This window comes from Microcaecilia unicolor, chromosome 6 (genome assembly GCF_901765095.1).
Source record: "Microcaecilia unicolor chromosome 6, aMicUni1.1, whole genome shotgun sequence".
Classification (NCBI taxonomy): domain Eukaryota; kingdom Metazoa; phylum Chordata; class Amphibia; order Gymnophiona; family Siphonopidae; genus Microcaecilia; species Microcaecilia unicolor.
The window spans coordinates 134,030,194-134,145,665 of NC_044036.1; the positions used below are offsets into that span (position 1 = coordinate 134,030,194).

Sequence of the window (115,472 nt, forward strand, 5' to 3'; positions counted from 1 at the left end):
TACTGAATTGAATGGTACAGACAGACCTGAAAACAGTTCTTTTTACAACACTGATGAATAGCTGAAGAAAGCAACCTGAGGGGCTAACAGGAGAGACTTAGGGACCCTTCTACTAAGCCACCTAAGCGTCTACACGCACCCAACGCACGCCAAAATGGAGGTACTGCGTGGCTTTTGCGCTAATTTCATTTTTGGCGCACATCCGATAAATTTTATGTTCAGACGTGCGCCAAGTGGCATCTGATGCGTGTAGGTCATTATCACCTGGTTACCGTGTGAGACTTTACCGCTAGGTCATTGGCTGGCGGTAAGGTCTCGGACCCAAATTGGATGCGCACTAATTTTTGGGGAAAAATTTTTTAAAGCCTTTTTTTTTTTTTTACAGGCACAATGAAAAATGGATTGGCGCATGCCGAAAACCTGCGCCTACACTACCACCAGCCATTTTTCAGCACACCTTAGTAAAAGGGCCCCTTAGCCATCTGACTACTGAAGAGCTGGAATTTCAATTAGTAGCCTGATCATGCGTTATTAAATCCATCCATCCAATTCCAGACACTTGCGGCAGCTCACCTCATATATAAGCACCAGAAATTTATGGCCAATGAGATTCAACCATGATGGGCCGACAGTTCTTCATATCTTCTAACTGTAGTAAATCTGAGTCATTTGTGTATAGAGGCCATATCAGCATGTAAAATTTCTGTTTCTATCAGTCCACGTACCTGATCTCTCACTTTTGGTCCCATTGTGATCCATTTCATGTTTACAAAAGGTACCATCCAAGGTAATATAATGAGAGAGACCCTGATCTTATATTAACCCACTTTAGTGACTGTCTTGCATTTCTGACCTTTAGCAGCAGTCACGTGCCGTGTCCGTGTTACCACTGAAGTGTTTTATACTCTGTTATCTTTCAGCATCAACACTATCGCGCAGACACAGTCTACAATTGCTCTGTATATGGAGTGCAAGAAGGTGGGCAATGAAATAAATGATTAATACTTCTATTTGTCCCCAGATCCCTTTTTTTCCAATTGCTGCTATCACTGGGCCTATCCCGTACACAGCTTCTTTCACTCAGGACCTTCACACTTTAAACAAACTACTTGAACAGTAGGTGAACTATGATTGGGCTCATTCCTTCCAGTCCCTGGACACAAAGATCTGGCTTTCAGTGTCCAGAATGAAACGTGTCTATACATGGACAGTCCTGTTAGCAGGAAACCTGGCCTGTCTGTCTGTGACCCTTGAATTCTACCTTATATTTAAAAAAGGCAGAATACAGCCCCAGGAGATGTGAAGGGCATCCTGGTCTTTTTGAAATGGTCTGCTCAACTTCTTTCAAACTAATCCAGTGCCTCTTATTTAAACATATACAAAGCCCAGCATCTAAGGAAAATAAAAAGAGAGGTAAAGAAGCAACTAGGACAAAATGTGAAGGAGGAGTGTTTGTCACACACTCAGAGGCTGGAAATAACATAATGAGAAAAGCAAATGTGCCGCATCACATTCTAAAAAAGCAGGTTAGGCCTCACACAGCGTATGTACCAAAGGAAACAAAATTAAGCCAGGGGGTCTTATTCTTACCCTCCCCCAATCTTGTGCCTTTGAGAAGCATGAAGGCCCCCCCCCCCCCTCCCAATGTGTCTGAAATAAAAGAGACACTGTGCGTTCACACCACTGACCTTTCGCCCTGCACGCCGATGGGAAGATTGACGTGCTGAAGGGCCCCGTGTGTATTCCTGCTGCTAAATCTTATGATTTCAGTAACATTCTGTTATACACAAGTACAAAAGAGTTGAAATTGAGGCTGATTTGGGTCCCAGCTGACTCAGCATAATCTTTGTTATTTTTATGGTACAGTCAAGGGGTTCTGGCTGCAGCAGACAAAACGCAGAGTGGACAGATTATAAAATGATATAGGTTTCATTCCAAAAATATATATAATTCTGTGAGTCCAAGTTTCCTGATGGGACATGGCACTTACGGCAGAATTTCTGGAGCCAGATGTCCTTGGAGGTAAACCTGACTCCTCTAATAAAAATCAGTTCTCACTGCTGCTTCTTTGCTGGCACCCGGGACTTGGCAAGAATAATTGGAACCACAGCAAGGGCCAGAAGCAGCAGGGCCCAGAGGGGACGGTAGAAGAACCAGCCGATTGATATGGTGAGAAGAGACAGGGAGGTGGCCACACACAGGGCAAATAGTTTTAACCCGAGGTTGACCAGGTCACGAACAATAGGAAACCAGTCCACTGAAAAAGAGAGAAAAAAAAAAGCTTTTGGAGAAAGTGTTTGGGTGAATTTAAGATTAATTTCAACATTGTTTTAACTTTGGAAGCCATCGGGCAATTCAAGCAGTAGATGTTCCCTTTAAGGCAAGAGTGGGCAACCACGGTCTTTGAGGGCCACAACCCAGTTGAATTTTCAAGATTTCCACAATGAATATGTATGAAATCGATATGCAAACAATGCAAATCAATCTCATGCATAGTAACTGTGGAAATCTTGAAAACCTGACTGGCGTGTGGACCCTTAAGGGCTGTGGGTACCCACCCCCGGTCTAAAGTAATAAGAAGATCACCACCACACCACCTTCCTCTTTCCCAGCACACAGCCTCTAAATTAAGACCACGTGGCACCTCGTAATCTGCAGGAGCTTAAGCCACAAGACAACTGGAGCAAGGGGTGGGAGGATTGTGCTGATGGTCTCCCACACACCTTACAGGAGACATTGTTAGGCACCTCAGAAATTAATTTTCTATATTGTTCATCTAGCTCATAAGTAATATGCTGGACTTTTATCTGTTGACATTGCACAGAATAGAACATGTACATCTTATATTAAACACCAATACATACATAGCATGGGGGTTGCTTTATTGGGGGGGGGGGAGGGGGAGGAGGTTGTTGGTTCCAGGTCAATAGTTCTTGATGTTGTGTAGACTTTGTAGTGATGTTTCAACCTTTTGTAGCAAAAAATTGTATTTATTTATTTTAAATATTTCTAAACTAGGTGGTTTCCATAAAAACATATATACCAATAAACAACAACCTTCTTCAATTAACAAAAATATAACAAAAAAAATGCTGCTGTCGTCATTTCCAAAACTCAAAAAAGGTTTGAACAAAAAACTGTGTTTTTAATAGTTTCTTAAATTGCTGGATTGCAGTAGTTAAGCGAAGCTGACCTGGCAAATAAAACCAAACACAAGGCCTTTGGCTGCATTGTGCCAAGACCTCTCTAGAAACATTTCTTGATTTCATTCTATAACAGTTAAAGAAACATCTTTTGATCAGTGACTGAAGTACAAGGTGGACACATAGGGTGAGGTAAAGACTTCATGATCCCATCAACAACTACCGGAGTGGTCAAACCACTGCTACCTAAGACAACTGGTCTTGCAGTACCAGCTCATGATTAAATGGTACCAGCACGGCACTCAGAAACTGCAGCCATGGATCATTTTGGAACATGAATGTCTCTACGTCTACTGGTAATGGAATACAATATTTTCAGACAAATGCATTTGCAATGTCTACTTGGCTGGTAAGGAACTTACCTAGCGTGTAAAAGATTCTGATCATCAGACTGATGCCAACGAACATCATTAGCCAGCCTCCAGCTCGGAGAGCCCAGGTCTTCATGCTGTTACTCTGGTGTTCCTTCTGAAACAGTTCCTGAAATGCAGGGCACAGGGATCACTGGTTACAACACGGCTCCTCTCCTAGGATAAGTACTGCCGTCCCCACACAACTACTTTCACAAAGTTTTTTTAAAAACCCAATTTGAAATCAGCAATATAATAATTCATATAAAGGGCCGAGTGCTGGGCAATGCAGCTGTGAAACAAAGGGGGGAAGCTCTGTTCTGGTCCACTTCCAAAATGTGCCCCGAGATCTGTCACTTGCTTCTCTGGGCTACCCTTCTTTCTCAGGCTTCTCAAACCAGTCCTGGAGAACCGCCTACTCAGTGGGATGTTTAAGATGTTCAGGGAATACGAATGAAATTGGACTGCCTATATTCTATGCAAATGTATTTAATGCATATTTATTTATTTATTTATTGCATTTGTATCCCACATTTTCCCACCTATTTGCAGGCTCAATGTGGCTTACAATATTCCACCCTGGTTATTGCCATAGCAGAGTAAAGATACAATTAATAATTACAGAAGAATATATGTAACAAATGAGATAAAGCATTAGTTATAACGAGATCAATAATAAAATGACAAAGTTGTAATGCACTAAAGTTCATGTGATGGGTCATTGTGGTATGTTCTATTGCAGAGATAAGTCTTCAGTGATTTCTGAAAGTTGATTAGGTCGCTTATTATTTTCACATCAAGTGGTAATGCATTCCAAAGCTGCGTTCCTATGTAGGAAAAACTGGATGCATGTATCAATTTATATTTTAGTCCTTTGCAGCTAGGGAAGTGAAGATTTAGGCATGTGCGCAAAGATCTTTTAGTGTTCCTGGGTGGTACGTCAATAAGATCTAACATGTAGACTGGAGCATCTCTATAAATAACTTTATGAATCAGGGTGCAAACCTTGAACGTGATATGTTCCCTAAGTGGAAGCCAATGCAATTTTTCTCTTAAGGGTGTGGCACTTTCGAATTTTGTTTTTCCAAATATGAGTCTGGCTGCAGTGTTTTAATTTGTTCTTTACAGCCAGCGTAAATTGCATTGCAGTAGTCTAGGTGACTTAGCACCAGATATTGTACCAGACTGCGGAATATGTCCCTTGGGAAGAAAGGTCTTATTCTTTTGAGTTTCCACATTGAGTGGAACATTTTCTTTGTTACGTTCTTCGCATGGCTTTCCATTGTGAGGTTACAATATTCATTGTGGACATCCTGAAAACCAGGATGAGCAGGGAGTAATCCAGGACTAGCTTGTCAAAGCTTTTTGTTTGTGTGTTAAAACATTTCATACACATCTTTCCCCTGGTAGCTCAAGTTGACATACCTCCCTGTAAAAGGGTAAAGAGAGCCCCCCATACACACTTTTGCATATAAAAGCACACAGATATGGAACGCATTACCCATGGCCCTGAAACCATGGATAATCTAACCAACTTTCACAAATCTTTGAAGACACATCTCTTCAACAAAGCCTACAAAAGTAATCCTCAATGAAACTAATCATTCCTTAAACCACTCATGTGCATCAAAAAACACCTCTCACACTACCTTACCTAACACCTTTCCATCCTTATCCCCATTCACCTTTAGCCTATTATCGATTATATTTAAGACTAGCCGTTGAGCCCGTAAAAACGGGCTGGTATAGAGGTTTTCCTCCCCCCGCGGTCACCACCGCTCCCCTCCCCCCCCGCGAAGTCGCCACCGCTCCCCCCCCCCTCGAAGTCGTCGCCGCCACCCCTCCACCTGGTCCGGGCCCTCTCTTCACTTCTGAACTTACAGATCCATTCGCCGAACGCAGCAACGCACATCAGCTGAGCTGCCCCTTCCTTCTCTGCCTGTGTGTGTCCCGCCCTCGCTGACGTTACGTCACAGGAGGGCGGGGCCACAGGCAAAGAAGGAAGGGCTCACTGCAGCTCAGCTGATGTGCGTTGCTGCGTTCAGCGAATGGATCTGTAAGTTCAGAAGGGAAGAGAGGGCCCGGGCCGGGTGGAGGGGTGGCGGCGGCGACTCTGAGTGGGGGGGGGAGCGGTAGCAACGTCGGCGGCGCAGTTTCCCTCTCTGTCCCGCCCCCCCCCCCCCCCCCCCCGTCATCACGTATTGACGCGGGGGCGGGACAGAGAGGGAAGTCTCTACTGCGCATTTGCAGTGAGTACGGTCACTCGCCGTTTATATGTTTGATCTTGTAATGACTACTTCATAACAACACTCTGCAAGCCACATTGAGCCTGCAAAAAGGTGGGATAATGTGGGGTACAAATGCAATAAATAATAATAATAAGTACCAAATTGTGAAGGACTTATGGGGGCCTCCACTTGTGTGATGGTTTCTTGGCAGACTATCAGCTGAATGGTTTGCCATTGCCTTCATCGTTTACTAAGCAAAGTTTAATACATTAAAGAAACATCATTGCACTTTAACAAATTATGTTATTAGTAAATGTTAGTGGCGCCCATGTTAAACAATGTACATTAAACAGCGATAATGCAAGTTAGAAAACCTAACCCTAAGTTTCCCCCAGAGGCAATGCAGGGGGAAATGACTTGCCCTGGGGTAATGAGAAGTGTTGGTGGGATTTGAACCCTGGTTTGTCCGTTTCTTATTTACTGCCACAAGAACTGGGCTCCTCTGATAGCTACTGGACTGAAGAAGCTGGAGCTGAATTAAAACTCCCTTCTGGTGCTGCCACAACGCCCAGTCTCAAGAAGGAGATATTCTGAAAACCCCACCCTGATGCATTATGGGATTGCAACCACCAAAGTGCTGCAGGTCCCATAAACTAACAGGGTGGAGTTGTCAGAAATTTAGGGCTGACCTAAAACTCTCCTGCCTGGGACTGGGTGACGTGACAGCTCTGCACCTGCCTGACCTTCTCTGTGAGATCCAAAGTTCTGGTCACTGTACTCTGCAGGTCCAGCCTCCTTTAATTGGGGTAACACAGAGGTCTGCCAGAGACATGGCTGAACGTGAGCTTTCAAGACCTCACAGGCCAAGTGTGACCTGAAGAAGGGACTGGTGCAATTTCTAAGGCTCATCTTTGACAGAAATGCATGCATAAAACTTTTCTTTAAAGTGAGTTCTGAGTATCATGGCAGCTTGTGGGCCTGCTTACCTTAGCAGAGAAGGCCCCAAAATACAGGAGCTCCAGAGCATCCCCAGAGTTGGTCTGGTAGGAGACCAGCTGATCATTTCTCAGACGAGCAATCACACTAACCTTGCAGAGAAAGAGAGAGAGAGAAGGTTTGAGAATCTCTCATCACTGCACTGAGCTGAGCAGCATCTGCTGTTTCCCCTACTTACAAAAACCTTGAACCTTAACAAGCATGGACTGTGCAGATACTGAAGCTTCTCACTCAGTCTGCACAGCTCCTGTTCACGCTTTAAGAAGGCACTTTTCAAGGGTTTCATACAGGTAAATCCACGGCTCCTGTGTAAAAAAGACAGGCTTCTGAAACCTGCCTCATCCTCTAGGGGGAAGAGGGGTATTCCAGGGACGATTACTATGTAAAGTATACACAGGGAATTGATCATTTCGGTGTTTTTCCCCCATGGCTTGGGCCTTAACACATATGCCTAGAGGAAAGTGCCCCTTACGCATGTCAGAGGCGTCATTTGCCTATGTGTACTAGGCCCAGTTCTACAGGTTAGCACCTAACTGCAAGGGGGAGGGAGGCATGGGTGGGTAGCTTACAGAATGCTAGAACTTAGGCGTATCACTTGGTGAACCTAAGCGTGCTGTAAAGGGTGCACCAGTGCCGATATACTCCTTTGGGTAACGCTGTGTGTTTAGATTTTCCCCTGATCGTTTGGGCAGTTTTATTTGTTCAGGACCTCCTTGAACATTAATGTGACCCCTCGGGCAGGCGTTTGATTGTGCTGAAACATGGACCGTGTTGGGGCTTTTATCCAAGCAGCAAATAAAGCGTCCTTTAAGCACCATCTCCTGGGTTGGAATGTCCGTTGGCCAGCCTCTACTTTTATTTGGTTGTACTCTCTAAGTGGAGGTTTTTCCTGCTTGCTATGCCTGATCAATGCCAAAAGAAAACATCTAAGAAAGCCAGTGTTACCACATCTGGAGAGCCCAGGGGCGATGCATCTCCACTAAGACCCGCATAGAAGAAGGAAACCCGCAGATCGCCCACCTGCAGAGGAAAAAAATGCATCGTAAGTTACTGTGTAACAAATGAGGAATCTAAGAAAATACTCGTTCATGGAAAGGGTGGTGGATGTGTGGAATGGCCTCCCGGTGGAGGTCGTGGAGATGAAGGCTGTCAGAATTTAAGAAAGCGTGGGTCAGGCATGTGGGATCTCTTAGGGAAAGGAGGAGTTGGTGGTTACCAAGGGTGGACAGACTGGATGAGTCATTCGGCCCTGATCTGCCATCATGTTTCTATGAGATCTATCTGCATACAATGGAGGCTGTGCATATTCATTGGAGAAATCCTGAAAACCGGACTGGGTTGCGACCCTTGAGGACCGACAATGAACACCCCTGCCTTGCAGAATAGCACTTCGGGCTACGTTCTATATATGGCGCCAAAAAAAAGATACTAAAAATCGACCCGACACGGCCGTGTCAATAAAGACTTCTTTGTTATCCTCCTTGGATTTTCCTCACTGTTTTTTCTTTTTTACGTGTCATGGTTCTGTGAGGTTTTTTCCTCCTTTTTGTTTGTTTTGTCAAAAAAACAACACTTAAGTGGTATTCTATACACCGTGCCTAAAGTTCAGTGCGGTTTATAGAATAAACACTTAAGCAGACAAGTCACGTGTAAATTCAGGTGCTATTTGCACCAATTTACACACGAGCATCACTATTCTATAATTTTATTCATTTGGATTTTGCTCACACCTTTTCAATAGTAGCTCAAGGTGAGTTACATTCAGATACAATGGATATTTCTCTGTCCCAGGAGGGCTCACAATCTAAGTTTGTACCTGAGGCAATGGAGGGTTAAGTGATTTGCCCAAGAACACAAGGAGCAGCAGTGGGATTTGAACCAGCCACCTCTGGATATCAAGACCAGTGCTTTAACCACTAGGCCACTCCTCCACTAGCAACATTCCATGTAGAATTTCAAATATTATTATTTTATTTATTTAGATTTTGCTCACACCTTTTTTCAGTAGTAGCTCAAGGTGAGTTACATTCAGGTACTCTGGATATTTCTGTATCCCAGGAGGGCTCACATTCTAAGTTTGTACCTGAGGCAATGGGAGGGTTAAGTGATTTGCCCAAGATCACAAGGAGCAGCAGTGGGATTTGAACCAGCCACCTCTGGATGTTCCGCTAGGCCACTCCTCCATGCGTAACTCAAAACCACGTCCCCGATGCGCTCGTGACCTTCCCATTTCCACAGGCTGCGCGTAAGTTTTAGGCACGTAATCCCCAATTAAATCTAATTAGTGCCAATAATTGCTTGTTAAAAAGCCAGTTAATTGGCACTAATTTGCTCATTATTCTATTAAACTGTGCATGCAACTCGGGGCCACACCTAAATTTGTGCATGTAATTTTTGGCAACCTTTATAGAATTGGGCGGGATTTGCGTGTACATTCATGCACTCAGTTCTGTAATTTTGCTCGCACAAGGTTACAGAACTGCCCTTTAGTGTCGGAGAGTTTTCTGCCCCTTGAATAGGTGGTGCCAGAACTAAAGTATCGGCACAGGGTCCTTAGCTTTTGCCATTGCTGCTGGGAGCTGGAGTTTCAAGGCTAAGGGTCTTACTTCAGGTCTTTTGGGGTCCAGGCTGTGGTAGAAATAATCTTCATAGCTGGTTACATCTGAATGAGGACCCTGCACTTGAGACAAGCTCACCCGCTTAAAATTGTCAATTTTTTCAACAAGACCTAAACAAATAAAGAGAGAGTGTCAGAGTGATACTGGATGAGCAGAATATTCATGCACTCTTCCCCGCTATAATTCCCAGAAACAGATTTTTCCCTGAAGTTCTACAAATCTATGAAGCTATTAGGTTTAGCAGGGCTTCCGTCCCACTGCCAGGAAGAACAGCTGATCAAGAGTGATATAAACCTTAACCTAATGCACTGAACAAGAGATTTCAGAGTTACATCTGGTTCCAGTTCACTTAGGTTACCTCTAATTCATAAAAAGACCTCCAAAAGGAAACCAGAGAGAGACTGCCAGCACACACACGATTCCAGCCCAGCTCATCTGTCCTTCCTGCAACCATTCCTGATCTCCACATTCCCTCTTACGTCCCCACTGCCAAGGAAGTCTGGTGGCTGCTTCCAGCTCTCTTAAGTCCAATCTCAGTTTTGCCCTCACCACCTATTCTGGGAGGCTGCTCCATACATCCACCATCCTTTCTCTCAAAAGCGTAAATGATTGATTTACAAAATAATCTAATGTAAATTAAATGTGTGCTCCCCTCTGTTTATCTCTACAGTCCATGAGCATGTGCTGTGGGAGGGGCTCCTCTGATGCCACATCCTTTACTCAACACACCGGGGAATCTCCTTCTAGGACAGATTTAACACTTAGGTTACCCCTAATTCATAAATAGACCTCCAAAAAGGAAACCAGAGAGACTGCCAGTACACACACAATTCCAGCCCAGCTCATCTGTCCTTCCTGCAAGGATAAGCAAGACCAGACAGAAGATTCCACAGAGAGGAGGAGCTGGAGGGTACCAGGGGAAGGTCATGGTACATCAGTGGTGCTCTTTTGAAACAGCACATGCGCATACCCTGAAGCAAGTAGGGGCAGACGGGCCTACGAGTTGACTATGTTAACTTTGCCTAAATCCGAGCCTCATGCCCCTATTGAGAGCTTCTCTCTTTGGCACCTGTATTATATCTTCAGTTATCTGCACCTCCCTGAATGTCCTGGCAGGGTGACAACATCTGACATGCTGTCACATCTCATGAGTTATGATCATGGTTTTCTGCTATGAGGGTGGCTGCTTCTGAACGATGGAAGTGATGAAAATAAGACTGGTACATAAAGTTAAGAAATACTGAGCACAACTCAACCAAGAGGGAGCCCCCTATTGAATAAATCTCAGAAGCCGGACTGATGCACCAGCCTTGACTCAGCCTCAACTCAATTTAAGACTGGTACAATCAACCAAACAAAATGCAGTTATGGTATTTTCAGGAGCTTCCTCGTTTTGCAGTAGTGCCTTACCTTTAGAAAGGGAAAACCTGCCCATCTGCACGTCAGAAGCAACAGCGGTGAAAGACTCTACAGCCATGGCACTTGGAAACACAAGAAACCAGAGGCATTACACACTGCTCACAAAACAGCTTATCTCTAGCATGTTTCATGTTTTCAGGCCTTTCTGTTTGGAGATATATCTTAGTCTCAACTATTGTAACACTGTCTCTTCTACATCACTTTGCGTGATCAAAGATGAAAAGAACCACCATCCTTCAGAAGATCATAGACACTATAGGGGACAGAGGTCTAGATATACTAAATATGTTCCCCAAAGACACAGTAGTCTGCTATGAGGGTTTCTCTTCCGATATCCAAGATTTACCTGGGGTTTTGATGAGCAATCTCTCGATCAAAGTGTCTGCTGCTTACAACTTCCGATTTCCACTCGGTGTCTGAGGAAAATGGAGGCATTGTTTAAAAATAATACACCTGGACATTCCCAGTTAGCACAAGTCCGAACCTCACTCTGCTCTACTAGAAATAACTTACTGTATGAATATCTGGTTTCCTTCTTTGTTTCTCCGTTCTCCTCATAGTCTCTGCAATCAAAGGACAGACAGAATACACTGAGCATCAAACCTTAAGAACCTTCCAGACAAAGAGGTGGCGTTACCAGAAACATGTATCAAAGTTTATACACAGTGAATCAAGGTTAAGAGGAGAACACTACTACTACTTATCATTTCTATAGCGCTACCGGACGTACGCAGCGCTTCACTCTTGAACATGGAGAGACAGTCCCTGCTCAATAGAGCTTACAATCTAATTATGACAGACAGACAGGACAAGTAAGGGATAAGGGTTAGGACAGACAGGACATATCAGGGATAGGGGACAGTTGAAGGTTTAGATTTAGGAGTTAAAAGCAACATCGAAGAGGTGGGTTTTTAGCCTAGATTTGAAGATGGCCAGAGATGAAGCCCTAACCAGGAGAGAATGATGTGCTGTGACCCTGCAGACCATGTAGAGGTAGAAGGGAGGGAAACTGGCAGGAATGCCAACACTTAGCAAAACTCAGGCTACTGTCTGCACTGCCCTGCTGGTTCCAAAGAGTCCTTAGCAAGTCATTTGTACCAAAAGCAAATGAAGATTCACACCATTCACTTTATTATGATAAAAAAAACTCTGACTATTTAAATCACTTCAGCAGTCAGGGTGTTACTAATATTATTATTGAACGTTTGGTAATATGTCACCTTTATTTATGGTATAACAAATGCTTTACATTTTCACCTGTAGCTCCACAGGGAAGAAAAGTAGGTGAACCCAAGCTTTCTGAACACTAACCATGGTCTCTGCGTCGTCTGTTTCTCTTTTCAAATTAAAAATCACCTTTTAAGCTTCCTTTGGATGCTGTGCAATTCCGCTACATTGCCAGGAGTGGACATCAAAAGCAATGGATCTGATTGTTTCATACTGACCACAATGTCACAAGTGACCGTGCGTACAACCCGCCCTGAAGGAACCAGCTAACAGTAATGTCTGTTCCAGCTTTGCCAAATTTCAATCGCCCATCTCTTGAGCTGTGAAGTAGCAATGGTGCAATTGAATTTCAAAATTAAGGGCCTCTTTTACCAAACCGCGCTGGTGATTCCCATGGGGCAATGCAGACGAAGCCGTCAGCATTGCTGTGCGGCAATTGCTAGCGAGGTTTGGTAAAAGAGACTCTAAGTTACAAATAGTACTAATCTGACAAATGTGTTCTTCTGTATTCACAATTTAATTCAATATGTTTCAATCTTTTTATTAAACAGTTCAAGTTGTACAACAACACCTAACAAGGTATCATTATTGAATTACAACTTCTCTTTCCTCCCCGTTCATAACATATTTAAAAAAAAAAAATTTTTTGCCAAGCTTTAGAAATTTAGAATATTACTCCGGGCTTTTGAAGTCATAGTGTTCAAGAAGGGGGGCCCAACACCGCTGGAATCGGCTGAATTAAAGTGTCTAATGTTCATGCGTTCCATATGTAAAAGGTAAATCATGCGAGTCCGCCACTGCAGAGTTGCGGGATACTTATAAGATAGCCAGTCTGCCAGAATTACCTGCTTAGCTACCATAACAACTTTAGACGTAAATGCTGTATATCCTCGGGGGGGGGGGGGCCCTGTGAGCCCAGCTTCAAATGTCCGAATAATAGGGCAGGATCATAACGCCATCTTATCCGCCACGTGCGATACTTGGACAATTATATTTTTCCAAAAAGTTACAATACTGCTACATGTCCAAAACATATGGCCCAATGTTACGCCTGCAGCTTTACACTTTAAACATGATCCCCACGGGGAAAGACCCATGTGAAATGCTCTGCGAGAAGAAATGTACAGACGTAGAGCAAATTTATATTGGAGTTCCCAGTATATTGCCGATATGGAAGTACGCCGTATCAATTTAATATAACATGAGCATTTATATTCTGCTTTAACCTTCCAGCTAAAGGTAGATTACCATAACAAAACATGATAATTTCAAATAAAAAAACTCAAAACATCAATAAAGTACCTCTAAAATCATCATATAAAATAATCATGCACTTAACAGATATTTACGAAAAAGCCAAGTTTTCATTTTTTTTGTCTAAAATTTTTATAAGAAATCGTCGTCGGTGCACTCGGCAATGAGTTCTATAATGTAGGTCCGTGGCTTACATAGAATATCAGGTTTACAAAGAGGCATATTTTCAAAGCACTTTGGGAGGCTAAGTTCCATAGGTTTCTATGGAACTTTGGGAGGCTAAGTGCTTTGAAAATGAGCCTGAAAGTAACATAGAAAGGATATGGCTGTAATATATAGTAGATAAAGAGGTGATCATTTAGATGAGGGTAGGTAAGGTGGGTAAGGGAGGGGCCCCTATGGTTTTTTCCACTGCATTTAATTAACACAAAAATATTCACTTCACGGTAATACTGCTTCCAAACTGTAATTTTGACTTGGTGGCTTGAATGCTTATTCTTAAAAGCTATTAAAAAAATAAAAGAAAACAAATATTTTATGAATTGGCAAATCATCTCCTAAATATTGGCTCTGGAACAGATCTTGGCATTGTGTTTGTTACCAAGAACATGTACTAATTTTGCTTGGATGACTAATGAACTATAGGTTAATCGAGATTTATATTACTTTCCACTTACAAAGCATAAAATTGCATATCTGTATTTGACATGAAGTAAAAGATTGAGAATCTTATCTTCGACCAGTATGCCAGCTTTCTATTTTATTTTTGGGGGGGGGGGGGGGGGGGAACGCATCTTTATATAGAATTCCTACAGACAACATGTTACAACAAGTAACATAAACCAAAAACACAGCACAACAGTAAATCATTGAGCCGCAAATCAATTTCCATCAGTTACCTGGAGTCCTCATACTCTACCCATTGGTACATTTCCACATGGCGTTTCAGCTTCGCTGCCTGAACTGAAATCCCGTAGTTTGGATCGTACAATGGCTATATAAAACACAGAAAGAATAATCTGATTATAAGAGAACCAGAAACACAGAAAGAATCATTAGATTAACAGGAGAACCACACAGGACTTCTGTCCAATTATGCCATCAGCACCTACAAATGACCTTGAGAGTCAAAAAAGCCAGAAGCAAATACCCTCTTGAAAGATGTGATAAAAGCAGATGTGCAGGGCCCAGAAAGAGACATGTGGAGAATCAAAAAAAAAAATCATAATTACATGACTGTGTTTTGTTACTTGACCCAGAGCTCAACATGGATGTCAATGTTCCTTCCTGACAGGGCCGTGCCAAGGGTCTCTGGCGCCCCCCTGCAGACTACCAGTTGGCGCCGCCGCCGCCCCCCCCCCCCACACCTGCCTGGCTCCAAGGCAGCAATTCCCCTCTCTCCCTGAGCCCTACCCTCCCACCCATCCATGCCCATCTGTCCCCTGCCCCTGCCATTCATCCCGATCAAGCAATTCCCCTCTCTCCCTTCCATGAACCCTGCCCTCCCATCTATGCTCCTCTCTCCCCTGCCCTCCCGCTCCCATGTAGGAACTGCCCGCCCTCTTCTCCCTCCCAAGATCCCTTTCCTTTTTTTTCCTTTTAAATTTACCTTCCTCCGGCAGCGCAGCGTCAGTGAAGGAGGCGGCGCTCCCAGTCCCGACGTCTCTAGCCTTCCATTGGTTCGCTCAGTGTTCCGCCTTCTTCTGACGTCAAGGATGATGTCAGAAGAAGATGGGACACTGAGAGGCTTATTTTCAAAGTACTTAGCCTCCCAAAGTTCCATAGAAACCTATGGAACTTAGCCTCCCAAAGTGCTTTGAAAATATGCCTCTCTGCGAACCAATGGAAGGCTAGAGACGTCGGGACTGGGAGCACTGCCTCCTTCACTGACGCTGCGCTGCCGGAGGAAGGTAAATTTAAAAAAAAAAAAAAGGAAAGGGATCTTGGGGGGGGAGAAGAGGGCGGGCAGTTCCTACATGGGAGCGGGAGGGGCAAGATAAGCACGCAGCGGCAGCGCCCCCCAGAAGATGGCGCCCTCCTGCGGCGCTTACCCCGCTTACCGCATCGGCACGGCCCTACTTCCAGAATCGTAATTACCTTTGACGTCTTCAGGGGGCCAGACAAATGCACCAAGTTCCCCTCATTCTGTGCAGATGCACCATTGATGTCCTTCAAGGAGACCACAATCGAAAGGCCCTCATCCAAAGAGGCAGCTGTCCTGACAGCTCTACCCTACAAATAGTTAAGTACAATCCTTTAACAAAAGCCAGTTAAGATTAATATTGCACACTTCATCCAAAAAAGGACCAAGATGTGCTCTACAAGCTTCATACTTCCAACCGATGAACCTAACCCCCGGCTTAAGGAGATAAAGCAACGCATCCAAGGTCACACAGACTCAGCCAGTGAAGTTCTCTAGACAGCTTCAAGGACTGCAGCAATTTGCATTATTGCAAGACAACATCTACGACATCTTAGGGATGTGATAGGGCAAAAGTTTCAATTTGCTTGGTCTTTTTTCCTGATTTTCAGACATTTTTTAAGTTCATTTCGCACATTCATTTTAATTAAAAAAAAAATTAAAGTGTGTTAAATGTTTTCAAGTGCACAAAACAGCTTAACATGTTAAATCTATTTTGTACACATTACATTTTTTAAGACACGTTAACAAATGCACATCGCTAACACTGATGTGTTGTTGACAGAACTTGAAGGGTGCACCGAGCAGATAAAGGAACATGAGCCAAGTCCCACCAAGTCAGAGGCTTGCAATACTAGATAATACCAGCCAGATCACTGAATCGGTGGAGATCTTCCAGTTTCTCTTCTGAAAGAAACGCTGAATATGAGAGCAGTGCATACCTCGTTGGTAAAGAGAAGGTAGAAGGACAGAGCGAAGGCTACAAGCCCAATAAGCATTCCCCCCGAAGTCTCACTGAGACGCTCCAAGAATCCCGGCTTCCGTTCACTTGTGATCTTAACATGTTCTGTTGCGTTCCCCGACTCAGGAAGCTAAAATGGAGAAGAACATCCCGGAGGAACTGTTAACCGGTCGTTTCCATTCTGAAGCTGCAAGAGGTGTTCAGTTTGTTACAAACATCCTAATACACTTAATCTCTATCTTCCACGGAGCTACCGCCACCCAAATTCTAAGAACTATGAAACAATCTTTTTTAAAGTGGAGGGTTAAGAAGGCATTTTAAGATAATTGAATTGTGAATGTATATGACAGGAAGTAGAGGCTGGCCAAAGGACAAACCACCACAGCAGGTGGTGAAAACTGCCTGCTCGGGGGTCGCAGTCAAACTATAATATCAAAAATATAATCATGTTAAAACAGAAATACTAGTAGGTAAATAACTATAAATATACAATGTGCAACAATAAACCATAAAAACATAAAAGATAAAACCAAATGATGGCAATTATTACAAAATGAAATTTTAAAAAAACTGTTTAATAAAATGTCAGAAAAGTGTAAATGACCAAAAAAAAATACTTCCAAAAGAACTCATGAACATAAAAGCGTTAAGACTGAAACATACCTCTGTGGGCATAAGAAATGTGTAGTAACTGGTGCAGAGATATTTGTACTCACAAGAAAAGCTAAGAAAAGGAAATTATATATGCAAATATTAATAGCAGATTGTATAAAAAGATATAAAAACATTCAAATAAATGGTTTATTGTCACACATTGAATATTATGGTTTTCATTTACCTACTAGTATTTCTGTTTTAACATGATTATATTTTTGATATTACAGTTTGACTGCAACCCCTAAAGTTTTCACTACCGAAACATGATCAGCATCGGGTCCTTTGACTGAACAGACCTTTGAATAAAGTGTGATTAAACATCTCCTGCGATGGTTCATCCTTTGGCCAGCCTGTACTCCCTCCACCATTTAGTGAATGTACCCCACAATGAATGACCTTGTTCAGCACTGGATTTGCTTAGGCACTGGCTGCACACACCCACAGAGTTGGCATCTGTTCTGGAAATTAAACCTTGTGGAGCCTGAGCAATCCGTGAGGATTAAAGCTCCCATTAAAATAAAATCTTAAACCCAAGCCAGTTAATGTATACAAAATATTAGTGTCCCCTGTACATCAACCGTGCCCATTGTGAATATTCCTGTAATAAAGGCAAACAAATTCTATAAACTTTGCAACATTAAACTGTAGAAGTCAGTTCAATTAACACTGCATAAATCTGAGTTCTTCACATTTCCAATACATTACTGGGAACGCCAACATTTTTGGCTCGATTCGAAGTGAATTTGAATGAAGTCGAAAGGCAGGAGTTACTCCAGCAGACTTCCAGAGACTCCTGCACAGCTGAGGGGTGTGGCTAAAGTTTTTGGATAAAAGAAGCCCTAAGCACGGGATATGCGTGCAAACTACCCTATATCCGCACAAGATTATAGTGCAAACTGGAGCGTACAGTTTCGTACCGATCATACACGTTCGCTGAAGAAAAGGGAAGCGGATAAAATTATAAAACTCAAGTTTGAACCTGGCCAGTAGGAAGGAACTAAAGTAGATCACTTACATTCCTCATCATCCTCCAGATCGTCAGCCTAGTCCAAATTCTCCAAAAAAAAAAAAAAAACAAAACACAACCCCCACTGTCTTGCAACAAGCACTGGAAAGACCGAGCGCTAATCACCGAGAAACAGCGGAGCCTCCTAGTGCAACAAAGTTACCTCCCTTCTCCCCTTGTCAAAGAGCCACTGCAATGCGCCTGCGCAGAGCAACACCGCAGTGCATCCCGGAACGTGTAGTTTATGCGCCTGAAGCGCACATGTACTTACTGCAGGCCCGGAAAAGGGATCATTCAGCCAAAGCGGTGCTCTTTAAAGGACAGCAGATGTGTGAAATCATTTTACAGTGGGTCGCTTTGATTAAATCCTTGACGGGAAAAGTTAGAGGAGGTAGAGGGCAAAAGGTAAAAAAAAAACGGTCCGACTCAGGATCCCGCTGTATCCGTTTTTTACCTTTTGCCAGATGTAGAGGAGGACAGGGCCGAGTATTTCTACAGGAAAACACGTCCACAGTCCCAGTGCATGCAGGGACTCGTAGTCTTGCTCCTCTTAGGGAATGACAATTTAAACTATATATGAGGTACTTGCTAATAACCTGCAGTTTTACTTCAAAATGTGCAAGTATATCTCTCTGATTCATCTATTGGTTAGTATATAGGAGGAAAAAGACTTCAGATGCTCAATATTCTCTGTTGCCTCCGTTTGAACAGTGAATGATTGAATGCCTCTATTCTCTGATAAAAGTGGAATAGAGGCATTCAATCGTTCACTGTTCAAAGCGGAGGCAACAGAATATTGAGCATCTGAAGTCTTTTTCCTCCTCTTAGGGAATGCAATGGAGTAAACCCAGGACTGGATCGATCCTGTCTGGCGAATGTGCACGCACAGTTGGCAACCCAACCTAGCCTCTCAATCAAGGGGTTTCTGTGCGTCCGTCAGGCGCGGCTGCGGACAGCCTAGAACGGGGCCCTCTCCCTCCTCAGGCGGTGCCCGAGGCAGCTCGGGGGCCTGGCGCAGCGGGTGACGTCAGTGCGCGCGCCGAGCGCTGTTTGGTGCTGCTGTTGCTGCTGCTGCTGTGAATGGAGGAGGCCGGAGGCGGCGTGGAGGGCGCGGGGACGGGAAAAGCCGCGTGTGAGCAGCGCCGAGGCCGGGCCCAGCCATGTCCTACTGCCGGCAGGAAGGTGCGGGTTTGAAGGGCGCGAGAGGAGGGAGTCTCTGTCGGGGAACACAAAAGAGCAGAGACCCAGTCCCGGGGCAGGGGGGGTCGGGGGGCTCCAGAGGGATGAGCCCAGAATGGCACAGGAAAGTACGTTCAGGGAAGCAGGACGTTGGTGTGAGCTGCAAGAATTATTTTATAGAATATTCAGTGCAGGTTTAGAAACATGTTGCTATTGTTATTCTATTCAATGACCTCTGCACGGTTCTGCACTTTAAATACAACGTGGGTATCACAACAGTCACCGTAAAGGCAAAAACAGGCCACCTGAATAAAGGTATATGTAAGGAGTCGCTTATAGCTTTTTATATTGACAGCGCTGTAGTTTTGTATAATGTGAACATACATTTATTTTATTCTTTTCCATATTTAGGTAAGGACAAAATCATCTTTGTGACCAAAGAGGACCATGAAACACCAAGCAGTGCTGAACTAATAGCAGATGACCCCAATGACCCTTATGAAGACCAAGGTCAGTGACTTTTTAAAAATATAGGAAAATGCCACAACGCCTTTTATTCTCTTTACCAGTAATTTTTTTTCAACTTTGAAACTTAGGTGCCTCTAGAAAGAATAAATAAATTAACCTATTAATATTCAATTCTGTTTGTAACATCAATGTCACTAATGGTGAAGGGGAAATAATCACTTTTTAGAATATTAATGGTTTTGCCAGGGAGGTACTCTGAAATCTGCTAAATGAGTAATCTTTTTAAAAAATAATTGTTCATGTATCTTTTCTTCAATGTTCTAGTGCTTCACATTCTCTTTTGGTAAATGCTAGTAGGAGCTTATTACATGAGAAACAGTCACAGAAGGTTGATCACTCCTGGTATTAATGGCGTGTGAGGATATTCCTCTGTCACACCACTCGCTTTGTAATGCTGGTTCACGTGAGAGATGTGATATACTTGTCATTTTTTTATTATTTGCATGTGGTGTGAATTTTTGAAGACATTTTTTAAAATAGCAATTTTCAATATACATCCAAGAATTACATGTACAGAAAAAGAAAAGTGATCAGGAAATAAACACGTATCCACGTGTAAGAGAGAGAAAAAAAATATTTTTGCTTTTCACTCAACTCCTCTATATTGGTAGGATCAGAGTTTAAGCAATTTACTAAAAACAAATATATATACTCCATAAGGCAAACACTATCTAGTCTGAACAAATAGTCTACTAACATACATAAGGCTAACCTTCAACTTGACCAGTTACAGAAGGAAGAGAAAGAACACCAAGAGGCTGCTTTGAAGATATAAAACTTGTCAGATGAGTAGGTTCAAAGAACACATAACGCACCGACTGGTACTTAATCACACATTTACATGGAAACTTTAAAAAGAATAATTTAAAATATTCCCCATGCCCACTTTTTTTTTTGTACCTTATAATTGGAGAAGATTAATCTGATTGGGGGAAGGTACTTTAAGCAACCCCCTTTATGGCCCATCTGGTGGCTTTCGTAGGAAGATAGATATGTCTGGATTAAATGAAAAAGAGCTGCTGGTCTGCTCACCTGCAGCATGGAATCTATAGGTAATTTATCATTCCCCTAGTCTGGGCAGAAGACTAACACACGTGCTGGGACATGATATAGCCAAGTAGGAGTGGCCTAGTGGTTAGGGCGGTGGACTTTGGTCCTGAGGAACTGAGTTCGATTCCCACTTCAGGCACAGGCAGCTCCTTGTGACTCTGGGCAAGTCACTTAACCCTCCATTGCCCCATGTAAGCAGCATTGAGCCTGCCATGAGTGGGAAAATGTGGGGTACAAATGTAACAAAAAAAAAAGTATATTTGCTGTTCTCAACCTCTACAAAGAAATCAGGCGTGAGCTTGTAGCTGAAGGTCTCACCTCTAGAGGGCAGTATTTGAATGTATTTCAGCATGATCTAAAGAGCAGGTTGGCACTTCAGTTAGAAGTAGCCTGCATAGCAGTTGGCCTGTGTTTTTATTTCAGTTCAGAGAATATTTTATATCTTGGCTGTAACAGCTAATTGCACTAGCAAGTTAAAGCAAGATGAAAATTGAGCAGGTTTTGGATCTGCATAGTGCTTGATGCTTAAAAGTAAATATGGACGACAGAGGTCATCAGCGCCATAGTAGCGCCCGCATTTATTTCCGTAGCATATTCGGAGAGTCCTGGAGCGTGGGAGCAAACGAGCGTGCAGATGAACAGCACATGTAAGATGCTAATGTAGTCAAGCGCATGTTAATGAAGTCATTTTGCATTCCTTCAGAAAAGAGCACCTGAAACAAAACCTCCCTACCGCTGCAAAAAAAAAAAAAAGGCTGGTCCAAGCAGGTGTTAGGCCATGATTCTCATGCTTTGCTCATGAATCTTTCTGCAAAATCTGTTGGTTTTGATTACTTTTGGAAGCAGAAGGATGCCCCCGTTCAAGCCCTTAAGCGCTGGTTGTGAGAAACAGCAGACCCAAGCAAAAACACACATTGGCGTCTGTTTCCTGCGTCTAAATTTAAAGCATCCAAGCTACAAATAAAAACACTTTTATTTAGGCTGCAGAAAACACGGCAATGTATGCTTCATGTTTGGGTTTTACCAGGAGCATTCGCATAGGAGCTGAGCTTACCGTGGAACTCTTCGCATGTACAATCCTTCTGCCAAACTCCCTAATGCTCAATGCTATGAGCATGCCTATATTTGCATCTCATTAACGTTGAGCTTTAGGGTGGTGTTCTTCTGTGCTGTTCGGAACAGTGCCAGAGATTTGAGCATCCAGGCCTTGTGGTGTCAGTGAATGTGGCTACATCCAGCCCCCTCTGTTCATTGTTATGTTAATCCCAAAATGAAAGTGGTGGGATTTGTGAAGCGTTTTAACATCAAAGTTAAACTGAGTAGTAGTTTATGCCTTAGGTAAAATTTGGGAAACTTTGGAGTTCTTTGTTTAGCCATAAAATAGTTGCAGGACAGACAGCAGCAGAAGCTTTTCTCAGAAACTGTAATCTACTGTAGACCAAATACAACAGAAACAGTAGTGGAGGTGTTCCACACCCTGCCCCTGCTAGAGAGAGACACTTTCCTGCCACTGAAGAGGTACAACACAGGTGGCAGCAGAACAAATTGTTTCCTGATGCTTTACTGTTCAGTTCATTATCATCTCAGTCAGTGGCGTATAATGGGATTTGGTAGGAATGGGGTCTTCAAATCCAGTCCTTGAGATCCACAACCCAGCCTGGCTTTCAGGATTTCTACAATAAATATGTATGAGATCTATTTGCATTCACTGCTTCATTACATGCAAATAGATCTTTATACATATTGTGGAAATCCTGAAAACCAGTCTTGAGTTGTGGATTTGATGACTCCTGTGGTAGGAGGTACATATGAGAGACAGTGATGTGCTGACAGTACTTTGAAGATAAAATTTCTGTTAGAGTGAAAGTTGAAATAGTACTTAACAGGTACACAGTTATTTGGCCAACTGGTTATGCTTGTTCATAAAGCAGGTTTTATGAGAGTTCAGTCTTAGGGGTTGAGCTGTCACATTACTTGCATTATTTTCTATTACTGAATTTAAGAGACTGTTAAAACCACACTTATTTATGGAAGCCTGTGTCATATCAGTAAAAAGAGTGTTTAGTATACTGCTGTCTGTTTTTGCAGATCAGCCAGCTTTGTATATATAACTTATTCCCTTATTTATAATCTAGTAGGGCAATTAGCTAGCTTGTGTCTTCTTGGTTTTCTCACATACCATAGACGATCTTGCTTAGCCCTAGTAATGGGCCATAAATTTTGACAAGTGTCTGTTTGTTTCATACAGACTCTGAATTCAAACACAAACATTTTCAGTGAAGGACAAGTATGAGTGATAAGTATTCGAGGGAGGGAGATTACAAAGAGCAAATGATGGATAATTGGGAAAAATACAAAAAAAAAGCAGAATTATGTGAAGGTGACCTTAGAGGTCAGAGTTGAAGAATACCAGATAATAGAGAAACTATAAGGCATTAAGTGATTGGACAAAATTAGGCTTCAGTAATCTGACAAGCACATCTTGTGGCAGTCAGATTTTGTTAAGCTTCCAAAGGAAACACAAAGAGAGAGAGAGAGAGATTTATTTTCTTTATACTGAAATTTGGACTGATATAAATAAGAATTCAATTTTCTGTAATACTGGGATAAAGGAATTTTTATTGTAACCAATTAGTTACTACTTCCATTAAAGGCCTGGTTGAAGAGCCAAGCTTTCACATGCTTCCTGAAGTAGAGATAGTCTTGTGTTAAGCGGAGCCTTTCAGGCAGTGCATTCCAGAATGTGGCAGCTACTCCAGGGAAGGCATGCTTGCGAGTATTGCATTGTAGTGTGGTGGAATTCATTACCTGAGATATTCATTATTGGTAAAAGAAAACCGGATAAATAACTGAGGCTGGTGTATGACTGAATTTTCTCATCTCTTCCTGTGTAGGACTGATTTTACCAAATGGAGATATCAATTGGAACTGTCCCTGCCTTGGTGGAATGGCCAGTGGTCCTTGTGGGGAACAATTTAAGTCGGCCTTCTCCTGTTTCCACTACAGCAGTGAGGAGATAAAAGGCTCAGACTGTGTGGAACAATTCCGAGCCATGCAGGAGTGCATGCAGAAATACCCAGACCTTTACCCCCAGGATGATGAAGAAGACAAAGAGAGCAACAATTCAGAGATACCGTCACCACCAAGAGAGGACACCCCAGGTGAAGAAAAGGCATTTAGCTAATGAACCGGAGGGGGACGGCAGCCATCCCCAAACCTTATACTCCCAGTACGCCACAAACAATGTTTGAGCCTTCAAAAAATGCCTGGTTTCCCTCTTCAATTGTGCCCTACGAAGTAATAGATTGAGTGGGCATGTATATTGACCCTGCATTATCTCATAGTAAAGCTGCACTAGAGCTAAAAAAAATTGCAAACAGGTCTCTACAGTAGAGAGAGAGAATTTTAGAGGCCCCACAGAGCCCTTTAGCCATTTTTCTCTTTTGATCACCTGTATATGCTTATGGTACTTTGCGAATACCTACAGCAAATCTAATGTTGCAATGAATGCTGAGCAGATGCTTTTTTTTTTTTTTGCTTTTTTTCACTCTGACAGATTAGGATTCTCGTTTTCAAAGCACATAGACTTAGGGGCATTTTTACTAAGCAGCGGTCAGCTAGCAGAAATATTCAAAAAATATTTCCACAGGTGGTAACCTGCAGTAATCGGGCAGCGTTACGCAGTACCGGGTTAGCATGGGAGCTTTTTCTGCCATCTCAGTGGGTGGCGATAAGTGATTCCCCACCCCCAAACACGGGTCACACAGTAAGAGCAATCTTACGCATGGCCATGTTTATTTTTTGTCCTTTTTACCTGCTGTGGATAAAGGGCCTCAGCCTGCAGCAAGAACAGCCCCCACTTCTAGCCCAGGGCCTTTTTTATCGCAGCTTAGTAAAAGGGTCCCTTAGATAGTAAGCTATGTAGCTTTGTAAGTCTAAATACTTTGAAAATGAGCCTCTAGATGTAGTATTTTCTTAAATGTGTAACATACAGGGAAATATCAAAAGTTCAGATCTACATAAGACAGGCTTTTTAGAAATAAACTTGTACTGTTTAATTGGAAACGGGAAGCTTCAGTGGATTGTTTCAGGGATGTCTGGTCTCTTAACTGTAGATATCTGAGATCAGTGATGATCAAAATCTGTTGTTGCTATTGAGTGGCTCAGAGGAGACGAGTTAGTCTTCTTTAAGTCCAGTGTCCAATGGGCAGCTTTCCACACTGCTGAAAACCACATTTAGACTGGCTCCATAGCCAGTGTGCGTGGTATAAAGGCTGAGGGCTGAGTAGGACCTTGAGCACTGACTCCATCTCTCCCCAGAAACGGTCTGCTGGAGAAGGGCAGTCTGTGGAGGACGAATGCACTGAACCACATCTGCTGTAACTGCTCTGCTACATCTGTGTACATCTTTTAGCTCTTGTTGGTAAAGGTTTAAAAATAAATGAATTTATTACTAATCTTGCACCTTTTTGTTTTCTTGATGAAATGGAAAATATACTAATGTAATTGTGAACCTAAATCTGATTTAAGAGTATCTAACTTTTATGAGCCTCTTCATCAGAAAGGATGATTCTGGGAATTTGCAGTAGTGAGTGTGGGGGACCTTTAACCCCACTTTCATTGACTCTTTGTTACGGCATGTTTGAACCATGTACTGTAGCTTCCCTTTGAGACTTGAAATAATGCTGTAATATGGAGTGTCATTGAAAGAAGGAAGAGAGGGCCGGATGTATCTAGCAATTTTCCATTAGCTGCAAAGAAGAGAATTCCACCCTTCTCCTGTGCTTTTGGTGCACGTTATTAAAAACAGTTTTACTTAACATCTCATATTTTTTGTTGTGAGGATTATTTTCTATCATGTTCTGAACGTAAGGGTAGCCATAATGGGTCAGATTCTGTATATGGCACCTTAAAAATCCGTGCAGTAAACATTTCCGCCTAAGCATATTCTATAAGCAATGTTTAGGCACGGTGTATAGATTATGCTAGTCGATATCCCAGCACTTAAAACTATATGTGCCCATTTACACCAGCGAAAATATGCGTAAATCTCCGCACATAGATTTACGCTCACTGGGCCATATTCTATAACTATACACGTAATTTTGAAATGCCCATAGCCACGCCCCTTTTGAACTGCGCACATTAGAATTTAGGTACAGTTCATTACGGAATCCGCTTAGCGAGTTATACGTGTAAATTCTAATTTATTGCCAATTAGTGCTCATTTCTTAAGTGTTAAATACACTGATTGGCTTGTTAAGCGCATTGTTATAGAATACATCTGGATTTCTAGGCATGCTATATAGAATCTGGCAGACTGTGTCAGACCAATGGTCCATCCAGCCCAATATCCTGCTACGAATCCCAGGGCAAGCAGTAGTTCCCCTCATGTCTATCTCGATAGCAGACTATGGACTTTTCTCTAGGAGCTTATCCAAACCTTTTTTTTTTTTTTTTTTTTTTTAATGTGTAGAAGTAACATAGTAGATGACAGCAGAAAAAGACCTGCACGGTCCATCCAGTCTGCCCAACAAGATAAACTCACATGTGCTACTTTTTGTGTATACCTTACCTTGATTTGTACCTGTCCTTTTCAGGGCACAGACCGTATAAGTCTGCCCAGCACTATCCCCGCCTCCAAACCACCAGTCCCGCCTCCCACCACCGGCTCTGGCACAGACCGTACAAGTCTGCCCAGCACCATCTCCGTCTCCTGCCACCGGCTTTGCCACCCAATCTCGTCTAAGCTTTTTAGGATCCATTCCTTCTGAGCAGGATTCCTTTATGTTTATCCCACGCATGTTTGAATTCCGTTACCGTTTTCGTTTCCACCACCTCCCGCGGGAGGGCATTCCAAGCATCCACTACTCTCTCCATGAAAAAATACTTCCTGACATTTTTCTTGAGTCTGCCCCCCTTCAATCTCATTTCATGTCCTCTTGTTCTACTGCCTTCGCATCTCCAGAAAAGGTTAGTTTGCAGATTAATACCTTTCAAATATTTGAACGTCTGCATCATATCACCCCTGTTTCTCCTTTCCTCCAGAGTATACGTGTTCAGGTCCGCAGTCTCTTCTCATACATCTTGTAACACAAATCCCATACCATTCTCATAGCTTTTCTTTGCACCGCTTCAATTCTTTTTACATCCTTAGCAAGATACGGCCTCCAGAACTGAACACAATACTCCAGGTGGGGCCTCACCAACGACTTATACAGGAGCATCAACACCCCCTTCTGCTGGTCACACCTCTCTCTATATAGCCTAACAACCTTCTAGCTAGGGCCACCGCCTTGTCATACTTTCGTCGCCTTCAAATCCTCAGATACTATCACCCCAAGATCCCTCTCCCCATCCGTACCTATCAGACTCTCCCCGCCTAACACATACGTCTCCCGTGGATTTCTACTCCCTAAGTGCATCACTTTGCATTTCTTCGCATTGAATTTTAATTGCCAAACCTTAGACCATTCTTCTAGCTTCCGTAGGTCCTTTTTCATGTTTTCCACTCCCTCCGGGGTGTCCACTCTGTTACAGATCTTAGTATCATCTGCAAATAGGCAAACTTTACCTTCTAACTCTTCGGCAATGTCACTCACAAATATATTCAACAGAATCGCCCCAGCACCGATCTTTGAGGCACTCCACTACTCACCTTTCGCTCCTCCGAGCGAATTCCATTCACCACCACCCTCTGGAGTCTGTCCGTCAACCAGTTCCTAATCCAGTTCACCACTTCGGGTCCTATCTTCAGCCCATCCAGTTTATTTAAGAGCCTCCTGTGGGGAACAGTGTCAAAAGCTTTGCTGAAATCTAAGTAGATTGTGTCCATAGCTCGTCCCTGATTCAATTCTCCTGTCACCCAATCAAAGAATTCAATGAGATTCGTTTGGCACGATTTCCCTTTGGTAAAACCATGTTGTCTCGGATCTTGCAACTTATTGGCTTCCAGGAAATTCACTATCCTTTCCTTCAGCATCGCTTCCATTACTTTTCCAATAACCGAAGTGAGGCTTACCAGCCTGTAGTTTCCAGCTTCTTCCCTATCACCACTTTTGTGAAGAGGGACCACATCCGCCGTTCTCCAATCCCTCGGAACCTCTCCCGTCTGCAAGGATATATTAAACAAATCTTTAAGAGGACCCGCCCCCGCCAGAACCTCTCTGAGCTCCCTCAATATCCTAGGGTGGATCCCATCCGGTCCCATGGCTTTGTCCACCTTTAGCTTTTCAAGTTGTTCATACACACTCTCTTCCGTGAACGGTGCTCTATCCACTTCAATCTCATTTGTACGTTTTCCAGTCCATCGCGGTCCTTCTCCAGGATTTTCTTCTGTGAAAACAGAACAGAAGTATCTATTTAGCAAATGTGCTTTTTCTTCATCATTATCCACATAGCGGTTCGCAGTATCTTTTAGTCTCACAATTCCCTTTTTAGTCATTCTCCTTTCACTAATATACCTGAAGAAAATTTTGCCACCCCTCCTTACATTTCTAGTCTTTATTAACGTTCATTAAAGACATTACAAATTCAAAGCACACATGGCCACCATACTTTGAAAATACAACGCAAGAATGAACCAGATGAATACAAGCAATAGTACAAAGTAAACTCCACAAAATATATGACTCAATGCAATAGAATAAGTGTTAGGAGTACCTCTAATATTTATAATAAGGTTTTCAAGTAAGAACGACCAACCCAAAGAAAGAAGAGAAAAGAACCCCCCCCCCCCCCAATCCCCCACCAGCATATCAGCACGAACAATGAGATACAAAGGGTTCCCAGATAGCTTCCTACTTGGGCAAAGATTTGCAGCATATGGCCCAAATATACCAGAGCTTGTTTAACCACCGTACCAAAGAAGGAACCTAGGGAGACTTCCAATAAGCAGCCAGGATGACCATAGCAGCCGACATAGCAAATAAGGACTGGGCTGTAGTAAGGCAAGGGGGCTTTTTTGGCAAAAGAAAAAATTCCGGAGACCACTTAATAGGCTTTGAGAGCCAACTCTGAAGTCTATGCTGGATAGCTTTCCAAAAAGCCTGCGCCTTAACACAGGACCACCAAAGATGGCCCATAGTCCCCTTCTGTCCACAGTCCCTCCAGCATAACAGAGATACCTTTGGGAACATATGGTAAAGGTGCGCCGGTGTCAAATACCACCTATATAACACTTTAACAGCGTTGTCCTTAAAGGGAACAGAGATAGAGATCTTAGACAAAGCGTATTCCATAAAGTCCCACTCATCACCCAATGTCATTCCCAACTCCTGGTGCCAGCGCAAACAGTGCTTGACAGGGGTCTGCAACTGCCTACGTTGATAGGTATATAAACACAGTAAACATAGTAGATGACAGTGGAATGGGGGGGGGGGGGGAAATTAAAAGAGATTTTGTTATACATTCAAGTTTTCATGTACAGTTCCCAAGGGTGGGTTCGGAGAATATTGGAGGGTTATTGTACAAAATGGTTTTGATTTGTACTGCTGTTTGAGATATATTTCAATAAACTTTACAAATATTAAAAAAAAAAAAAAAAAAAACATAGTAGATGACGGCAGAAAAAGACCTGCACGGTCCATCCAGTCTGCCCAAGAAGATAAATTCATATGTGCTACTTTTTTGTTTGTACTGTTCTCTTCAGTGCACAGACCGTATAAGTCTGGCCAGCCCTATCCCCGCCTTCCAACCACCAGCTCTGGCACAGACCCTATAAGTCTGCCCAGCACTATCCCCGCCTCCCAACTACCAGTCCCGCCTCCCACCACCAGCTCTGGCACAGACCGTATAAGTCTGCCCAGCACTATCCCCGCCTCCCAACCACCAGCCCCAGCACAGACCATATAAGTCTGCCCAGCACTAGCCCTGCCTCCCAACCACCAGCTCTGCCACCCATTCTAGGCTAAGCTCCTGAGGATCCCTTCCTTCTGCACAGGATTCCTTTATGTTTATCCCACGCATGTTTGAATTCCGTTACCGTTTTCATCACCACCTCCCGTGGGAGGGCATTCCAAGCATCCACCACCCTCTCCGTGAAAAAATACTTCCTAACATTCTTCTTGAGTCTGCCCCCCTTCAATTTCATTTCATGCCCTCTCGTTCTACCGCCTTCCCATCTCCGGAAAAGGTTTGTTTGCGGATTAATACCTTTCAAATATTTGAACGTCTGTATCATATCACCCCTGTTTCTTCTTTCCTCCAGGGTATACATGTTCAGGTCCGCAAGTCTCTCCTCATACGTCTTGTAACGCAAATCCCATACCATCCTCGTAGCTTTTCTTTGCACCGCTTCAATTCTTTTTACATCCTTAGCAAGATACGGCCTCCAAAACTGAACACAATACTCCAGGTGGGGCCTCACCAACGACTTGTACAGGGGCATCAACACCTCTTTACTTCTGCTGGTCACACCTCTACACAGCCTAGTATCCTAGCTACGGCCATCGCCTTCAGATCCTCAGATACTATCACCCCAAGATCCCTCTCCCCATCCATACCTAGCAGACTCTCACCGCCTAACACATACGCCTCTCTTGGATTTCTACTCCCTAAGTGCATCACTTTGCATTTCTTCGCACTGAATTTTAATTGCCAAATCTTAGACCATTCTTCTAGCTTTTTCAGATCCTTTTTCATGTTTTCCACTCCCTCCGGGCTGTCCACTGTGTTACAAATCTTAGTATCATCCGCAAATAGGCAAACTTTACCTTCTAACCCTTCGGCAATGTCACTCACAAATATATTGAACAGAATCGGCCTCAGGACCGATCCCTGAGGTAATAAGACCCCTCATTCCCTTAGAGTCCTCACACAAGTCTTCTAAAAAGGAATCGTCTCGAATGACCCTTGCCTTTATATCAACAGCCGAAAGAAAGTGTTTAACTTGAGTATATGCATATAAATCTTTAGGAGAAATTGCAAAGGTATCAGCCAAAGTATTTAGTGAAATGAGTCTCTTCATCAAAAAATTGACCCCATGTCTCAAGACCAGCAGAAAACCAATTTGAAAATGGCCCAGGCTCGAGACCTGGTGGGAAGAGAGGGCTATTTGTCACTGGTGTAAGTTTGGAGAGGACCCGGTCAGGCTTGGCAAACTGTCCCAATAATAAAAAGTTGTCAAAACCGACGGACAGGCATCTCCACCGAAAGAGCGGAGTCGATGAGGGAGCCACATGGATGAATGCAAAGGACATGCCCCCACCGATGCCTGCTCCAACACAATCTCAACGCTTTTGAGAGCTCGCGTGAAACCACTCAATAGCAGCCTGAACCTGAGCAGCTTTATAATACCAATACACATTCGGAACACCCAGCCCGCCCTTTTTCTGATCTCGATACAGCAACATTATAGAGAGCAGAGGTCTCTTGTTAGACCACATAAAACAAAGAAAGTGATTTTGGAGACCCGAAAGGAAATTTCGTGAAAGACGGAGAGGGAGAACCTGAAAGAGATACATCAAACATGGCACCACATTCATTTTCAGGGTCGCTATCCGTCCAAACCAGGATAACTCAATGGAGCCCCAAGCCTCCAGATCTCTATATAATTCCCTCAAGAGGGGCATTTAATTCGCCGAAAATAAATCAGACAAGTTCTTGGTAAGAAGAATCCCCAAATACTTAATACCATGGGTTACCCACCGAAAATGGAAAGCCTGCTGTAAAGATTGTAGCATCAGACATGGGATCCCAATAGCCATGGCTTCTGGTTTTGACATATTGAGCTTAAATCCCAATACAGAAGAATATTCCGCCAAAAGCTTAATTAAGTTAGGCATCAAGAGTAACAGTTTAGTTAAGGGGAGAGCAAGATATCATCAGCAAACATAGCCAACTTATATTCCTGCCCCCCTACCTCGATGAGTATGCATGAGAGAGATTTGCATGTCCTATCTCCATTGTATGCAACTTTGTCTCATGCATGTTCACAGAACCTGGTGGGCTGTCAAAGTTTCACTTCTTGTTTCTAGGGAGTCCTAGCCTCTGACATGTTAGCAATGAGATGTGTGTGAAACTAACTGTGATGAGTACTTTGTGGTAATGACCAGAAGTGAGATGTTTGCTTTTTGTTCATACTTTCCAGCATCTGTGTGATTGCTTGTGAAAGGTAAAATCATGACATGGTGCTCTGAGAACTTAGGGCTTTCATTCAGTCCGTGCATTATATATCTTGATTATGAAAGGCAAAATATTGCATTGAGTAGGTTAGACTGACCTCAGCTCTTTCACCATTAGCTCTGCTAAACATTTGGGATCAAAGCCTTCACTTAGAGGAGGGAAGCCGAGTCAAGTGTATAACATAACCGTACTCTCCCATCTGCGTCTGGGTAAACGGTGGATTTTGCTAACTGCACCATCACACTCCCCTGTTGTGCCTGGCCAGTCACCACTGACAACTGATCACTGGTCCCATCTGCTGACTTAGACTGCTTTTTCCTCAAATGTGACTCAAGCTGTCAGGACACGTTAAGAACATGCTCCATGTACAGGGACACAGGCTCCGGCTGCACTTTCACATGTGCAGAAGGACACCGCACCTGGATTTTACTGGTCCTGATGTAGCAGGGCTTGCAAGGAAAAAAAAAAAAAGCAATTCAAAGGATTCCCAAATCTCGTCTTAAATGGCGGATGAAAGTGGGATGATTTATCTATGTTTATCTGCACCACTCAGCACTGAGATGATCATAAATTGGAAGAAGAGGGACAAGGATCAGCTCCTGTTGTGCTGCATGACAAAAAGCTTCAGGAGCTGAGATCTCAGGATGGGTGAATCCTGCATCTTGAGCCTTTCACCTGCAGACATTCAGCACAGGATCGGAAGGGTTAAATGACTTCTGTCTCACAGTGCAACAATACAAATGAATGGGTGGGGGGGGGGCAACATATAAATCATTTCTTCAGTTCACTTCTTTTCATGTCTCCCAATTCTGAGGTCTGCCCTTGCTTAGCAGGCATCTTCACTTTTCTGTACATGCTTCTGTTTCACCTTCTTTTTCCCCCATCCTCTGTCACTTTCGCTCTTGGCTGTGGATTGTTTAAATTAAAAGCACAGTTTGGGTTTTTCCTCAGCGCCACCTGCTGAACGGGGTGGGTACTGGTAGCAGAGAGCCAGGGAATGGGAGAGGTAGTGCTTGTAGCTGCACCAGATCCCGCTCTGTTTGCAGGTTTTGTTCAGATGGGAGCAATTCTTCCCTCCCTGGGTCTGGAATACAGTGAGAAATGGAGGAGAGGAGTCCACTGCGACTGACAACCGAGGCACAAAATAAAGAAATAAGTTGACAAATTAAAGCTCTCAGTGCCAGAACTGGTCCAAGGTTGGTCGTGTCCTATATAAAATGTTAATCTTGCACCCCAGCCCTCCCCTCTCCTGCAATCCTACATCTCGCATCTCTTCCCCACCATAGTCCAGTATCTTCCTGTCCCCCACCAACTGTGGATCAGTAACCCCCCTATGTCACCCCACTGGCAGTCCAGCAGCTCGTTTCCCTTCCCTGTCATTTGCCATTGTTGTGCTGCTGCTGCTGCAGCCACTATAGGCCAATATTTGAACATGCATGGGGGTGCCAAATACAATACACATTACCCATCCATGAAGGAACTGCTCAATATTGGGGCGCTGAGCACCCACTGGAACCCAAAGAACTTGCTCCTATGGCTGCCACAGGGATGATGGGGAAGCAGGAACCAGCGGGGGGGGGGGGGGGGGCTCAGCACAGGTTCCCTGCAGACTGCCACATCCTCTGCCACTCAATAACAGCTAGTCTGCTGGAGTGAGGGACACACGGCAGGCCTTCAACGCACACGTGGCCCCTCTTCCTTGTGTAGCTGCAGGTTTGTCTGTTGATTCCTGAAGTTCTGTTGGCTGCTGATTGGGAGAAGAAATGTAATACTTGCACTGCTGCCCCCTGTATCACTGCCCCCCCCCCCCCCACCCTAGTTGTCTAATGGAAGCGCTGTCCCTGCTTACTTCCTTATAACAATGCACAGAAGACAGTCCTGTCCAGAGCTCAAAAAGTGGATCTGCTCCTCCAGTGCCAGGGCCAGTTGACTGGGCTTAGCTGCAGTTAATCATTGAAGAAGAAGCAAACAGTATCTTTTGTCAAAGATTAATTTGGGGACCCTGTTCAGCCAATAGGGTGTGGGGTGGTAGCACTATTTGCTGCATCCCTGTGGTTTCCCATTAGGCTGTCTCCCACCTGGATCCATTGGATGTTGTGAGTCTCCTGTGTAGCTAGACAGGGCCCATCACTGTGTTCTTTATCTCATGTTCTTTGCTGGTAACAGACATGGAAAGCCTGAAGGAGATGTGTAGGGGGCTTCCCCTGGATCCTCTGCCGGAGAACAGAGGGAGAGACAGCAGGGTTCCTCATGCGCCTGCCAGGACACCGAAGCTCAGCTCGGAGGAAAAGAAGGTAAAGCAGGACCTGCCCTCCACTACTGTATGCATCCAACTGTATGTCAGACTTCTCCAGTGCAGCCTGTCCACAATTCCAGGAATAACATGTATAGAATGTTTGTACGTTTGGGAAGCTTGCCAGGTGCCCTTGGCCTGGATTGGCCGCTATCGTGGATAGGATGCTGGGCTCGATGGACCCTTGGTCTTTTCCCAGTGTGGCATTACTTGTGTCCTAACACACTCTCACTATAGATCAAGCAATAGGGCCTGCAGAGCTGAGAGCTACACGTCTCCTTCTGCAGGCTCCTCACATCCTGGCTTTAGCTTGTATTGTGTGGCTTCCCTCAGTAAATCTGAGTGACAAACATTGTATTGCTTGCCCTGGTGCTGAGACAAACCAGGTACAGGGGAGGTGGGGGACAGACAGGGACAGCTAAGTTATATGCAGGTATTTTCTCCATCTCTAGTGGGCTCACAGTCTCTTTTGTACCTGGGGCAATGAAGGGTTGGGTGATTTGCCCAGGGTCACAAGGAGCTGCAGTGGGATTCAAACCCCAGGTTCTCAGCCCCTCCACTAGCCATTAGGCTACTCCTCCACACCACAATGTTATGGGTGTCTAACGTGGAAGCAAGTTTTGGACATACACTAACTGTGGAAAGCCTCGAGTAGACATCAGTGCACAGTACATGTAAATCCCATGCTAATGAAGGTATTATCTATTCAGTGCCAATGCAGAGAGACCAGAAGGCTGAGGGCAATGCTGAATTTTAATGGAAGGTCTGAGGAGGAGTAACAGGTTCACTCATTCTGCGGGTCAGTGCTAGTGCGAATTTTATGCCTGTTTCTTCTCTTTAACTTTTTCTGGCTGTGTGGAAGAGTCTACTGGGACAAAGAAATGCTGGACTATTGACAAGTTGTTTATGTGCAGAATAGCATTCCAGGTATTGTAAAAATATTTTGTTTATTTCTTAGGATTTATTTACTGCCTTTTTGAAGGCATTCACTCAAGGCTGTGTACAGCAAGAATAAGTCAAACATAAGCAATAGCCAATTACAGCAGTAAAAATATTCAAATAACAAAACAAAATATGGCAATAGTAAACTATTTACAAGGTCATAGGGTGTAAGCAAAGATGGAGCATTTAGAAAAGGTAGAGTGGCAGGAATTAAGGGGACTGATTTAAAGAAAGTTGCACATGAGGTCAGAAAGGTGCTTGAATATTCTCAGCTAGGGTATGAGTAGGTAAGCCTGTCCTGCTATCGTATGTGCAGCCAGTTTCACTCCTTGTGAATGTGTGACTTTATTTCTTCCATTTAAGGCCTGGATGAAGAACTGAGCTGTCACCTGCACAGAATAGCATTCCAGCATGTGCATGCATGTATCTGCCTGCACATAGTAACATAGTAGATGACGGCAGAGAAAGACCTGCACGGCCCATCCAGTCTGCCCAACAAGATAAACTCATATGTACTACTTTATGTGTATACCCAACCTTGATTTGCATCTGCCATTTTCAGGGCACAGACCATAGAAGTCTGCCCAGCACTAGCCCCGCCTCCCACCACCGGTGCTGCCACCCAATCTCCGCTAAGCTTCTGAGGATCCATTCCTTCTGAACAGGATTCCTTATAGAATCCAGCCCCATATGTGCTCACTTTCAAACTTGTTCCTGCTGCAAAACCAAGGATCCTAATTGACCTGTGGTTCTCTCCACTCTTCCGCACCACTAAGCCTGTTTTGTGCTTATCTCAAGCTTTTTTTTCAATTACTTTGGCATTTGTCTGTTGTCCCAGAGTGGATTAATCATTAGTGCTAGATTGTGAAACTCAGCCTTATTTAATGGAATTCTGGAAATCAGAAATCTAAGAAATTATGCCATGTTTTGATATGTCACATTTCACAGTTTACTTTTACTTAATATACTGCAAATATTAACAAATCTAAGTGGTTTACAATAAAAACAGTCCCTGGAGAGGAATAGGAAGATCAAATATAAGGCAGCCTAAGGTTGTAATCATTTTTATTTAAAATAAGTGAGAAAAAGCCAAAGGATTAATTAATTATATCTAAGATACGATAGAAGAAATGTAAAGAATAATTACAAGGTGTGAGATTGCTGTAAGGGAGCAGCACTTAGTATGAAGTATAAATGAATCTAATTTTGTGTCTGAAAATGGGCCCTTTCTCTGGAATTATAACCTTTCTCCTTTTTCCCTTCTCATTCTCTTGTATCTTGAGCTTGACTTTTTCAACATAATGTGTATCGGCTTAATGTTCAATGTTTAGTGAACTGCTGTGTTTCAAACAGTCTAAGCAGCCCATTTTCAAAGCACTTAGACTTACAATGTTCCATAGCAGGGGCATAGCCAGTTTGGGTTCAGGCCTACCCAGCAGTGGAGCACCTTCGTCAAAACGGCAGCGGAGGGAGCAGGCTGAGCTCCGATCCTGCATCTGCTTCCCAGACGCTGCCTACCGCCGCCACGATCCTGCATCTACCTCCCTCTGTCTCAGCAGCAGCGGACCAGCGGTAGCGATTCATGCTGCCTCCTGCTTCTAACCCGGAAGCATCTCCTCTGCCGCGTCCTGCCCCCATTATTACAACTTCCTGTTTCTGCTGGGGCAGGACGCGGGTGCACGGCAGAGGAGACGCTTCCGGGTTAGAACGAAGCAGGAGGCAGCATGAATTGCTACCGCTGGACCGCTGCTGCTGAGACATAGGGAGATAGATGCAGGATCGTGGCGGCGGTGCAGACAATGAAGGCGTGTTGTTGCCATGCCAGAGAAAATGCTGAGGTACACCTGCAGGGCTACCAGGCTATGGGCAGGGGGATAATACTGGATCCGGGGTTGGAGAAAAGGGAGAGAGACGCAGGACAAAGGGGGGGGGGTAGTTTTAGGAGGCCCACCCATCCTAACTGTGAGCCCACCCAAAATGATAGGTCTGGCTACGCCACTGTTCCATAGGTTACCATTAGTATCTTTGTAAGTCTAAGTGCTTTGAAAATACACCTCCATGACTGCGGGTTACCAAAGAATGTCTTCATGTGCTTGTCATTATAGCTCAGAAGAAAGGAATGCAGTGGCGTTCCTAGGGGGGCGGACACCCGTGGCGGCAAAAGAGCCCCCCCCAGGTGCATGCCGCTGGGGGGAGTGCCGCAGCGCGCGCCTGCTGCGAGTTTACTAACTTTGCTCGTTCGCTGCAGCGAACGAGAGAAGTTAGCGAACTCTCACAGCAGGCGCGCACCGCAGCACCCCCCAGCGGCATGCACCCGGGGAGGACCGCCCCCACCCCCCCCCCCACCCCCTTGGTACGCCACTGAAGGAATGCACTTGGTATTTCAGGTGATGCTTTTTAAGGGGACGTTTTCTTTAAGCACTTTGCTATTCATTACAAAATGTGGGAAGGTCCTTTATAAATACAGTAGGGACTGGAAATTTAGAAAGTTACTATCCAGGCATGTTTCTAATCTGCTCGATCTCTCCTCTTCCCTTTCTATGGCTTGGTCTCTTTCTGTTGCAAACACTGATGATGTTTTACCTTCCACCTCCCAGTATATAAGTAAACTTTGTGGGGAACAAATTAGATTTCCCACCCAACTTCTTCGATTTGGAAAATCAGGTGAGCTGGGAGCCAGTAGATTCGAGAAAAGGGTTGCAACTGACTCGTTTATCCTCATAGCCACTATATTGTTCAGGAACCCAGGTGTTCATTACCCCATTGGACTGCCTGTTTGCATTTCAATATTGTAATGCCATATATGTGGGTATTAAAATCTCACTCCTTAAAAAATTACAAACAGCACAAAATACCGCTGCCCACCTTGTATGCAGTGCTCTTCGCTTTGAGAAGGCTTCCCCACTCTTGTTAAAACTTCAGTGGCTTCGCAAAAAATTCAAGGATCACCTTTAAAATATGCGTGACTGTTTACCAAATCGTATATGGTTTATCACCCTCCTACATGCAACAACTCATTGATTTACCTTCACATAATACAGTGAAAACATGTAGAGAATACATCACACTCCATTATCCAAACTGCAAAGGTCTTTCTTATAAATCAATCCTTCCTTGCAGGCTTCACATATCAAGAGTACCAAACATTGGAATTCTCTACCCAAGCAATTAAGATACTTAGAAGATTATCTGAGATTCCATAAATAACTAAAGGCTTTTCTATTAAGTATATATCTTATCAAAAGACAATTTCTATTATTATGACGATGTCTATATATTAACCATGTCACCCTAGCTACTCCATACTATCCTAGTCTTCCCTTCCCCATCCTTCCTTCATCATACCCATCCCTATTTCCTTATCTATCTTCATTACTCCTTCCCATGTTAATTCACACATACTCAAAGCATTCTATTATTATGTTACATTATAGTTCGTAATATTCTTCTTAATGAATCTAATAATTGTAATTCTGTTTATTATGTAAGCCGCATTGTACCTGCTTCTGTGGGAAAGTGCGGGGTACAAATGTAATAATAACAAAAAAATAAACTAATGTTGCCATCAGGGACAGACTGACCATTGGGACAATAGGGCAGGGCCCATAAGAGTAAGGGGCCCACTGTGTCCTACCTAATGTAATCACTTTTGTTAGGTGGTTGGGGACCTATGACCCTATTTGCCTGAGGGCCCAGTTCACTGTCAGTTCGCCCCTGGTTGCCGCCTCTGTTGTTTGTTTCAACATAACCGATACTCTAGCCTAGCTTCATGACATAAGTACATAAGTAATGCCATACTGGGAAAAGACCAAAGGTCCATTGAGCCCAGCATCCTGTCCCCGACAGCGGCCAATCCAGGCCAAGGGCACCTGGCAAGCTACCCAAACGTACAAACATTTTATACATGTTATTTCCGAAATTGTGGATTTTTCCCAAGTCTATTTAGTAGTGGTTTATGGACTTGTCCTTTAGGAAACCGTCCAACCCCTTTTTAAACTCTGCCAAGCTAACCGCCTTCACTACGTTCTCCGGCAACGAATTCCAGAGTTTAATTATGGGTTGGGTGAAGAAAATTTTCTCCTATTTGTTTTAAATTTACTACACTGTAGTTTCATCGCATGCCCCCTAGTCCTAGTATTTTTGGAAAGCGTGAACATAGTAACATAGTAACATAGTAGATGACGGCAGAAAAAGACCTGCATGGTCCATCTAGTCTGCCCAAGACAAACTCATATGTGTATACCTTACCTTGAATTTGTACCTGTCCTTTTCAGGGCACAGACCATATAAGTCTGCCCAGCAGTATTTCCCGCCTCCCAACCACCAGGCCCGCCTCCCATCACCGGCTCTGGTACAGACCGTATAAGTCTGCCCTCCCCTATCCTCGCCTCCCAACCACCACCCCCTCTTCCCCCCAACTGCTCCGCCACCCAATTTCAGCTAAGCTTCTGAGGATCCATTCCTTCTGCACAGGATTCCTCTATGCATATCCCACGCATGTTTGAACTCCGTTACCGTTTTCATCTCCACCACCTCCCGCGGGAGGGCATTCCAAGCGTCCACCACCCTCTCCGTGAAAAAATACTTCCTGACATCTTTCCTGAGTCTGCCCCCCTTCGATCTCATTTCATGTCCTTTCGTTCTACCGCCTTCCTATCTCCGGAAAAGATTCGTTTGCAGATTAATACCTTTCAAATATTTGAACGTCTGTATCATATCACCCCTGTTCCTCCTTTCCTCCAGGGTGTACATGTTCAGGTCAGCAAGCCTCTCTTCATACGTCTTGGAACGTAAATCCCATACCATCCTCGTAGCTTTTCTTTGCACCGCTTCCATTTTTTTAACATCCTTCGCAAGATACGGCCTCCAAAACTGAACACAATACTCCAGGTGGGACCTCACCAACATCTTATACAGGGGCATTAAAACCTCTTTTCTTCTGCTGGTAACTCCTCTCTCTATACAGCCTAGCAATCTTCTAGCTACTGCCACCGCCTTGTCGCACTGTTTCGTCGCCTTCAGGTCCTCAGATACTATCACCCCAAGATCCCTCTCCCCGTCCGTGGCTATCAGACTCTCCCCGCCTAACACATACGTCTCCCTTGGATTTCTACTCCCTAAGTGCATCACTTTGCATTTCTTCGCATTGAATTTTAATTGCCAAACGTTAGACCATTCTTCTAGCTTCTTCAGATCTTTTTTCATGTTTTCCACACCCTCCGGGGTGTCCACTCTGTTGGAAATCTTGGTGTCATCCGCAAAAAGGCAAACTTTACCTTGTAACCCTTCGGCAATGTCACTCACAAATATATTGAACAGAATCGGCCCCAGCACCGATCCCTGAGGCACTCCACTACTCACCTTTCCCTCCTCCGAGCGAACTCCATTCACCACCACCCTCTGGCGTCTGTCTGTCAACCAGTTCCTAATCCAGTTCACCACTTCGGGTCCTATCTTCAGGCCGTCTAGTTTATTTAAGAGCCTCCTGTGGGGAACCGTGTCGAAAGCCTTGCTGAAATCTAAGTAGATGACGTCCATAGCACATCCTTGATTTAATTCTCCTGTCACCCAGTCAAAGAATTCAATGAGATTCGTTTGGCACGATTTCCCTTTGGTGAAACCATGTTGTCTCGGATCTTGCAACTTATTGGCTTCCAGGAAATTCACTATCCTTTCCTTCAGCATGGCTTCCATTACTTTTCCAATAACCGAAGTGAGGCTTACCGGCCTGTAGTTTCCAGCTTCTTCCCTATCCCCACTTTTGTGAAGAGGGACCACCTCCGCTGTTCTCCAATCCCTCGGAACCTCTCCCGTCTCCAAGGATTTATTAAACAAGTCTTTAAGAGGACCCGCCAGAACCTCTCTGAGCTCCCTCAGTATTCTGGGGTGGATCCCGTCCGGCCCTATGGCTTTGTCCACCTTTAGCTTTCCAAGTTGTTGATACACACTCTCTTCTGTGAATGGCGCTCTATCCACCTCATTCTCAGGTGTACTTTTGCTAGTCCCTCTCGGTCCTTCCCCAGGGTTTTCTTCAGTGAAAACAGAACAAAAGTATCTATTTAGCAAATTGGCTTTTTCTTCATCATTTTCTACATAGCGTTTTGTTGTATCTTTTAGTCTCACAATTCCCTTTATAGTCTTTCTCCTTTCACTAATATACCTGAAGAAGTTTTTGTCTCCCCTCCTTACATTTCTAGCCATTTGTTCTTCCGTTTGCGCCTTCGCCAGACGTACCTCTCTCTTGGCTTCTTTCAGTTTCATCCGGTATTCCTCCCCATGTTCCTCCTCTTGAGATTTTCTATATTTCTGGAACGCTAACTCTTTAATCTTTATTTTCTTAGCCACTTGCTTTGAGAACCATATCGGTTTCCTTTTTCTCTTGCTTTTATTTACTCTCCTTACATACAGATGATTCACATCCACCTGTTCCACTCCACTCATTATTTTATATACCTCTATCATGACAAACACACAATTATTCCTAATATGTTAAAATGTTATCAATAATTATCTGACTGTATTATATTTTTGATGTTTTTTTTCTTGAATGTAAGCCACATTGAACCTGAGTTTGTTTGGAATAATGTGGGATACAAATGTCATAATAATTTCAGTGCCAGCAAAATGACTGCACACTTCTTAATTTTACTGGTAAAAGAAATATAATTCTGTTTTTATCTGATCTCTGGATTTGCACAGTTGGTTGACACCAGCTCTCATTATTATATAAGCTGATTGATGCTGGGTTTTCATTGGTAATGTCTATTTTTGCTTGTTGTTATCTTTTGTCTTTTGTATTTTTGTGGTGTGTGAATATTGTGCATTGCTGATAACCTACAGAGATGCAGTATAAAAAGTAAGATCAAAATAAACCAAGAGAATGGTAGTTGCTGGTAATGATGGCTTTGAAGACCTGGGGAGCTGTCTACAAGGATGTTCTGACACTGCAGCTCATTCTTACTTTCTAATTTGTGTTGTATTTCTGATTTTTCTTTTATAACCAGCAATGTCCCTATTATTTTAGGGTTTCATTTTTCAACACACTGAGAGATAAAACCTAATTTTGCCTGAAAAGCTGATATTAGGGAAACATCTAACAAATATACACATAGGTTTAGTTATCATATTGGTCTTTGAGAAAACTGGCTTCAGTTTTGCAATGTGATACCTTTTATTGGTCCAGCAGAAGAACAGTGAAAGAGGCCCTTAACATCATTGGATAATGCTGATGTTTGATCCTTGAGGGGGATTATCATGGCCCCCATTAGAGTGGCTTAAGACAGAGATTTGCAGACTAATATCTGCAGCTATTCTTGGGGTCCTCTGAAGGCCAAGAACCTTGTGCATTTGGTGGAGGGAGAGGCCCACCTTTCTTGGCAGATCAATAAATTACTACTTTTGGCCGTTTTAAGAGCTTAAATTCTCTCTCCTTTTGCAGCTGGCGTTACAGAACTCCTTGCGTTACTTTCCACCTAAGTTCCATAAGCAACTAGCCCAAGAATTTGCTGCAGAGCTCAGAGATTATGGCCACATTTACATGTACCGGTTCTGTCCAGACATTGAGATGAGGTAAGATCCAGGTGCACTGTGTAAGTAGAAACCTCTTCAGTTGTGTATGTCGCTTTCATCAGGGGTTCATTTTAATCATACTGCTGAAAAAAATGTTGTTCTCACCATTGACTTTAGTGTTGCAGAGATAAGAGAAAAGTCTTCCTGACAGCTGCAAACTTCACTTTTCAGAATTCTTAAGTACCTGTCCAGTAAGAGCACCAAGTCCCCGATGCAGCCACTCACTGCATCCTATATAGGGCGATATAGAAGTACTTGCCTCAGTTCACAATGTCTGTGTTTTCCTTTTGAAAAAAGAAAGCCATCAAGGACACAGTGCTTTTAAATCCCATGCTAGTGAAGATATAGCTATTTAGAGCTGATGCAGAGAAGTTCACAGGAGTCCGATCTGCTGAGCGCAATGCTGGGTTTTAATGCAGCGTCTGAGGAGGAGTAAAGGGTTAGCTCATTCTTCAGGGATTAACATCGGCTTGAAATGAAACAGGAAATTGCAATGGCATTTTTTATTTTGTTTCTAAAATGAAATTTGAAAAAAAGAAAAACAAAAAAGTCAAAACTACTTTGTGCTTTTGTTTAAAAAAAATGGCCATGCCATGAAAAAATGTGCATTTTGGGAATTGGAAGCATCTGATTTGATTAATTGTTCCTGGTTATATTCATAATTATTGTCTGAGTAATTTTGCCTCCTTATTCCCACATGAACATTAAAACATAAGAATAGCCATACTTGGATAGAAGGAAGGTCCATCAAGCCCAGTATCCTGTTTCCAACAGGGGCCAATCCAGGTCAAAAGCACCTGGCAGGATCCCAGAAGAGTAAAACACATTTTATGCTGCTTGTCCCAAGTCCATCTTAATAATGACTTATGGACTTTTAGGAAATTGTCCAAATCTTTTTTAAACCTTGGGAGAAACCAAACATTACATTGCAGCTGAGTTGAACACTTTTGGGAATGAATTGTGCTGAATCGAGCTGAAAAGAGAGGGATTTTCTATTTCTTCATGTGTGAGAGGTTGAAAACTGATTTTGAACATAAACAAGATGGAAGTCAGTACCCAAGTGTGGGCATGAACCCAGCATGTTCCAGTGGCGTAGCTATGTGGGGCCATGGGTGCCTGGGCCCCCCCAAAATTTGCTCTGGGACCCTGGTATGGCTGGCGGGGGTCCCTAACCCCTGCCAGCTGAAGCCTTCATCCAGCGCTGATCTCCGTTCTGGACGTGAGGGGAAGAGAGAGCAGGGCAGGCAATGAGGTGGCGCTGGAGATCAGCGCTGGACGAAGGCTTCAGCTGGTGGGGGTTGGGGACCCCCGCCAGCCAAGATGTACAGTGGCAGCAGTGGGTGGGGAGTGGCAGGGTGGCGAGGCGGCGAAAAGGGGTGGCGGCGGGGCGACAGACCAAAATGTGCCCCCCCCCCCCACCTTTGGCTCTGGCCCCCTCCCACCTTCAGGTCTGGCTGCGCCCCTGGCATGTTCAGTATCTCTGATGTTGGGCCTTGGCATCTGTGTAAACCACCATGAGCTGAAAGAATGCAGTCACTTCTGTTAAAAAGGGTTGAGTCATTCTGCTGGACAGCTTTCCCCAGAGCTGCGTAATCAGATGCTTTCCAGCTTGTTTTATAGCGCATTGAGCTGGGAATCTCCACTTCCTCATTTGAGCCTCCTTTCTCTTGGAAGCAACTTCTTTGGGCAGTGGCAGTATGATACTTTATTCATGCTTACCCAGGTTTATCAATCCTGTCTCTCTTCTCTTTCTGTATAAAATGCTCTTTTCATTCTCTTTAATGGTTATAAACTTGTGTGTGTTGCAGAGCTTATCCGATTGGTGCGTACCCCTGCAAGACCAAGCAAGCTGCTGCTATAATGCACATGATCATGAACAACTTGGACCCCGCAGTAGCCCAGGTAGTAGATGCTAAAATCTTACATAAACATAAGATCATAAGAATAGCCATACGGGGTCAGACCAATGGGCCATCTAGCCCAGTGTCCTGCTTCCAGTAGTGGCCAATCCAGGTCACGAGTATGTGGCAGAATCCCAAAGAGCAGCAACATTTCATGCGGAATCCCAAAGAGTAGCAACATTCCATGCTATAAATCCCAGGACAAGCAGTAGCTTCCCCATGTCTGTCTCAATAGCAGACTATGGACTTTTCCTCCAGGAACTTGTCCTAACCTCTTTTTAAACCTAGATACGCTCAACGCTGTTACCACATCCTCTAGCACCGAGTTCCAGAGCTTAACTGTTCTTTGAGTGAAAAAAATATTTCCTTCTATTTGTTTTAAAATTATTTTAATGTAATTTCATTGAGTGTCCCCTGGTCTTTGTGCTTTTTAAAAGAGTGAAAAGGTGATTCACTTCTACCCGTTCTACACCACTCAGGATTTTATAGACCTCAGTCATACCCCTCCTCAGCTGGAACACATTCAGCTTTCATTTCCAACTACTTTCAAGGTTTCCCCTATTTTATCTGCCCGCCCCCATCGCTCCAACTATCCCAGGGACCTTCTCCCATTGCAGTTCTATTTTAAAACATGACTAACCTGTACTTCAAATCTGGCTGAGACTCCCTCACCCCCTTTACAGCATCTCCAATGCCAAACATCCTGGGGATCAGAAGTCAGATCCCCTCAAAGCAACATATAGTACAAAACTTTGTGCCTTGCAGGAAAAGTGCATTAACTTGATTTTGCACTATATTATTAAGTTCTAGCAAGGTACCACCAGTCCCTTTTTCATTTTTGCTGCTCCAGATTAACACAGTGTCCTTTGGAATAAATGACATGAGATAATGTCATTTCTTTTGGAAAAATGTCAGCCAGCTCTGATTTCTTGCCAACCTTCACCACCCTGAAGCTCATCTTGTGTCTCGATGTTGGCTTGCCATACCAGAAATTCTGATTGCATGTTTAGAAACACTCTGAACCATTTTGTTTCCCCCTTTAGTTTCCTCAAGAGCTTGTAACTTATGGCGGGAATGGACAGGTCTTCAGCAACTGGGCACAGGTAAACAGAAACACACCTGGAACCACTGTTTTGGCTGTCCAGTCCTACCCCTCAGTCACTGCAGATGGCTACATGGTGGCCAGCTTTTCCATTCTAATGACTTGGGCTGCTCCTACTATGCTGTTCACTATCAGAAAACTGACCTTCAACCTGTCAATGCATTGTGTGCATTTCGACAATGTTGCTTCTGTTTTTAGCATTAAAAGGCTGAGTTCAGTGCTACTGTGAGTTTCCATTTTACTGCACCCTTAAGGTAGAAATCTTCTCTACTCCAAGTGGCCCTATTGTGGATTTGACCTGAGCTCCCTTCTCCAGCACAGTGAATCCTTTGTATCTACTTCCTGTTCTTTGAGTTTGTACTACTAATTTTGTGGCATGGAGGAGTAGCTTAATGGCTACTGCAGGGGGCTGGGAACCTGGGGGACTGGGTTTGAGTTTGTACTACTAATTTTGTGGCATGGAGGAGTAGCTTAATGGCTACTGCAGGGGGCTGGGAACCTGGGGGACTGGGTTTGATTCCCACTGTTGCTCCTTGTGATCCTGGGCAAGTCACTTAACCTTCCAGTCCCCCAGGTACAAAACCTTAGATTGTGAACCCACTAGGGACAGAGAAGGTACCCACATATAATATATGTAAACCATTTTGGTTGTACCACAGAAAGGTGTTAGGTGGAGTGGAGGAGTGGCCTAGTGGTTAGGGTGGTGGACTTTGGTCCTGAGGAACTGAGTTCAATTCCCAGCCCAGGCAGCTCCTTGTGACTTTGGGCAAGTCACTTAACCCTCCATTGCCTGCCGCATTGAGCCTGCCATGAGTGGGAAAAAGTGCAGGGTACAAATAATAAATAAATATCAAATCCATGATCCTTTACCTCCCTGGGAGGTGGTTCCATTTGCGCATTTCTGAAGACATATTTCTAAATTTTACCCCTGTGTCTGCCTCCTTGGAACCTCACATCATAGCCTTTTGTTCTAGACTTTTCTTCTGAAATTTGTTTGATTCTTTTTAATTGTTTACATCTTTGAGGTGTTTGAATAAGTCTGTCATATCCCTCCCTTTTCTCTAGGGTACATTTACTCAGATCCTTAAGTCTTAGCTTGTAAGGCTTATGGTGCTGGTGTGTTATTTTGATAATTTTTCTCTGCACCCCCTCTATCCTTCAGTGGACTTAATCATCCTAACACCAGTGGGGGGGGGGGGGGGGTTCGTAGAGGGCGAGAGGATGAACGAATCACTGGGCAGAGTCCTTGTTGCAGTGGAATCCCCCTATATTCAAAGGCAGCAGACGGATTCGTCATTTCTGCCCTGCTCTTTTTGAATGGAACGATTAACCATAACTATTCTGAAATTAATTTTGTGCTGTAGGCGGGTTAAGGCCTCTGATTGAGATTTATAGATCTTGATTCGAATAAATGTTATAAAATGCCCCTCTACCTTTCGCAGGATACCTCTTCTGTTAGAGCAGCTCGTGTTTACTGCGCTGTGCCTAGTCACTCTTGATCTGGGAGTATTTCAGTCTGTCTCTTCTCTGCTTATTCCTCAGTTTTGGTTGGTCATGCATTATTTATCGCAGATGACAGAAGAGCAGACACTGGTGATGTACAGTGGACACCCAATGGGGCTCTTCCCCAGCCACCCCAATGCTCCCCGTGTTGCCATCACCAATGGGATGGTGAGTGTTGCCTGATATGTCTGTTTTTCTCATATTATCATTCAGAAGGTATTAAGGAGTGACCCACTGTGTGCGCTGTCATTCAGCTTCACTTTCTGGAAGATGAAGATGGGTATGCTCCGAACTAGCCAAAATTATGCCCTGCTACATATTTCTGAAGTGCTGCTAGACATCCATGTTTATGGGTTAAGTTTATAAACCTTTTCCTCTGTGTGCAACATGTTTTGTTTGCAGAAACAGGCTCTTTAGAAATGTGCAGACAGGTATTCCGGGGTAAAGGTAGCTCCACTGCAAGATCGCACTTACTTTCACAGAATCTGCAGAGAGGTATTCCCACAGGGGCAGTGTCACTATCAGACTAATTTTTGAAAAAGAAGGATGCTCATCTTTCGACACAAATCGGAAGATGGGTGTCCTTCTCACAGGGTCGCCCAAATCGGCATAATCAAAAGCCGATTTTGGGCGTCCTCAACTGCTTTCCGTCGTGGGGACGACCAAAGTTCACGGGGGCGTGTTGGAGGCATAGTGAAGGCGGGACTTGGGCGTGCCTAACACATGGGCGTCCTCGACCCATAATGGAAAAAAAAGGGTGCTCCTGACGAGCACTTGGACGACTTTACCTGGTCCTGTTTTTTCTTACGACCAAGGCACAAAAAGGTGCCCAAACTGACCAGATGACCACCGGAGAGAATCGGGGATCACTTCCCCTTACTCCCTCCAGTGGTCACTAACCCCCTCCCACCCTCAAAAAACATCTTTAAAAATATTTTGTGCCAGCCTCAAGTGTCATACTCAGGTCCATCACAGCAGTATGCAGGTCCCTGGAGCAGTTTTAGTGGGTGCAGAGCAGACCCAGGCCCATCCCCCCCACCCATTACACTTGTGGTGGTAAATGTGAACTCTCCAAAACCCACCAGAAACCCACTATACCCACATCTAGGTGCCCCCCTTCACCCTTAAGGGCTATGGTAGTGGTGTACAGTTGTGGGTAGTGGGTTTTGGGGGGCTCAGCACACAAGGTAAGGGAGCTATGTTCCTGGGAGCAATTTATGAAGTCCACTGCAGTGCCCCTAGGGTACCCGGTTGGTGTCCTGGCATGTGAGGGGGACCAGTGCACTACGAATGCTGGCTCCTCCCACGACCAAAGGGTTTGCATTTGGTCGTTTCTGAGATGGGCGTCCTTGGTTTCCATTATCGCCAAAAATCAGAAACAACCAAGTCTAGGGATGACCATCTCTGAGGACGACCTACATTTTGCAATTTGGGCATCCCTGACCGTATTATCGAAACGAAAGATGGACGTCCATCTTGTTTCGATAATACTTATTTTTTATTTTATTTTATTGCATTTGTATCCCACATTTTCACACCTATTTGCGGGCTCAGTGTGGCTTACAATACATTGTAATGATGGAAGTACAATCTGTTACAACACGATTATGGTTACATTGCGAGGAGTTAAGTTAAAACAAAGTCCAAGTATCGTTAAGGGGAATAAAACAATGGAAAGAACGACTGAACAATAGAAGAACAACGGATATTGATAGGGCAACAGAGCAATAGCAAGAGAACGTTCGGGTATAATATTTTTTCTGGTTTTTTTACCTGTAAATTAAGGTTTAAATGTGTTAAAATTGCGGGGGATAAGAGTACAGAAGAGAATGTATTGATGCATTGCTAACAGTGTGTGTGGACTTCATGTGTTTTGATCCTTTCGATAGATTTTTTCAAAGAGATGGGTCTTTAATAGTTTGCGGAAGTCGGTTAGTTCATAGATCGTTTTCAGGTTTCGTGGTAGTTTGTTCCAGAATTGCGCGCTCAAATAAGAAAAGGTTGACGCGTGCAGCACTTTGTATTTTATGCCTTTGCAATTAGGGAAGTGGAGGTTAAGGAAAGTTCGGGATGATCTTTTAGCGTTTCTGGGTGGTAGGTCTATTAAGTCAGACATGTAGGCTGGGGCTTCACCGTGAATGATTTTGTGGATTAGTGTGCATACTTTAAAAGTGATGCGTTCCTTGAGTGGGAGCCAGTGTAGCTTTCCCCGCCCCTCCATTGGGACGTTTTGCGAGGACGTCCTCAGCAAAACTTGGTCGTCCCTTTCGATTATGCCCCTCCACGTGTGCAAATGTCTTATAAAGTGGATGAGTACAAGTGGGTGAGTAATGAGTTACACCTTCCTCTGAGCAAGGGAACATGTGTGTTCTATTCCCACTACAACTCCTTGTGACTCTAGGCAAGTCACTTAATCTTCCATTGCCCCAGGTACAAAATCAGTACCTGTATATAATATGTAAACCGCTTTGATTGTAACCACAGAAAGGAAATATATGAAATCCCATCCTCTTTCCTTGTATATACTATGCAAACAGCTTTCATTATATTAAATCCCATCCCCTTTCCTGTATATAATATGTAAACTGCTTTCATTATATCAAATCCCTTTCCCTTTACCTTAAATAACATGAAAAACTGCTTTCATTATAACAAATCATATTCCCTTTCTCTGTATATATATTTATTTATTAGGATTTATTTACCGCCTTTTTGAAAGAATTCACTTAGGGCAGTGTAATAGATAAATATAGATATAGATATATAATATATACACTGCTTTCATTATATCAAGTCCATTCCCCTTTCCCTTTGAGCAAGGGTGCATTTGTGTGAGAGGGTCTGTGCACTGCTGGGGCTGGTTCTGGGTGTTTATTTTATGAAGGTACATAAGTGCTTATGTTGCCTTTGTAAAATTGGTACATTGTTATGAAATGATGAAATGAGTCCCTTACGGCATAAGAAGAAATGTCACCGGCGGGGGGGGGGGGGGGGGGGGGGTTCAGTTTCTTCAACCACTACTGCAGTTTGTGTGATTCAGGAATCTCACTGATATCAGGTCAGTGACCTGCTTAATTATCTGCAGAAATGCAATTAACTGAAGTCTTTGGAAACATTTTTTCAGAAAAGTGATGAGAGAGAAGGATTATCTCTGAGTTTAAAGATATTGTTCTTCCTTCAGGTGATTCCTAACTACTCTTCCCGAGAAGAATATGAGAAATCGTTTGCGATGGGTGTCACCATGTAAGACCTACTTCAGTGTACCTTATTTACCCTCAAAATTTCAGCTTTGCTCACCTCTTTCCATAAAAATATGAGATGTTTAGACACTCTATCATTCTACTCCTGGACCTTAAGGCAGTGGCAGGTCAAAGGGCAAGAGTCATGTGGGTGGTTTGGCTGAGAGACAGCGTGTTGTGTATGTGGTCAAACCTGTACTGTGCACCAGCTTGTGGGACCCAGGGAGCCAGCCAAACGCCCACACCAGTTAACCTTTAATAATATCGCTTATATTACAATTGGGGCCCTCAACCTTGGGAGCTTCTAGGGACATGCTTCTTGGGTTATAGTTGTAGATTTTTCTAAGTCATATTTTTTATATATATATGTGTATCTGTTTAACTCATTTTTCTGAACCAATTCACTCATCTTTCTGGAGAAGGTCAGTAAGGGCAAGAGAACTCTTGGATCAGATAGTTAATTGCTGCTCGGTGTGGTAACAACATTTATTCTTAAAAAGCAATGTCTGTATTGAAAGTAACTTGCTTTGTTTGCTACAAGCTACTTAAAAATGGTGCTGGGGGTTGCAATCCCAGGTTTCACTATGAGCAGTGCTGCAGTGTCTTCTTAAGCCTTAGAAACCCTCTGGCTGTGGCTGGGTCAGGTGTCCATTAGTCCTACCACATTCTTGTGACTAGTTCCTGAGAAATTTCCTCTGTTCCTATTGCTAGGTATGGACAGATGACTGCAGGCAGCTACTGTTACATCGGGCCACAGGGAATAGTACACGGCACAGTGGTAAGATATTGAAGGCAACAAAGCTACTGCATCATAAAAATGCTGGAAATATTTTAGAGGCGGCCCATAAAAAAGTAGTTTTAGATTCTTTGCACACGTTTCTGTTGTCTGCCAAGCTTGACACAAGGGAGTTCTGGCCGCCTTCAGAGGAAGTCTTCAACTGACAGACCGTGGGGCTCCTCATTAGCTAAAGTATTTATATTTTGAGTTGGGAGGTGCCTGGGAAGGGATGGAGAGTGGGGGGAGAATAGAGGTTGAGAGAAAATGTTATGCCCACCCACTTTAACTCAGGCCCTCCCAAAATTGACTGTGCATGCAAATCTCTCTCATGAATATTTATTGTGGCTATCCTGAAAACCTGACTGGCTGGGGAGCCTCCAGGTCCAGGTTTGGGAACCACTGCCACAGACTAAATACTTGGAGCCTCCTTCTCTCTCTAGAATTGGTCTAATATGAAAATTGTACAGAGATGTTGGACCTGAACTTTAGGGGTGAGCAAGGTCTCATATGAACACATCTGAAGAAGGGACATTATCATCTCTAAAGCTCAGGTCCAACATCTCTGTGCAATCTTACGTTGAGTTTATGAGAGAGGTTCAGAGTGTTAATTACCTGCTGTGATGACTGATGCAGGTTCTTTTGTTGTTGTTGCTGCTTCAGTTGACTGTACTAAATGCAGGACGTCGATATTTGGGGCAGGATGACCTGGCTGGAAGGGTCTTTGTCACCTCTGGCCTTGGAGGTATGAGTGGAGCTCAAGCGAAGGCAGCGGTGATTGCTGGCTGTGTTGCAGTTATTGCTGAGGTGGGACCCACTCTTTCATTTTAACTTATTTATTTTCTGTCTGTCAGTTTTGGAAGCAATTATGAAGGGTCAACACATTTTCAGGTTCCCAAGTGAAATACAGCAAAGCCTTTCTTCCCTTAGACACACTTTTGAGGAAGGACAGATAATGAATTTAAGTTTTTCTACAGAAAATAAAAAGGAATGACAGGAACAAACCATTTCATAAACAATTATACAGGTTGGCATTTCAGGACATTGAGTGCATTACAACATAACGGTGAATGGCACTGAAAGTTAGATGCCGAAAGATCTACGCTAATCCCGTATTCTTTTTTTTTCAATGTTTATTTATTTTTATTGAAAGATAACAAAACCTACAAATATAGCTTCAATCTTACATCAAAGAAATTTCCAATAGGAAGCAAATAGAACATTAACCGGTCTTCATCCAACCTCATTTCTGATCCCTTATTCTAAGAAGGGTGGTTCGTATCCCGCACCCAGCTTCGGGCGCCACCATGTACACCTGCTGAAGAAATGTTGGCACCTAATTTTGGGGCGATGACAGTATTCTATAACATTGTGTCTAACTTCTAGGAACACCCCCTGACTTGCCCATGTCCCTCCCTTATCTGAATTCAAGAGAGCTTGGGACAAGTTCATAGGATCTCTAAGAGTGTGATGGGACAGTAGATGATTGGATGGACAGACTGGATAGGCCACATGGTCTTTATCTGCCTATATTTGTCTATGTTTCTGTGTTAAATATTTACTTCTCCATTATTTTAAAAGTATTACCGTGTAACTTCATTGAGTGCCTTCCTCCCAAACCACATGAAAAGTAGGCCCAGTTTTACAGCTGACCTGCTTTTATACCTGTGTAAAGTTTATGTATGTAAAACATGCTTTTCACATAAACATACTTTATAAAGTTATCTTGTGCAGCCCCTTTCATACACAGAAACTTAAGAGTAGGCCAGTAGGGATGGCTGTTCACGTCTTGGGGGTGTGCATCCCTTATGATCTCGTGCCTATTGTTACATGGGACCAGTGGTAGACGAAGCTAAACTGGCTTCTAGGTGTAGAGGTCATCAGGTTCACTTCGCATGTGAAAGGGCTGTGTGTGTTTAGTAAAAATGATAAATAGCACGAATTAGAACCTTGTCTCTTTTTGTCTCAGGTGGATGAAGCTGCCCTGTTGAAGCGTTACAAGCAAGGCTGGTTGATGGAAATCACTGACAGCCTGGATTGCTGTATCCAACAGCTCAGGTAGGACTCTTGAAATATACCAAGGACCATTGCGCAAAATATTCCAGAAGCCATGTTAGTTCTGGAGAAAATGTGATTCTTTGTTGGTTATAGGATAGCTTTTATTGGAACAATACGAAAATGACCCAAAGGTTGCAGATAACAGCTTTCCAGATCATTCTACAGATATAACCAACTGTTGCGTAAAGGTTTTTTGCTTAGTAACAAAGAATTAGAGAAACTCTCTTTGAATAAGAGACCCAGAGTCTGAACTGCCTTTACTGGGTATCTGAGTACACTTTGATCCCATTATACTGAAAGTCAATATCGTCACACTGAAAATGTAGCAGCTTGTTCTGATTTATTGAAAACCACTCTGGATCCTTCTTTCCTGCTCTAAAATAGGAAGACAGGTCCCTTCTTGGGCTTATGCACCCTCTTTCTGAATACAGTAGGGTTGATTTATATATTGAAAAACTTTATATACCCTCCTAGGGAAAACCCGGTACAATAAACACAAAATCAAGTCATTTGCACAGGATTTAGATTTCCAGTTTCTTTGCTGGTGATGCTTTTCATCCTGAGGAAAGGCAGAAGGCTGGAGTCATGGAAGCACTTATTGACATCTCCTGCAGTCATGATGTACTTCAGGAAACCTGATTATTTAGATTCTGTCACTTGCAGTTATTTTCCTGCTGCTTCTGTTATAATGGAAAAGCTTGTGCAGAAATGCATCCTTTGGGGTATTACATTTCCCCACGGGCATAAAGTACCACATTTCTGCTAGGTTTAGCACATGTGCTTTTTTGCTTTTTGAAGCATTATGCTGTCATGTGCGTGATCTGAAAATTACAGCTAGACCAGTGGATAATTGTACCGAAACAAAGTGTCACACTGTGGGTAATTTCATTGCTTCTCCTGAACGGTCTTTCATAAACTCAAATAAGCAATGATGAGATTCAGACACTGAGGTCTCGTTTACCAAAGCAGATGTGTCTTTCACTGATTATTGTATTGCAGAAAAGCCAGAAGGAATAAAACGGTGCTGAGTTTGGGTTATCGTGGAAATGTGGTAGACCTCTGGTAAGTCTCTTCTAATTTGGTTTAAGAATTCTTCCGAGTCCCAGAATGATGAATGCAGAAAGATTATTTTAAAGCTACGTGCTGATAGGCGAACTCCACAATTCAGACTCAAGTATCTGGAATAATTGAGCTGTAACTAAGGGGGTGTGGGGGGGGGGACGTGAGAAAGGCAACCCTTCAGGTTGCAAGCAATTTTGGGGTGGGCAGGCAGCGTATGAAAAGTAAGGAACCATGTTTTTCTCCTTCTATCACTCAGGTTGAGGGGAGAGAGCGAAAAAGGACTGAGGATCAGAGCACGGAGGATATAGGGAGGAAAAAGTGGGGACAGAAACATAGCTAAATGAAGGCAGAGAAAGACCATATGGCCTATCCAGTATGCCCATTCATGCCGTCCACTATCCCTTCCTCTCCCTTAGAGATCCTATGTACCTGTCCCAAGCTTTCTTGAATTCAGATACTGTTTTGCCTAATGGTTAGTGCAGCAGCCTGAGAATCTGGGGAAATTGGTTCGATTCCCACCACAGCTCCTGGTGACTCTGGGCAAGTCACTTAAACCTACATTGCCCCAAGTATAATATGTAAACTGCTTTGATTGTAACCACAGAAAGGTGGTATATCAAATCCCATCTCCTTTCCACCATGTCCACTGGGAATCTGTTCCACGAATTCACCACTCTTTCTGTGAAGCAGAATTTCCTTTGATTACTCCTGAGCCTGTCCCCTTTCACCTTCATCCTATGCCCCCCTCATTCCAGAGCTTCCTTTCAATTGAGAATCATCTCCTATGCCATTTATGCCATGTAGGTATTTAAGAGTCTCTCCCTTCTTCCCCCCCCCCTTTTCTTACAAAGTACACATATTGAGATCTTGAAGTCTGTCCCCGTTCAATTTATGATGAAGATCACTGACCATTTTAGTAGCCAACATCTGGACCGACTCCATCCTGTTTATATCTTTTTGAAGGTGGGGTCTCCAGAATTGTACACAATAATCTAAATGAGGTCTCACCAGAGTCTTATACAGGGACATCATCACCTCCTTTTTCCTACTGGCCATTCCTCTCTCTGTGCACCCAAGCATCCTTCTAGCGTTCACCGTCACCTTTTCTACCTGTTTGGCCACCTTGAGATCATCAAATATAATCATCCCCCAAGTCCCACTCCTCTTTCATGCATACAAGTTCTTCACCCCCTAAACTGTACTGTTCCCTTGAGGGTTTGCAGCCCAAATGCATGACCCTGCATTTTTTAGCATTAAATCTTAGTTGCCAAATTCTGGACCATTCTTCAAGCTTTGCTAGGTCCTTCCTCGTATTACCCACACCATCAGGGATGTCTACCGTATTGCAGGTTTTGTTATCATCTGCAAAGAAGCAAACCTTAGCAGACAGCCCTTCAGCATTATTGCTTACAAAAATGTTTAAAAAAACTGACCCAAGAACCAAACATTGCGGCACACCATGAATAACATCCTTCTCCTCAGAGTGAGCTCCATACCAAATAAGATTAATTATAGTTCTGCTGGGTTCAGTCTCAGAGGTGACATCCCTCTGCCCCATCCTACAGTTAATCTGGGATCTGAAGTTACCTGTCCAGGCTGCCTGGGGAGGGATTAAAAGGTGAAAGAATAATGAGTGGGGAAAATGTGCTGGTTTATTTAACATCTGAACTAAAGTAAGGTGAGCTGATTTCTGCAGATATCATTAACCAGAGATGACGATTGTTTATCTAGGGAAAGGCTGGTGAGAGAATATGATACAACAGGAGACATGCTGGTGGATCTGGGCTCAGATCAGACATCCTGCCACAACCCCTTCAGCGGAGGTTATTACCCTGTGCAACTCAGCTTCCCAGAGGCAAATCTGCTGATGGCCAGAGACCAGGAGAAATTTAGTGAGCTGGTGCGGGACAGGTAACAGCTGCACTGTGGAAGTTCTAACTGCAGGGAGATATCCAGTTATGTCTTCAGAGACAGGAGTCAGGAAGTAATTGCTTCCCCCATTTTGTCCTTTTTCCTAAAGTGTACTGGTGTAGAATTAATATAGCGACGTTATGGAAGGAAATTAGAAGGTCTCTTTGGAATATTAGTTAGCCATCGACTGGTGGGATGGGAATGAGAAAACGTAGGTTCTTCAGATGCTGAAGACCAGAGACACTGGATCTGCACTATAGCTAAGAATTTATACAAACAGGGTTCTGCAAAATGTGTTAAAACATTTTGCAGTATTTTGCCGTTTAGCACACGGTAATATGTGTGTCATTTATTTTTTAAATATTTTTTGGAGGGGGCATGTCATAGGCAGAGAGTGGACACATTAAGATTACCCTGTGCTAATGCGGGAGCAACCTAGAGCTTCCTAAATTGGAGGTGGTTAACTGTATTCATGACCTGCATTAAAGTATTTAAAAATATCTCCCCTTAAGTGTCGCATGAAATCTGGATGTAGCATGCGGGAAAGTCCCACATTAAAACAGATTAATTTGAATTAAAGGGTCCCTAAATATCTATAAATACAGATCTAGATATTTTTCACCCAAGCTGTATCATAACAATATGAGAGCACATTAAATTTAGATCATGAGATATTTTAACATCTATAAAAGGAGTGAGTTACTGATCCTCTACCTGCAAGAGAGACCCCAGATGAAGCATTATTAAGGAAACAGTGTCAAGAGAACGCGAGGAAACCCCCGAACCAAACAAAGCCAAGTTAATGGAGGTAAAAGTATGGAGCCCTTAGAATGTGGTGGCCTTTATTTATTTTTATTTATTTTATGCATTTGTATCCCACATAGTACCACACAGGCGATCGCCAATACCGGTATGAGCAAATACAGAGTGATAATGTAGTAGAGTACAGTTCATGTGTTACAGATACGTTAGGGAATCGTAAGGGGAAGAGTTAAGTTATGTCCAGTACGCGCTTTGGTTTCGTTGTGTTGTAGGGTTAAGGCATTTATTTTATTATTTATTTTACTGTGCTTATATCCCACAATTTCCCACCTCTGGCAGGCTCAATGTGGCTTACAACAATTGAATAACAAACAGACAGGGTACAATTTAAGTTGGATCGTTAGGGTATGCCTTTTTGAACAGGTTGGTTTTTAGTAGTTTCCGGAATTTTAGGTGGTGGTTTGTTGTTTTCACGGTGCTTGGTGCTTGGAAGTCAAACTAGTAAATTTTGAAAAGTGTTAAATATATTTTTTTAAAGTTATGATTCTGTCCCACAGTTCTTTCAAAGGTCTTTAAATGGACACCAAAGAGAGAGATTTTTGGGAGCTACAGACCATTTCTGAATACAGTGTTACAACGTAAGGTAGTTTCTCCTTAACCCTCCACTCCTGTCTCCCCATATCCCAGTTTGAGACGACAGGTAGCAGCCATAAACAGACTGGCGGAGAAAGGCATGTTTTTCTGGGATTATGGAAACGCTTTCCTTCTAGAGGCCAAGAGAGCTGGTGAGTGGATGTGTTCATTTGCTCTAATGTAGGAAACTGCACCAGCTGCAACATGTTTAAACATTACTGTGCTAGATCTTTCTTATAGATATAATGCTTGCAACTTTTAAATAATGTTCTGGTAAATATGTCCAGACTCTGTTGCCTAAATTTGTATTTTATCCCCAAAAGCTACAAAATTAATTTATTTTATTCTAATTTAATTTTGTTTGATATAATAGTGACTGTACACCAATACCAAGTAATGAATAACTTGAAACTTGAAATCTACAGTCGGGGCTGACCTTAAGCAGGGGCAACAGGGGTGGCTGCACAGGGCCAGTGCTCCTAGGGGGGCCCTGTCCCGACATGTGGCCCTGTCTCTAAAACCCCCCCTCCCTACCTTAAAACAGTGTTTCTCTGAAGAGAGCAGAGGGCAGTGGCACTGATTCACAAAGTTGTCTGCTGCTGACCCTGGAGTCTGCTCTCCACTCCCTTCTGATGTAATTTCCTGTTTCCACAAGGGCAGGACACAGCAGAGAGCAGGCTCTGGGATTGGCAGCAGACGGCCTATGCGAATCACTGCCACTGCCCTGAGCTCTCTATGGAGAAATGCACATTTTAAGATGAGGTGGGGCCGTGGGGGGGGGGGGGGGGGGGTTGGAGACAGGGGCACATACCAGGCTGCTGCCCCCCCAACTAGTCCACACAGGATTCTGCAATTGGTAATGCTGGCCATGTCTGCTGTCCTTCCTGCAGGGCCAGTATAATGGTATCTGACACCCTGGGGCCTAGGCGAACCTTCAGAAATGCACCTCCCCCTCCCCCACTCACTCCCTAGCAACTCCCTTGCCTTATCTTCCCTCTCCCCCTGTAGTGTCCTGCATCTCCCCATCTTCCCCCCTCAGTGACTTCCATTCCCTGCCTTACCCCCTCTGCGGCGACACCAGCATGCCAAGCAGCTTGCCTATACACCACTCGCCATGCCTAGTGCAGGTCTTGAACTTCTGCACATGCTCAAGGCCTGCAGGGTCCTGCCCCTTCTGAAACAGGAAGTTCGGAGGGGGCAAGAGACAGCAGGATGAACATGCATAAAAGCACTTGCCTAAATATAGATGTTCTTCTGTTGTTATGAACTAAGTTTTCTAGTTATCCTCATTTCTTTTGCAGGTGCTGATGTGGAAAAGAAAGGTGCCAAGAACATGGAGTTTCGATATCCTTCCTATGTGCAGCATATAATGGGGTAAATACTAGACTCTGGCCACAGAGTAGCATCAGACCTGTCCTGACTTCGGAAGCACATAGAAAATGAAGGAATAAAGACCACGTGGCCTATCCAGTCTGCCCATCCGTGCCATCTACTTTCCCTTTCACTCCCTGACAGATCCTATGTGCTTCTCCCATGCTTTCTTGAAGCCAGATATGGTCCAAGATGCTTTCTGAGACAAATATTCCTGAAGACTTACCTCTTTAGCAAAGCCTACCACGAGAACCCTTAATTAACTATAACACAACACCAATCCTTATTCAGAATGTATAATTCTACAACTGCTTGACCAAATCCTCTTGTCTCCCTTGACTTCTTTGTAACACCAATTGTTTTCTTTAACCTGGTATGGCGATGCTATAACAGGTCTTTGTAAGCCACATTGAGCCTGCAAATAGGTGGGAAAATGTGGGATACAAGTGCAATAAATAAATAAATAAATATTTATTTAAAATATTTATAAGCCACACAATCCACAGTTCTTGGCAGCAAACAAAGTAAAGCATAAACAATTTTTAAAGCATACAAACAGATAAAAATACTAATCTGCTTTAATCATCCAAATCATAACTGAAACATTACGATTCAGAGGCTGAAATAAAAAGAAATGCCCTCAACTGTTTGCAAACTTGTTATCTTTCTGAGGGAGAGTATTGGTCCTGCAACATAGAAAATGGCGGGAGCGAGAAAGCTCCAAGTTTCTCTGCTTAAAAGATGGTGCATGTAATGTTGATTTTTCTGCAGAGCGAAATGCATGAGCTGCTTGATAAACCTGTAGTGTTGCAGCAACAGCAACATCCAATGTTTTAAAAATCAGTACCAACACCTTAAATTTAACTGGAAGCCAATGGAGCTCTTTCAGGATCGGTGAAATAGGAGTAAATCTGGAAGATCTTACGCATGTTGCTACATGCACCACCTGCAACAAATGCAGTTAATATGCAGGACAGTCATCAAAATGCAGCAGCAGCACGACTGCCTGGACCACTCTGACAGAACTGGGGAATGGGAGCAGTAAGAACGTCTGAAGAAGACCATGTCTGAAATGGCCTGGCTTTGGGATAGATTGTGTTACGATCTGAGCCAGACCCCCATCGCTCTGGGCAGGCTGAGCAAACAGACCCCGAATCCTATATACGGTAGTCAAAATTGTGTGCGTAGATTTGGGTGTTTAGCCAATTTGCGCATACAATTTAATTGAATAACGAGCCAATAATTGGGCGCTAAGAATGATTGGCACTAATTGGCAACAATTTTGAATTTACGCGTGCATCTTCCTAGTTGGTATTGTAGAAATATGCGAGCGTAAATTCTTACGCGTGGATCTGAAAAGGTAGTGTGGCCATAGAAGGGGCCTGGGCGGGTCAGGAGCATTCCTAGAATTTGCATGCAGTGTCATAGAATCTGGCAGATCTAAGCCTAAGGAGAAGGATTTGGGTACGGGATCCCGGCGCTACACGCTAGTCTATAAAAGATGCCCAATTCGGAGTGCCGTTTATACAATAGCATTTAGCGTTTATTATTTTGGCACCCAAATTTGGGCACCATTTACATAATCTAGTCCAGAATGTGTTTTACTAAGTATCGCCACCATGTCCCAAAAGTATTTTGGATTCTTCTTGGTTAATGAAAGAAAAGCACTGTTAAATACCACTACAAATAAAGCAGGAATCTCAAACATTCCTTAATTAAATGTACGTTTGACTTCTAGGGACATTTTTTCCCTTGGATTTGGACCATTCCGCTGGGTCTGTACCTCGGGTGACCCACAAGACTTGGCCGCCACAGATTTAATTGCCACAGCAGAACTGGAAGACATTATTAAAAAGGGAGGTAGGATTATGTCTTGATTGAAAAACTAGAAGATCTGTTGTTTTCTGCCAGCTTGGGATTAAAAAAATACATATTTAGAAGAACATCTGGATTCTTTGAGAAGGTCCATTGTCATGTTCCTTAAAGTCCTGAGAAGCTGAGGTAAATTTATGGTGGTTTCATAAACCCACTTGCTGCAATGAAGAGGTTGTAAAGTTCTGTAATGCAAGATAAATAAGGAAATTACAAGCTTCTAAATTCTTTGATTCTCTGCACTGTTTTCTTTCAGTCCTCTCATTGCTTTCTTTCATATTTTGGAAGAGGTTTATTTTGAAACCATGTGGATAGAGTGAAGTCCTGCTATAACATATATGTAGGTGTTGAATCCCCACAGAGATCCTGCAACCTTTGAACCCCAGTCCTGTCTGTGACCTTTGAAGGTCTAAATACCTTGAAAAAGAGCCCCATTGTATGATGATGCTAGTAAAGATGCTGAAGACGCATGTTTTGGCTCTGACCAGCTGGGATTAAAATTCTACAATCAGTCTTTGCATAACTGGTCGGCAATTGGACAAGGCCAAGTAATTCTAAGATTGATGAAATATAAGTAATTGAAAAAGTATTTGATTCAAACTCATAAGACTTTGAAGTCACCATTCCAACACCATTCAGTAATGTAGACCTAGCTTCAGTTCAAATTTTACAGCTGGTCTGCTAAAGTGTTTTTCCCCTATCTGGGAGCAATTTTCAACATCTGCAGCTAATTGAAAAGAACGCTGGTACTTTTTGTCACAGGCTTTGCACCGGTTCTCAAAAAGAAAGGAAATGCAATCTTTCTCTTTGAAAATTGCTTAAGAAAAATGAAGCAAGTAACAATGAATTTGCTGTAAAAATTAACAGGCAGAGAAGGACTTTAGTGGCATGGGGTCACGTCTAAAGTCAAACTTGGACTAATGACCTGCCCTGCTTTGTCATTAGTTCTAAAAAACCTTAGAAGCATGTTAGAATAGACTCCAGGACAGGGGGTAATGAGAGTGCAGCATAAACTAACACGCTCCTGACGAAGCAAGGGTGAAACAGCTGTGCTGTAGAGGGAAATAGTACTGCCTCAGATAAGTACCTGGAAGTCTTTTACTTGAGCCGACTTAATGTTTAAAAAAAATCAATGGTTTATATAGTCAAAAAGTTTAAAAAAAATTAAAAATTTAAACATTGAAAATTTCGTGCTATTAAACACTGGATGAAGCAGGGCAGGTCATTAGTCCAAGTTTGACTTTAGACGTCACCCATGCCACTGAAGTCCTTTTCTGCCTGTTAATTTTTACAGCAAATTGATTGTTACTTACTTAGTTGATTTAGTGATATTTTCAGAAGAACAAGCACAGCCATAATAGACAAGAAAATTGTAGCAATAGAGACTTTTGTCTCCTTTTTATCTATAGATACTTTTTCCTTTAAAAATTAGGTGTGTAGTTTTGAAAATGTCAAACTGCGTTCAGTTGCATATCCTGTACCTGAGAAGGCTTTCATTGACAAGAAGGATGGGCGGTTTTCAGAAAGCCCTTTATTCAGTTTAATGACTTTTCAAAATTGCTCTTCCTGTGTTTACAAGGAAAATGCTTAGTACATTTGTCTTCTATGTTTGCTTCTCTGCACTGATGATGGAACAGAGGCACTGGCTAATTTCTCCATACAGATAACTGAAGGTGAGGGATGCAGGATTAGCTCACGTGTCCTTTGTGGACAGCTTTGAAGAGCTGGCTTTCATCTTGGCCAGAATCACTGTTGCAATAGGGGAATAGCTCATCTTTCTTCTCACCTGGCTATTTCCACCTTCCCAGGATTATAATAATTCAGTCTCCTTATGCTTTATGGTGGTGGGTAAGGAAGAGAAATGGATAAGGTCATATATTCAGTTCCAGTTGCACTTCTTATGCATCTATGAGGTTTTGGGTGGGGTTTTTTTAAAAATATGTTGTTGTGATCGATGCATTTGAATAGTTGAGGCTGTTCTTCTGCATTCTGTCTTGTTGGTTTGCAGTGGCTGTTTCAGTGAAGCAACAATATCGCGACAACATCCGCTGGATCCGTGAAGCTGGAAAACACAATCTGGTAACTGCCCAGACATGAGGGGGTCATTTTTGAAGGTTAGGTGAGAAATAGGGAGAGCTGGGTGGGTGGGAGACAAGGAGAGATGGATGGCTTTCCCAACCCACCCCACCCTCTTCCTGTGAGACTATCATTGGAATGCTTTTGTGTTTCACTTATAGATTCTCATATTTGTCAACATTTGCTTATTTCCAATCTGAAGAAGAAGGGTTACCTTCAAAAGCTAATTAAAAATGTATTAAGTTAGTCCAATAAAAAAAGATATCATCTTATTTTCTTTTCTCTGTTTTGATTTAGTTCTGTTTATTACCTTTACAAGTGGACTAACACGGCTACTACACCACTTCCCTACACTTGCAAACTGTAAAGAAAAGTGTTACTTCCTGAAGCAAGCTAGTGCCCAGGGGGGTCTTTACCTTTCTGATGTTCTGTTTTTTTAGGTGGTCGGGTCCCAAGCTCGAATTTTGTATTCTGACCAGAAAGGTCGTGTGGCTATTGCTGTGGCTATTAACCAGGCAATTGCTGATGGCAGGGTAAAGGTAAGGTGGTTTTGGCTGCAACTACTTCCCAAACTGGAAAGCAGGAAGTGAAGATGAAGGCAGGGTCACAGGGGTGGCCTTGCATCTTGATACACCTTTGAAGTTGTAAGGTAATATGAGGCTCCCTGCAATTTTTAGGATTCTGGTGTTCTGCCTTTTATCTACCAAATAAAAAATTGGAATCTTGGTATCATGGGAAGAAAGAAAGTGTTGCACAGTCCCTACAATGTACCTTGCTTTTCTTAAAATGTGGACAAAGTAGTTTGGTGAAATCATAAATATTGAAAGCAAGAAAGCAGAGCTGAGATGCTAATGCTATGTGGAATATGTTCTTCATAATATTCTGATCAAGTGCTTTAAAGCTCCTCTCAAATCTCTCTGCACGGAAGCACCTTGCACGTGGACAAAGCAAGATGTTCTTGAGCCTTAAGGGACAATAACTGATACTATCTATGCAGACTGGAATTTCTTTTTGAATGTCATTGACATATGATTTTTTTAACCTGATGGCATCCATTCTTTGGCTTGGCTTTTGCAGGCACCAGTGGTCATTAGTAGAGATCACCATGATGTGAGTGGGACAGACAGCCCTTACAGAGAGACCGCCAACATTTACGATGGATCAGCTTTTTGTGCAGGTTGGCAAAACAGCCAACATTTATTGGATAAGATGAGCAAAACCTCTTTACTATGATAAGCTCTAAAACATACAGTAAAGCGTGTGGATGGCTTGAATGATTGACATTTCCTCTAAAACTAAATGAGTCAGTGGCTCTAGAAGTGGAGTGTGCATGCAACCTTTCACCTCTTGGTGCATTGATATGGATCCATTCAACTTAGGTCATGAATGGCTTGCTAGACTGGCAGATAATTTGAATTCATAACCATTTGATGGCTCATGGGTAGTTATCAAAGTATGATGGTCCAGAAGACTATGGTGTTTCTGTGAAAAATGCTTCTGTCTGTGGAAACTTCCTGAGGTTTCAGTTCCTCCCTGCTTCCAATTATAACAGCTGTACAACTCGGATGCATTAGCTTCCATTATGAAGCGCCTTTCACCCACGCAATGGAAACTGCCATTTTAATTAATTTAGAAAATACTTGAAGGGGAAAGTTTCAGCAAACTGGCCAGGTGTGAGGTATGTGGGTACAACCCCTCCCTTGTTGACTTCTTCTTGCTAAAGTAGGAGCCACTCTGAGTCCTGATAGTGCTGGTCAGGGGCGTAGCTACGGGTGGGCCTGGATGGGGCCAGGCCCACCCAGTTTTTAGTCAGGCCCACCCAGATGCCACCATGTATCTTCACCCTCTCCCACCCCTGCCGTAGCGCTTGTCTTCAACGCTATCGGTGCTGCCTCCTCTACCTCACAGTCTCCGAGTCCGTCTCCCACTCCCATGGCAGCTTGCAATTTGCTAGCGGCACTGCCTGACAGCTGACTGACACGGCGCAACGTCCTGCTACGGGGGCGGGGCCTTCCCTCTGCCGCGCTGATTCAACTTCCTGTTTACGCAGGGCAGAAGAACGCACGCGGCAGAGGGAAGGTCCTGGAACAGGTCGTCGGCTCCGCGTCTGTGGTGTCAGGTAGCGCCGGTAGCAAATTGTAAGCACTGCCACGGTGGGGGGGGGGGGGGAGAGACGGAGACTGTGAGGTGGAGGAGGCAGTGCCGATATCGTCGAATACAAGCGCTGCGGCGGGGGTGGGAGAGGGTGAGGAAGACAGTGGTCTGCTCGCCCTGCAAGGGGAGGGGGCTGAAGGGAAGGGAGAGGTTCTGGACGTGTGTGGGAGAAGGGCGAGGTTCTGGACTTGTGTGGGGGGGGGGGGTGAGGAAGACACAGGGGAGCTGGCTGAAGGGAAGGGAGAGGTTCTGGACGTGTGTGGGGGAAGGGAGAGGTTCTGGACGTGTGGGGGAGGTGAGGAAGACACAGGGAGCTGGCTGAAGGGAAGGGAGAGGTTCTGGACATGTGTGGGGGAAGGGAGAGGTTCTGGACGTGTGGGGGAGGTGAGGAAGACAAAGGGGAGCCGGCTGAAGGGAAGGGAGAGGTTCTGGACGTGTGGGGGGGGGGGAAGGGAGAGGTTCTGGACGTGTGGGGGGGAGGTGAGGAAGACAAAGTGGAGCCGGCTGAAGGGAAGGGAGAGGTTCTGGACGTGTGTGTGGACATTAGGGAAGGAGTGGGGGAAATCCTGGCCACACTGGATCACAGGAGAGGGGGGCAAGACGAAAGAAAGAAGTGACAGAGAGATGCTGGGAGGGGGTGAAGGGTGGGGAGAAGAGAGGGAGCAGATGCTGGGCTAGAAGGGTGGAGGGAGAGAGACACTGGGAAAGGTGGAACCATGTGGGAGAGGCCAAGGGGGTGGCAAGGAAATAAACGCGAGGAAGATGGTGATTACAGGGGAAAGAAATATAGTAATGAGGAATAGATTGAAGATGGAAGGGAATGGATGGCTGGGGAAGTAGAGAGATGGGGAATAGGAGAACTAGTGTGTGGAAAGGAAATGGAAATCTGACAGGTATCTGAAAAGTAAAACAAAGGAAAGGGGGTTAGGATAAAATTTGGGTGGACAGAGAAAAAAAAAGAAAAAAAAAGAGAGGAAAGAGCTAAAATGGAAAGGTCAATATGTCAGAGGCAAGTGAAGTGAGGGAATGGAACAAGAGAGGAGAAAAAGACAAATGGACAGCAGCTGCTTGAAGGAGAAATAGCAGAAAGATTGGAAAGTTCAAAAGAGAAACTGGATCAACATGATGGAAAAAGAAAATGACAGACAACAAAGGTAGAAAAGGCATTTTATTTTATTTTGAATCTTAACTGAAATATGATAGCTTGAGAAATGTGCATAGCGGATGTCACTTTCCTCATGAGCTAAAGTGTTTCTGTTTCTATTTTGAGTTGGGAGGTGCTGGGGGAGAGGTGGAGAATAGGGGGAGGAAGGGGGCGGGGCAGAGAGAAAATTTTGTGCCCACCCACTTTGGGCTGAGGCCCACCCAAAATTGGCTGTCTGGCTACGCCACTGGCGCTGGTGGCACCAGTGGTTTGGTGTAAAGGCATGGACTGGGAACAAGTCAGCATGTGCTCCTCCACTCTGAGGATGCCAGGAAGAGGAGAGACTCCCATGGTACCCAGAAATTCGAGCAACACATGGTGACTCGGACCCCAACCTGAGCTCTATTACAACATGCTTGGACTGACTCTTGCATTAGCAAGAAAAAAATCTGCAGGAGAGGTGGAAGGATGTTTGTCTCCACTGGTTGGCAGAAACTTGGCACTTCCATTAGCTGGTTAAAAAGTCCTGTCAACCACTGGTGGCTTTCCTTAATGACAACCAGCCAGGTCAGTCAAATACCAGTCACTCTGCAACCCCAGTATGTACACTTAGGAACGTTTTATTAGTGATAAGAAATAATAAGTACGTAAGTACATAAGCATTGCCATACTGGGAAAGACCAAAGGTCCATTGAGCCCAGCATCCTGTTTCCAACAGTGGCCAATCCAGGTCACAAATACCTGACAAGATCCCAAAAAAGTACAAAACATTTTATACTGCTTATCCCAGAAAGAGTAGATTTTCCCCAAGTCCATTTAATAACGGTCTATGGACTTTTCCTTTAGGAAGCTGTCCAAACCTTTTTAAAACTCCGCTAAGCTAACCGCCTTTACCACATTCTCTGGCAACGAATTCCAGAGTTTAATTACACGTTGAGTGAAGAAAAAGTTTCTCTGATTCGTTTTAAATTTACTACATTGTAGCTTCATCGCATTCCCCCTAGTCCTTGTATTTTTGGAACGCGTAAACAGACGCTTCACATCTACTCGTTCCACTCCACTCATTATTTTATAGACCTCTATCATATCTCTCCTCAGCCGCCTTTTCTCCAAGCTGAAGAGCCCTAGCCACTTTAGCCTTTTCTCATAGGGAAGTCGTCCCATCCCCTTTATCATTTTCGTTGCCCTTCTCTGCACCTTTTCTAATTCTACAATATCTTTTTTGAGATTGCAATCCAATACTGATCTGATGGGGTTTACCATATCTTTCAAGGAAACACACTGTCCCAACCAGCCCTGACTTTCCTAAACTGACCCAAATCCATAGGTTTGCCTAAAGTTTCAAAATGGATTCTGGGAGAAAGCCTTCCTTCAGCCCTTTCCCCGTCTATTCTTCCTGGTTCCATGAGTTCTGTTCATTTATTTCTAGTGTTGCCTACAAGTTAGTGTCTGCCCTCTGCTGTCCTCTCAGGACACGTCACTAAAACTGCTATCACAGATGAAACTAATATAGTAGAATCCTTTACATGGCCTTAAATTTACTAAACGTATTGCTGCTTCTTGATTAGGGTACAGTTCAGCTTTTAACCCGTAAATGATCAATCCTAACAGATATGTTGTTGTCTTCTTTTCAGACATGGCGGTGCAGAACTTTGTGGGCGATGCGTTTCGAGGAGCCACCTGGGTTTCCCTACACAATGGTGGTGGTGTAGGCTGGTGAGTGAAACGCTTTCCCCTTAGTATCAGAAGGTGAACAGTGTTCGGTTCTCGTCTACTCCATACCTCTTTCTCCATTCAGCAGTTACAAGTCTCAGTGAGGCATGAGGGTTAACCTGCAAGCAATGGCAGTTACTTTACAGTACATTATACAGGGCTTCACTCACAGATATTATAGGAGATCATATTTAATTCAGGAAATCAAGCAGCATCTATTAAATACTGTTAAACACTGTTGAAAGCCTGTGAGAAAAGTTGAGCAGTGGGCTTGAGAACTGGGGAAACTGGGTTCGATTCCCACTGTGACGGTAAGTACTCCCACATTAATTGTTGGCAAGTACCACGTGCTGATGGAAAATTAGTGTGGGACCTACAAAGAAAAAAAGAAAGAAAATCCTTAAAATGTCGGCGTCTTAAATATTGGTTTAGCTCTCCGGAACGTCCTGCATTAAAATGTGCCAAGCCCATATTTTAGGTGTTTTAGATTGTGAGCCCACTACGGACAGAGCAAATACCTACAGTACCTGTAGGGAATAAATCACAGCGTACCAAGAAAAATAAACAAAGGTGTGTCAGCCGTCATCCTTAAGTTTACTGGCAACTGGTTCCATTCATTTGACTTTGCTTCCAAAACTGATAATTCAAATATTATTATCATTTATTATTTTACTGTACTGTAACTTATTGCACAGCAAATCAGAATGGTTCACACAAATTATAAGATAACAACAATTACTAAAATAGGAAAGAGAAACTAACGTACCTTTTATACAAAAGAACCATTAAACATCATCCTAACATTCATAAATCAAACACCTCAAATTAGGCAGGTAATGCAGTTGTAATTCCAGTTTCAGGTTAAGGTTTAGAGCCAGAAATCAAGCCCTTTATTAGGGATCAAATACTACTAAAAATGTGTCTTTAGAGCAGTATGAAAAAGAGGACAAGATTTTTCCAGTCCATAGTGCCGGTGACATAAAAATAGATGAGTGAGGCACTATGAATGCTTGTGCTACATCCAGTTTCCAGAGCCATCTATAGGTTCCCCAATTCACCATATTTACAGACTGTTGAGGGATTGATTTTTAGAACAAACAGCTGAAAAAGATGTGTTTGATTTTTAAGGGGTGAAGTTATAAATGGAGGATTTGGCCTTGTCCTGGATGGATCTAAAGAAGCTCAGAATCGAGCTAAGATGATGCTTAGCTGGGATGTTTCCAACGGAGTGAGTATAAACCTGCTGTAAGATGTGGTACATAATGCAATAGATAATCTCATTAGTGCAATCTAGGACAGAACTGGATTTCAAGCAGTATTCCTTGTTGGGTGTTGGGTTGTTTGATCAGCTATCTATTTTGGAAATAAACTTTGATCGTCCTGGACATTCTGGTTGGCTCTTTCCACTTTTTGTTTTGATTGCAAGCTGTGTGAAACTCACCGATGCCTTTTGGTGTCTCTGGTTCAATTCCCACCGCATCTCCTTGTGACTCTGGGCAAGTCACAACCCTCCATTGCCCCAGCTACAAAATTTAAGTATCTGTATATAATATGTAAACTGCTTGGACTGTAACCACAGGAAGGCAGTATATCGAATCCCATCTCCTTCCCTTCCAGCTTTCGGGGGTGGGGGGGGGGGGGGGGAGCTGATAGATCTTGAAAGCCAGACAGACTGGAAGCATATCAGTATGTAGTTCTGTTCTTACAGGATTGTTATAGGAGCGGTACTATTGAGGTGACCACAATTGTTCATTTAATTATCAACATTTTTTTAAGGGGTGGGGTGGGGGAGTGGCCTACAGGCCTAAAAATTGAGGGGGGTTACAAGGCTGAACTTTTGCCTAAGTTGATGCATCAGCTCTGCTCATATAGGGCAATTTTCAAATCAACACGGGTATATGCAAAGTCCATCAGTTCTCAAAGGAGACAAATGCCTGTGTTGTCCCTTTAAATATCTTCCAGGGTAAAAGTACTACAGTGTGTCTGCTTTTTCCTGCAAAACTATGTCTGTTATTGCATCTCCTGCTCTAACCCAGTCCTGTGGAATGTCTTCACTCGATATAGAACAATTCCTATTTGTATCTGCAGGACAAGTGGGCAGTTTTAGAGTAAATGGGTTCTGAAAACCACCCTCGGGCAGTCTGAAGGACCAACACATCCTTTTGTAGTGCCTGGGAACAGGTATAACTTTGTACAATAGATTTCATGATGGGGGGAGTAATTTTATAAAGGCAACATATGTACCTGGGTACTTTTATAAAATTGACTTGACCCCCCCCCCCCCCCCCGGGAAATCTCATGTACTAAGTTATACCTACCCCCAAGCCCTTTGGAGATAATGCTATAATTTGCATACCACATACACACCTGTCTGCCACACGCACGCATACTGTCGTCCCCTACCCTTGAGAATCTGATTCAGAAGCTTTCCCACTAAGATCTCCTCAGGAATTCAACACAATCGTGTGTATAAAATGGGCATTTAAAGAGGTTTTTAATTGTTTAAGACAGCAATGTAAGCAAAAAAAAAAAAAAACATAGGTCTGTAGATAGACAACTGTAAACTAAAGTTTTCTTTTGCTGTTGCAAAAGGTGAAATTAGATCTTACCTGCTAATTTTCTTTCCTCTAGACCCTCCAGACCGGTCAAGACGCGTGGGTTATGTCCTCCTACCAGCAGAGGGAGACTGAGAAAACACTAAGCTTTTGAAGCCTGTATATATAACCTGTGCAGAACCTCCACTAGCCAGTATAACCCTGACAAAGCAGAGAAACAAAAAACACTAACAACAACTAGCAACCCTGTACGTGGTCACAGTAAACTGCAAAAACAAGAAACATCTTCCGCTTGCTCTTACGGAAACATGTTCCTTTGCCTTTGATAAAACAGTTGGGCTTCTACAGGTGGACTATCAAAGAAGAGCCCCACCTGTCCCGGACTCCTATCACAAAACAGAAATAAACAGTCTGCAATTAGAGAAACAACAATTTACAGCAGCCAAGAATTATCCAACAAATACCTCCTGGCCTCCAATACAGACAGGGCGGGCTCTTGACCGGTCTGGAGGGTCTAGAGGAAAGAAAATTAGCAGGTAAGATCTAATTTCACCTTCCTCAGCGACCCTCCAGACCGGTCAAGACGCGTGGGACGTACCAGAGCAGTAACTAACTTATGGGAGGGACCTACTAAGGCCAGAGGTCAAAACTGCTGCCCCAAAGCGCACCTCGTCCTTTGCATGCACAGGAATCCTATAATGCTTCACAAAGGAATGCAACGAAAACCAAACCGCAGCCCGACAAATATCTAACAGAGAAATCATACTATTCTCCGCCCACGAGGCTGCCATTCCCCTAGTGGAATGAGCAGACCAGCCCCTAGGAACCACAGGACCCTTCACCAAGTAAGCAGATGCAACCGCCTCCTTCAACCACCATGCTATGGTCACCTTAGGAGCCGCTGCACCCTTCTTTGGGCCACCATGAAGAACGAACAAACGGTCAGAGGCTCTGAAGTCCTGAGTTCCAGAGAGATAACAACTCAAAACTCTCCTGACATCCAGCTTGGCAATACCACGCTGCTCCGAATCTCCAGCCATATCACCCAACACTGGCAGAGAGATGACCTGATTAACATGGAACTCGGAAAGCACCGTCCGCAACGAAACCTTTCCCTCAGAAAGGACAAAAATGGTTCCCTAAAAGACAAAGCCTGAAGCTCTGAAACACTCCGTGCTGAAGTAATCGCCACCAACAAGACCGCCTTTAAAGATAAATCCTTACAAGATGCCGATACCAGAGGCACAAACGGAGGCCTGATCAAAGCATCCAAAACTAGCTTCAAATCCCACGGAGGCACCATCCGTCACTGAGGCGGACGCAGCAACTTAACACCCTTCAAAAAACGCACTACCTCAGGCACAGACGCGAAGGACTTTCACTGAAGCTTCCCACGAAAACATGACAAAGCTGCCACCTGAACCTTCAGTGTAGACAAGGCCAGACCTCTATCAACACCATCGTGCAAAAATTCCAAAACTTCCGCCACCGAAGAGTGAAACGGCCGAACTCGATGGTCTTCACACCAGTGCTCAAAGATTCTCCAAACCCGGACATACACCAAGGAAGTGGATCGTCTACGGCAACTCAACATCGTAGCAAAGCCACTGGACAAAAGCCCCTTCTTCTTCAACTTGTGCCACTCAAGAGCCAAACCATAAGCGAAAACCGAGCCGGATCCGGCATGATTATCGGGCCTTGACACAGAACTGATCCCAACAAAGGCAGGGCCGCCGCCCCTGCCAACCGCACCAGGTCTCCATACCATGGTCGACGCTGCCAATCCGAAGCTACCAGAATCACCCGACCGGAGTGATGTTCGATGCGCTATATTACTCGACCGACTAACAGCCACAGAGGAAACACATACAGTCACTCCCGAAGCCAAGGCAACAGAAGAGTGTCGATTTCCTCCGCTCAAGGGTCTCTTCAGCGACTGAAAAAAAAAAATCTCTGAACTTGCGCATAGCGAGCCGTTGCGCTAAGATCACCGAAAGTCCCCAGACCGACACAACTCACTGGAACACTGACCGAAGAAAAGACCACTCTCTGGGATCTAGAGTGTGCCTGCTGAGATAATCTGCATCTATGTGACCTACCCCGGCCACATGCGCTGCCAAGAGAGCCTGAAGATGAGTTCAACTGCGCCGCCAAGGCTCTTTGTTCCCCCCTTGACGGTTGACATATGCTACTGCCATGGCATTGTCACAGAGCACTCGGACTGCCTTGTGGCGAACCACCGACGTCAAGGCCTGGCGCGCCACCCGAATGGCCCGAGTTTCCAGCCGGTTGATGGACCACTCTGCTTCTGCCCGAGACCACCGGCCTTGAGCTACCTGACTGAGACAATGTGCCCCCCAACCTTGCAGACTGGCATCCGTGACCATTACCAGCCCCCGTGGGGACTCCAACGGCATTCCTTTCCCAAATTGCGCGGACTGAGCCACCAGCGGAGACTGAGACGAGGGGCCACCGACAGCGGACAACACATTTCCAAGTCCTGCGACAGAGGGGACCAACGACTGAGCAGAGCTGACTGTACCTGACGCATGTGCGCCCTGGCCCACGGAACTACCTCTATGGTCGCCGCCATCAGGCCCAGGACCTGACGATAAGTACGGGCCGTCGGCGCCTTCTCTGCAAGGAACCGACGAATCGGACCCTGTAACTTGGAACCAAAAGGCTGCACAAAGGAAAGTGAAGATAAGCTTCCGTCAAATCCAGGGAAGTGAGAAACTCTCCTTTCCTGACCGCACCAGTGACCGACCGCAACGTCTCCATCCGGAAAGAGGGCACCTTGAGTGCCGCATTGACCCTTTTGAGATCTAAAATGGGACGAAAAGTGTCCTCTTTCTTGTGGACCACAAAATAGATCAAATAGCACCCTGAGCGTTGCTGATCTGAAGGAACAGGAACCACGGCTCCCAACGCGAGCAGCCACCGCAGAGTGTCCCTCACTGCTGCCCTCTTGCTCCAAGACCGACAGAGGGATTCCAGAAACACTTCGGGAGAACAGCTTTCGAATTCCAGCGCACATCCGCCTCGAAACACCTTGAGAACCCACTGATCTGACCTGATTTGGGCCCAACTCTGGTAAAACAGACTCAGCCGAGCCCCAACATGCACCAGAGCCTGAGCCCGCACACCTTCATTGGGAATTGTGGCCTGAATACTAACCTCCCGCGGAAAAGCCACGCCCTCCGCGACGACTCTCACGAAAGAACTGTGTGCGCTGGAAAAACCGACCCCTAGAGGTCCTACTACTATTAAACATTTCTATAGCACTACTAGACTTATGCAGCGCTGTACAAATTAACATGAAAAGACAGTCCCTGTTCAACAGAGCTTACAATCTAAATTGGACAAACAGACAGCTAGGGGTAGGTCCCACTCGATCTGCCCGGCCTATACCGTTGAGCCTCCCTAAACCGTCCCAGAGAGGAACTAGTTCTGGCCCCTGCCTTGAACCGAAAATCTGGAAGCCATAGAACCTTGGTATCACTAAGACCTCACACTAACTTGTCCAAATCTTCTCCAAAGAGCATAGCTCCCTTAAGTGGCAGAGACCCACAACCATAGCCATATTTTTTGTCTGAAGTAGGCAACAAATCATAAAAGCCTCAGACAAAAAGGATGAACCCATGTCCAAGTCGGCTAACTCCTGACCCCCAGAAGAACCAACATCTACCGAATCATCCAGGAGCTTCTCGGCCCAACGAAAACATGCCCGAGCTACCAGACCCCCACAAACCGAGGCCTGCAGGGCTAGAGCCGACAAAACAAAACTACGCTTGAGAAAAGATCCCAACTTCCTATCCTGAGGATCACGGAGGGCCGTTCCTCCATCAACCGGGATAGCCGTAGCTATAATTACTGCCGTCACTACTGCATCTACCGTGGGAGCCTTAAAGGAATCCCTATCGTCCTGAGGGAGGGGATAAAGCCTCGCCATTGCCTTTGCCACCTTACACGGCAAATCCCATTCCTGACAAATCATCTCCCGGAGATCCTTGTTCATAGGGAAGGATCATGCCTGACGCTGAATGCCCTTCACCAACGGATCCTGGAGAGTTTCCCCCAAAGCCACCTCAGGACCAAACTGAAGGGTGGACGACACCTGATCTATGAGTTCTGACAGCTCATCTCTATGGAAAATCCGCACTACTGAAGGATCCTCTCCAGGAATCCAACAATCCTGCTCCTGAGAGCCGTCAATTCCATCTGACTCCCCCAGATCACTAAGCGCAGCTTCTGCAGCTACAGGAGAAAAACATTGCCTGTCCTCTGACCACTCTAACCGTGGTCTCTCAGCCAAGACGGAAATAGCCCCCTCTTCCAATTGGGGGGAGGGGAGGGGGGGGTCCCGTTCTCCAGGCCTGATACCGCGTCCAGACAAAATCTGGAGGAAAGCCCACCATTCCTGGACCGTCATTAGGCCCTTTTGTGCCAAAAACGGAGGCCGCAGGCCCAAAACCAGCCGGCTCCACGGGCCGCGTCAGACTCAATATGGCGGCTGTTCCCGCCGAAACTGTTCCCGCTGACAGTGGCCCTGCCTACGCTCCCGCTGACCCGGAGACTCCCGACACCATCGATCCCTCCGCGGTCAAGTCGGGGGGTGCCGCAGCCACCTTTATAGGTGCACCGCAAAGCTACACTGAGCGCCTGGCGCCTCTACCCCTCGCCACGAGCACGCGCGACATCGGAGGAGCTGGGCCGCCATAAACCACGAGGGAAGGGAAAAGCTGTTCCACAAACGCGCCAAACCAAAAACTCACTCACACTGCAAAAGCACTGGAGAAAGCGCTGCTCTCTCGTTCCAGCAAGGAATCAAAACCCCCGTTCGGTCCGCTGAAAATAAAGAAATAAATGCCCTTAAAGGCACAGTACTCCAACTCTGGCAGCTGGAAATTGTAAGGCACTCAAGGCTACAATACTGAGAAAGCAGCCGAGGCACAAAGCTGCCAAGCAAAACGAAATAGAATAACTGACCTTAAAGGCACAGTACTCTAATTCTGGCATCTGGAAATTGTAAGGCACTCAAGGCTACAATACTGAGAAAGCAGCCGAGGCACAAAGCTGGCAAGCAAAATGAAATAGAATAACTGACCTTAAAGGCATCGTACTCTAACTCTGGCATCTGGAAATTGTAAGGCACTCAAGGCTACAATACTGAGAAAGCAGCCGAGGCACAAAGCTGCCAAGCAAACAGAAATAGAGAGCAGCACAGGGGGAGGGACCCAAACATAGGTGTAACACCCCAGGGGGAAAAACTGGGCCCCACCAGACCCAGGGCCCCAAAGCACTTTTTTTTTTTTTTTTTTTTTTTTTACACACACGTACAGGGTACTGCAACAGAATAAAGTTTGGAAGGAAAAAAATCCTACGACCCAATGACAAACTACCTCACCAGATTATTGGAGACTGCACAGGCTGTCAACTGCTACCTCTGCTGAGACTGAGAAAATACTGGCTAGTGGAGGTTCTGCACAGGTTATATATACAGGCTTCAAAAGCTTAGTGTTTTCTCAGTCTCCCTCTGCTGGTAGGAGGACATAACCCACGCGTCTTGACCGGTCTGGAGGGTCGCTGAGGAATTTGTATTTTTGTTTTTAAAGTTTTTTTTTTTAAATCTCCGTTTCCACTAAAATTCCAGCACATAAGTTCATGAGTATGTGGAACCATGCAGCTTAACCTCTCTTCCGCCCTGTCAACAGGTAGCAAGGCGCTGCTGGTCCGGTAACACCCATGCTTATGAAACAATTCGCAGGACAATGGACGAGGCCGACAACTTGATAGTGACTCTGCCACATCTTGTGGAGGATTCAAACATCCTGGAGAGGGCCCTGCATGGTCACTGATGGGAGTCACCGGAGTGCCCTTCCGAGTGTGGTCCTACACTGTTGTCTTTTTCTCTGTGCCCCCTATGATGCTGCAGTGCCCCCCCCCTCCTTTTCCCTGTGACCGCTTCAGTGGATGTGGTGCCCTGGAATGACTGAAGAACAGTTTTTTTGTTTACACCATAGAGGATAACAAAACAACAGCTATTGTCCATACAGACAATGAAGATTACACATCTCCTGCAAAGAGCTTACAGTCCAAGGTCTCTATTTACTAAACTGAGTTAATGCATGTTAATACAATTTAATACAAATTAAAAAACTCAAGCCCCATTCCTCATAATGGGACCTGTTTACTGACTATGCACATAACTCGTTAATATGGCTAAATAAGTACAGAGCTAACTCTTGGTGGTTACAGTGATGGGCTGAGAATTAGGGAATCCAGGATTCTAATCCCATGTGTCCCCACTGGCAACTTAGCCAAGTCACTTTGCCTCTCTGCTGCCCCGTCTACCCGCTAGGATTGTCAGGGGCCCTTTTACTAAGCCGCTTAGGCGCCAATGCATGCCCAACTCACGTCAGTTTTGAGTTACCGCCTGGCTACTGTGTGGCCCTTGCGGTAGTTTCATTTTTGACATGCGTCCGCTAGGTGCACCAGAAAATATTTTTATTTTCTGGCGCGCGGGTGGTAATCGTCATTCTACGCACATAGAACATTATTGCCCGGTTACTGTGTGAGACCTTACTGCTAGGTCAATGACTGGCGGTAAGGTCTCAGAGCCAAAATGGACACACGGCAATTTTCATTTTGCCACACATCCATTTTTAGCAAAAATTTTAAAAAGGCATTTTTGTACAGGTGCACTGAAAAAATGATCTTGCGCCCTCACAAAACACGTCTACACTACCGCAGGCCATTTTTTAGCGCACCTTTGTAAAAAGGTCCCTTAGTTATTTTGGGAAGTGTCTTCCTGTACCTGATCTGTAACAATTCTGTAACCCTTCTTCACCGTTATCTAGAAAGGCAGACCAAACATCTGAAATAGCATCATTAGCAACAGGAAAGCTGAGCAGCACTTCGGAATATCACCACTTCTATTTCTTCACGCTGCTGGTGGTACGCTTGGGTCTCCTTTGGGTTTTTTTTCAAGTATTTGTACTGTACTGAAAGTCTCTGGGTTCTAGACTGATCTGTGATCATATTGTTATTTAGGTCATTAATCTGTAAGCATTATGTTTTCATTATACTTTAATGATATTGATGCATTATGGCTAAACAATCAGGCTTGGATAATCAAAAGCACTTATATGTTTAAACATATAAGTGCGCTAAAGTAGAGGAAAAGCCTCAAAATGTAGAGGAACACTCTATCGTTGATGACATCAACATAAAGGAGGTCCTCTAAATCATCATAGGCAAAAACCTCTTTTTACAAAAGTATGGCTGATCTGCTCAAATACTCCACAAGAAAACCGTGTGAATATTCACTAATCGGTGCACTTATCTTTTATATTCAGCAGTCAAAAAAACACCATCCACGGCCCAACTTCGGCCCAAGTTTCAAAATACTGCCTCATATTCACACGGTTTTCTTGTGAAGTATTTGAGCAGATCAGCCATACTTTTGTAAAAAGAGGTTTTTGCCTATGATGATTTAGAGGACCTCCTTTATGTTGATGTCATCAACGATGGAGTGTTCCTCTAGATTTTGAGGCTTTTCCTCTACTTAAGTGTATACATCAGATAATTATGGATATTTATTATAGCTAGATTTTCATTCTAATTTTGTATATCCTTGTTTGCTCTTTGTGGTGCCTTAGATTAAACATATAAGTGCCCTATCAGGGAATGTTCAGCAGCACAGTAGGAAACACTGGAGTCCTGAATCTTGGTGATATGTTCTCTCATAAACCTAACTACTCTTCCTGCTCACTTTTTCACTTTACTATAGTGTACCGGTGCTTGCATGTCTGCTGTACTTCAAGGCTTATCCATTGGCTATGTTTCATTTTGTGATTAAAGGGAAACTGTTCTGTAACTGGCTCTCCCTGTGCTACACTGGACTACTTACCAACTATGCTTCAGCTGCTGTGGTATGAAACAGGGTTTCAGAGAGGGAGGATTTAAATTAGTGTTTCCCAAGTCCAGTCCTGGAGTTCTCCTTGCCAGTCAGGTTTTCAGGATATCCACAATGAATATGCATGAAAGACATTTGCATATAATGGGAGGCAGTGTATGCAATTCAAGTTATATAGATTTATCTCCTTCATGTGGAGGAATTTTCCTCAGTATGACCAGTCATGTCTCTTCGGAGGCAGCCAAATTTCAGTTTGCCATAGACAACCTCCTGGTCCTCCTGTGCCTCGGGCACATGAGAGAAATTTTCAAACACCACCACCACCACCACCTGCCACCCCACCACGTCTCCATGAGGGCATGGAGATCAATTAGAGGCAGCCTGGTGAGTGAGTGTGAAGCAGTCCCCTCCTCACCCCCCCAGATTTATACTGGAAGGTTCCAATCATCTACTTCTTCCTAATCTAATCGAGTCTTTTTCCTCAATGGCAAATAATAACAATTATTTACTTGAAAAGTTTCTGAATTAGCAAATCCCAATATCTTCTTGAGATATTTCCAAAATAATACGGCAGGAGAAAAAATATAAATAGAGGGGAAAATTCAGGAATCTCAAATTACAGGCCCTCCTACCATTCTCTACCATTTCAAATTTACAATGTACCATATGAAAATATTTTAAACAGGATGCTGAGGTAGCCTGTAATGTAGACCTGTCCTTGTAAGCCAGAAACTTCTTTACCCAAGACTCCTAAATTCAAATGTGCTTTTGTAGCACCTACTCAGATAAGAAAACTGTCTGAGATATAACAGACTTCAACGTCCCCTCCATATGAGAGTTTAAAATCCATAAATCTTTAAGAGTCACTTCCTTATCTTCTGGAAAAGCCTCCACTTGAGGGACAACCACATTAATTTTATCAGGAATCTTAATAAAAGACAAAACAAAATCACCAGTGGTTCCCTCAAGAGGCTTTCCAGATAAATGGGGAACCTCTTGGGAAAGCCCTACCTCAAGAAGCAAAGGAGGTGGAGTTCTATCTGGAGGACTGAAAGAAATCTCAGTTGGAGACAGTACCTGAGTTCCAGCGACATCCCTCAATGCAGCTGACATGACGTGCTTGTCCATTGGGCCTGATGCTGCCGGCGTTGAAACCTTTGGCCTAACACCCCCTTTCTGCTTCCCCATAATGACAAGAAGAATAAGCTCCTTGGTGCTCCAAGGGGCAGGGTGTGCCCCTCTGGGCTGCAAAGGTGTCTTCCTTTTGTGGTGAAGGACCCCCTATGATGTCAGTGAGTAGGCTGCCTCAGTGCCCAAAGATCAAATACGGCACCGGAACCCTGCCAAAGGTTGCACCTCCACTCCTGCATGGATGACAAAGCAAGAGGACTCTAGTTGGTTTTGCCCAAAAGGTAGGACTCCTCCTTTACTTTTATTTTTAATATTTCAAATTATACAATCACATCTTACAGTATAACTGAGGGAAAAAATAATATTTTGGAAAAATATAGGAGAAAAATTCTAATATCAATTGTCCTCAATTCTAAGTACTAAGACTAAGATATGGAAATTATTAAAGGAAATCTTACAACAGAACAAATACAGATTTTCTGAGGTAGACCACAGCCAGCCCTACAATAATCCCAAATTAACAATGAGGGTCATGTCTGTATTTTCAGCTCTTCCTTAGAAACCACAAATTCCACATTTGCTTAGGATCACTAAAGACATAAGAATTGTTCTGAAAACAAAGGCAACAAACACAAGGAATCTGAACTTAAAAAAAGTCATTCCCAGAACTTGAGCCCAAGGGCGAAGGGACAAAAACTCTTGGTGCCTCTTCTGGGTACTCCTTGACAAATCAGAGAAAATTCTAATCTTTGATCCCTAGAATTCACAGTCCATATAACCAAAATACAATTTTAGAACAGAGTCTCTGTCAGGTTCTAAGGCAAATAGAGTGATCCGCTGTGTTAAAAGCTCCAGAAAAATCTGTTCAATTCACTTCCTGAAGATCTTCACACTGGCAATACCAAATAATTTTCTTTCACTGATGGTGGTAAAGCTTCATGGGAGAGCTTAAGCATTTCTTTAAAATATTTTCTAGCCATTTCAACTGGTGTGATTAATGGTGACCTTGGAAAATTAGAAAATGTGAATGTGGGGTTTTTTTTCTCAGTTGACTTTCCATATATTCTATCTTCCAAGTAGTTTCTTATCCTTTATTAAGAGTTCCACTGATTCCCTGTCACTTGGACACTTTTTTTCTCCAAGGCAGTCACTCTATCTGACTGTTGGTTCAATGCCTGGGACTGGACAGTCAGAGTTCCAGAAACCACATTAAATTCAGATGAGAACTTGTTTTAAGGATGAGTTGAGAGTATACATGGCTTCCCACAGCATATCCAACGTAGTCACCGGCGTCCTGGAAGTGCCTTCACCCACACTAGCCACTATACTCAGTCAGTTCTTCCAAACACTGTTGGTGTGAGTGCGTGCCACGAATTTTCCCAGGGGAGGAAGTGAGAGCTGGGAGATTCTCCATGTTCAACCCCGGTGGGCCGTCCTCAACAAAGAGCTTCCAGGCTGTGGCAGAGCTAGTCTGGGAGCAGGGCTCAAGGAAACCATGTTTAAATTGCTGCTGGAGAAACCATCGACTGTCGCAGCTGAAAAGGTCTGCACCCCTTAAAGAGCAGGGACACCAAATGAGTCCAGTGTGGACTGTCTCAAAGCCTGGGGTCTACAGAGCAACAACAGAGGCAACTGCCAACTCTTCCCTCTCCTTTTCCCCATCATTAGGTAAGGTGCCAAGATGCCTGTTCAACACTCCATCTTAGTCTGTCCCTGATCATGATGTTATTGATCTATGGTATGGGATTTGCGTTACAAGACGTATGAGGAGAGACTTGCTGAACTAAACATGTATACTCTGGAGGAAAGGAGAAACAGGGGTGATATGATACAGACGTTCAAATATTTGAAAGGTATTAATCCGCAAACAAACCTTTTCCGGAGATGGGAAGGTGGTAGAGCGAGAGGACATGAAATGAGATTGAAGGGGGGCAGACTCAAGAAAAATGTCAGGAAGTATTTTTTCACGGAGAGAGTAGTGGATGCTTGGAATGCCCTCCCGCGGGAGGTGGTGGAAATGAAAACGGTAACGGAATTCAAACATGCGTGGGATAAGCATAAAGGAATCCTGTGCCGAAGGAATGGATCCTCAGGAGCTTAGTCAAGATCGGAAGGCAGGGCTGGTGGTTGGGAGGCGGGGATAGGGCTGGGCAGACTTATACGGTCTGTACCAGAGCCGGTGGTGGGAAGTGGGACTGGTGGTTTGGAGGCGGGGATAGTGCTGGACAGACTTGTACGGTCTGTGCCAGAGCCGGTAGTTGGGAGGCAGGGCTGGTGGTGGGGAGGTGAGGATAGTGCTGGGCAGACTTATACGGTCTGTGCCTGTGCCAGAGCCGGTGATTGGGAGGTGGGGCTGGTGGTTGGGAGGCGGGGATAGTGCGGGGCAGACTTATACGGTCTGTGCCCTGAAGAGCACAGGTACAAATCAAAGTAGGGTATACACAAAAAGCAGCAAATATGAGTTTATCTTGTTGGGCAGACTGGATGGACGTGCAGGTCTTTTTCTGCCGTCATCTACTATGTTACTATGTTACTTTTATCAAGCAGCACTAATGGTTCCCGCATGGCAATGCTGACAAAACCCCTTCAAGGTGAATAGGCTTGTCAGCACGTCACGGTTTGACAAAAGAGGCCCTATAATTTTTTAAGTGTGAACTTTACCTCCCATTTTGTAACAGTGGAAGGTCATACTTAAAGCGTTTCACCAATAGTTTATTTTTGCTATGATAATTTCTTACTATAAAATTAAGGTATTATTTGAAACAATCTTAAAGATTATCTCATCTTGGGCAGATTTGTACTAGCAGTTTTTGTTAGTTGGTTACCTGTTATATTTTTTAAATCAAAATACATTTTTTTGCATAAAAATATACACACGATTGTACAATTATGCTTATAGTTACTTGTCCATTGGATATTCTGGACATTCTGATTTCATTACTGTTTTGTTTATACTTTATTACAAAACTTTAATAACATTTATTACAAATAGTTTATTACAAAAATTAAATAAAATTTATTAGAAACAAAAGGAACATCCAATCGTACGTTGATTTGGGAGTTTTTTCCCCTGCTAGTCCCATTGCTTTCCTCTCCATAACAACCTAAGAGCCGGGCGCATGCGCAGCAGATAGTCACTCCCCAGTTGTTGAATGGAAATGATGTGGTAACACAGAGCAGTGGGGAAGATTCTGTTTTATTCCTTTGCATCCAGACTCCTCTTGCTTCCCTTTTCCTCACCCCCAGCTGTTGGATGGACGTGACGTCAGACGTGATCTAACTTTCAAAGAAGGGCTTGCACTGTTCCTTCCAAGAATGTGTTCAATTCTGGTCGCCGCCTCTCAAAAAAGATATAGTGGAATTAGAAAAGGTAAAGAGATGAAAATGATAAAGGGGATGGGATGAATTCCCTATGAGGAAAGGGTAAAGCGGCTAGGGCTCTTCAGCTTGGAGAAAAGGCGGCTGAGGGGAGATATGGTAGAGGTCTATAAAATGAGTGGAGTGGAATGGGTAGATGTGAATCATTTGTTTACTCTTTCCAAAAATACTAGGATTAGGGGGCATGCGATGAAGCTATAAAGTAGTAAATTTAATATGAATCGGAGATGTTTTTACTCAACGTGTAATTAAACTCTGGAATTCGTTGCCAGAGAATGTGGTGAAGGCGATTAGCTGGATGGCTTCCTAAAGGAAAAGTCCATAGACCATTATTCAATTGACTTGGGGAAAATCCACTGCTTATTTCTGGGATACTGCCCAACAGTTTACGGCCTCACTCAGTATCCATCAAAAATAACAAAAACTAATGACAGAGTGTGTTCAACAAGTCAACTCTTTAGTGTTCTGTGAGGTAGAGTCTCATATGCCTGCCACGGCTCTTTATCTTTCACTCTAAGGTGAATCATTTGCTCGTGGTCTCTTCTTAATCATAGACTCTTCCTCCACCTCCTGATGTATTCACTATTCGATAATATATCAATTTATTCATTCAAAGATGTATCCTTTTACTTGTAAAAATTCAAAATCTTGACCATAGCCATTCTTATAAATAAGCACACAGCACTTATGTACATTGGTGTACACTTGCACCCCGACAGGTCCCAGTTTCGTAACACTTTCTCAAGGGGGGGTATCACCATATCTAGTTCTTAGCTACAGCTTCTGTGTGTGCCTCATTGCTATCCTTAGCTACAGCTTCTGTGTGTGCCTCATTGCGATGAGGCACACACAGAAGCTGTAGCTAAGGATAGCTAAGAACTAGATAGCTAAGATACTAGATAGCTAAGAACTAGATATGGTGATACTCCCCCTTGAGAAAGTGTTACGAAACGGGGACCTGTCGGGGTGCAAGAGTACACCAATGTACTTAAGTTAAGTGCTGTGTGCTTATTTATAAGAATGGCTATGGTCAAGATTTTGAATTTTTACAAGTAAAAGGATACATCTTTGAATGAATAAATTGATATACTATCAAATAGTGAATACATCAGGAGGTGGGGGAAGAGTCTATGATTAAGAAGAGACCACGAGCAAGTGATTCACCTTAGAGTGAAAGATAAAGAGCCATGGCAGGCATATGAGACTCTACCTCACAGGACACTATAGAGCTGACTTGTTGAACACACTCTGTCATTAGTTTTTGTTATTTCTGGGATAAGCAGCATACAATGTATTGAACTTTTTTGGGATCTTACCAGGTATTTGTGACCTAGATTGGCCAGTGTTGGAAACAGGATGCTGGGCTTGATGGACCTTTTGGTCTGTCCCAGTGTGGCAGTAATTATGTACTTAAAATGAACAGAAGAAGGCCTGACGTCACAAGGCTGAGTCTGTCTCTCCCACCCAAAGCAAATCAAACAATCGTCAGCTGCATCCATGTTGTCGTTGTTCATTGTTATTTTATCTCCGTTCTATTTGGAAACATGACTTATGCTGCATACGGATGTACAAAAAGGAACTATTGCAACGGAATAACCCTTCATTGGTTAGAGTAGTAATTAGTTCCATAGTGCTGTGTAGTCATTTGTAAGGGCTGGTTATAGGGCCAGCCTAGCACTTGAGCAGGCATTGTATTGGTGAAGAGATTTTTTTTTCACCTAGTAAATGTGAAGGTTCAAAAACACCATTTCAAGAAGCAGCCTGAATGGAAGTCCATTTTATAAACTGTATGGTCTTATATAACAACTTTGATGCAAGTCTATGTTAGACCTGGTTTGTAAAAGTGGATTTCAGGGGTTTATAATTTGCTGATGCTCTATGACTTCTGACCTGGTAAAGTTGAATATCAAATGAGATTCTTGTGTGCCTTTAAAGTAAGCCGCCTAGAGTTATTTTTTGGCACAATGTGGCGTCTTGGGGGGGGGGCTGTAATAACACTGCAACAGGTTGTTTGTGATAATGTGGAAACATATAGAGGTCAACTACATGATAAAACGTGTTTGCTTAGTTTTGAGTGTACTCTGAACGAAAGATAACGTAGCTTCAACTTCTTGACGTCATGCTGCCCTGCCGTCTCCTGTTCTCAATCCCAACTTTCTCGGGCCTGCTGCTGGTGGCGTCGAATTGACGCGACGCCGACGCGCCGCTGGTGACGCAGAGCTCCAGGGAAGGAGCTGCGCGGTGGTTGGCTCGCGCTCGGGGGTGCCCGCGCGCCCCTCTCTCCCTCCGCCCCCTCCTGCTACAAAGATCTCTCCCAAGATGGACCTGCAGGCGGCGCCGGCCCGGGGGGAAGGAAACCAACATGGCGGCCGCGGTGGCACCAGCGGCGCCCCGGACAACCAGCAACCGCCGCCACAGCAAGATGGCGGGGAGCCGGCGCCCGGCACCTTCTTCGTGCTCATTAACGTGGTGCGGGAGGCGGCCGAAGGCGGGTCGGAACCGCCGCCGCAGCAGCCCGAGGAGGCCCAGAGCCCGAAGCTGCTGGTTCGCCTGGAGGACGCCGCCGAGCCGCAGGCCCGGGAGCTGGACGAGGCCGCCGGCGTCCTGTTGAGCGACACCCTGGAAGGGCAGTTGGCGAACTTCCTGCTGAGCGAGCCGACGGCCCGGCGGGGCGGGGGCGAGCTGGTGCTGGTCTACCGTTGCCCCGAGCCCGCCTGCGGCAGCAGCTTTCTGCGCAAACGGCAGCTGAAGCTGCACCTGGTGTCTCACGCTCGCGCCCTGCGGCCCTACAAGTGCAACCGTGAGGGCTGCGCCTGGGCCTTCGCCACCTCCTACAAGCTGAAGCGCCACCTGCAGTCGCACGACAAGCGCCGCCCCTTCCCCTGCCAGGCCCCCGGCTGCACCAAGAGCTTCACCACCGTCTACAACCTGAAGGCGCACGCCAGGATGCACGAGGCGGGGAGCGGACGGAAGTGCGAGGCCTGCGGGCAGCGCTACCCCAGCGCCGCCCGCCTGGCTGCCCACCAGCGCAGCCACTTCGAGCCGCAGAGGCCCTACACCTGCCAGTTCCCTGGTACGGGGGGGTGGTGGGGAGAAGGGTAGGCTGGGGCAATTGCTGCAGGGGACTGCCTCCAGCCGTGCAGGTGCAGTGAGTAGCTTCCTGCCCCGAGGGATTGGGGGGAGGGGGGAAATCACTGCAGGGGACGGCTTCCTGCGTGCAGGTGCAGTGTCTAGCTTCGTGCCCCAAAGGGATTGGGGGGGGGGGGGGGGCAATTGCTGCAGGGGATGGCCTCCAGCATGCAGGTGCAGTGAATAGCTTCCTGCCCCGAGGGGGGGGGGAAGAATCACTGCAGGGGACGGCTTCCTGCATGCAGGTGCAGTGAGTAGCTTCCTGCCCCGAAGGGATGGGGGGGGGGCAATTGCTGCAGGGGATGGCCTCCAGCATGCAGGTGCAGTGAATAGCTTCCTGCCCCGGGGGTGGGGGGAAGAATCACTGCAGGGGACGGCTTCCTGCATGCAGGTGCAGTGAGTAGCTTCCTGCCCCGAAGGGATGGGGGGGGGGCAATTGCTGCAGGGGATGGCCTCCAGCATGCAGGTGCAGTGAATAGCTTCCTGCCCCGAGGGGGGGGGGGGGGGGGCAATTGCTGCAGGGGATGGCCTCCAGCATGCAGGTGCAGTGAATAGCTTCCTGCCCCGAGGGTGGGGGGAAGAATCACTGCAGGGGACGGCTTCCTGCATGCAGGTGCAGTGAGTAGCTTCCTGCCCCGAAGGGATGGGGGGGGGGGCAATTGCTGCAGGGGATGGCCTCCAGCATGCAGGTGCAGTGAATAGCTTCCTGCCCCGAGGGGGGGGGGGTGGAGAATCACTGCAGGGGCGGCTTCCTGCATGCAGGTGCAGTGAGTAGCTTCCTGCCCCGAAGGGATTTGGGGGGGGGCAATTGCTGCAGGGGACGGCCTCCAGCGTGCAGGTGCAGTGAGTAGCCTGCCCCAAAGGGATTGGGGGGGCGGCAATTGCTGTTCAGGTGCAGTGAGTAGCTTCCTGCCCCGTTGGGATTGGAGAGGGGGGAGGGGGCAGTCGCTGCAGGGGAGCTGCCGCTTCCATCTGTTATAAATGCATGTGTTTCATCTCCTGCAGCTTTTTAAGGTGGAATCAAAATATGAGGGATACTTAATTTCTTTCATCATTTTTTTTTGTAGGTTGTGAGAAAACCTTTATCACAGTGAGTGCACTATTTTCACATAATCGAGTTCATTTCAGGGAGCAAGAACCATTTTCTTGCTCTTTTCCGGGATGCACTAAACAATATGATAAAGCTTGCCGGCTGAAGATTCATTTGAGAACTCACACAGGTATGGGTCTTGAACAGCTCTTAAATAAGTGCTTATTGAGAGTTTTTGGAAAAAAATGTTTGCTGTTGAAGCCAAGTGATGATTGCCTGTTACCCCGCCCAGAACAAGATCATACCTGGTCCTTTATTTTCAGCTCTAGGAGACCAAGGGAAACACACACACACCACACCATTAAAAAATATATATGTAGTTCAAAGGCGTTTGGGAGAGAACTGTCTCAAAATCCCTCAGGTCCTCTGCTCTTTTATTAAGAATGCATTAAGTCATAAATTAACTGGTTATATATCAAATCATGGGATACAAACTTTGAAAACAAATGCACTGGCTAGATTACATTCAACTATCAGCATTCCAAAGAGCAAAGGTCAGACAGCTGCTAGCTAGTTTGGTAAAGATCATTAACATTTATAGGAATACAGAACTAACATACATTATTCCATATTACTTCTGCATGCTCAGACATCTGCATATTTCTCTCTTCCCTATTCCCTTTCAAACACGTGTGTTCTTAGTGACACTTGCCAGCATCTGAACAAAACATTCATTACTTAAGCTTTTTTAAACTGTTAATTCAGCAAGTGTCGGCAATCTTTAACTAGGTTAAATGCATCTGGCCTGCTCTTGTCTTAAAATTGTTTCATATTTTTAATGCTTAACTCTTGATATTCCCTTCTGAGCTGGGGATGCTATCATTTTCATAATACATCCCTAATATCAGTAAAATGTTTATAACACTCAATTACATGTATTCAGACTTATATCTCACATTATCCAAAGCATTTTCCAGTACAGTGTCACTTACAAATCACGTCAGTTACATTAAATAAAAAAACCATTATTTCTCGTTATCTTAAGGAAGTTGCTATAGAATACAGCACTTGGCCAGCTAAGATCTGCTTGAAAGACAGCATAACTAGTGCTCTTTGGCTTTCATCATCACTTGGCCCAATCCTTCTTTTGAAAGTTGGTGAACATGTATCTCCATTCAGGGCATTGATGTCCTTAATGTGGATGTTAATGAACTGCTTTTTTAGGTGTTATGCAGTATTAATATAAATCTTTTATTAACTTAAGGTTCAAGTACCTAGCAGTGAGAAAGCTTGTGCCACTCTCTGTGATACCCCAGGTGTGTGTCTGGGCCAGTCATTTCCAAATTACATAGAAAAATGTAAAGGACCCTATGGCCTATCCAGTCTGCCCATCCATTCCATCTAATTTATTCTGATGTTTTGTATGTTGATGGTAACTCAATTAGATTCTTCTAGGGTACTGCCCCCTTATATTGAAATTGGCTTCTGCCTGTTTTAAGATGAGTTTAATTATTTACTATAAGAAACTAAAAAATGTGGTGCTTTTAATGAGTGTTTTGGGGTTTTTTTTTTTTAAAAGCAACATTGATGTATGTGGGATCACCTTGTATGATTCTTATTTGTGTTTAGTAGAAAGAAAACAGTGAGGTGGATCCAAGGAGGTTAACAAAGAAGTCTTTATTGGAAATGCCTAAAATACGACCCGACATGGCCATGTTTCGGCCCGAAGGCCTGCCTCAGGGGTCTTGCTGAACCTCTGATGTTATAGCTTAGTACTTAACAACAGGAAAGTCTAAAGCAAGGACCTGGCTGTAAAATCCTTTGGTTATCCTCTATCATGCAAGTACACTGAAAAACAATAGCTGTGTTGCCGGCTAATGTAAGTGATGCCGGGTCGTATTTTAAGCATTCCCAATAAAGATTTCTTTATCCTCCTTGGATCCACCTCAGTTTTCTTTCGTGAGGTTTGTTCTTCCTTTGTGGTTGTTTCTTATCTGTGTTTCACAGGTGAAGAAATAGTAACTGAAGTGTGTTTTCAATTTGTTCTTGGCACATTGATAAATGCTGAATTTTTAGTTTGACATTGGTGATTTTATAGTTATATATTTTGTATTATGCGCTTTATTGTATTCCAAATTTTTTTAATCCAGCTCACTTTAAATGGAATATAAATGCAAAATTAATATCCCTGGAGTAGCAGCGGCACTTATCGAGAATATCAAAGTAATTGAAATGCATGGGAAAGGAGGCAGCATTGTAGACAATCTTGGAAGAGAAGATGGCACCTTGAATACTGTGCCCTATGCTGGACCACATGTACGAGGATGAATCAGTAAATAAGGTGCATTTGAGTGTAGCATCAAACTTAAAAATCCACTGTATGTATTTGTGCCCTTCAAATAGAAAAATGAAACCAGTGGAAATCCTGAAAAGCAATGGAAGCCTGATGCTAAGATATTTTGAATTTATATATTTTCAGATTCGGAGTTTTGGATTGTTTAATTTCTAAACTGTTCTTTTCCTTGTATGGCCATCTTAATAGATTTCTTGTAATCTGCTGACTTTACTCTCTATCCTGTTTAAAAAAAAAAACCCGAAACTTCCTTTTCTCTGACTTGGAGATCTACTGGTTTCTATGAGTTACTATGTTTCTGTCCTTCTGACAACCAGAAAATCTGAAAGTGGACAAAGCTATGGAGCTAGATGGGATACATCCCAGGATACCTAGGGAACTCGGAGAAATCTTGGCGGGACTTCTTAAGGATTTATTTAATAGATCTATATAGACGGGCAAGGTTCCGCAGGATTGGCGATGAACGGATGTGGTCCCTCTTCACAAAAGTGGGGACAGGGAAGAAATGGGACATTGCAGGCCGGTAAGCCTTACGTTGGTGTTAGCAAAAATAATGGCATTGTCAGTGGTAAGAAAAATAATGGAGTCGCTGCTGAAGGAAAAGAGTTACATTTCTAGAATCCAGTAGGTTGCATGATCCAAGCCAAGGTATTATTGATATTACGGTTAGTAATGTAATTCGGTAGAAGGCAATGTGATGTGGAGGTATCAATAGAAGGTTAGAAGTCAGCAAAAATAAGTCATTAATACAGTTCAATATAATGTCTCTATATGAGCATGACTAAGCAATATGCAAAACCAGACAGTAATATGATCCAGATCGTAAGTCATATGAATTTGAGTAAACAATAATCAAAGCTTGCTTGATTTGACTAATCAATATACAGATCCAGACAATAGTCATATCCTGATCTTAGGTCTTTTGATTTCAAATACAGGTCATCTGACACCATCTATACTCGGTCGTTGCTACAGAGATCAGTTGTTCACTATTCGTTAGAGTTATTGCAGTGGTCTGTGTTGTTGCAGTAGACTATGTTAAGGTCCCAGCAGATAACCAGCACTGTTCAATGTTCAGTTCATCTTTTCTTTTACCTTAGCAAAAGAATTGCTGCAGTTAAAGCTATTAATAGGACTCTGGTGATAAATCTAGGCAAGTTAAAAGTGAACTGGTTGAAAGGAGAAGAGACACGAAGAAGACACTAATGGCTTTCTGTATCAGGTGGGCTCATTTGAGTCTTTGCTGAGCAACGTGGGCAGAGTCAGTTCCACTCTCAAGATCTTAATAAATGCAGTAGGTATTTATCCAACAGGGTATTGCCTATTAGATTCTACAGCTCAGAGATGTCCATGGAGCCTGTGGCAAATGATTGCAGGCTAAAAGAAAGATCTTTGATCAGAGCTGCAGAGGACCAAAGCTTCCCATGAACAATGTAAGAGTGACCCTCAAAAGAGCATCAGTTGACAGACGATATTGGTGCTCCCACCTCTGATACCAGTCTGGAAGAGGCGCTGACTCTGGAGCCGGCTGTGGCTGAGGGCCAGATGGAAGTCGTCACAGATGTTCACCTGTTTTGAGAGAGTCGTCAAAGGAAGTCCACGGCCTTCTGTCTCGCAGTTGAGCCCGCTGTCCGGAGGATGTCCACGGCCTCCTGTCTACGGCTGACAGATTATCCTGTTACTCGAGGGCAGTGGAAGTCTAGTTGGCGGACAGCACCGTTACCACGAGGCAGTCGGGAGCAGTGCCACGATGTCGAAGTGACCATACAGGAGTCCGTGGGATGTCCCCAGAGTATCCGATGTCAGCGCTGTCCATGTGCACTGCTCCAGCACGACCGAGTTCCGATCGGGGTCTCCGGTAACTGATCGTCAATCACCGGAGTAGCAGTAGCTCTGTGACCTTTCCATCTGCCTTCTACACTTTCGCTTTTTTTTGTGAAATTATCGCTCATATTGGCTAAAACTGGTCACAGTGAATCTAGGGGGCTCATTTTCAAAGCACTTAGCCTTCCAAAGTTCCATATTTTCTATTTGTTTTAATTTAATCAGGTCGGCCACGATCTGCAGTTGGTTACGTACAGCGACTCAAGCACGTGAAGTTAATCCGTGTATTGGCCGGTTAGTAATTCACTTCTGTTCTCTAGTTTAAGGATGGTTAGAAGATTAGATAAACAGGATTAATATCGCTTGATATAGTTTCATGTTATCACGTATTTCATCCAATTTTTCATCCAATTTCATCCGATTGTTCAGCTAACTTTTCAATTAACTTTTCAGCTATCTGTTATTGGAGCTTGTTGTAGCGTGTGCTCTTAGACAGCGGCCATTTTTCATAATGCCAACAAGTGCAGAGTGATGCACTTGGGGGGTGCAGAAATCCAAAAGAGATGTACCAGATAGGGGAGAGATTGGTAAGCTTGACTCAGGAGAGGGACCTTGGGGTGATAGTGACTGAGGATGTCAAGATGAGGAAACAGTGTAACAAGGTGGTGGCCACAGCCAGAAGGATGCTAGGCTGCATAGAGAGGGGTATAACCAGCACAAGAAAGGAGCTGTTAAATGCCCCTGTACATGTCGTTGGTGAGGCCCCATTTGGAGTATTGTGTTCAGTTTTGGAGGTCTTACCTTGCTAAGGACGTAAAAAGACTTGAAGTGGTTCAAAGAAAAGCGATGAAAATGGTATGGGGTTTGTGTAGAAAGATGTACAAGGAGAGACTTTGATGACCTGAACATGTATACCCTAGAGGAAAGGAGAGATGGCGTGATATGATACAGACGTTCAAATATTTGAAAGGTATTAATTTACAAACAAACTTTGTCCAGAGACAGGAAGATGGTGGAACTAGAGGAAATGAAGTGAGGTTTCGGGGGGGGGGGGGGGGGGGGGGGGGGGCCACTTAGGAATAATGTCAGGAAGTACTTTTTCAGGGAGAGGGTGGTAGATACGTGGAATGCCTTCCTGCGGGAGGTGGTGGAGATGAAAACGGTAACGGAATTTAAAAATGCGTGTGATAAACGCAAAGGAATCTTGTATAGAAGGAGTGGAACGTAACAAGCTTAGTGGTGATTAGATGGGAACACCAGAAATTGGGAAGCGAAGCCACAGCTGTGCAGACTTTTACGCGTCTGTGCCCTGATCATGGCTGAACAGACTCAGCTTCCATAGCTGGAGAACAAGGCCAGTGATGGGCACACTTCTATGGTCTGTGCCCTGAAAATAGCAAGGACAAATCAAGACCAAGTATACTTAACATACCTTTTACTATGAGTTTACCTTGTTGGGCAGACTGGATGGTGCATACAGGTCTTTATCTGCTTTAATCTTCTAAGTTACTATGTAAAATTAAGGTAGATAAAGACCATGTGGCCCATCCAGTTTGTCCAAATAAAAGGATATTGAGAAGATGGAGGCAGTACAGGAAAGGGTCACCAAACTGATGATGGCCTGAACTTAATAAGCCTTATGTGCAGAGATTTGGGCTAAAGTGTACACTGTAGACAAGAAAAAGGAGATATAAAATGAATAGATTCTGTCAAGATATTGGAGGAAGCTTTTTCTTAAAATGAGTAACTCAAAATATAAGACCTCAAAATAAGGCTAGGGTAAAGAATGACCCTAATGGCATGCATTTGGGCCAATAATATTCGGTGTTGGGGTTGGCAGAATGTATGGCAAAGGTCTGTAATGCCTAAAAATTTCTAGTTGGGTCTGGCGGGTTATATAGGAGACGTAAAAAGATGGATATTCAGGGTAAAGCCACCTGGTGGTGATGGCTGTTTGTGCTGGATAGGGAGAAATGTAACAGGGAAGTCAGTCTGTGACTGGCAGTTGGGAAGTATCCTGTACAGTGTGGAAAGAATAACTGGTCAGACTGGAGGAGCCAGATGGCATTTGCATGTGTATATTTTTTAATCCACCTTGTCTAAAATTCAAGAAAGGAGTACAAAAAAATATTCATCCTGTGAATCTGGAGTGGAGGTGTCTCAGGATGCGAGAGAATACTTTTCCCAGTAAGTGTAGTGAAAATGTGGACTGTGCTTTTATGCAGAAGTAGTAGGAACCAGAAGGGTGGCGGAGTTTAAGCATGCGTGGGACAGACACAGAGCCCTTAGTAGTAGGGTGGGGAAATGAGAGCAAGTAGGATCAGTGGCTGGTATGTTCCTTTTATCTGCTGATCGCTGCAGCTCTAATTTTTTCTTTTTCAGGTGAAAGACCGTTTGTATGTGACTTCAGTGGTTGTGGCTGGTCCTTTACTAGTATGTCCAAGCTGTTGAGGCACAAAAGGTAACACTTTTCTTAACACTTTAACTCGGGGGTTTACTAAGCCGGTTGTGCACTAGTGCTGACACAGCCCGTTCACTTTATCTGGACTGTGTCGGCAATGCCACGGCTTAGTAAACAGACCCATAAATGAAAGAATATATGTACACTAGTAAAAAAGGCCCGTTTCTGACACAAATGAAACGGGCGCTAGCAAGGTTTTCCTCGGAGTGTGTATGTTTGGGAGAGTGACTGTGAGAGTCAGAGTGAAAGTGTGAGTGTGTGAGAGAGAGTGTGTGTGTGAGAATGAGAGTGTGTGCAAGTGTGTATGTGAGACACAGTGTGATAGAGAGTGTGTGTGTGTGTGCCCATCCATGCTCCTCTGTCCCCTGCCCCCTCCATTCATCCCTATCCAGCATTTTCCCTCTCTGCCTGAGGCCTGCCCTGCAATCCATATCCATCCATGCCCATCTGTCCCCTCCATTCATCCCTATCCAGCAATTCCCCTCTCCCTGAGTCCTGCCCTTCCAATCCATGCCCATCCATGCTCATCTGTCACCTGGCCCCTCCATTTTTCCCTATCCAGCATTTCCCCTCTCTGCCTGAGGCCTGCTCTGCAATCCATATCCATCCATGCCCATCTGTCCCCTCCATTCATCCCTATCCAGCAATTCCCCTCTCCCTGAGTCCTGCCCTTCCAATCCATGCCCATCCATGCTCCTCTGTCACCTGGCCCCTCCATTTTTCCCTATCCAGCATTTCCCCTCTCTGCCTGAGGCCTGCTCTGCAATCCATATCCATCCATGCCCATCTGTCCCCTCTATTCATCCCTATCCAGCAATTCCCTTCTCCCTGAGTCCTGCCCTTCCAATCCATGCCCATCCATGCTCATCTGTCACCTGGCCCCTCCATTTTTCCCTATCCAGCAATTGCCCTCTCTCCCTGAGGCCTGCCCTGCAATCCATTTCCATCCATGCCCATCTGTCCCCTCTATTCATCCCTATCCAGCAATTTCCCTCTCTCCCTGAGTCCTGCCCTCCCAATCCATGCCCATCCATGCTCCTCTGTCCCCTGCCCCCTCCATTCATCCCTTTCCAGCAATTGCCCTCTCTTCCTGAGCCCTACCATCCCAATCCATGCCCATCCATGCTCCTCTGTCCCCTGCCGCCTCCATTCATCCTTTTGCAGCAAGTCCCCTGTCTCCCTTTCATGACCCTCCCTTGCATCCATGCTCCTCTCTCTCCCATGTCCCAGCCTGGGCCGCCCTCTTCTTCCCCACCCCCCCCCCCTTCGCATCCATGCTGTCGTTTCTCCCCTGCCCTCCCGCTCCCATTGTTGTTCTTTAGTGGCCACCCTCTTCTCTCCCCCCAACATGGTTGTTTTGTTTTTTTTTTTCTTGTTTTCAAATTTACCTTCGTGCCGGTTCCGGCAGCGAAGCGTCAGGGAAGGAGGCGGCGCTCCCGACGTCTAGGTTTCCCTTCGCTGTGTTCCGCCTTCTTTTGACGTCATCCTTGACGTCAGAAGAAGGCGGAACACAGCGAAGGGAAGGCTAGACGTCGGGAGCGCCGCCTCCTTCCCTGACGCTTCGCTGCCGAGCGTTGCGATTGGTTGAGTGTCATTGCTCCGCCCTCGACGTCATCACGTTTGACGCGTGGGCGGGGCAGACACAATGCGATCTCACCCCCTTCACTTTAGAATGTTGGCTAACAGAGGCTTCATTAGAACGTTGGAGGTGCGTTTTATATAGAGAGATGCTGTTCTCAGACAGCAACAGTGCAAACATTTTCACAAGGTTGCTTAGACCTGTTTCTAGTAGTTCACTATACTCTGCATGAGCTAAATTTGTTACCTGTTGTAAATTTGTTACCTGTTGTAAATATTTGGATCACTAATAACCTGGACCAATATTTAAAAATATTCTAAAAGTAAACATCGAGCCCAACATCCTGTCTGGAGCAGTTCAAGTGGTTCGATGTTTGGTTTAGATTAGGAAGCCAAATCCTCATCTAATCTAAATTGACATTTCTAACCCGCTTAGTCCTTATTAAGGTCCAAAGCAGCTTACAAGCTAAAATTACCATGGCATCTTATCTAGATTGTAAAGCAGGGACTGTCTCCTTTTGTGTATGATGTACAGCGCTGTGTATGCCTTGTAGCGTTATAGAAATGTTAAATAGTAGTAGTAGTTAGGTTCATAAAATTTAGGCTGTTGAATTCACAATTTTCTAAAATATAAAGGCTTTTAAACCCCTCCAAAATGACACACAGGAAGATTTGATTCTTTAAGCTAATGGTAAATTATTCCAAGCCTGAACTGTACGCAAATCTTTCATGAATATTCATTGTGGATATCCTGGTTTGGGAACCACTGTACTGCAATAATCCAATTGAGATAAAATAAGACTCTGAACAAATCTAAAACGATGTTCATAAAAGTATGATTGAATAATTTAAACTTTTGCCCAAATAAGTCTGAATTTCATACAAATCACAGAAATAAAACCTTACTGAGATTTGTAGGTGGGCAGAAAGGTTGGGATTCGTAATTGATCCTGTTAGATGTATTATCTGCTGTGGGTTGTCATTTAGAGTCTAGTTCAGTACTTCTCAACCCAGATTGGTTTTAAGAATATCCTCAAGATGGAATATCAATTTGCACCATCCCTTTCACAAATACTTAAGGTCAAATCTAAGCCCATTACTCAATGCACAAATTATCGTCTACTTGTTAATATCCCTTTTCTTGTGAAAATCTTTGAAACCGTCGTTGCTCGCTATCTTCACGATTATTTGGATCAGTTTGACTTGTTGGACAGTATGTAATTGGGTTTAGAAAACAGTGAAGGACTTTGCCGTTTAGTCTCACCACAGCTGCAAGAACATTTATCTAGGTTATGGTGGTAGTGGCAGCAACCTTCCTTCAACACCAGGGAATCAACATTCACCCATACCTTCGTGAGCAGACTAAGTAGTCTATCGCAGTCACTGGAGTATCTGGGCATTCTAATCGACACAGCATGGGAGAGGATCGTCCTCATGGAGAACAGGAGAGCAAAGCTGGTCAACAGATTTGTCTTTCCCTCAGTCAAGGTAGGCCCTGGGTCTGGGACTACGTCCAAGTTCTGGGGTCAATGACTGCAGTAATGGAAGTGATGCCATGGGCAAGGGCTCATATGCGGCCATTACAGGAATCTCTTCTCAGCCGCTGGTCCTCTGGTGTCACAGAAATACAACCTTCATCTTCTTGGACGCTGGTTGCCAGATGGAGTATGCAGTGGTGGTTGTTGCCCAGGAATTTGACTGCCGAAGCTCCCTTTCTGATGGGCGGTGGTGACCACAGAAACCAGCCGGTTTGGTTGGGGAGCTCATTACATCTGGCACAGGGCATCTGGATGTAACAGGATTCTCAGTGGTCGATAAATCACTTGGAGCTCAGGGCAGTGTGGAATGCCTTTCATGACTTCACTCCCTTTCAGGCGGGGGCCCTGGTCTGTGATTTTTCTGACAATGCAATGGCAGTGGCTTATGTAAACAAGCAAGGTGGGATTGGCAGCCGTCCCAAAGGTGGTGGAGACAGCCTCTGTCGTGAGTAGGACGGAGAAAATATTCTGTGCTTGTCAGCTCACATCACTGGGTCCTTGAATGTGGAGGTGGCCTTTCTCAGCATGAACTCCTTGGACCCGGGAGAATGGGAATTATTCAGCCAGGTTTTTCAGCTGATAGTGGATCGATGGGGTTTTTCGCTTCTGGACTTGACGGTAACAAAAATTAATGCTAAAGTGCCCAAATTCTTTGGTTGTCGAAAAGAACTGGGTTTGATTGGGATCGATGCCCTACTGCAGCCCTGGCTGGAGAGACATCTACTGTATGGCATCCCTCGGCCCATGGTAGACCGTGTGTTGAAAAGTAACTAATTGCACCGGGGTCAAATAATTCTTGTAACCCTTGATTGCTGCGGAGGCCGTGGTATATGGACCTGATTCAACTGCTCAATGGGGGTTCTCTCTGCTTCACTAGGCCATGTACCTGCAGAAGACCAGGTCTGGAACTAGTGGAAGATCCCCTGTCCCTTTTGGTCTTACAGGTGGGCTCAGTTGAGACGAAAAGATTATTCTGATTCGATCATTGCTACCTTGTTTCAGGCTTGGAAACACTCTACATCCATGACGTATGGTGAGAGCGTGGAGGATGTTCGAGTGCTGGTTTTCTGATCACGGAATTCCTCCCTTCTCTGCTCAGATTATGCACATACTAGCATTTCTTCAGGCAAGCCTTCAGAAAGGATTGGCATTGGTTCTCTGAAAGGTCAGGTTGCGGCTTTGCCTTGTTTCAGGGGCCAACTACAGAAGACATCCCTTGCGGCTCACCCGGATATAATTCAATTTCTTGAGGAGAGGGTGGCTTGCATCTTCCGTTTCATTTCTAGGTCCAGAGTGGAACCATAATTTTGTTCTTCGAGGTCTTAAGTTTCTTTTGAGCCACTCCAGAAGGCCTCCCTGAAAGATCTTATGCTAAAGACGGCATTCTTGGTGGCTGTTACATCAACACTAAAGCTTCAGGCTCTCAGGATCCCTTTCTTTGCTTTTCGGAGGCAGGGTTCTCCGTGCACACAGTTCCTTCCTTTCTTCCAAAATTGGTATTGGCATTTCATCTCAACCAATCTGCAGAGTTTCCATCCTTTTGCAGAGAGGACAAAGAAGCTCAGTATTACTTGAAACTTCTCCGTGTGCATAAAGTCCTCTTTAGATATCTGAACGTCACGAATGAGTTTCGCAAATTGGACAGACTGTTGTGCACTTTGATAAACAGAGGATTGACCTTATGGCTTCAGTTGCTGGATGACTGAAGTAGAATATCGTGTCAGCTTATTTGCTCGTGTGGAAAAGCGGGCTCCTCAGGCCTTGCAGGCTCATTCTGCGAGGCGTAAAGTGACATCCTGGGCACAGACTCTGGTGGGTATTTGCTAGGTGGCGATGTGGTCATTGCGGCATACCTTTGGCAAGCACTACAGGGTGGACGTTGGGCAACAAATTCCCAGCTACTCTAGGGATTGCTTTTGATCATCCCACAGATTCTGTAATAGTGGGAAGCTATGTCGTGGAAGGAGAAATTATTTTCTTTCCACTAGTCTTTCCCACTATTCTGGAGGTCCATCTGAGGTTTCTGAGATGTTTAGTCTGTACGAAATAAAGGGTCAAATAATGACTGTCACCTTGGATGGTGCTTCCTGTATATCCGTAGATGATCGCGGTCCGTACATTTGCTCGTTTGGTTAGTGAGTTGCTTTAAGATTGTTGTGTTTGTGAGTTTCTCCTTACTGCTTGCCTAAGTAAATACTGAGGGGCTGGACTGACTGCCAAGAGACGTCTTAGCGTAGTTTTCAGTTCTTTATCGCCGCAACTCTCCCACATGTTCTGGAATATTGGGAAGGACTAATCAGGTAAGACCTAATTTCTCCTAATCTACCTTGTACACTTCGGGAGTGAAAAGGTGGAAGATGTCTTTTTTTTTTTAATTTAAATTTCCCAGGTCTAAAACATATTTCTTCAACACTAATGCCTAAAAGGAGAGGAAGACAACGCGCCAGCCCCACAACGCCAGTCTTACCTGTTGCTGGAACGATGGATCGATTCCTTATTCCGGGTGGAGTGTCGGGAGCTGCCTCGTTGTTGCAGAGTCTGGGGAGAGGGTTGCCAGCTCTGCAACTTGAGCTTGAGACATCGTTTAGCCCCGAGCAGAGAGCACCACCTCCTATGCTGGCAGGGAACCCGAGGACGGACCAGGAAACCCCAGAGGAGGAATCTACGGGGCTTCTTGGCACGGGCGCCGACTCGAGTGAAACGCCGACTTTCCCCGCAATGAAGAACGCGGGTGTAGCGGGAGGATATCCCAGTCTTGGGGAAAATCGTGAATCACATCAGAGGCAGCCAGGGGAGATTTCCATTACAGACTTGGGCCTACTGAGTAAGTCCTTTTTACCTAAAAAACCTACAGTGATATCTTTAGAAAACATATGGGAAGCTCTGGTTGGTCTCGAAGCTTCTTTCTCGCAGAAGTTTTTACTTCTCAATCAACAACATAATTCTGAATCAGAAAAAATAAAAACGATGGACAACACATTAATAAAAATGGGAAAAGAAGTAGAAAAGAACTCACAATTGATACAAAACACTCAAAAGATACAAGCTGAGCTTATTAAAGAAAATCTTTTTCTACATAATAAAATTGAAATCTTAGAAAACACTCAAAGGTCTAATACCCTCAGATTAACAAATTTTCCAAAGCAATTGTCAATCTCACCATTAATAACTTTTAGAAAGTATCTTACTGAGATACTAAAAATTCCAGAAGGATCATACCCTCCAATCTCAAAAATATATTATATTCAACCTTTTCTTAAGAAATAAGTACAAGAACATGGAGAAAGATCTGATTAACATTCAGTGAATTTAGATTTGAATTTAACACAAATTTTGCAAGACGACAAAATAGGAATGACAACTGCTACTCTTAAAGTTGTTTTTATTTTACAACCGGATCGAGACTGGGTATTAAAACAATATTTTCTTAACAAAGACCAACTTTTCCTTGATTGTAAAATAAGAGCTTACCCAGATATCTCCAGAACAACTCGGAAGAAAAGACAAGAGTTCTTAAAACTGCGTCCGAAGGCAGTTCAACTGGGTGCATTATTCTGGTTGAACTTTCCTTGCAAGTGTGTGTTAAAACTTAATGCTGTTAAATATGTTTTCTATGAATCAAACCAATTAAATTCTTTTCTGGAAGCTAAACTGGCTGCTTTGCCAGTGACACAGCCAAGTACGGTAATAACATCGACTCCGCAATAGTATGTAAAATCCGGTCACTCTCCTCAGATGTCTTTTCTTTTTTTTTCTTTAAGTGATAGATGTTGTTAATCTACCTTAAATATTTGATTTCCTGAGAATTGTGAAATGCCTCCAATTGTTGGACTAAAGATGAGTAGTAGATCATTCCTTAAGAGAAAACAAAGTTTAACTATTATTTTGATATATCTATTTTTGACTTAAAATCATCTTTTCGACTTTCAAATGATATGTTGAAATATATTTGAAAAATTCAATAAACAAATTTAAAAATAAATTTCCCAGGTCTACCTGGGTAGTAATTAGTTGACTCTCTGTTGACTGAAATTTTAAAATCACACTGTAGACTCCATATAATACAGCTTCTTATAACACAGGATCATGGCTGGACTCTTGTTTTTTTTTTTTTTTTTCCCCTTTCATAATACACTGTAGGCCTGATAATGCTAATTTTATTTATAATATAGTCAAATATCTTGGACCCCAAAAATCTATGTTAAATAGGGACTGCAGTGTATGTGAAGTTATTGCTCCCTAGTTCTGGTGTTTGGAGGGGTAAATAACTGCTAACTTGTTCTGTACCACTCATGCTTTAGTAAACTTTTATTTATACCTGGAGTATGAGTTTATAAATATATGTTTTTTATTGTATTTTGTTCTCTTCTCCAGGCTTTTTTCCATAAGGGATCTGTTCATCCCTGTTACTCAAAGGGATGCATTTATAGGGCTGGGTATTGAAATGAGAATGTGATCATAACACACTTGTGGGTTGTTTTTTTTTGGTTAGGAAACATGAAGATGACAGAAGATTTACATGTCCGGTGGAAGGCTGTGGGAAATCTTTCACCAGGGCAGATCACTTGAAAGGCCACAGCATAACTCACCTTGGCACAAAGCCATTTGAATGTCCTATAGAAGGTAACTCTCTTTGTATGTTTGTGAAAGAATGAAATGTTTTGAAATTTTCACTTGTTAGATGGAAGTCGCTCAGCTTTGTATAAAAAGTGATTATGAATGTCTTAACATGCCAAGTATTGTGAGAAATCAAATATGTGAATATGGTATTCCTAGAGAGAGAATTTCTAGATGTGCCCGGTTGAAAAATGAATAATTTTTATTAAGACACAGGAAGGGGAGCCCATACATTCCATAAGAGTGACACCATTTAATTCTTTTGCTTCAGGTTGTTGTGCAAAATTCGCTGCACGCAGTAGCCTGTACATTCATTCCAAAAAGCATCTGCAGGATGTGGAAGCAGTGAAGAGTCGCTGTCCAATTTCTAGTTGTAATAAGCTGTTCACATCCAAGCACAGTATAAAGAAGCACATGGTCAAACAGCACAACTTCAGTTTTGGTAAGCAGTCCTGAGGGAATTCAGTGCCAGACGCTAACAGAGGGGGTGGGGGGGTTGTGCTAACAGATCATTTTCACATAGTTTAGAAAGAAGAGCTGCTTCACACATACCTGCTTGTCTTCGTCCTTTAATATAGATGTCTCATGTCCTATACAAATGTCAATCTGCAAAATATTTAAACCAAGTGATAGCGACATGCTTCATTTTTAAATCCAAATTACAAAAGAGCAAATGCAACTTTGCAGGTAGTGTGAGCTGGTCACCCTTCCAGGACCCAGCCAGGGCTGACCCTGTTTAGCTTCCTTCACACACAGTCACTGCTGGGCTCTGCACTTCTTGGTAATGCACCTGGATTCTGCCTCAACCACAGGGGAGTTCTCTGCCTTTCACAAATGTTCACCAACACTGGACTTCTTATAACCAAAGGTTTTATTAGTTGCCATTAAACATAATCTTCAAGGTTCATTTCTTCTTTAACTCAAACATTTCTTCTTCAACTCAAACATCACAAAAGGTATTTACTGAGAGGCTTCTAATTAAACCCTTCTCAGACTTAAAGCAGTTCCTCAAACTTTCACAGTTCAAACAGTCAAACAAAAAGCATTTACTCTTCCTTCTCAGAGGGTAGTGCAGCTATCACCTTTTCCAGCAGAGAGCTTCCCCAGCGCTTCCCTCTCCTTCCAATACTCAGGTAGGTCTATCTTGGTTGATTAGCTTATCTCCCCTTTAGGCTCTTCCCCCTAATTCCAGGCAGGACCTAGCCCATAACAACTTCCACCTGTTTCCACCCCAGGACTCTCCCTGGTCCTAGCAACCTCCAGCTGGACATTCCCCTACTGGCTCCCTCTAGTGACTCATCCTGGGCATTTTTCCCCATTTCTACGGAAACAGCGCCCTCTAGTGGCCTACCCTGGACAGGTCAGCCCCTTACTCTTCACAGTAGACAAAGTAAGCCTCAAGGCTGATTATTAGACTTTGTGCCTTCCAAGTATCAAATTGACAGCACCTCCTCCTAGCAGGCCAGCAATTTTGGGGTTAAAAAAAGCTTAGGAAAGCAGCATTGCAAAAGAGTACATTAACCTTCCAGAATGTGTGCTCAATTTTAGTATTTTGCCTTTGACAGTTACACAGTTGGAAGTGCTGTTGACCTGTATTCAAGCCACCAATTAATTGCAATTTGTGTCTGTTCTTGTTAAGCTAATTTTTCAGTGTGCCCTTGTTGTCACGTATGTAATCAAATCACAAATGTTTTTAATTTCAGATCTATTATCACAGCTTGAAGCAACAAGTTCCCTGACACCAAGCAGCGAACTCGCCAACTCTGGGCAAAATGATCTTGGCAATTTAGACCTTGCATCTCTCTTTTCCAGTGTGCCTGGGAATAACTCTGGGATTGCAACTGACATGACGCTAGTTAACTCTGAAGTACTTACTATAGATGTTTCCTCAGTGGGCTCTACTCTTGGAGGGAACATCTCTATCAGTAATCATTCTTTAGGGCAAACTGTTGACCCTTTGGTACTGGTCACAAGTAGTGATGCTCCACACAGCCTGGACAGTTCTCTCTTACTTGGAACAGCTGCAACTGTACTGCAACAGAACACTTTAAATCTGGACGATGTGCAGACTGTAAATGCACAAGTTCTAGGATCTCTGGCGTCGTTATCAATGCGTAGTTCCACACAAGATCTCCAGGGTTTGCCATCCAGTACTAATTTAACAGTAGACACAGCCACCTTGACACCTTCCAGTAGCCTGAGTGGAAGCAGCAGTATGCCGGAAGCACAGACGCCTGTTAAAGTTGAGAGGAACCCTGGCTGTAGCACAGATGTTGCAGGTGTTCAGGAAGGAAGTAAAGTGCTGACACAGTTTGTCTTTGCCAGCCCCGCAGGGACCTATAGTGCTCAGGAGCTGGATCTTAGTACGCTGACTGGCAGCTCAATTTTGGTATGCAGTAACCATAGTCCATTCTCAGCAGATGACTGAAGCATCTTCATTGTACTTAGTTGGGAGGAAACATCAGTGCTTCCTATAGCTTGTCTCCAGACCCTTCTCTTACTGCTATACCTGATTGTATGTGTTTTTCCCGTGAAGAATGCAGAGCACTTTGTACCAATCAGATGCTTGTGCTTCTGAAATGGTGAAACGTTCTCCTAATGTTTTCCAAGAGTGGTTATGGTGTAGCATACTGGAAAGGTTGGGAGGAAATCAATTTGGTGTGCTGATAGAATATTGGGCACACATTTACATAATTTCATTTGCTTGTATGCTTTTACAACTAATAGGCTGTTAAAAAATGTATATATTATTATTATTACTAGTAAAAAAAAGGCCCGTTTCTGGAACGAATGAAACGGGCGCTAGCAAGGTTTTCCTGGGAGTGTGTATGTTTGAGAGAGAGAGCCAGAGTGAATGTGCGGGTGTGTGACAGAGTGAGACTGTCTGTGTGACAGTGTGTGTGTGAGAATGAGAGTGTGTGACAGGGCCCCCTCCCCTGTTCCTAATGCCCCTCACCCCGTTCCCTCCCCTCCTTTTCCTCCTCCTTCCCACACTTTGGGTTCCTTAAGGCTTTCAAAAGTCTATGTATCCCCGTGGCCCTAACGCCCAGTATCTGGATACCCCACTTTCCTCCTCACCCCTCCCCCAAGATGTAATACTTTCACGTCCTTCATTTTTTTTTTTAAAGTGTCCTATCTACCTTGTGTACAAATGCCTGGCATTCAGATTGTGTTCCTCTCATAAATTTTCATTTCTTTCATTCATTCAGAACTTGCCCCCCCCCCCCCCCCCCCCCCCCCCCCCGAACACTTTTGGTTCCTTCAGTCTTTTAAAACTCTCCTATGTACCCTGTGTGCTAATGGCCAGCATTGAGATTGTTTTCCTGTCCCAAATTTGCATGTCTTTATTCACAACTCCCCCCCCCCCCCTTCTCCAGTTTAACACTTTCATTTCCTTTAGTCTTTTAAAACTCTCCTATCTACCCTGTGTCCTAATGGCCAGCATTCAGATTGTTTTCCTTTGCCAAATGTTCATGTCTTTCAGTCGTTCAGAACCCCCCCCCCCACACACACACACATACACACACACATTTAACACTTTCGGTGCCTTCAGTCTTTTAGAACTCTCCTATCAACCCTGTGTCCTAATGGCCAGCACTCAGATTGTTTTGCTTTGCCAAATTGTCTGTCACTGAGGTCAGTGCCTGCCTGCCTAGCAGACCACTTCCGGCAGGCACGGTCCCAAGCACTTCCTGTTGGAGGTGAGAATTATTATATAGGATTTGTTACATTTGTATCCCACATTTTCCCACATATTTGCAGGCTCAATGTGCCTTACATAATACCGTGAAGGCATTCACCAAATCCGGTACAGGATAGGCACAAAATGTTGTATTGGGATAGGGAAGATATGTTGTATTGGGATAGGGAAGTTGAAGTCATTCCAACTGAGACTTCAACTTTACCTTCAGAAAGATTCATAATTGAGTTACTTTACAATAAGAGATTGGGGCATACCAGCGATGGGCTTTAAGAGCAATATTAGGAAATCTCAAAATGTCCAGGGCATGACTTGTCTGTGCAGTGCTCTTCTGGTTTCTAGTGTGGGTGGTTTTACCACCTTTGGGACTGTAAGAGGTCCAGTTTTCGTGCTGCAAGTTTATGGCTGCAGGATTCTGGCATGTCTGTTGGAAAGGTAAAGGTTCTGCTGTTTTTGTTGATGTTGAATAATTAGCTTGAATTATTGTGTTTGGTATGCCTATAACACTTACGTTTGCAATTTACTTTTGATGAGTAAATTTGTTTTACATCTATCTCAGGAAAGTGGTGGTTCAGCAAGAACAGACTACAGAGCCATTCAGTTAGCTAAAACTCAGAAGCAGATGGGGAATAGCAGCACAGGTGAGCATCACATGCATCTATTGACCAATACAACTCTATATTCTTTGAAAGCCAGACAAAGCCTAATAAAATCAATTACAGTACAAACTAATGAGGAGAAATTAGGTCTTACTATTAGTCCTTCTCCCTATTCCAGAACCTGTGGGATAGTTGTGTTCATCAAATCGCCAGGTTGAGATAAGAACTGAAAACGTATCTCTTGGCATCGTCCAGAACAAGAGATATGCAGGAAGCACCATGACAATTGTTTAGTCGGTGAGAAGTAATGGGTCAAATATCTCAGAAACCTCGGGTGGTCCTCTGGAATAGTGGGATGGACTTATGGAAAGAAAATTCAGGCAAGACCTAATTTCTGCTTGCTTGATATAGCTTCCCACTATTTCAGAATCTGTGGGATGTTGAAAAACAAGCCCTAGAGTGGGTGGGATATTGGCGCCGCCACCCTGAGGACTGAAGCCCTAAAACTGGCAGCATCCACAATGTAGTGCTTGGCAAAGGTATGCAGCGCCACCTACGTTGCAACCTTGCAAATATTCACCAGAAATATTTGATAGTAAGGTAGTCTCTGCCCAAGATATCTCTGTACGCCTTGTAGAATGAGCCTGCGAGGACTGAGGAGCCTGCTTCCCTACAAGCAAATAAGCTGAGGCAATAGTCTCCTTCATCCATCTAGCAATTCTGGACTTGGAAGCCATGAGACCAAGCCTCTAAAATATAAACAGTCTGATTTGGGGAACTCTTTCATGACTTCCAGATATCTAATGAGGTCTCTACACATATTGAGAAGCTTCAAGGAAGAATACCGAGCCTCTTTGTTCTCTGTAAGGATGGATGCACCACAGATTGGTTGAGATGAAATGCTGATACCACTCTTGGAAGAGAGAGAGGAACCGTGTGCAGGGAGACCCCCCCCCCCCCCCCCACCTCTGAAAAGTGAAGAAAGGGATCTCAAGAGAGAGCCTGAAACACCAAAACCCTACGTGCTGACGCAACAGCCATCAAGAACACTGTTTTTGGTGTAAGAACTTTCAAGAAGACCACCTGGAGTGGCTCAAAATGAGGCTTCTGAAGACCTCAAAGGACTAAATTTAAGGTTCCACTCTGGGACCGGTATACAAAAAGGAGGTTGCAAGTGGCCCGCTCCCTACAAGGATCGAAAGATATCTGGGTGAGCTGCAAGAGACCTCTTTATACAGTTGGCCCCTGACGGCCAAAGCTGTACAATGAAGACCGTCCTAGAGAAACTCGAGGATGTGCATGATGTGAGCAGGAAAGGGAGAAAATCCACACTCAGAAAACCAGCCCTCAAACTCAGCTCAGTTTTCAGTTCTTTATCTTCACCTGCTGGTTGATGGACACAATTATTCCACAGGTTCTGGAATAGTAGGAAGCTACGTAATGGCAACGTTGTAATAATTAAGTGTTTGGAATAGGGCAGCACTCATTTAATAGCTTTCTGAAACTTCTATTCTGTCTGAAATAAGTATGTTTTTAATTTCCATGAATCCTGGTGAGAAAAGGATACAGGACATTATTCTGTAAGAATGGGTTAGTACATAAAGGTACTCAGAATTATACAGAACCTTTCTCATCTCAGTTGACAAAATATATTTAGCCAAAAAAAGGCGGCATGGGCTGCAGTTTCACTTTGGTCAGGTGACTGAGCTCTGGCTAGATAGCCAAAGTTATCTGGTTAATTTTATGCTTGCTAACAGGCCTTATAGTTGTCTCCTATGCTTAGGCTGAATATGTAGACACGTTTGCACAGTTTACATTTTCAGATACCACAGCAACGGTAAATCTGGGTGGTGCACAACAGTAAAATGTTATAGGACAGAAAAGTAACTACAATGTAAACAGGATAGAGAAGAAGCAGAGGAATGGACCAGAAGATAGAGTACTGTGTTAGAAAAAAAAAGGTGGTGGTGGAGGGAATTGTATTGTAGATGCTCAATCCAGCAGTCCCCAAATAACCATAGTTAAAGCTTCTGTAAATAAGGAAGGCTTAAATTTTCAAATGAGGTTTGTAATGGGAGGGTATTCCAAAGTTTGGGGCCCACAACACTATAGAGGTTGCTTTGGATACTTCCCAAATGTACCTGGGTGCAAGTAAGCAGCAAAAGCAATTGCTCAGAGTCACAAGGACTTGCAATGGGGGGAAAAATAAATAACATACCTTTTAATTGTGCAATTAATCACGATTACAAATTTTAATCGAAATTAAAGAATAAAAAGTAATGAAAAGATATAAAATGAAAACTTACATGTTAAAGAATTTAAAACAGTGTGGAGAATACTTGAGGAAAGCAAGCCTATTAAAAAAAAATAGTTTGTGTCTTTGTTTTTAAAAGTAACCCTTAAAATGTAAACTATACTATCTATCCAGCTGCTTGCGTTTGGAGAGATTTATGTATTCAGGTCTGGTGCAGATGGTTCCCCTGGTTTGAATTCTCCTCTTCTCTTACTCCCTCACCCCCGAAAGAAATAACAGATTGACTTGTATCTTTTAAGGCTCATCATACTTATCCCAGAGGAAAAGCAAAAGTGAGAAAGTCAGTCCAGCAAGTGCCAGCAGCGGTTTCTGTAGCACTGTAGTAGTGCCAAGTACAGGCTCAACTATAAGGGATTCAACCGCTGGAACACAGTATGTCCAAATCCAGTTATTGCAGGTAAGAATCAAGCACACAGGGAAGAAAGGTCTTCACTAAACAGAAGCTGCATTTCATAGCTTCTGTGGTTTAGTGGGAGGGGAGGGGAGTTGGTACCATGCAGGACCACGCTTTTGCTTGTGCTGCGGCTGTACTTCGATGGGAGTTCTGCTAGAGACTCTGGCACACATGACAGGCAAAGAAAGAAAGTGGTCCAGCATTCCAATACAAGTTTAATAAACCACCACCTCCCAAGGAGAAGCATAGTAGAGGTCTTTGTTTTGGGCCATGTAGCTGAAAAGCTTGGCAGTGCCCTCCGTGTGCTGACTCCTAGCGCACATTAGCCTTCATGCTGTCTTTTTGGCTTCTTCCAGGTCCTCACTTGCACTATAGGCTGTGCAGTGCAACTGCTGCTTCTGGGTTGGCTACCTCTTCTTGACAGAATCCAGGCTGTTCAGCTCCTGTGCTTTTATGGGTTCCCCCCCCCCCCCCCCCCCCCCAAAGCTGTGTTCAGGCCATTAAATGTGTGCTGACAACAGCTGGTTGCCAGAACTGACTTTCTCTGCCATGTTGCCATTTTATTTACTGTACACCGCCTTGAATCAATTCCTTCAAAAAGATGGTAAATAAATCCTAATAAATTTATGCATGGCTGTATCAATCAACTACTCAGAGCCTCCCCTTTACCTTTGCTGTTTTTATTGGTACATCATCCGAATTTATCTGGTATCAGAATATTGCAACAGTGGAGGTTCGCAGACAGATGTACACAATTAGGATGTGAGAAAATGTGAAAACTCCCAAATACATGTGTCCCCTTGCCTATGCCTTTCTGAAGTAAAAATAATTTGTATTTAAGGAGGTTACAGTCTTAGGCTCTGGGCACAACTATGAAAATGTACTTTCTCAGTATTGACTCCTGCCTATTAGGAACTGATCAGATGAACTGAATGTAAACACCAAACCTTTGAGATCTAGGTTTGTGTATGTCCACATAAGTGCCCTTAATGAATCAGGAGTTGCATGCTTTCCTCAGAAGGCACAAGCCCGGGGACATCCCCTAAAAGTGCTCTAACTCCCTTCATGTATAATAAAAGAACAAGCTTAGCTCCTGTGAGGATGGAGAGTCTCCAGTAAAAACAGTCTCATACAGTGGGGGAAATAAGTATTTGATCCCTTGCTGATTTTGTAAGTGTGCCCACTGACAAAGACATGAGCAGCCCATAATTGAAGGGTAGGTTATTGGTAACAGTGAGAGATAGCACATCACAAATTAAATCCGGAAAATCACATTGTGGAAAGTATATGAATTTATTTGCATTCTGCAGAGGGAAATAAGTATTTGATCCCTCTGGCAAACAAGACCTAATACTTGGTGGCAAAACCCTTGTTGGCAAGCACAGCGGTCAGACGTCTTCTGTAGTTGATGATGAGGTTTGCACACATGTCAGGAGGAATTTTGGTCCACTCCTCTTTGCAGATCATCTCTAAATCATTAAGAGTTCTGGGCTGTCGCTTGGCAACTCGCAGCTTCAGCTCCCTCCATAAGTTTTCAATGGGATTAAGGTCTGGTGACTGGCTAGGCCACTCCATGACCCTAATGTGCTTCTTCCTGAGCCACTCCTTTGTTGCCTTGGCTGTATGTTTTGGGTCATTGTCGTGCTGGAAGACCCAGCCACGACCCATTTTTAAGGCCCTGGCGGAGGGAAGGAGGTTGTCACTCAGAATTGTACGGTACATGGCCCCATCCATTCTCCCATTGATGCGGTGAAGTAGTCCTGTGCCCTTAGCAGAGAAACACCCCCAAAACATAACATTTCCACCTCCATGCTTGACAGTGGGGACGGTGTTCTTTGGGTCATAGGCAGCATTTCTCTTCCTCCAAACACGGCGAGTTGAGTTCATGCCAAAGAGCTCAATTTTTGTCTCATCTGACCACAGCACCTTCTCCCAATCACTCTCGGCATCATCCAGGTGTTCACTGGCAAACTTCAGACGGGCCGTCACATGTGCCTTCCGGAGCAGGGGGACCTTGCGGGCACTGCAGGATTGCAATCCGTTATGTCGTAATGTGTTACCAATGGTTTTCGTGGTGACAGTGGTCCCAGCTGCCTTGAGATCATTGACAAGTTCCCCCCTTGTAGTTGTAGGCTGATTTCTAACCTTCCTCATGATCAAGGATACCCCACGAGGTGAGATTTTGCGTGGAGCCCCAGATCTTTGTCGATTGACAGTCATTTTGTACTTCTTCCATTTTCTTACTATGGCACCAACAGTTGTCTCCTTCTCGCCCAGCGTCTTACTGATGGTTTTGTAGCCCATTCCAGCCTTGTGCAGGTGTATGATCTTGTCCCTGACATCCTTAGACAGCTCCTTGCTCTTGGCCATTTTGTAGAGGTTAGAGTCTGACTGATTCACTGAGTCTGTGGACAGGTGTCTTTCATACAGGTGACCATTGCCGACAGCTGTCTGTCATGCAGGTAACGAGTTGATTTGGAGCATCTACCTGGTCTGTAGGGGCCAGATCTCTTACTGGTTGGTGGGGGATCAAATACTTATTTCCCTCTGCAGAATGCAAATAAATTCATATACTTTCCACAATGTGATTTTCCGGATTTAATTTGTGATGTGCTATCTCTCACTGTTACCAATAACCTACCCTTCAATTATGGGCTGCTCATGTCTTTGTCAGTGGGCACACTTACAAAATCAGCAAGGGATCAAATACTTATTTCCCCCACTGTATATGCAGTTCCTTTTGACCCTTGTTTCTGCTACACCAGTGTGTAGCCACCTGATTTTCCATTAAATATGTAAATGAAAAGAGGAGGTCAGACGTGAAAAGTCATACACGCCTTCGCTGATCAGTGTCTGGTGTGTTCTGAAACAGGGTTAATGGGCTGCTGTGGAGTGGGGTTTCAGTGTTGCTTTCTAATGCTTTATGTTAGGAGGAGTTGTCTCACTGGTTTTGTCCCTTTCTTTAGGATGATCCTCCTGGAGAAGGAGATTTACCATTTCATCTCGGGACTCAGGTGTCCACATCGCATTCGCAGCTGACAGTGGACTTGCCAGTCCATATTCTTCAGGTATAACTTTGCACAAGATAACCCTGGTTTCAGCACTCAAGTATAAACTATGCATGATTGGGGATAGAGTCTCTTATAGGGCTTTTTCTATAACAGTAATGGGGCTCTAAAACGGGAAAACAGGTACAGGATCAAAGGAGAGAATGACACTGATGATATACTGAGATTACTCTTGAGGTTTCCTCAGTGGGAAGGAAGATTTCATTGTAATAGGTTATTGTATTACGCCATATAATTTTACATGGTCTTGGTCCTGATCAGTATCTATGGTCACATCAGAATGCTTCTTACTTAAGCATGCTCTGTCCCTAACAGCTTTGATTGTACATAGGTTGTATTCTTAGATGTCTAATCCTTCAATCTTATATCATTCAGAGATTAGCATTAGAATGTTTCTCCTCTTTCCTTCACGGTCGCATTTTCTTGGTCCTGTCAGCCTCTGCTGTTTCCTCTTCTCACTCCCTTGGGGGGGTCCCTCAAGGCTCTATTTTATCCCTGCTTCTTTTTAATGTCTTTCTCAGTCCTTTGGTCACTTTTATTCAAATTTCAAAATCAGCTTTTACTTTATGCGACCGATATTGTATTGATATTTCCAAATCACCCTTGTAAATTGACCTTGGTCCACTCTAGAAATGCCTTGATAGTATTCTGACCGACTGTCCACAGATTAGCCCTTAATCCTGAAAAGCCTGCTGGGTTACTGGTTTTCTTCTCCCGTTTGGTTTATCCATTGTACTGCTGACTTCCATCCTCTATTTAGTAATCATCATTGACTCGGCTATCCTTCCGATGTCTTTATGATTTCTAGGTTGGACTAATGAAATTCAATTTACACTAGTGCCACTGGTTCTCAAATCAAAAGACTCCAGATATTACAGAATGTTGCAGCACACTTTCTCTGCCACATGAAATGATTTGATCCTATCACCCCATTATTCATTCACCTTCAGTGGCTTCCTTTCCCTTATTGCATTTAAGATCCTCTGCCTTGCTCACAGAGCTGATCCTTCCGGCTTTCCATTATTTCTAGCCTCCCTGACTATTTATTGCATTTGTATCCCACATTTTCCCACCTATTTGCAGGCTCAATGTGGCTTACAGAGTTTGGTTATGACATAATCATTCTATGATATCAGATCCAGTTAGTAATGTACAAAGATTAGGTGAGGGAAGAGAGAAGGAAGATGTTTAGGCAGGATATAAGGTGGACTGTAGTAATTGTGTGAGTTGGTGAGGTAGTTCTGTAAGGCTATGGGTTCTCTTTGTAGGCCTTGTTGAATAGATGTGTCTATCCCCAACTCTCCCACTTCATCTCTTAGATCATTAGATTTTCATTGGCTCATTCTTCCAGCTACGAAACAGGCTCGTCTGGGGTCTACTAGACACACACTGTTTTTTATTTCCTCGCCCCCAATTCATAACCTCTCCCGTCACATTCATGGAGTATTGGCATTCAAAAAAAATGTAAAACAGAACTTAAAACTTGTTTCTTCTCACAGTGGTTTGGCCTTCGAATGATTTGTGTGGCTCGTTGCAAATTTAACAATTTACTTGATACTTATATATTTACTGGTATGCTTGTCTTACTCTAGTTTGTATTTATCCTACTTCAACTGGAGTTCCTTTCTGATTTTATCAACTTTTATGTTAACTGCCTTGACCTGCTGGTATGGATTAGGCAGTATATCAAGCACTCAGTAAATATTCTGCAGAATTCATTGAGATGTTATCCGAGAGAATTGGTCAACAGTTTCTGGACTCTCTCTTTTTTGTCTATAGGACTTGTAAACCATAGTCCTCTTGGGTCTTCAGGTTCCTTGTTTTGCAGGAGGCACAGTCTGCATGTATGTTTCTGAGGTCTGATGACGAAGAGCCTAACAGGAAGTAGATGCATGAACTGGCTCATTGGGTGGGGGTATGGTGCTAACTTGCATTCCCAGAATTTACTTGCAATGTATTTTTTTTAGCAGCCAACACTTTGCTGAACATTGCTAGAATTAATTAAAATACTGATGTACGGGTGGGGGAACTTATCAGGAGCTGCCTCAAAGGCAAAATTATTATGAATCTAATATTTGAAAACTGTTACCACTATTTTGCAATAACATCATGGAACAATTGTTTTACTTGTATATAGGATGCTCATACTCCAGCGGAGGATGATGCTGGTTCTGATAACTCACAGTTTACTGGAAGCACCATAAATCTACAAGACTTGGAATAAGACAGCTTTGTCTATAACTGAACATTTTAAAGGTGGGATCAGATCATCACAATGTAAAAGTTGCCAGACAATTCTTTATTTCCCAAAGAATTGTAAGACATAACAGCTTTTTTTTTTTTTTTTTGTAAGATTATACAGAATTTTACATGTGGTTTGGATGAGAGTAATCACCCAACACCATCTTTGGAACCTTTCCCTGGGACACATTTCTCTTCTTGGCTTTGCAATGACAAGCAAGTGCCTGAGGAAATTACGGCCCAAAGTTGCCTCTTCCAGTTCTCCAGCGACAACCCAGCAATTGCCTTAGTACAGCATACAAGGAACCGTCTCGCGCTCACTGAAGATGCTGTTGCTACTCAGCTGTGTTGTACTTACCTTTTCCAGAAGTTAGAAAGTGGAAAGGGGATCTGCCCTTTTTGTTCTTTAAAATGCACTGGATTATAATGTTTGTTGCACATATCATTGTGTGATCATTAGAGCAGTGGCTTGTTTTAAATAAGGCTGAGCTTGTTGCTTTTCCCTTCATCTGATTTGGAACTAGGACTGCACCCTGAAATCATGACTCGTTCACCTGGCAGGTATGCCAGACTATTTTCTTTTTTTTTTTTTTTTTTGCTGTTCTTTTACCTCCCTGTGCCTTAAGCTTATCCAGCTGCAGCTTGGATAGTTAAAACTACAGCAATATAGTTGTAAGTTCTTTGGGGTGGTAACAGCATGTTGGTGCTTTACATATTCATGGGACCCTTACATTTACCAGCACTGGCTCTCAATGGCTATGTCTGTTGAATGTTCCTTCCGGGTATTCTGAAAACCAGGCCTGTTTAATCCTTTGAGGAGTTTCAATACTTAGCTCCGTCTTTGCTTAATGACATGCTAAATCCAGATTAAAACACGTAATTCCAAGTGAGTAGATTAGAGAACAATTTCCTAAAATCAGCCTTCGATACAGTTTTACTTTTTCACTCCCTGGAGTTGTTCATGCTGCTTCAGTAGCGAATGTGCTTGAGTGGTGGTGGTGTTGCCTTTTGGGGAAGGGAAGGATAAAAAAAACCACATTATACATTCTGGAAATTAAAAGAATGTCATAGTGTACTTGCCTGCCTAGAAAATCATGCCTAGGTATTTGACATTAGGTTCTTTTCCTTTGGCTTTTTTTTTTTTTTTTTTTTACTGTTAATTTTGGTGCACTCTAAAGCAACGGCGTCTATTTTTATAGAGTGACATGCCAAGCAAAACAATTTTGTGTTCTTTATAAATCTTGCACATATTTATTTAATATTTACAGTTCTGTGGGTATGAACGTTGTACAGGGTTACTCAGAAATATTTTTTTGTGCCTTTTTTATGTATGGAGGGGTCCACACCTCTGTCTTTTGTGTAATGTCTCTAACTTGAAAGAAAGTATATTGTTTACTTTTTTCTCTGTTGTACTGTTTTGTTGATCCCATTGTTAAGATAACTGTGAGTGAGAAATGGTAAAGGAGTGGTTTTGGTTAGGATGGGTTTCTATAAATGGACTTTGGCTTTGTAATAAATACAAATCCCTAATAAAAAGATTTTTTATGTTCCTTTTCTCAAGGCTTCTCTTGTTCTCAATGTTTAAGGATTCTTTCTGGTCTCTTCTGTTGTACCAGTGTCAAATCACTTTTGGCTTCTGCTCTGCCTCTTACTTCATTGCATTGTAACTCAGCTAGTGCGTTAGTACCTGTTTGTTTGTTTTTTTTTTTTTTTTTTGGGGGGGGGGGGGTTTGCTAAATTTATCTATAGATGCAAATGAACCTCTGACTCATTTGCACCCATAGCTAAATGTTTTACAGAAATTTTGCACATCATGGCTGAAAATAGTTACAAGCTCCCGGCT

At 43.9% G+C, this 115,472-nt stretch overlaps 4 protein-coding genes across 6 annotated transcripts; 3 read left to right on the plus strand and 1 right to left on the minus strand.

Moving 5' to 3' along the window:
- Positions 1-586: 586 nt before the first annotated feature.
- Positions 587-18,226, minus strand: TMEM43 (transmembrane protein 43). Of its 2 annotated transcripts, none has more exons than XM_030206668.1 (12): positions 18,112-18,226; positions 16,158-16,307; positions 15,393-15,527; positions 14,195-14,289; positions 11,328-11,377; positions 11,161-11,230; positions 10,806-10,876; positions 9,384-9,505; positions 7,723-7,797; positions 6,768-6,869; positions 3,566-3,683; positions 587-2,257 (listed from the first exon to the last, which is right to left on the minus strand). In XM_030206668.1, exons 2-12 carry the CDS (start codon positions 16,212-16,214, stop codon positions 2,055-2,057), a joined length of 1,098 nt encoding a protein of 365 aa, XP_030062528.1. In that variant the 5' UTR covers positions 16,215-16,307; positions 18,112-18,226; the 3' UTR covers positions 587-2,054. The 2 variants fall into 2 exon arrangements, with proteins under 2 accessions (XP_030062528.1, XP_030062527.1); XM_030206667.1 differs by lacking the exon at positions 18,112-18,226 and adding an exon at positions 17,850-18,019.
- A 635-nt stretch (positions 18,227-18,861) lies between these two features.
- On the plus strand, positions 18,862-24,203 carry CHCHD4 (coiled-coil-helix-coiled-coil-helix domain containing 4). Its single transcript, XM_030205728.1, has 3 exons — positions 18,862-19,022; positions 19,431-19,529; positions 23,492-24,203. Exons 1-3 carry the CDS (start codon positions 19,001-19,003, stop codon positions 23,779-23,781), a joined length of 411 nt encoding a protein of 136 aa, XP_030061588.1. The 5' UTR covers positions 18,862-19,000; the 3' UTR covers positions 23,782-24,203.
- Positions 24,204-33,770: 9,567 nt separating this feature from the next.
- On the plus strand, positions 33,771-90,924 carry UROC1 (urocanate hydratase 1). 2 transcript variants are annotated; one of them, XR_003942575.1, is made up of 21 exons: positions 33,771-34,015; positions 42,395-42,525; positions 44,334-44,427; positions 45,470-45,529; positions 47,071-47,199; positions 50,213-50,274; positions 50,982-51,048; positions 51,709-51,852; positions 53,015-53,103; positions 54,103-54,165; positions 55,897-56,076; positions 57,526-57,623; positions 58,773-58,845; positions 60,581-60,702; positions 62,723-62,793; positions 63,231-63,329; positions 63,868-63,967; positions 67,723-67,804; positions 68,930-69,029; positions 76,071-76,325; positions 90,914-90,924. XR_003942575.1 is itself a non-coding variant. In XM_030207387.1 (20 exons), the coding sequence occupies exons 1-20, from the start codon at positions 33,890-33,892 to the stop codon at positions 76,212-76,214; spliced, it is 2,034 nt and encodes a 677-aa protein (XP_030063247.1). In that variant the 5' UTR covers positions 33,771-33,889; the 3' UTR covers positions 76,215-76,556. The 2 variants fall into 2 exon arrangements, 1 of the variants encoding a protein (XP_030063247.1); XM_030207387.1 differs by lacking the exon at positions 90,914-90,924 and having other exon boundaries at positions 76,071-76,556.
- ZXDC (ZXD family zinc finger C) lies at positions 85,003-115,178 on the plus strand. The gene is made up of 11 exons (XM_030207386.1): positions 85,003-85,856; positions 86,980-87,132; positions 93,502-93,580; positions 101,189-101,319; positions 101,585-101,755; positions 103,017-103,702; positions 105,573-105,654; positions 108,166-108,323; positions 111,287-111,388; positions 113,526-113,644; positions 113,742-115,178. Exons 1-10 carry the CDS (start codon positions 85,103-85,105, stop codon positions 113,610-113,612), a joined length of 2,403 nt encoding a protein of 800 aa, XP_030063246.1. The 5' UTR covers positions 85,003-85,102; the 3' UTR covers positions 113,613-113,644; positions 113,742-115,178.
- The last annotated feature ends 294 nt before the right edge of the window (positions 115,179-115,472 follow it).

Coding starts and splice junctions, on each gene's coding strand:
- ZXDC (XM_030207386.1), top strand. CDS start 85,103: ATGGACCTGCAGGCGGCGCCGGCCCGGGGGGAAGGAAACCAACATGGC. Junction 93,581..101,188: donor AAGCTGTTGAGGCACAAAAG/GTAACACTTTTC, acceptor TTTTTTGGTTAG/GAAACATGAAGATGACAGAA. Junction 101,756..103,016: donor ACAGCACAACTTCAGTTTTG/GTAAGCAGTCCT, acceptor TTTTAATTTCAG/ATCTATTATCACAGCTTGAA.
- UROC1 (XM_030207387.1), top strand. CDS start 33,890: ATGGAAAGCCTGAAGGAGATGTGTAGGGGGCTTCCCCTGGATCCTCTG. Junction 44,428..45,469: donor TGGACCCCGCAGTAGCCCAG/GTAGTAGATGCT, acceptor TTCCCCCTTTAG/TTTCCTCAAGAGCTTGTAAC. Junction 51,049..51,708: donor GAATAGTACACGGCACAGTG/GTAAGATATTGA, acceptor TTGCTGCTTCAG/TTGACTGTACTAAATGCAGG.
- TMEM43 (XM_030206667.1), bottom strand. Junction 11,231..11,327: donor GGAAACCAGATATTCATACA/GTAAGTTATTTC, acceptor CATTTTCCTCAG/ACACCGAGTGGAAATCGGAA. Junction 7,798..9,383: donor TGGACCCCAAAAGACCTGAA/GTAAGACCCTTA, acceptor TTTCCTCTGCAG/GTGGGCGATCTGCGGGTTTC.
- CHCHD4 (XM_030205728.1), top strand. CDS start 19,001: ATGTCCTACTGCCGGCAGGAAG. Junction 19,023..19,430: donor GTCCTACTGCCGGCAGGAAG/GTGCGGGTTTGA, acceptor TTCCATATTTAG/GTAAGGACAAAATCATCTTT. Junction 19,530..23,491: donor TGACCCTTATGAAGACCAAG/GTCAGTGACTTT, acceptor CTTCCTGTGTAG/GACTGATTTTACCAAATGGA.